This window comes from Mauremys mutica, chromosome 1 (genome assembly GCF_020497125.1).
Source record: "Mauremys mutica isolate MM-2020 ecotype Southern chromosome 1, ASM2049712v1, whole genome shotgun sequence".
Lineage (NCBI taxonomy): Eukaryota > Metazoa > Chordata > Testudines > Geoemydidae > Mauremys > Mauremys mutica.
The window spans coordinates 154599175-154743353 of record NC_059072.1 but is presented as its reverse complement, the minus strand read 5'-3'; positions in this window follow the sequence as shown (position 1 = coordinate 154743353).

Sequence of the window (144179 nt, the reverse complement as noted above, 5' to 3'; positions counted from 1 at the left end):
AGAGCTTCATGGAGATGTCCCTGGAGGATTTCCACTCCATCCCCAGACACGTTAACAGACTTTTCCAGTAGCTGTACTGGCTGCGAATGCATCCCAAGTCCTCAGGGCAAATTAATCATTAAAAAATGCTTGCTTTTAAACCATGTTTTATATTTACAAAGGTACACTCACCAGAGATCCCTTCTCCAGCTTCATGGTCTGGGATACCACCTTGGGAGGGTTGGGAGGGTATTTCAGTCAGGGTGAGAAAAAGATCCTGGCTGTCGGAGAGAATGGTGTGCTGTGTGCTCTCCTCAACCTTGTCGTTGTCCTCCTTCTCCTCCCCGTCCTCAAAATCCTCAGGCATGGCAACTGAGAGTACCTCATCATCGGAGTTCACGGACAGGGATAGGGTAGTAGTGGTGGCCCCCCACCCTTAGAATTGCCTGCAGCTCAGTGTAGAAGTGGCATGTCTGTGGCTCTGTCCCGGAGTGTCCATTTTATTCTTTGGCTTTCTGGTACGCTTGTCTCAGCTCCTTAAGTTTCTGTGTTGAGTCCCTGTTGTGGCCTCTGTACATCATGGCCTTGGAGATTTTTTCAAATGTTTTGGCATTCCGTCTTTTGGAATGGAGTTCTGATAGCATGGATTCATCTCCCCATACAGTGATCAGATCCAGTACCTCCCGTACAGTCCGTGCTGGAGCTCTTTTTCGATTCTGGGACTGCATGGTTACCTGTGCTGATCAGCTCTCCAGGCTGGGCAAACAGGAAATGAAATTCAAAAGTTCGCAGGGCTTTTCCTGTCTACCTGGCCAGTGCATCTGAGTTCAGATTGCTGTCCAGAGTCATCACAATGGTGCACTGTGGGATAGCTCCCGTAGGCCAATAACGTCGAATTGCGGCCACACTAACCCTAATCCGACATGGCAATACCGATTTCAGCACTACTCCCCTCATCGGGGAGGAGTACAGAAATTGATTTTAAGAGCCCTTTATGTCCACAAAAATGGCTTTGTTGTGTGGACCGGTGCAGGGTTAATTCGATTTAATGCTGCTAAATTCAACCTAAACTCGTAGTGTAGACCAGGCCTTTGTAACTCTTTACAGTTTGTTTTGGACTTAGGGTATGGCTACACTTGCAGCTGTAGAGTGCTGGGAGTTAAACCTGTCTTCGTACAGCTGAGTAGGGAAAGCGCTGCAGTCTGGCCACACTGACAGCTACCAGCACACTGTCGTGGCTACATTTGCAGCATCTGCAGCGGCATTGGGAGCGGTGCATTATGGGCAACTACCCCAGCGTTCAAGTGGCTGCAACGTGCTTTTCAAAAGATGGGGGGGGGGTGGAGTGTGACAGGGAGCGTGGGGGAGAGAGAGAGTGGATTTTTGGAACCGACACTGTGTCAGCTCCCTGCCTTGCAAGTTCCGACCCCCTCCCCACCGCTCTTTCACTCACTGAAAGCAAACAGCAGCTGTTTTTTTCCTCACAGACCAGATAAGAAGCCTCTCAGAAACGGACCCCTCCCCCGCCTGCTGGGCTGCTTCTCTCCTCAAGCCCCCTCCCTCCCCCTCTCTTCAAACAAACACTAGCTGTGGGCATTCCAAAGGGAGCCCCCCTGCCTCTGTTCATTCACAGCAAACAGTGGCTGTATTTGTTTTTTAGATAAGCAGCTCCGGGAGCCCGGAGTTCACAACAAAACAAAGAGAGGCATCACAACAAAACAAAGAGCAAAACCTTCCCTTAAAAGGATTATGGGAAGCTTCTGGAGGTCAGTCACAGCGTACTAAAGTTATTCCCTGTTTACACTGGTGCCCCAGCGCTATTCTCTTTATTCCTTTCGGGGAGGTGGAGTACAAGCAGTGCTGTAGCCATGGAGATACAGCGCTGTATGTGCCTTGCCAGTGTGGACGGGGAGTGAGTTACAGCGCAATAAAGCCACCACCAGCGCTGTAACTCTCAAGTGTAGCCAGGGCCTCTGTTAGCTATCTTGAGTAATTCTGTATCATCTGCAAACTTTGCCACCTCACTGTTTACCCCTTTTTGCAGATCATTTATGGATATGTTAAACAGCACTGATCCCAGACCAGTACAGACCTCTGGGGCCACCTCTATTTACTTCTCTCCATTCTGAAAATGGCCCATTTATTCCTATCCTTTGTTTCCTGTCTTTTAACTGGAGTGCCTGGGAATGCTTTCAGGATCACCTAATGATCCTTAATTTAATTTAATGACAATCCTTTTGTTATCTTAATCATCCTGCCTCTGTTTATAAACAAACTCCCTGCACCAAAGGCAGAAGTCATTAGCAGTGCTCTTGCCTCTGAGGCCCAGGCAATTAGGGAGGGGCATGTGACCCTTCACCCCCACCCCCCATGCGTCTCCCCTTACTGCAGATGTTAGTGTGCTGCTCTGTGCATGGACTTAGACCATCACTATTGACTTAGCTGCTGAACCCCTCCAAAGCCAGCCCAAACCAATTTCCCAGTTAATGGGAAATATAGGACCCTACAGCATTCCTCATCCTATGGAACTGGCATATGGAAACAGGCGAGGGCTGGGAGCCAAGAACACATGAGTTTAAGACCAGCTTCTTCCACTGATTGGCCTTAATCATTCTCTTTACAATACTTATTTATTGAGACCTCACACTACTTCCACAGAAGGGAGGCAAACATCATTAAAAAAACAACTGAAACCAGGAATGGGGGAAAAATATCTTGTGAGGCATCCTATTGCCCCTCCTACGTTGATCTGTATGTTTTTTGTTTAGGGATTGATTCTTCAAACACTTACTGCCAAATGTAGTGCCTAACTTTGGGTATGTCTACACTGCACAGTTGTCGCCATAACTTTTGTCTTTCTCGGGTACTTAAAAAATCCCCCTGGCGAAAGACAAAAGTTTGGCCAACGCAAGCGGCAGTGTGAACGCGGTTTTGTCAGCAGGACGCATTCCTACCGACAAAGCTTATGCCGCTCGTGGGGCTGGAACTATTTTGTCGGCAAAAATGCTGACAAAATACCACAAAAGAGTGTTCACACATGCTGACTTTTAGCGACAACACAGCCTTGTCACTAAAAGGTCCGTAGTGTAGACAAGCCCTTTGTGGGACTAATCACTGTGTGCCTACATTTGCTTTTAGTGATTTTTCTGCTTGTTTTTATCCTTAGGAATGTCAAGTCTTGTTTTTCCTGGTAGCCTGTTCTTCCTTGGAAGGACCCACAGATGTAAATTGAAAGTTCTTAATTGAAAGGAGGTGCTGGCTCTTTAAGAAAAGATCTTTTCTTTTAGCTGTTTATCAGGTGTTTGGGTTACACAGATGTTGACAAAAAACAAATTTAAAAAGTGTTGTACAGTCTGAATAAAAGTCACTTCCCCTGTTTAGTTAATCAAGTTTCACTTATATGGTATTTGTAATGTCATAACCTACAAATCTTCCAGTCATCTATAGGGTCTTCTGGGAAAACCGGGAGATCCAAGACCTCAATTTCTATTCACAAGCAAACCAAAATAACAATTATTGGAGGGTAAAGGAAAAAACAATGACCAACAAACCAAGAACATCCTTCATGCTGAATAAAGAAGGGGAAGGGAGGAAGGTTTGGGGAGGGGTAGAAACCTATTTTTCGGTTTTCCCTCATTTACAATTCACCTTTAATTTTTATAACCTTCTGACATCTCAGTTTCCCCATCAATTTCCCATCTGTAAGCAAGATGGCAAAGTTGGTCTTCATTAAAATGAGTAAACATCTGCTTCCACACTGGTACCAAATACCAGAAAGTATCGGTGGGGTAGCCGTGTTAGTCTGGATCTGTAAAAGCAGCAAAGAGTCCTGTGGCACCTTATAGACTAACAGATGTTTTGGAGCATGAGCTTTCGTGGGTGAATACCCACTTCATCGGATGCAAGACAGATGTTAGTGTGCTGGGGCTCCCCACCCTAGCTCACCTCTTCTCCGCCAATCAGCTGTTTGGTGCCACAAATACCAGAAGTACATTTGCTCCTGCTGTTCCTGAGCTTGGAGCTGTGGCAGCAGCTGCATGGTTGGTCAGATCCCTTCCTCCCTCACTGTTATTTGTTAGTACTGTTGCTGCTGCTTTCCAGCCCTCCTACTTGCATTGTTGACTACAGCATCCATGGTGGGGCACAACAGGGCCTTGCCCCGTTTCATCTCTCTCCTACAGTGCACTGGAGGGTGCCCAGCTGGCTGCAGGACCAAATACTCATCCCAAGGTCCCCAAGAGACACACCACATGCCTCACATCAAGCACCTTGAGGGGCTGGGAAGTATCGTTAGACAGACCTGTTTCTGATTGAACAGGCCCCTCTTTCCCCTCCTCCTCACTGCTGCTTCTCCTGCTGCTGAGAGTGACATTAAAGCCTTATATATACAGGGCCAGTGCTACCATTAAGGCGAACTAGGTGGTTGCCTAGGGCGCGCCAAGATTTGGGGGCACCAAAAACCAGTGCTCCCAATTTTTTTTTTTTACAGCGGTTCCTCCCCGAGCGCGCGGTCGCTGCTCCACTTCTCCTGCCTCCCAGGCTTGCAGCGCCAATCAGCTGTTTGGCGCTGCAAGCCTGGGAGGCAGGAGAATTAGAGCGGGGGCGGCGTGCTCGGGGAGGAGGCGGAGCAGAGGTGAGCTGGGGTGGGGAGTTGCTGCATGGCTCCCCGGGGGGGAAGGGGGCTGCAGCGGGGAGGGGTGCCTCAGGGCAGGGGGTGGGGCAGGGAGCTGCCGCAGGGCTTGGGGGGGGGTGCAAGGTGGAAGTTTCGCCTAGGGCGTGAAACTTCCTTGCACCGGCCCTGTATATATAATAAGGAAAATTTGCTGCCACCCTAATTTTAAGCACTTTGTTAATTAGATTATGTATGTAGGCTGCTTTTGTTACTTAACAGATGTTTGGGAATACAGCACTTAAAGTCCCCCATGAGTACCGCGGCCTGTGGTTATGAGTCTGCGAGAAATGGACCAGGAATTTTTCATTCTCTTTGTCCTTTGCTCCTGGGCCTGGTTTAGCTACAGTGAGGATTTCCTGAAATTCCTGCCCTTTTGGTCAACACCAGTGCAGCTCCTGTAACACTAACAACACTGGGAGTGATTGTGATGACCAACCTTTGACTATCCTGTCATATAGAGCTGCTCTGTTCAGTAATGAGCACTCCCTCTGCTATTAGCACTGGTAAAGCTGCACCAGTGTTAGACAAATGGTAAAGGAATTTCCCCCAAATCCTCAGTGCATCTGGGAAGCCCTCGTGGTTAGTACACACTTGTTTTTCCTGTGTTTTTTTCTCTCATTATCCAGTGTATTTCCCTACCAGTCTTCATTTTCCTATTGCATTTTACTGTCATTGTCAATATCTCCTACGATCCATGTGCAAGCACAAATTGTTGGAGCTAAGACAGTGTAACATTCAGGCTTCATTCCTTCTTCCACAGTGAAGTTTTTCTCTCACTGAGCAAGTCTTGTGTATACCTTGTAGATGGTTTGATGTTGGAGCAAGCGTCAGTGTTTCTTGTGATGACAGGAACAGGGGCGGCTCTAGACATTTCGCCGCCCCAAGCAGGGCGGCACGCCGCAGGAGGCGCTCTGGCGGTCGCCGGTCCCGCGGCTCCAGTGGACCTCCCGCAGGTGTGCCTGCGGAGGGTCTGCTGGTCCTGCAGCTCCACCGGACCCTCTGCAGGCACGCCTGCGGGAGGTCCACCAGAGCCGCCTGCAGCCCTCCCAGCAACCGGCAGAGCGTCCCCCGCGGCATGCCACCCCAAGCACGCGCTTGGCGTGCTGGGGTCTGGAGCCGCCCCTGGACAGGAGGCTGCTTTGCACACGATTCTTCGAATGGTGTGATGTTCTGAAGGTCTGTTCCCAGATCTCTCTGTCACTTGTTGGCCTGTATTCCTTCAATGTCCTGCTGATGAAGTCTCAGCTTAGTGTGTATTTTGTATATGGGAGATCAGATTAGATGATCACAATGGTCCCTTCTGGCCTTGGAATCTATACAAACTGGGTGGCCAGGGAGGTTTCGTGGTAAGTGCCGCCAGGACCCCACTCCACAAACTCCCTCCCGCTGCCCCATCCCAGAGTCCCCTCTCTCACCCAAATTCCCTCCCAGATCCTGCCCTCTGCACCCCGCCCAATGCCCCAACCCCCTGCCCCAGTCCAGAGCACTTTCCTGCACCCCAAACTCCCCATCCCCGGTCCTACCCAGAGCCCACACCCCCAGCTGGAGCCCTCACCCCCTCCCACACCCCAACTCACACCCAACCCTCTGCCCCAGCCCAGTGAGTGTGGGGGAGACTGAGCGACGGAGGGTGGGGGGATGGAGTGAGCGGGGGCGGGACCTCAGAGAAGGGGTGTTCAGTTTTGTGTCATTAGAAAGTTGGCAACCCTCCTGCCAAGTGACTGTCCCTTAGTTTCTGGGTAAAAAAAACCTGACCAGGGGCGGCTCTAGGCACCAGCTAAACAAGCAGGTGCCTAGGGCGGCAAAATATAGGGGGCGGCATAATGCCGGGGTCCCAGCTCCTCCCGCCGCCGCGAGCCAAGGAGCGGCCCGCCCCCTGCAGCCGGGGCAGGGCCGCGCTACCGGCTCCGCTTGGGGGAGAGGGATGGCCCCTTACCGCAGAAGAGCGGCCCCGCCTGGCTGCAGAAGACGGGCCGCTCCTCCTCTGCTTGTTCGCGCCAGGGCTGACATCCCCCGGCGCCTCAGCGCGTCCTAAACAGCGCAGCAGCCCCGTGGCTCCCGGGGGGGGGAGGGGCTGAGCTCCGCCCCGCTCAGAGCCGCGTGGTCAGGGGGCGGGGCTGCGAGCTCCGGGCCGAGCGGCTCCTCCCCTTACCACGCGGCTCTGAGCGGGGAAGAGGTCAGCCCCCTCCGGGAGCCATGCGGCTGCAGCGCTGTGCAGGGCCGCTTCTCGAGGCGCGCGGTGAGCTGGGGGTAAGCAGCCGGGGCCGGGGGGTTGGCTAAGGGGCAGGGAGTCCCGGGGACACTCAGGGGGCAGGGAGGAGGCAGAGGTTCTGTTGGGGGGACAGGGAGGGGGGGTTTGCTGTTGTGACCTGGGGTGTAATCGTTGGATGCCCTCCACATCAGGGAGGATCCTGGGCTAGCTCAGGCTTTTCCCTCTGGCATTGTCAGGGGTGCGGTGCTGGGACCTGTGCATGGCTTGCGTTGTCCCAAAGCGTGGCGTGCTGGCACAAGCCCTTCCTGCCCACCTCTTGCTCACTTGCTTTTGCTCTTGCTTGCTCTTTTGCTGAGTGCTCCTCTGTTTAGAAACCCAGGACCCTGCCAGACCTCAGAGCAGGACAGCCTGAGCCCCATGAATAACAGTCCCCAAGCAGTGAGGGACCCAAGAGCAGCCGCCCCTGCTCTCGGGCTGACCTAGGAATCCTGGTTTCTGGGGGAAGTTCCTGGCTGTTTGGAGCTTGATCCGAACACTGAAATGGGAGGATGTGGGAGCAGGTCCTGTCAGCAATGACATTTGGTTGGTGCTGGGGAGTGCTTGGGGTACAGAGAGCCCAGGGGATGTTTGTGGCTGTCTTTTTATGTTACTTTAATCTTTGCTCTTATATACACCGTGACCAAAGCTTGGGGCTGTGGAGTCCTTGATCTGTGTCTCAGTCTCTGGTCCTGGGATTGGAGGAAGAATGCTCCAGTCCAGACATGCTCTTCATCCCCCTCCCTAGCGCAGACCCTGCCCATTTCTGGCGCTGCCATGCCTGCATTGCCACCTGAGGCTGGGTGGTGTTGAGCACAGCTCCTTGCACCACTGCAGGAGAGGGTGTGGTAGCTAAGGCTTGAGGATGACTGGCAGAGCTGTTAGTGGGGCCCAAGTCTGGAATGGCAGGGAGTGATGCAGTTCAGCATGAGATGTGTTGGTGAGAAGATGCTGGGGGCAGAGGGGTAGAGGTGCTTAGAAATGGGATAGTGAAGTACAGGGGGGATGGTAAAGAGCAGAATGGAACAGCAGGCGGTGCTGCAGGTCAAAGGCAGGTGTGTTGGGAGTGCGGAGCAGTGCTGGGGTGCTGTGACGTTATTGATATAAACTGGGACCATATAGAACATGGGTTGCAACCAAGGTCCTGTAGTGGCACCAAATCTTAGGTAAAGGGGGTCATATAAGGTGTCTAAGACCAGATTATGGGTTGCTGGTTATAATTATGCTGTCTGTATCATTTTTAGTTGAAGTTATAAATGTTGGCTCTGTGCTATCTGTATTTCAAGTTGGTGCTGTGCTTCTGGGGGAAGCATCCCAGACAAGCTGGTGTTAGCTCTGCATAGCCTGCTTGATGGCCCATTAAGGACCATCAGCTACACAATTGACCCATGGAGAGAAGGCAGACACGCCTTGTGACTCAGCAAGGTATGCAGAGACCTGTCCATGTGACTGCAAACTCCATTTTGTTGTGATTTTCCACAGTAAGAACAAAGAGGTTCTTACACCTGGAAAAGCCTATATAAGGCTGATCATCCAACTTGTCTTCAATCCTGCTTCTTACCTCTGGAGGGACTTTGCTATAAACTGAAGCTCTACACAAGGGACTGAGGACCCATCCCAGCGGGGGATGTTCCAGAGACTTGATTTGAACCTGCAGTTTATTCCATCACTGCTGCAAGCCTGAACTAAGAACTTTGCCATTACTGTATGTAATTGATTCCATTTAACCAATGCTACCTCTCATCTCTACCTTTTTCCCTTTGTAAATAAACCTTTAGATTTTAGATTCTAAAGGATTGGCAACAGCGCGATTTGTGGGTAAGATCTGATGTGTATATTGACCTGGGTCTGGGGCTTGGTCCTTTGGGATCGAGAGAACCTTTTTCTTTTATTGGGGTGTTGGTTTTCATAACCATTCATCCCCAGGACGAGTGCACTGGTGGTGATACTGGTAGACTGGAGTGTCTAAGGAAATTGCTTGTGTGACTTGTGGTTAGCCAGTGGGGTGAGACCGAAGTCCCTTTTGTCTGGCTGGTTTGGTTTGCCTTAGAGGTGGAAAAACCCCAGCCTAGGGCTGTGACTGCCCTGTTTGAGCAATTGGTCCTGATTTGGCACTCTCAGTTGGGTCCTGCCAGAACCGCATCGTCACAGGTGCTGCACTGACTTATAGTCAGACTTGCCCTGAAACCGAGTAATGAACATGCTGCAGCAAATAGAACAATTTTTGGGGTGTGAAATATGTGCAAAATCTCAGTGCGTTTAAACCAGCAAAGCAACATGGCACGCAAAGTGTCTTGCACCTCTGCCCCTGCCAAGAAAGCTGAGAGTGCCCAGTGCCTGGGAGGAGCAGAACGCTTCTGTTGGTGACTCACTCCAGAGGCATGTGCTTTGGTTCTCGAGTGTCCCATCTGGATGGGCCCAGGCCTTCCAGTGTGCTGCATGGGAGGCAGTGAATTCAGCCCCCGGGGATGCATTCCACACAGGGGCGGCTCTAGGCACCAGCTAAACAAGCAGGTGCCTAGGGCGGCAAAATATAGGGGGCGGCATAAGGCTGGGGCCCCAGCTCATCCCGCCGCTGTGAGCCGAGGAACGGCCCGTCCTCTGCAGCCGGGGCAGGGCCGCGCTACCGGCTCTCGCTTAGGAGGGTGTGTGGGGAGGTGGCCACTGACCGGGAGAGGGCGGCATGAACAAGCCGAGCAGGAGCAGCTCGTCCTCTGCAGCTGGGGCAGGGCCGCACTACCGGCTCCGCCTTGGGAGTGGTGGCAGCTGACCGCGGAAGAGCGGCAGGAGCCAGTAGCGTGGCTCTTCCCCGGCTGCAGAGGCCGCTCCTCCTAGGCTTGTCCCCACCGCTCTCCCACAGGCAGCGGCCACCCCCCAGGCAGGAGCCGGTAGTGCGTCCCTGCTCCGGCGGCAGAGGACCGGAGGGACATGATGCCCGGGCGGGCCGCTCCTCCTCTCTGCGCTGCCTCCTGCCAGGGGACGGGAGAGGGGAGCAGAGCGGCAGCCCGGGCTGAGCCCAGCTCATGCCAGGGCCAAGGCGAAGACCAAGGATGAGCAGGGCTGGGATCCAGCAGCAGCCCCAACCCCTAGCCCTGGGAGCGGTGGTGACTGGAGCTGAATCCGCCTCGGGCCAGATCTGCAGCAAGGTAAGAGTTGGGCCAGGCAGGAGGGTTTTGTTAAAATTAAATGTTAAAATTACATTAGTAGGAAATGGTTTTGTTTCACTAACTACAAAGTCTCTGTTTTCATTTTTTTAAAATTTTAAACAGTCAAAACAAAACTGCAACGTGCAAACATATGTAAAAGCAAAAATAAATTCGGGGGGGGGAGGGGGGGGCAGCCAAAAATTTTTTTGCTTGGGACAGCAAAAAACCTAGAGCCGGCCCTGAACCTGACACAAGCCTTTTAAAAGGCTTCTCCCTCTTTTTTCCCCCCCTCTCAGTCCATGATGACTCATTTTCAGAGTCTGGAAATCCCCTTGTAGAATGGCATAGCCATTTTGGTTTTAAAATACCCTCTGTGCTGTTTACCGTCCTCCATTTCAGATAGCCTTCTTGTTGTTCTTTAGTTTCAAATCTGGCTCCCTTTTATCTGTTACTCATCCCTGATTGGACAGGTTGTGTTGGTTTCTGGGTCCAGGCTTCAAACCATTTGTGTTAAACCTTCCGTGTCATTTTATGATAATAAATTCCCTTTTTTTAAGTTTACATTGTGGTAGTAGAGTTATTGGAAGGGGAGGTGAGTAGGGCAAATACTCACAGTTGGTAGATGCTGAATAAGGGGAATGAACCACAGTAGAGAGGGGCCCTATTACTTTGGATTCAAATTTGATCTGTGTTAACAGTTCCAATCTGTCTGTGTATCACCCTCTTAACTGAAAAGCAGGGACGTCTTAATGCCTTTCTATTAATTCTAATGGTCCACCATTGTCTCCTTGTGGCTGGACAATGGGTCAATTCTTGCAGCCAGTTTTGTGGAAATACCTGGGTTGGGAGGAACCCCATTCCTCCTGTGACATGTAATTGAAATTGTAGTACACGGGCTGAGCACAGTTTTCTATATAAATAAATGGATTTATAACCACAGTCTGAATACATATGTCACAATGACCATTAAGTTCAGAACATTACACTCTTCCATAAAAGCATTTACTTGATACACTTTTGTAGTACAGTAATACAGTATGCAATCAGTTGGTTCAGCTGCTCATTTGTGGGGTTTATACTTTGTCTGCCCCTGAGGGTGTCTGGACCCTGATGGTCACAGCGGAAAGTGCCCTAAACCCTTTTATTGGGATTTAGCAGATGCAATTTCTGTGTGCACTCCCCCAGCATCACTGGAGACATTGACCCTGCCTCAGGCACAATCCCTCTGGGAAAAACTGCTGTTGTGCAGCTCCTCCTCATCTCCCAGTGGGAGCAGTGGCATATAGCCACAGCATGACCAGTAATTAGTGCACCCTATTGCTTTAAGAGAACTGATGTGGATCTTTAATCAGGTTTCAAAGGACTGGAAAGAAGTGAATGTTCTGCCAATATTTCTAAAGGGTAAACGGGATGACCCAAGTAACTATAGTCTGTAGGCCAGTCAGCCTGACATTGATGCCGGGCATAGTCATCAAATGCCTGATATGGGATCCAATCAGTAGAGAATTAAAGGATGGTATCATAATTAATGCCATTAAGCATGGTTTTACAGAAAGTTGTTGGGTTTTTTGACAAGATTACTAGTTTGGTAATGATTACAAGTAAAGTTAACTATGTTAGATGTTGGTCTTAGTAGCACACAGCATTCTGATTTTAAAAATAGCACTATACAAAATCACCGTAGCACATATTAAATGGATTAAAACCTGGCTAACTGACATCTCAACCTATAATGGGTAATCATCATTAAACGGGTGTTTTTCTAGCCGGGTCCCACAAGGGTCTGTTCATGGCCCAGTGCTATTGATTATCATTGACCTGGAAAAAAATAAATGCAGCTCAGACTAGTTGATCATAATGGTCCCTTCTGGTCAGGGTGACCAGATCATCACACTAAAATATCGGGACACATTGGCCCTGCCCACAATCCACCCCCACTCCTCCCAGGCTCCACTCCCAATATGCCCCAGGTCCCGCCCCCACCCCACTCAGCCCCCACCCCCTCCACCGTGCCCTTCCTCATCCCCTGGACTGCCACTGGCTTGCTGAATCCCTCCTCAGTCCCCCACCCACTGCTCACCTCCCCACCTGCTACTTGCCCCTACGCAGGGCTGGCTCCAGGCACCAGCTAAGGAAGCAGGTGCTCGGGGCGGCCAATAAAAAGGGGCGGCACTCCATGCGCTATTGGGGCGGCACGTCCGGGTTCTCGGGAGGAATTCAGTGTTGGGTCTCTCAGTCCCTCTCTTCCTCTTTGAGCTGCCGCCAAAGTGCCGCTGATCAGCTTTATTTTATTTTTTTTGCCACTTGGGGTGGCAGAAAACCTGGAGCTGGCCCTGCCCCTATGGTGCCAACTTCCCCTCTCCCGGGTGGCTGCGCGCCCACCCCCCACCTCTTTCCAACCCTGCACCGCCCTCACCCTGCCCCCATTCCACCCCCTTCTCCCAAGTCCCTGCCCTTGCCCTGCCTCTTCTCTGCCTCCTCCCCTGAGTGCGCCGCATACCCATTCCTCCCTCCTGGAAAGTGGGGACATGGCACGCCGAGGGGAGGGGGAGAGGGAGGCGAGGAGGGGGGAGCTTGACTGCAATTTTTCCCTATGTGTGCTCCAGCCCCAGAGCACCCATGGGGTCAATGCCTCCCTCCCGCTGGCCTCCTTACCCGAATATCGGGACAAATGGCATCCCGATCATACATTGATCGGACGCAGGACAAAGGGTTAAATATTGGGACAGTCCCAATTTTATCGGGACATTTGGTCACCCTACTTCTGGTCATCACCTGTATGAATACCTGGCCTGAAGCACCCAGTGTCACAGGTTTGCTCCTGAAGACTGAAGTCACTTGTCTCCTTCAGACCCTGAGCACAAGACTGATGCCTGGAGGTTGGTGACTATGGGCATGTCTACACTTACCTCTGGAGCGACTGATCCATCATGGCGCAGCACTGGGAGAAAGCTCTCCCAGCGCTCTAAAAAAAAAAAAAAAAAAAAAAAAAAAAAAAAACCCAACAACCTCCATGAGGGGAATAGCTACCAGCACTGAGAGCACAGCTCCCAGCGCTGGTGCACTGTCTACACTGCCACTCAAAAGCGCTGAAACTTGCAGTGCTCAGGTGGGTGTTTTTTCACACCCCTGAGTGAGAAAGTTGCAGCACTGTAAAATGCTAGTGAAGACAAGCCCTTAATTCCTATAATCATATTATAACACCTCCTGTTCAGAAGCTATTCATCATTACCCCTTCCAGCTCATCTTCTTTCTCCTAGAGAGAGATTGTATCCAGCAATACTGACCCTGGATATTTCAGCTGTAAGAATTACCAGCACTACCACCACCCTCAATTCATTTATTCCCACTGGGTCTTGATCTCCACCTCTTGGTAATACTTCTAGCTCCTTTTGTTTTTCCCATATTCCTTGCTTTTGTGTGTAGACAAACACTTTAATGTGCTTCTTCTCTTATTTTTAAGTGTATGATATTTGTATTGTGTTTAATAAACTGATATTGATTTTACATGCATTGTATTTTAACCAATTGCCTAGTTACTCAGCTTAGAACACTTCATCTACACTGGGAAATGTGGGGCTTTTCTAAAGTTTTTCTAACACCTTTGTTTGGGGGTAAATATCCATTATAAGCAAAGTCTGCTGTGTCAGCTCAGTGTTGTCTCAATTTCCTTGCAAATACCCTGCAGATGTCAGAGTAACATACTGCTTAACAAAACTAATAAGGACAACCAATCACATCCCACTGCACAGACTTCAACTGTTGCTTGTTGTGTTTTAAGGGTTGGTCCCTTCCCCTGCCTGTGCCCCTGGTGCACTGCCTGGCGCAGGCAACATGCTTCATCGCTGACCCAAGATGGTGTGAAGGCCCCTGGCTTCAATTAAATGGAGCAAGAGGAAGTAAATAAACCACATGGGGCAGGGCATTAAATCACTTAGGTGCAGTGAAGAATCAGACACCAAGGAGTTTTGGTTCAGAGGTGGGCTGTGTGCACTCGCATGCAGGCTGCAATTTAATATTCTTACTGCAAGTTAATGACAGCTGCAACCAGGCAGGATGGTAGCCCTCTGACTCCTGGTGTTTTACATTCCCACTGCTGTCCCCTATAAATGAATGCCCTGTAGATGGGTTAGGACTCACCCCTGCGGCACCTCCTGCTGGTGACTCCGGGAATTAGCTCTGTCCAGTGCTGGAGCGCCCTCTGCAGGCCGGTGATCCGCCTGTCTTCTGCCCCCCCCCCCCCATGTCCCTCCCTGGACCCGGTGCCCTTTCACATGGGGTGCTGCCCCTGGCAGTAACCCCTTTCTCTCTGAGTTTCCCCTCCTTGGGGTACTCCTACCCTCTAGCCCCACCTTGCCTCAGTATTGGCTACTGCCAGTCATTGTCTAGCCCCACACTCTGGGGCAGACTGCAGTATCAGCCTACTCATCACAGGCAAAGGGGTTTGGACCTGCTGCCTTGGCCTACCCCTGGGCTGCCCTCTGCAACCCCCAGTACCTGTTGGCCCTTCGCTAGGCCGCAGCCTGGGGCTTTCTAGGCTGGAGCTCCCCAGCTCCTCAGCCTTTCCCCAGCCCTGCTTCACCCTAGGTACCTTGCCTATAGCCCCTGCAGCTAGGCCCTTCTTCCTCTTCAGGCAGAGGAAGACTGTCTGAGTTTCTGGCTTCCCTGGCTTTCTTATAAGGCCCTTGGCTCAGTTTGGGGCGTGGCCTCACCTGCAGCCACTCCCTCAATCAGCCCAGCGTTTAGAGCAGCAGCTCTCAAGCCCTGCCAGGCCACTTTTAAACCCCTCAGGGCAGGAGCAGGGTTCACCCTGCTACATGCCCCCTCCCCTTTTCTATTTTGTTTTACTGCCTTCATGCTGTTTTCCTTTGTTTCAAAGAGTCAGTTTGAAGGACTCTTGATGCATCTGCTGGTTTGGTTTACAACAAGGGATGGAATGAAACAAGGGTTATGGAAGTTGTGAACTATTTTTATAGTGCATTTGTTTTTTCACACTGGCACAAGACTTTAGCATCACCACCAGTAGAACCTGAGCCAGGGGACCTTAGCTCATTTGATCTAAAACTGGCTTTCTTGCTTGTGCTTCTTAACAGACACTACAAGAGTGAGTGTTGTCTCTGGAGTTTGTTCACATATATAATGCATATATCTTTGCACACATTGTGTGCATGTGTGTAGTGTCCACAGTGTGTATTTGTAATGAGTGCAAATGTGTAGGATCCACGGGTGTAATAAGTAGCATGTCATGTAGGTGTAACTGAGCTGTTTGGAAAACCAAAATTTTTCCCTGTGAGAAAGTTTACATGCAAAATCTTCATTCAAAATTTCAGTCAAAAAATGTCAGCTTTCCTGTGGGGAATCTCAAACTTATTTGCTTTGTATCTACCTTTTGAAATACAATGAACATTTTTGTTGTCTTTTGTTTCAGTTCAAAAGACAACAACATAAATTGAAACAAAATGAAAAATGGTCATTTCAAATTGACATTTTGAGATTTAAAAAAATGAAAAATGTTAAACCCCAAAACCACATTGAAACGACATTTTAAGTTGAATCAAAACAAAATTTTTCATTTAGTTTTGAAATGTCATTTCAAAGTGAAAAGTTTGACTTCAATATTTCCTGCTGCACATTTGTGGGTGTGTCTTTGCAGGATGTGTGTTCAGTATTTTCAGGTAATGTGTATATACAACATAGTACATAACTGCATTTGAACACCTATGTTTGGGTTGTATGTGCAATGTGCGCACAAAGGTACAGTGAGTGCATGTAAGTAATATCTGTATGTATTTAAGTGCTTATATATTCACATAGGGTGCATTTTTAGTGTGTATACATGATTGTTACAGTATTGTCAACTCCAAGATTTCAAAAATCGTGAGTCAGGACTCAAGAAATCATAGGATTGGCAAAAATAACACATTCTGATTTCCTTTATTTGCCTTCTGGTTTTTGAGCCTTCAAGGTTCACATTTGCAAACTTTTCTCTGCAACTATGATGACGTGAGAGCTAGAAACTTACTTTTAAAAAAAAAGAACACAGATTCTCAAGTAGTCATATGACTCCAGAACCAGGGGCTTTGAGAAAACCCCCAAATATTTATGAGACTCAATAAATTACTGAGAGTTGGCAATGATGTTTTGTGTGTATGTGTGCATGTAGTGTCTGACCTTGTGTTTACATGTACAGTAAAATATACTTATACTTTGTGTTTGTAGACATTTGTAGTGTAGGTATATGTAATGTATGTACATTTTGTGTGTGTGTGAGAGAGTGTGCATGCATGTTGATTGTATGAGTTGTGTGTACATGTCTGTAGTGTGTCACTGTTCAATGTATGTAGTGTCCATTGTTTGTTTCCATGTAGTGTGGATGTCTGATTGCATATAACATGTGTTTATATACATAGGTGTATATGTGAGTATGCACTATATGCATAAATGGAGATTGTATATGTATGTGCTTATGAAATCTGTACATATAGTGCACATACATTTGCATTAGAGTGGGTCCAAAATTTTCTGACAGAAAATAGAAGTGAAATATTAAATTTTGGGCTGGCTTGATGCAAATCAGAATGTTTTGTTTAATTGGCCCAAAATATTTTGAATCTATTCAATAACACATTCAAATGCATTTCCTTATCAGTGCATTGCCTTATGGGAGTTGTAGTTTCAGCTCCTGTTCTCTCTTATGGGATGAGCTCCCTAATAGGCTGCTTTTCCCACAATCCAGTGCAATTTTCATCTGACCACGCTCTGCCTGGTGCATCATGGGAGTCATATGACTCTGGTTGCATCTTGTGAGATGTACTTGGCCTAGGGACCCTGGCCCATAGGAAGAAATGGGGATGGCAGACTCCCAAATTATTACTCTCATGAGGCAATGTGCCACACTTTAGAAAATACAGTTTAATGTTGAAATTACTTGCAATGAAGTGTTTTGGGTCATTTCAACAAACTGAAATTAAACATTTTGGAACGTCAAAATGTTTTGTTTTCCATTCCATAAAAAAAATGAATTTTAAACTGTCCCCCAAAATTTAGGACATATTGAAATGTCAGAATTTCCCCTGGGATGGAAATTCCAAATTTTGCAGTGCTTCAGTGTGCACGTACGTGTAGTTTGTGTTCTTGTGCTCATGTATTGTGTGTATGTGCAGGCCTATAGTGAGTACATAATGTGTGAGTGGATTGTGGTTGTGTGTGCTGTACAAGTGTGTGCAACCAGAGCATGGATATATGTTGTGTATGGTTTGTGTTTCCACATTCAGTCCCTAAGCTGGTGTAAAGTGGCATAGCTCCACTGACTTCATTTGACTCCACTGACTTCTGCCAGAATGGTTTGTGGTCTGGAAAACATGTTTACAATGAGAAACTAAAGAAACTCAATCTGTTTAGCTTATTATGGTCTATACTTGCCTACCTAGGGGCTATTTAGTCTAGCAGACAAAGGCATAACAAGATGCAATAGCTTGTAGTTACAGCCAGCACAATCCAAACTGGAAATAAGGTGCAAGTGTTTAACTGTGAAGGATAATTAACCTTTGGAACAGATTGCCAAGGGATGTGGAAAATTCTCCACCACCTGGAGCCTTTAAATCAAGAATGGATTTTTTTCTATGAGATATGCTCTAGCTCAACCACAAGTATTGGGCTGGATGCAGAATAACTGGGGGAAGTTCTATGGCCTGTGTTATGCAAGAGATAAGACTAGATGATCATAATTATCCCTTCTGACCCTGCAATCTATTTATTCATGATTGACACCAGCTGAGGAGCTGACCCATAATGTCTGTGTGCACTGCCTGTTTATTGTGGTGTATGATATGCCTATGTAGTCATGGGTTGAGTGTTTTCCTTGGGAATGTTTCTGTGCACATGCAGAGAGTGTTTTGAGTTTACATGTGTGTAGGGGGTGTGTGCTTTTACAGCATAGCCAAGAATCCCCAGCAGGGCCCCTCTTGTGAACTCTGACTCGCAGGCTGGCTGCCAAACATTAACTACAATACTTGCACTTGTTTTTGACAACAGCATGCAGGCTGAATTTCATCAATTGCTATTTTGGTTTGGAAGTTATGGCAGAAATGTCTCTGGATAAGAGGCTGGTATAAGTGGAGTAGCAGATTGACTCTTATTGTGTAATGTCACCTTTCAGTCAGTGGCTGGAATGAGAATTATAAAGCATCAGTTGCTCTATTTATTAGACTTCAAGAAAAGGTTGCCACCCTAGGACAGTAATAAAGTGTCCAGGGAACTCTGTACCTGAATGAGGTAACCCCAGCTGTTACTGTCAACTTGGGCATTTTTGAACTTGAATTGATTTCCCTCCTCCCCGCCCAATAAATGAGGTCCAGCAGCAGCAGCAGTTGCTGTGTTCCAAGCTGCTGTCTGTGATGATAGATGAGTCTGGCCCTGAAAAGAGAGAGAGAGAGAGATACTGGACTCAGCACAACACAGATGTTGCAATGCAGCCAAATTAAGCTTTAATGGGAATGTGCAAGTTGGGTCTTAGTCTGAGTATCTAATTCCTGCCTTGCTGAAAAGCAAGATCAAAATATTAGCAGCTGACCTGATGGGATATACACTTGCTGAAAATATTCTGTTACTGGCTGCAGATTAGCCAGCATCTGATCTGTAGTGTGACTTTCCCAAGTATCTCACAGCCAAGAGGTGAAGATTTAATGGCAAAGGAAAGTTCTAAATAAATATTGATTTCTGCAGTCTTCATATTAACATCTTCTCACAATTTCACATCTTGGGCGATAGTTCTGAAGTGTTACAAGGGCAGAGCATGCTTAGTCAGCAGAAGTTGATCTGACCAACAGTATTTTATAGGAAAGAGCCTAAACATGATACAAGATGAGTTACCTATGTGTGTACAGTCTAAGATGCACATGTATTGACATAGATCATAGGAGAAGCTGATAGGTGAAAGTCAAAGCAATAATATATACTTGTCATAAATTGCCAGTAAAAATCAGTTGCCTAATCCAGGTGTTTATTTTAACTAACTGTTGAATAAAATTGTACTAGAAACTGCAGAGAGACATTTAATAGTGGCTGCATGTGACATGGATTGCTTTTGGGAGGCTGTCCTTAGTAAAGTATTTTTGGCATGTTAAAAGGAAGAAGGCTGTTTGGGGAAAGATCATGAAGGACCCCAGAATCTGATGGAAAGGAAGCTTTTTCAGAAGGTGTAAGACTAGATTGAGAAACTGAAAAAAGTTCATTTTAAGGAATTCACATTCTAGAATGGTGAGCATAAGCAAAGAAACATGCCACAAGTGTTCAAAGTTACTGTAAGGAACAATGTTATTTAGTTTATTTGTATCAGGCCCACCATCATGATATTGCAGTGCATTGCAGAGCTTAGCATGAAAACTTGTTGGTGGCAACTGGCACAAATTCAGACTATCCTAGCTTCTGCTACCCCCACCTGTTGATGAGATATATATACCCTTTAGCTGTTACCCAAAATTAAGAAAATAGTAGAGGGGGCAAATATGTCTTGCATTGTTTCCTAAAAACCACCACATTTGTTCTCTGGAAGAACACAATGGGGAGTGAATTTCAGAGCCTATGGGATTCACTGACAATGTTCTGCTGTCTGGGCAGTTCAATCCCAGGGACAGCCGGAGCTTCCTGGTAGAATACAACTGCCACCATGGGGCAAAGAGTAGAGGCAGTCTCAAAGATAGCCAGTTATCAAGCCACTCAGCATTTTAGAAAGGGCAACCAGCACTTTGAATTGTATCTAGAAGTGGACGGGCAGCTAAGGCAGAGCGTGGAGAACAGGAGTTGCTATACGTGATCATGCCAGCCATCTCCACTTAGGAGATTGGCAGTCTCACCTATTCTGCACTAGGTGCAGCTCCTGAGTGATCTTTAAGGGTAGTTCTGAGTAGAGAGTATTACAGCAATCCAGCATGGCGTTGATAAAGACATGGATAACAATTGCAAGGCCCATTCAGAGAGGAAAGCTCACAATCACCAACTGAAGATGGCAAAATGGCCACTATTGCTATCTGAGAATCCAGAAGCGGTGATAGATCCAGTCAGATTCTGAAATTGTGACCCAGAGAACCAATGGGCTGTGATGCCCCTTCAACAAAGAGAACAGTCAAAACACCCTTAAATACGTCACCCACAAGCCTAACTCAAAGTGTGACCTTTATACTGCAGGAAAAAAATGGAGTATAACAATGAAAGGACTTGGACTCAGCTCACAGAAGTGACACTTAGCCACTCATTCCCCTCCTCCACTGCTGGGCATGGAAGGGGTCTGCTCTTGTAGGTCTAAACTAGGAAGGATGATGAAAGGAGAGTCCTACTTCTTCAGCAGGTAACCTCTTCTCTCCTATACAGAGTCTCTTGCGTGTCCACTGCTGTTGCATCTGTACTCTATAGAATAAAGAGGGGGTCCCATTTAGTTGCCCACAAAAGGGCAAGGAGGGAGGCAGAGGAAGATTTCTGATTCTCCCCTGCTCCAAACCCATGGATCACAGAGACTGCTACGACTTGTGCTACTTTCCCCATCCAGGGTTTGGACGCCTACTCTTGCCTCCTCCCTGCCGTGTGGAGTAGCTTACACCTCCATACTGGCCTCTGCCAAGGACTCCCCTTGAGGATCATGCAGTAGGTAGCCCTCTGAAAGGAGCTGCCCGCTGTGCTTCAGAGAGTGCAGGCCTACAGTTGTGTCTGGCGCTTTCACAGGCAATGGGAGAGTGGACCAGTTCCCCTCTTGTGCAGTAACACAGAGGGCAGGCACAATCTAGCCCAAACTGCATCCCAGGGATTGTTTTGTTTGTACACACAGAGCTACATTGATCACCATCTGTGTGGTTGGTAAAGAAATTTGCCAGAGTCTACTCTCAGTTACACTGGTGTAAATCCTGAGTCAATTTATGTTGGCAGGATTCCTCCAAAATAACATGTGTAGAACTGTGAGCACATTCCAGCCCCAGGCCTCATCCCCCTAACCCTCACTGCAGTAGTGAGCAGGGATAACCTGTGAGAACTAGGTGGATATATCCCCACATCACTGATTCACTATTGATTAATGAGGAAGGATTAATTCTCCTCTCCCCACTTCTCCTGTGTTTGTAAAGCTATACTGCCTTTACCGACACAGAATCAGAAGCTGCTCTACCTTTCCTGTAATGGTCTTTGCTACTTTCCTCTTTGAATTTACTTCACTCTTCACTGGGCAGAATTGCATTTGTGGTCTGGCTTCTCTGAGCACTTTTGGCAAAGACACGTATTTGCTGAGATAGTTTTAAAATTGCAGAAAAGGCAATGGTTAGTTGTGGTCAGGAAGAGGGACAAACTGACGGACCATAGACAAATACAGTTTTCAGACACTGAAAAGCAAAAAGTAGATCAGATTGCTAAGCACAAAATTCTACAAGAAGTCGTATAATCAGAAAAATACAATTGAGAACATGCTAGTAGATATACTGGCTCTCACTATGGATGTCTTATATTACCTGTCTATTGCATGGCTTTGCCACTCAAGAGGAGTGAGGAGCAATTTTAAGGGGAAATATTTCTCATATTACACTCTCAATATTATGCTAAAATGGATTTTCTCCTCTTTATACAAGTGCATAGTGTATGTGTGTGTGTTTGTATACATACACATTTTGTCAGATAAAATACATATGTATCATAGATATTTCTAAGGGCCGATCCACCCACAAACTTACACTATAATAACTAGATTGGTTTGAATTGACAGCTTTTGTTATTTCATTGTGAGCCTGCATGTGGACTAAAGCTGGTAATGGACAAAACAATTTCACACACCAAAAAAATAAAAAAAAATAAAAAAAATCCCAAATGTTGAAGTTGGTTTGGTCTCAGTTCAAAATTGAATTTATTTCTTTTTTTCCTTTTTTTTTTAAAAAGAATTTGTGTGGAAAACCTTATTTTGAAAAAATTCAAATTTGCCCTATTTCCCCTCTTTTTGCCACTGAGTGCATTAACATGAATTATGTTCAGATTTATCTCACTTTCATTTTTTTGTTTGCTGCTTTGTAACTTTTAAAAACTTCTTCGCTGTTAGAAAAGTTGGTGTCAGGAGGAAAAAAATGAAACTCTCTTTGCTACTTTTAAAGACTTAGAGAGACAGAGTTGTAATATTTCCTTTTTCCTTTTGCTTTTCTGTAACTTTTCCAAAGTTGTGGAAGTTTTCAAGAGTTACAGAATGGTAAAAGAGAGAGAAAAATGAAAATACGTAGGAAGCAAATAAACAAGCCACAACAAAACCCTAGACAGCATTCAATCTACTGCATTCAGTGGAAAAAGTGAATAAAGTGGGGAGGAAGGAGCATGAGAACAGGGAAAAAACACAAATGTAAAATTCTGATATTTCAAATTCCAAAATTTTGAAATGTTTGTCTCTGATAAAAGACTAGAACGTTTTGAAAAACCAATATCTTTTTTTGGAAGTTTTTGGTTTTGAAAAAAAGACCATTTTTGTTGAATAAAAGTTTCCAATGAAAAATTCCATTAGTGCAGACACTTACTTCAGAATCAAAGTGACCTATTTTGATTTTAAGTTGGTTAAGATGAATCAGAATAGGACATTGATTACAAAATCCAGTAAGACACCTTTGGACTGTCCCCTATGCCACAGAATTATACCAAAATAGCAAATGGTGTGAATTTAAGCCAATGTAATTATTTTGGTGCAAGTCCTATTACCATGCATTTGAATGTCATACAGCACTTAAACCTATCCCTAAATGACAATATTCTCACTTCCTCCTCTGTCCTGCTGTGTTTCTTGGGTGTTTTTTCTTCTTTCTTTCCTTCCTGCTTTCTACTGTCTCTCCTTCAGCTCCCCAGTTGTGTGCTGCTTGTGGAAAGATAAGCACACAAAGCTTATATGAGTTCAAAATTCTCTATGGGCAAATTCTGCTCTCACTCCCTGGATAGCCTGTAGTTGCATGGGATGTAAGGCAGGGCAGAATTAGGTCTAAAGAAGCCTTTTTATCACTGCTTTATAGGAAATGGATTCTGGAGTCTCCTGTTGGTAGCACATATTCTACATCCATCAGCAATGCAGCATAACCCTACCATCAGCACTAAGTAAGAATTCTCATATGCTGCTGAGGACTCAGGACAGGCCTCCCACAAATAGCTTTTCATTTCAATCCTGAATTCAGCATTAGCTAATTTAGAGGCAATATATAGCCCTAGGACTAGGCTGTCATGTACAGTACGCACAAGACAGCTCCCTGCTAATCTCATCTAATTGGCAACAGGAGTCCCTGTATTAGGTGCAGGGTGTAAGTGACATTAAGAGGACATGAGGAATCATTAGCAGTTGTGCTGAATATCAGAGGGAGGTCAGATGCATGCTCAATAAATGTTTAGACCACTTGGGTTATTGTTTCACAAAGTGAATTTCTCAAATGGATTTAAGCTCAGTGACACACAATAATAATAATAAAACAATGGTTTAACCTAAAAGTCAGACTGTTATCAATAATCAGAGTTTTGAGGAGGATGGTAATTCTATTTTCGTAAGGATTTTGAGATGTCTTAGTTCTGATTAGAAATGAAACCTGAACATTTTGACATTCTCGTGAAAAAAATTTCCAAAATGTTTTTTATTTCAGGTCAATTGAAACATGTCCTTTTGACAAAATTGAAGTGTTTAATTTCATTTTGATTTCACCTTTATTGTACAAAATTTAAATAATTCAAAAGAAACGGTTTTCACATAACAAAAAAATCAAATGTTTTTTCTGCACTTGTCAAAATGGGAACTAATCTTCCCTCTCTCCTTAAAGGCCTCTTCCCAACAAACAGGTTACATCTCCTACCTCTTTGTGACAGGTGAAGTTCCCACTCCTGTCTTCAGCTCCCTCGACACAAACTGTTTGGAGACCTTCAATTGTTAAACATACCCATGTACTGTATTTACAATACTTTTCCCACCACCATTACTGATCCATACACCACATCATTTACATCATTAATTTCTTCTCCTCTGCTCATATCTCATGGAGGAAGGGGTGGTCTCCTTTCATCCAGAGATCTTTCTTGGTTCTGGTTCTACTGGCCTCTGTCTCCCCCTAGCATTTCCTTCCTGTGCCTTCCTCTACTCTCTGTGACTATTAGCTCAATAGTCCTCCCCAGACCATTCTAATCTGCTAATTGGGCACAGTCAGGTTCAACCCAGAGGGAATTAATTGGTGTGTGTATGATCAGAGCGCTGGCTCAGGTGTTGGTTCCCCCCACTCTGTCACAATGTCCCTGTATTTATCTTCTTAGGGAAGGGGAACCTTATGGTCTGATACCCTGCAATGGTGACTTATTTTGCAGGAGGAGAATGACATTCCAAATAACCTCTATCTCTGGTATCTTCAAAAGAGGTGGTGCATTGAGTGCATCCAGGGGATGAGAGGACCACCAGCACTGGAACAGTAGGATACAGTCACTCTTCTTTCTCTTCAGAAACAGAAGAGCCTTGTTCATAAAATCCCTCTCCACCATTTCCACAAAATGAGCTCTTCTGAGAATGGCCTGGTAACAACCTAACATATTATTTGGGATGCCAGATTTCAGTCCCACTGCTACATGAGGGAAATAAAATAGGGTTTTGGACTCCTCCTTCACAAGAGACCATGTTACATGGAAATAGTGTGTTTTAAAACTCCCCAAGAAGAGGTGGCAGGCTTCTGGGCATTCCTACTAAGAAAGCTACAAAGATATAGAGCTAGACCTGTGTGAAAGGAGAGAGGCAGCATTGGTCTGAATGGGGGGTGGAGGGAATCCCAAAAATTTCAGCCAAGCTTTGGAGCATCTCTAAATCCACACTCTTACTCCTTGGTGAGGACAGGGCACTGTCATCATTACAGATCTGGGATTACATGACTTTAAAGTTTCAAAGAAATAAGACAATGAAAGGTGGAGACTGGAAGGAAAATGGAGACCCATAAACAAGTAGTTGTGGGCTTCTCACATGCTAGTCTGTTGCTATCTCAGTGAGCCAGCCCAGTAGCCCTTTGGTTAGTGCCCTCAATGTTGGGAACCTGGCTTTATTTTCCATGTCTCTCTCCAGCCCTGAGAAGAACAGAAATGTGTGGAGTTCTGTCTGCCCCAAGTAAGCCACTCCTTTGCAGCCCAGCTCTGGGTAGAGAGAGCCTTGGCTCTTGATAAAGCCTTTCCCAAGACCCGTGTGAACCGGGAGACCATCTGCAGTTGCTTCTCATGTCTTCCTGTGGTCAGGGTGTGCCTTGAAGTCCATAAAGACCAAATGATGCCTGGTCTTAAACTGAGACACTAGCCCAGTGGTTCTCAAACGTTTGTATTGGTGACCCCTTTCACACAGCAAACCTCTGAGTGTGACTCCCCCCTTATAAATTAAAAACACTTTTTTATATTTAGCATTATTATAGATGCTGGAGGCAAAGTGGGGTTTGCGGTGGAGGCTGACAGCTCACCACCCTCCTGTAATAATCTCACCACCCCATGAGGGGTCCCGAGCCCCAGTTTGAGCACTTCTGTGCCAACCTGAGTTTAATTGGTGTGGTATTATGTGCTAGTCCAGCTCCAAGGTGATTTTGTTGCTCTTCACTGCAGTATATAATATACAAGAGATGTGTGAAGGAACTGTCTCATGCCAGTTGGCTTACATTTTTGTAAAGCACTTTGACATACAAGTGCATAAGGACACTATATATGGTGACACCGGGGGCTGCATGGCTTCACACTGCCATGGTATTTGCTTGCACTGATCTTTATATTACAGTTTGGGAACAGAAATTGCTTGGTGGTTTAGTTCACCAGCAAAAAAAAACCCATGGAGTTGATAAGCCATGTCTTCATCCTACAGTTTAAGGTTCTTTGGGCCCCTGTGCTGTATGAACAGATGATGTGGGAACAGATGAAAAGCCACTACAAATGCTGAATGTTTCTTACTGCGATACGAGCATAAGTGATTCCCTAGAATAAAAACACATACAGGACAAAGCAGCAGGAGAGAAGATGAGAACTGAAGCTGTAACAGGAGAGATGATTGATACCTTTCAAACGAGTTCAATGCTTGAGGCTCTCCCAAGCAGAACTTCTGAGATGTGGTTGGGTTGGAGCTGCTTCTCCCCAGCCCTCTACCCGGGTCATGCCTCTACCAAGGAAGTAACAGAGACAAAGTACCACTGTGTTCTTTGTCCCTAATCAGTTTCCCTCTGAGAATCCCTCTCCTTTTATCCTAAACGCCCTAGGCAATCCAGCTGATGACTTTAACATATCAGCTTTTATCTCCTTTCCTTCGTCTCTTTGCTTCATTTGGAATTTATTAAAACTCACAAAGAACCTGCCTGGCTGGCTTGTATGGGTAGTTTTACTATGATACCATTCATTTGGATATTTTTAAAACATGGTCCGTCTGGCAGTGTCATACTGAAGACAGAATACGTGGCTATTTCCCCTGTTTCTGGCTAACAAATTGATGTCCTGTCTCTGCCAACAAAAGCCTCATATTAAAGAACTTTAAAGAGTGATATTTATGCTGGAGCAAATGTGGCACGAATGCCACTTGCTAAAGAGGAACCAGTCTAAATATTTTTATTTGTCATGTATATTATGGTGGCGCCCAGAGGCCCCTGGAAGGATCATGGCTCCATTGTGCTAGGTGCTGTACAAAAACACAGATAGCCATAATCTCTGCCCCAAACAGTTTACACCTTGACCTTGGCCAGAGTCATTCTAGGTTCCCTATTTTATTGAATCAGGCATTTTGCTTTTGACTAAGAGCTTCTCTGGCTTCCCAAATAACCACAGCTTCTTGTTCTTCCTGATTGCCCCGCTCTCAGTGGCTGTGGAAGAGAATTTGATATCTCAATTTTCACATTATGACTCCAGTGCAGGATGATGTAGGATTAAAAGATGGGCTGGAAGGAAGGAATCCCTTGGTATAATGGGGGTATAAGAGGTGAGTCTATGCTGAACATTGTTAATATTTGCTATACAGGTCTGATCTTGCAGAACCTCACTCCTGGAAGTAGTCATCAAGTCCAGTCCCCTGCCCTCATGGCAGGACCAAATACTGTCTAGACCATCCCGGATAGACATTTATCTAACCTACTCTTAAATATCTCCAGAGATGGAGATTCCACAACCTCCCTAGGCAATTTATTCCAGTGTTTAACCACCCTGACAGTTAGGAACTTTTTCCTAATGTCCAACCTGAACCTCCTTTGCTGCAGTTTAAGCCCATTGCTTCTTGTTCTATCCTTAGAGGCTAAGGTGAACACGTTTTCTCCCTCCTCCTTATGACACCCTTTTAGATACCTGAAAACTGCTATCATGTCCCCTCTCAGTCTTCTCTTTTCCAAACTAAACAAACCCAATTCTTTCAGCCTTCCTTCATAGGTCATGTTCTCAAGACCTTTAATCATTCTTGTTGCTCTTCTCTGGACCCTCTCCAATTTCTCCACATCTTTCTTGAAATCTGGTGCCCAGAACTGGACACAATACTCCAGTTGAGGTCTAACCAGCGCAGAGTAGAGTGGAAGAATGACTTCTCGTGTCTTGCTCACAACACACCCGTTAATGCATCCCAGAATCATGTTTGCTTTTTTTGCAACAGCATCACGCTGTTGACTCATATTTAGCTTGTGGTCCACTATAACCCCTAGATCCCTTTCTGCTGTACTCCTTCCTAGACAGTCTCTTCCCATTCTGTATGTGTGAAACTGATTGTTCCTTCCTAAGTGGAGCACTTTGCATTTGTCTTTGTTAAACTTCATCCTGTTTACCTCAGACCATTTCTCCAATTTGTCCAGGCCATTTTGAATTATGATGCTATTCTCCAAAGCAGATGCAATCCCTCCCAGTTTGATATCATCTGCAAACTTAAGAAGCGTACTTTCTATGCCAATATCTAAGTCGTTGATGAAGATATTGAACAGAGCCGGTCCCCAAACAAACCCCTGCGGAATCCCACTTGTTATACCTTTCCAGCAGGATTGGGAACCATTAATAACTACTCTCTGAGTACAGTTATCCAGCCAGTTATACACCCACCTTATAGTAGCCCCATCTAAATTGTATTTGCCTAGTTTATTGATAAGAATATCATGCAAGACCGTATCAAATGCCTTACTAAAGTCTAGGTATACCACATCCACCACTTCTCCCTTATCCACAAGACTCGTTATCCTATCAAAGAAAGCTATCAGATTGGTTTGACATGATTTGTTCTTTACAAATCCATGCTGGCTATTCCCTATCACCTTACCACCTTCCAAGTGTTTGCAGATGATTTTCTTAATTACTTGCTCCATTATCTTCCCTGGCACAGAAGTTAAACTAACTGGTCTGTAGTTTCCTGAGTTGTTTTTATTTCCCTTTTTATAGATGAGCACTATATTTGCCCTTTTCCAGTGCTCTGGAATCTCTCCTGTCTCCCATGATTTTCCAAAGATAATGGCTAGAATCTCAGATACCTCCTCTATTAGCTCCTTGAGTATTCTAGGATGCATTTCATCAGGCCCTGGTGACTTGCAGGCATCTAACTTTTCTAAGTGATTTTTAACTTGTTCTTTTTTTATTTTATCTTCTAAACCTACCCCCGTCCCATTAGCATTCACTATGTTAGGCATTCCTTCAGACTTCTCGGTGAAGACCGAAACAAAGAAGTCATTAAGCATTTCTGCCATTTCCAAGTTTCCTGTTACTGTTTCTCCCTCCTCACTGAGCAGTGGGCCTACCCTGTCCTTGGTCTTCCTCTTGCTTCTAATGTATTGATAAAAAGTCTTCTTGTTTCCCTTTATTCCCATAGCTAGTTTGAGCTCATTTTGTGCCTTTGCCTTTCTAATCTTGCCCCTGCATTCCTGTGTTGTTTGCCTATATTCATCTTTTGTAATCTGTCCTAGTTTCCATTTTTTATATGACTCCTTTTTATTTTTTAGATCATGAAAGATCTCGTGGTTAAGCCAAGGTGGTCTTCTGCCACATTTTCTCTCTTTCCTACCCAGCGGAATAGCTTGCTTTTTGTGCCCTTAATAGTGTCCCTTTGAAAAACTGTTTTCCCCCTCAGTCTTGATTCCCATGGGACCTTTCCTATCAGCTCTCTGAGCTTACCAAAAAACGCCTTCCTGAAATCCATTGTCTCTATTTTGCTGTACTCCCTTCTACCCTTCCTTAGAATTGTGAACTCTATGATTTCATGATCACTTTCACCCAAGCTGCCTTCTACTTTCAAATTCTCAACGAGTTCCTCCCTATTTGTTAAAATCAAGTCTGGAACAGCTTCCCCGCTAGTAGCTTTTTCAACCTTCTGAAATAAAAAGTTGTCTTCAATGCAGCCCAAGAACTTATTGGATAGTCTGTGCCCCACTGTGTTATTTTCCCAACATATATCTGGATAGTTGAAGTCCCCCATCACCACCAAATCTTGGGCTTCGGATGATTTTGTTAGTTGTTTAAAAAAAGCCTCATCCAAACCTGGTTAGATGGCCTGTAGTAGACTCCTAGCATGACATCAGCCTTGTTTTTTACCCCTTTTAGCCTAACCCAGAGACTCTCAACACTTCCGTCTCCTATGTCCATCTCAGTCCAAGTGTGTACATTTTTAATATATAAGGGAACACCTCCTCCCCTTTTCCCCTGTCTATCCTTCCTGAGCAAGCTGTACCCATCCACACCCACATTCCAATGATGTGTATTATCCCACCAAGTTTCAGTGATGCTAACAATGTCATAGCTGTATTTATTTATTAGCACTTCCAGTTCTTCCTGCTCATTACCCATACTTCTCGCATTTGTATATAGGCATCTAAGATACTGGTTTGATCTTGCTTCCCACTTTTGCCCTGACCCTCCTTTCTTTATGCCATTATAGCCCACGCTCCCTCCTATTCCGACCCATCTCCCAGGTCTCCATGTTCCCTGCTTACCTGTGGGCTTTGCTCACCTGTCCCCGTCGAACCTAGTTTAAAGCCCTCCTCACTAGGTTAGCCAGTCTGTGTGCAAATAGGGTCTTTCCCCTCCTCGAAAGGTAAACACCATCTCTGCCTAGCAGTCCTCCCTGGTATAGTATCCCGTGGTTGGGGAAGCCAAAGCCCTCCTGGCAACACCATCTTCACAGCCAGGCATTCACCTCCACGATGCACCTGTCTCTGCCCGGGCCCCTACCTTTGACAGGAAGAATCAAAGAGAATACCACCTGCGCTCCAAACTCCTTCACCTGTACTCCCAGAGCCCTGTAGTCACTCTTGATCTGCTCAGTGTCACACCTCGCAGTATCATTTGTGCCCACCTGGATGAGTAGCATGGGGTAGTAGTCAGAGAGCTGGATAATCCTTGACAATGCCTCTGTAACATCTCAGATACGGGCCCCCAGCAGGCAGCATACCCCCCGAGATGAAATATCAGGGTGACAGATGGGTGCCTCTGTCCCCCTCAGAAGAGAGTCTCCGACCACCACTACCCTACGTTTCCTATTCGCAGTGGTGGCAGCAGACCTCCTAGCCTTAGGGGTATGAGGCTTCTCCTCTACTGTAGGGGGTGATTCCTTCTCTCCTGTATCAAGAAGAGCATAACAGTTACCTATTACCACGGCGGGAGGGTTCGGAGCAGGGGTGGAGCACTGCCCGCTGCCAGAAGTAACCAGCTGCCAGTGTCCACCCTGAGCCATCTCCTCCTCCACCAGTGGAATGTCAGCAGTCCTGTGTACTGAGACAGCTACCTCAGCTGTCTCCACATGGACACTGTCCAGGAATTGCTCGTGGATTCGGATGCTCCTCAACCTAGCCACCTCCTCCTGTAGCTCCCTCACCTGCTGCCTGAGAGATTCCACCAGCAGGCACCTTTCACACTGGATGCTCCCCCCGCCCAGCCTGGATATCAGTAAGTGGGAATTGCAAATCAGTCTCTGTAAAACCACACCAGGATCTGGGTAGAAGCATCCATGCTCAGGTGCTCTGTCTGGCTACAGGCGCAGGTGGAGGAGACAGAAGCAGTGCTGGCACAGCTGTTGCAATTAGACACCCAGGGCTGGCCTGTGCCAGCTGACTCAGGCTAAGAGGCTCGGGCTAAGGGCTGTTTAATTGTGGCATAAATGTTTGGGCTTGGGCTACAGCCCAAGCTCTGTGACCCTCCCATCTCTCAGCTTCCTAGAGCCTGGGCTCCAGCCAGAGCTGAAACAGCTACACCACAATTAAATTGCCCATAGCCGAAGCCCCATGCATCTGTGTCATCTGGCACGGGCCACCTGCAGGGTTTTAACAGTAATGTAGACATACTCTAAGTGACAGGGCGCTGGCCTCCAAAGGGCTCTATTTGAAGCTGCTAACAGCACCCTGTCACAGGGTTCTTTTGATCTGTCTTCTGGTTCTTCTTCGAGTGTTTGCTCATGTCGATTCCAAGGAAGTGTGCGCATGCTGCGTGCATGGCAGCTGGAAGTTTTTTCCCCTAATGCTACCTGTCAGGTTGGTTGGGGAGCCCCTTGGAGTTGTGCCTTCATGGTGGTGAATATAGCTCTCTGGTGAGCCGCCACCTCTCCAGTTCTTTCTTACTGACAGTGATGGTCGTTGGAGCTACTTCTCCTCTCTCTTGCTTCAGCAAGCGATTTCCTAGTGAACTTTCCTTTTGTATTGTAAATAGTTCTAATTAGTCTAGTGTTTTAGTGTATTAGTGTAGGTTAGTTAGTAGCTAAGTTCTGTTGGGGGTTACCCGCTCCACCTTTTCCCCCCCCTGGGGACCAGAGCATGCCTCGGTCTCAAGGCTTCAAACCTTGTGGGTCCTGCCAGAAGCCTATGCCCAGGGGAGACCCTCACAACTCCTGCTTAAAGTGCTTGGGAGAAGCCCACCAGACTGACAAGTGTAGAAACTGCAGGGGCTTCCGCCCAAGAACCAAGAAGGAGAGGGATTTGGGGTTAAAACTTCTCCTTATGAAGTCAGCTCTTCGCTCTCAGCCGGCACAGCCCACGTTGGGCCCGAAGCCCAGCACTTCGGTGCAGAGTGCACCGGCCTCAGTGAGGCACCAGCAAAGGACTCAGGGTCCAAAGATCTGTGGCACTGCCACTCTCCAGCACTGAAGACAAGCTTGGCGGCTTCCTGGCACTGCTTGCACTCGCCGGTGCCACATAAAAAGCAAAAGAGAGCCAAGAAGGGGCATTCACCCACAGTAAGGGCAGTGGAGCATGATGGTGCCTGTGGAGTGCATCCCATGCCAGGATACTCAGCTCCTGCTTCAGCAAAACCGACACTGTTGACTCTGGCTGCACCTCCATGAATTAGAGGGTCAGGAGGACCCCATGCAACTAAGACCTTCATCCTCTTCCTCCCCGGATGAGGCAGTGGCGGGCTTATCTGCCACTTTTCAGGCCATGGACAATAAAGTCCACGAAGAGCTGCTCAGAAGGGTAGCACAAAATCTGGGTCTACAGGTGGAGAAGGTGTCAGAAGAGACAGATCCCATGGTGGACATTCTGATGCCCGAGGGTCCTCCAAGGATAGCCTTGCCCTTGACCAAAACCATACACAACACCACCAAGACCCTCTGGCAAACTGCCACCTCCATTCCTCCCACGGCCAATGGGGTTGAAAGGAAGTACTTTGTACCCTCCAAAGAGTACAAATATCTTTCCACGCACCCTCAACCGGGCATGCTGGTCGTGGATGCGGCAAATGCTAAAGAAAGAAAAGAGCAACAAGGTCCTACTCCCAAATCTAAGGAGGCAAAGAAGCTGCACCTCTTTGGCCATAAGGTTACTGTACATTGTTGGGCTCCTGCACCAGCCCAGGAAAATTCAGTGCCATGCCTGAGTTTCATTTCAGGCTCTCCCCTCGGCACAGTTTATTAACAAACACAACCACTCACAAAATAACGTACAACAAAAGCTATTCTCCCCAGAGCAAAAAAGCTGCCAGAAGTCATTTCCTCTGCAGTGGAAATGGACATACCCCTTTCCTTTATAGCCTTGTTGAATGACGGGACAGTCAGCTGTTAACCCTTTCCTGGCCATTCCACCCTGTCACAGTTGCCTAGACAACATTCTCATTACTGGAGAGGACACAGAAATGCTCTTGTTTAATTTGGCGGTAGTACTAAGCAGAGTGCAAAAGTACGGTTTGACATTAGAGAAACCAAAATGCTAATTCTGGCCCCAATCCAGCAAAGCCCTTAAACATATGCATAGCTTTGAGCGCATGAGTGGGACTACTTAAATTAAAGTGCTTTGCTGGATTGGGGCCCTCTTCATGAGACTTTAACTTTCACAGGGCACAAAACTGATACTGAAGACATTTGTACAGTTAATCAAACCAAAACCAGAAGCTGTAGAGCTAAAGAACTGCGTCTTCAAAGTGTTACTGAACTGCAAGCTACTATTACTTGTCTACTATAGAAAATTATAGAAAATCTAATATTTTTTTGCCCTGGGAAATCCCCTGAATATACTGCTACAAAAAGGTCAAAACAGCACTGATACAAAAAGGTCATTTGAAAAAAAAAAAAAGTAACATAGCTAAACAAGCTGTGTCACCTGGACAGGGGGTTTAGTGCATTTGACTCTGCTTTAGCGATAATCTTGGGTTGTGGTTACTCATCCGTGGGGTTTTTGTATCGTGAGTGGAATGAACTGCGGTATATACCTGTAGGGTGTAGAAGCGTCCTAAACAGACTCACTTGGGGAAAGTAATCTTCAAGCAATAAAATGCAAATGTAAAGATGAATAGCCTGCTCAGACCTAAGATGGGCTGCCTCTTAAAATTATATCATAATATATACCATATCCCCATGGCCTGAAGAATTATATATTTCCATACAAACATTTCTTGTACAGGTGACACAGACATTTAGTTTAGCCTTATTGTCCTGGCTCATGGACAATCTTCTCATGTTCAAAGTAAAACTCTGTATCTTGCTTCAGGCCAGTCTGCCCTTGTTGGTCTATCATAAAGGCATGTTACAGTGTCAGAGGTTATTAGCACTTAACACCAGAGAGTCTGGTCCTTACCACCAATGAAATCTTTGAACTTTCCTGATGGCAAGACATTATACTCTCTTTACATCATTCAGGGAGTGTTGCTGACCCAAGTGTGAAGGGCAAAGTAATACTAATCCTTACCAACTCAGTGTCACCGCTCTCTCCATTTTGCATAGTAGGCTCTGCAAATTTTTTTTTCCATATCTGTTTCCTTTATTCTCTATAGAAGCATCAATTCAATTTTCAATTTCCCACGATCTCATCTGAGTGGTCTCCCATTCCTACAAAATAGATCACTTTGTGGGGTAATAATAGGGTCTGACCTCAGTTTTTCTTCCGTCCTAGGGATAGTTTGAGTTATCCTTGCAATGTCTTGCCACCTCACAGAATCACCTGTTCTATGTAGTCTTCTCATAATGCCTTTTCTGTGTGTACTGCAACAGCACTTTTAGCCCTTCTCTATATCAAAGAATCACACCTCTTTAACTAAATTGACTTTAAAGCACACTTAAATGGATTTAACACTTGCTTAGATTGAGTCAGATGATCAGCTGTAAAATTTAGGAAGGATTTTTCCTCCCTGTTTTTCCCATTTTGGAATGTATTTGCTTTTATTGAAACTAATCTATATATACTGTATATAAAATGAAGAATTAACTTCACAGGGGTATTAGGAGGATAAATGCTTTAAAGATTATGAAATGCTCAGGTGCTATAGTAATGGGAGCTATATAAGTACCTAAGGGAAGCAGGTAATATAGAACTCAGGAATTCTGAACAATATGTAACTGCTCATTTTCATAACCTCTGTGAGGAATTAAAAAACAAACGGTACCCATTTTAAAACATAGGTAAGATACCCCTTTAAAAGTGAGAATATGTACAACAAACAAGGAACCATTAACACAGTACAGGAGCTGCACTATGAAGAGTAACTATGCTGGATACACAATGCATTGCACTATGGGATGCTAGGTTGCATTGCATATGGATACCTAAGGGCATGCTGCAGAGAACTCACAATCATAGTGAATGGATTAACAATTCCAACAGGTGCTCCCATCTAGGAACACAAACCCCTGGTTGAGCTGAGGCATTGGTGTGTTACAAGACACAGTACTTTGTAATATTAATCCCACTGTATCTTCAGCTCCTTTAAGTTCTTTGAAGAGTTTTTCTTCTTGCAATAGAACCAAAATACTGTAATTCTTTAACTTGATTGACTGGGGGTAGCCACCTACAGGAGAAGCCTCTAAAGGATAGGCAGGATCATTAGGAAATGAAATAGCTGTATTTCAGAGAAACTGGTACACTAATAAAACATAACTGACAAGGGGTACTATAGGGGTTTTTCCACCTTTCTCTGTAATATCAACCTATTTTATATCAATACATACAGCAGCAACCAATAAGGAAGATTCTCCAGAAGTGTCTTGCCTCCACTTTGCAGGCTTGGTTGGACAGCACTGAAATGGGGGTCCCCACGATGGATCAGATGGCAACAGAGATGGAGGTAGCCTCACCCTCCCTATTAGTTCTGCATCTGTACTAAACACTGAACAACAATGTCAATATACAGGACCTCTGTAGGATTCAAACCTGCAAGCCCATGCAGTCAGACCAACATCACCTCATGACCAAAAAGGATCAGAAACTGCTGCTGGATCTTGTGTCATTTGTATGGAAAGATGTTTGGCATCCATTGCCAGGGGGCATCCAGCACACAGACCTTTGCCAACTCCATAATGTATCAGAGTGTGAAAGCAAATAATTTTAAAAAATCCATTCTATTCATATTCCCATTGCCACCTTCTCAGAAAGCAGGGAGATTTGAGACTGAGCAATAGTTGGATAGCCCCTCAAATTCAAACGGTGTTTTCTTGGCCAGTGGTCTCACGACTGGGCATGCAGCATGCCCTCCAACTAATGTCATGCACCTTCCTCTTTATTGGTTTCCACAAGCTATGGCATACAAATATCCTCCCATTTAATGGATCTCAGCTTCCTCCTGGATCATGGGGATTGCAATAATGGGGACTGGGGTACCGTATTATTGGGGAATGAAGTGTTGGATTGGTGGGGTTGGGATGAAGTGTTTTTTTTAGGAGAACTGGGGAACATCTGCTTTATTTGGTTTCCTCTTCTTCAGTACATTTCAGTGGCTCTGCTTGACTGTCTGAGGCGTCCTGGTGTTTGAATGGGTTGACATTCCATCCCTCAGTTGTATTTGCAGGGCTGAGCATTGACATTCTACAGAAGCCAAACAACGACGGGTAAAAGGAAACAGCCCTAACCTTTAAAACAGATGTACCCAAATGAGAGGAGAACTACAGGTAACTCACAAAGGTGACATGCTCTCTCTTCCTTACTGCCTATCTCCAGGTCACTATGGAAAGTATAAATCCCCTTTTTGCTAGGCGATACCTAACAAATAATGGCGATTTACCAACTTGCTTCAGACTCTGTAGTTAAATACACTCTGCTAAAGGTAATCAGAAAACAGGTGGCTATGAAAACATGACAAAGTTGTTTGAAGAGCCCGTTTCAACTAAACAATTTTCAATAGATCTGAAGAATGAGGAAAACATTTTCCAGTGAAAGAAATCATAAACGCAGAGACCCATTGTCTTCCATCATCACTGAGACAAGCCTAGTGTGACTAATGACTAATGCCCACCCACTAAAACCCAAATATGCCCCCCAAAGAAGAGGGAAGGGAAAGGGTTCAGGTCTTCAGCTCATGCACTTGAATTCATTTAAATACCATTGTATCTCAAACGTTTGGTCTTAATTGTCTCCTGAAAATTCAATACCTGCATTCATGCTGTTGGGCTCCAGGGATTCCAGAGCACCAAACTGTCCCCATTGAAAGGAAATGAAAAATCGGCTGATGCTATCCAGACCCCTTCAGTAACTCCAACCATTTAAGTGCTGTATCCTGCAGAGTGATTAATGATTTTTTTTTCCTTTTACATCTAAAAGAAAGAAAGAAAGAAAGAAAGAACCTTTACTGTTCTCCACCCTTTATCCAAGGATATATATGCCTTTGTTCTCTGTCCTATTTTTTTGCTGGTACAGTCTCTTCAATATGTATGGTGGAGTCGTGACATCATAATGTTGGCAGAAAGTCTGGTTCTCTCTTGGCTAGTGTTCAACTTTTTGTGGTTATTTTTAAGCTGCAACCTGAACCTGTTCACCACCCCTTTATTAACATGTGTTTTATGACACAGGTGTAATAATTAATCCAAATGGTTACCAGATGTGGCTGTCTATCTCTGGGCATGTCAATTCCTACACACCAACCTTTAATCAGCCAGTGCCCAAGCAATGCCAAAGAAAATGAAAGAAAATAAATTCCACTGAAATATTTATGAGGGCCACCTGGATAGAGAAATACCTTGACCTTTGCCTTTCCTCTTCTCCAGATGGCTACAAGAGAGTCACCAAATACAGGAGGTCAAATCAATCTTGCAGAGAGTTCAAAATGAAACCTATGCCTAGCTCCTTAGTTTAGTAAAGGAAATGACGTTTTGCACATACGTTGCTAGGGACCCTGCCCACTTTACCTTATTTATGAGAGATTCCCCTTCCTTTTACCAGTGCCAGTACTTGCTGGATTTCATATTAGCATACTTCAGGTTGGCAGCTCCTGCCATGGACCCCAGCAAACCCAAGCTGAGGATCTTCTTCACGTTATCAGCTGCACTCTGTATGGTGCGTTGGAAATCAGCAATGGAAATACCAGAATTCTACATGCTTGCCATTTCCACTTCCCCTTTTCCAATTCTTGTTCTCCATGAAAAGTGTTTTGATTGAGGGTTTGTCTACCCTACCAGCTAGATCGAAGGGCAGCGATCGATCCAGCAAGGGTCAATTTATCGTGTCTATAAATTGACCACTGATTGCTCTAGTGTCGACTCCGCCTCATTGAGAAGCACCAGGGGAATTGATGGGAGAGCGTCTCATTGACACACCGCAGTGAAGACGCTGCAGTAAGTAGATCTAAGAACGCGGACTTCAGCTACGTAGCTGAAGTTGTGTAACTTAGATTGAACCCCCATGTAGTGTAGACCTGCCCAAGGTGCCCACCCAGCCACAGAAATGAACGAGTAGGGAAGTACAAAGGAATAAAGGATTTCAAATGTACAGTTTTAAAGAGAGCACCCAAGTTTGCCCCAGCTTAAACCTTGTGAAAACCCATTGAAATCACTGCAGGTAAGGTAAAAAGAAATTATTGGAATTATTTATATAATTCTAAATCAGATGTAACCACATGGCAAAAAGATGTGGGCACCGGGGCAGACAGTTCGATAAGAATTTCTGCTCAGTACAGAGAAGTGGTAAAATCAAACAAAATGTTAGGGTAGATAGGGATGGGGTGGAAAATAATACTGAAGATATAATGCCATATCTACTTTAGCTACGGTTATATAAGACAGGATAAACAGCAAGAAGGAATATAAAATGTTCACATTTCAAGGTCTAAGCCAACCACTAATCATGCAGAATTAGGAAAAAGCTTCCCCTGTGGACAAGTTTTTGCATCATTGCCTGTTATGGAGGGTTTTCACCTTTTGCTAATGAATCTGACACAAGCCACTGTTAAGAGAGACAGCATACTGGACTAGCTGGATCATTGGACTTAAAGCAAGTAGTTATGCTGGTAAAACTCAAATGTTTTTGGAGAGCTATCACAAAAGTCTTGCAAAATACACATGAAGCAAAATTCATTTTTGAATTTAAACTAGAATTAGCTTAATGTTAGGGCTGTCGATTAATTGCAGTTAACTCACGTGATTAACTCAAAAAAATTAACTGCGATTAAAAAAATTAATTGCAATTAATCGCATTGTTAAACAATAGAATACCAATTGAAATTTATTAAATATTTGTGGATGTTTTTCTACATTTTCAAATATACTGATTTTATTACAACACAGAATATAAAGTTTACAGTGCTCACTTTATCTTATTATTTATTACAAAATTTGCACTGTAAAAATGATCAGTAAAAGAAATAGTATTTTTCAATTCACCTCATACAAGTACTGTAGTGCAATCTCTTTATCATGAAAGTGTAACTTACAAATGTAGATTTTATTTTGTTTCATAACTGCACTCAAAAACAAAACAATGTAACACTGTAGAGCCTACAAGTGCACTCAGTTCTACTTTTTGTTCAGCCAATTGCTAAGACAAACAAGTTTCTTTACATTTCTGGGAGATACTGCTGACTGCTTCTTATTTATAATGTCACCTGAAAGTGAGAACAGGCATTTGCATGGCACGTTTGTAGCCAGCATTGCAAGGTATTTATGTGCCAGATATGCTAAACATTCATATGCCCTTTCATGCTTCGGCCACCGTTTCAGAGGACATGGTTCCATGCTGATGATGCTCATTAAAAAAAAAGTGTTAATTAAATTTGTGACTGAACTCCTTGGGGGAGAATTGTATGTCTCCTGTTCTGTTTTACCTGCATTCTGTCATATATTTTATGTTATAACAGTCTCGGTTGATGACCCAGCACATGTTCGTTTAAGAACACTTTCACAGCAGAAAGTGACAAAATGCAAAGAAGGTACCAATGTGAGATTTCTAAGGATAGAGACAGCACTCAACCCAAGGTTTAAGAATCTGAAGTGCCTTCCAAAATCGGGGAGGGATGAGGTGTGGAGCATGCTTTCAGATGTCTTAAAAGTGCAACACTCCGATGTGGAAACCATAGAACCCAAACCACCAAAAAAGAAAATCAACCTTCTGTTGGTGGCATCTGACTCAGATGATGAAAATGAACATGTGTCAATCTGCTCTGCTTTGGATCGTTATTGAGCAGAACCTGTCATCAGCATGGACGCATGGCTTCTGGAATGGTGGTTGAAGCATGAAGGAACATATGAATCTTTAGTGTATCTGGCATGTAAATATCTTGTGATGCTGGCTACAACAGTGCTATGCGAATGCCTGTTCTCACTTTCAGGTGACATTGTAAACAAGACGTGGGCAGTATTATCTCCTGCAAAATTGTAACCAGGCTTGTTTGTCTGAGCGATTGGCTGAAGTAGGACTGAGTGAACTTGTAAGTTCTAAAGTTTTACATTGTTTTATTTTTGAATGCAGTTATTTTTTGTACATAATTCTACATTTGTAAGTTCAACTTTCATTATAAAGCGATTGCACTACAGTACTTGTATTAGGTGAATTGAAAAATACTATTTCTTCTGTTTTTTACAGTGCAAATATTTGTAATAAAAATAAATATAAAGTGAGCACTGTTCACTTTGTATTCTGTGTTGTAATTGAAATCAATATATTTGAAAATGTAGAAAACATTCAAAATATTTAAATAAATGGTATTCTATTATTATTTAACAGTGTGATTAATCACGATTAATTTTTTTAATCATTTGACAGCCCTTCTTAATTTTTTTTCTGCTATTAACCTAGCTCACAGGGCCGGCTCTAACATTTTTGCCACCCCAAGCGAAAACAAAGAGCGCTGCCCCCTCCGAGCGTCGCACCCCGCCCCCCGAGCATCACACCACCCAAGTCCCGCCCCGAGCGTCGCGTCGCCCAAGTCCCCGCCCCCCCAAGTGTCGCATCACGCTGCCCAAGTCCCCGCCCCTCCCGAGCACCTCACTGCGCTGCCCAAGTCCCCGCCCCCCCCAGCACGGCGCCACGCCTCCCAAGCCCCGCCTCCCCCCAGTGCCGCCCGGCCAAACCAAAAAAAAACAAAAAAAACCCCCGAGTGCCGCCCCGTCCCAAGGTGCCGCCCCAAGCACGTGCTTGGTAGGCTGGTGTCTGGAGCCGGCCGTGCTAGCTCAAGTCAGCCTGGACATAGAATGCACTGCAAAAAATAAGCCTAAGTGACTCCAGCACCAGACTAGATCAGAGCATAGCTCAGTCAGCTCAACTGAGAAGCCTAAGGAGTAAGAAGGATGAGCTATACACTTGCAAAATTCTCCATTTGAACCCATCTCAGTAATTACTGCACATTTGATGGCCACTCTCAAAGGAGTCTAAGCTTGTAGTATCCAGCCACCTGAAGCTGAAGTGATATGAAAGCAGCCTAGTCTTGAGTGGGTTCATGCAGAATGATGAACAGAACTGGAGAAACCTGCACCAAAATGGGGTCATCTGGTCCTTCCACACAAGTCTCAGCAATACATGCAAAGCCAGAGATTGATCCATGGAGCACTAAAGTGTATGAGAGCCCATGTCAGAAGTCACAAACACCATACAAGCTCTGAATTATACCGATTTCACTATAATATACACAACTATATCTCTCCACATGGCACACCAACACATAACCACAACCTTGGAACTAGCAGTCATTGATAACATGGAGGTAGGTAACGCCACAGATAAGCTTGTATTTCTGAATGTAAAGAGATTTCAAAATGTGTATTGTGTACAGATGATTTGTAATCACTTATTCACCCATGAAAGCTCATGCTCCAATATGTCTGTTAGTCTATAAGGTGCCACAGGACTCTTAGCTGCTTTTACAGATCCAGACTAACACGGCTACACCTCTGATACTTGTAATCACTTATAACTCCCTTTTTAAAATGTATGTTATTTGTAAATGGAAATATTGACTAGTACTTGATGGGGACTAGACACCTGGGACGTTTCAAGTGGCAGAATTCAATTGACTTTGAATGATTAATGCATAAAAAAGCATTTGAAAAAATGCCAACAGGAAAACTACTTTTTTTCACCCTCATATTCAAAATTTGGCAAACAGATTTTGCATATGGCTTCCAAAAGCATTCATCTCAGCATTGAGACCAAGCCTGTAAAATTTCAGACAGAAGTGTCAAAGCAGATGGTTTAAGATTAATGTCCTGCTATGATGTTTGATACCAGGTAAACACTATACAGTGAAACCTTTACAAGTGCCCTGCTCATACAACAGATTGGCGTAAGTAAAGTGTATGACACAACCAAAACATGTACTAAGAGCCCTTCTGTAATAAAGTATTCTGCCAATGGGCCCAGCTCACAGGGAGAGAAAAGTAAGGCCAGAAGGTTAGTAGAAATGTTATAGATATGGGAAAAGGCATATGGGTAGCAGCTGTAGCAAAAAACATTACAAGTGAAGCTGATGGAATGAAAGCAAAGTTAGGAGAGTTTGAACACACTGAAGAGAACTGTGAGACTCCCATCTCTATAAGATTCTCTGGGAGTATTTACAGTCTTGGCAGTCAGTGACAGAAGAAAAAGAGTGACCATTACAGTGGTTTAGATAATGCACCTGGGAACGTGCATCTTCTTATCCCTATGTGCCTCTATATCTCCTGGGCCCTTTCCCTTGCATCTCCCCCATTCCCTGGGTCTCCTCTTGTATTCTCCATCCTGCATCTCTGCCCCTGTCATCTCCCTGGCTTTTCTTCCATCTTTTCTTTCGCCTTCAGCCCTAAGATGGGGTGGCCACTCTCATTGTCCCCGCAATGACTGTAAGGTGGAGGTGTGGTGCGTGGAAGGGCAGCTGATCTCCCTCTCTCTGCTGCTCTCCACTCTCATCTCATAGGCTCCATGTGAAAGCAGAGTGGCTGAGGCAGGGGAAGGAGAAGCACAGCCAGGCACATCTGCTCCTATCTGTGCTTCCTAGTGAAGGATTGAGCCAACTATTTTTCAGCTCAGCCATTCATAGATTCATAGATTTTTAAGGCCAAACGGGATCTTTATGATCATCTAGTCTGACTTCCTGTATAACATCTACCCAGGATTTTGGCTGGGTCCATGAGAACTTAGGAGCAGGGTCCAAAGCATGGGATAGTTCCAGACAAAATAAATCAGCAGCAAGTATGGCATTTCCAAAACCACAGGCCTCTATTACTCCTGTTAGCTGTCACTACTAGTAGTGCTTTGATACTCGGTCAGGTGCAGCTAATTACTGGAGGGTCACACATTCACATACAAGGTTATATTATACCTATCTTGTCTCCCATGTAAGCAAACTGCAAACATCCCAGGGAGCAGGAGGCAGCTGACAGTTGCCTGAGATATGCTGAGGATCCCAAGCAGGAGCAAGCCAGCTCCCTCCTTATGTCCATGGAGAGAGAGGCAGAAGCCCTGGCGGCTAGTGTGTCTGAGGTAGTCTGGGGCTTGTTGTCCACATGTGAGGAGTAGCTGGAGTAAAGGTGGTTCTTGAGGCTATATATGGAGGCTTAAGTTTTTGACCCATGCTGGGAAATGAACAGGGCATTGGGGTGACAGACATGGTAAAATGGGGTCTCTATCCTATTGTGGGATGGTGAGTGTGGGAGGCTGTTGTATCTGGACTATACATGGAGACTAGTGCTATTCCTTTCATAAAGGGCATGTGAAATTAAAAACCCTAACAACATAGTCACTAACCTACAGGCATCAGTCTTGTGCTTAAGGTATGAAGGAGACAAGTGACTTCAGTCTTCAGGAGCAAACCTGTGACACTGGGTGCTTCAGGGCATGTATTCATACATATGAAGACCAGAAGGGACCATTATGCTCAGCTAGTCTGTGCTGCATTTGTTTTCTTCCAGGTCAGTTATAAAAATATTGAATGGCACTGGGCCATGAACAGACCCTCGTGGGACCCGCCTAGAAAAACACCCATTTAATGATGATTACCCATTATAGGTTGAGATGTCAGTTAGCCAGGTTTTAATCCATTTAATATGTACTACGTTGATTTTGTATAGTGCTATTTTTAAAATCAGAATGCTGTGTGCTACTAAGACAAACATCTAAGAAGTCCAAGTGTATTACATCAACATAGTTACCTTTACTTGTAATCTCATTACCAAAATGGTAATCTCACAACAATGATTTGACAAGATCTGTTTTCTGTAAAACCATGCTTACTGGGTATTACTTATGATACCATCCTTTAATTCTCTACTGATTGAATCCCATATCAACCATTTGATGACTGTGCCTGGGATCAGTGTTAATCTACAGCCTATAGTTACTGGGCTCATCCGATTTACCCTTTAGAAATATTGGTAGAACAGTCACTTTTTTTCCAGTGCTCTTGAACATCCCCGATATTTCAAGACTGATTAAAGATCCACATCAGTGGGTCAGAGAGCAACTTGGTCAGTTCTTTAAAAGCACTAGGGTGCACTAATTACATTAATCATGGTGTGGCTATGCCAGGGGTTCTCAAACAGGGAGTCAGAACCCCTCCCGGGGTCGTGAGCAGGGCCGGCTCCAGACCCCAGCACGCCAAGCGCGCTCTTGGGGCAGCATTTTGCCGGCAGGGCGGCAGGCGGGTCCGGCGGACCTTCCGCAGTCATGCCTGCAGGAGGTGCACCGGAGCCATGGGACCAGCGGACCTCCCGCAGGCATGACTGCGGAGGGTCCGCTGGTCTCGCGGCTCCAGTCGACCTCCCGCAGGCATGACTGCGGACAGTTTGCTGGTCCCGCGGCTTGGCTGGACCTCCCGCAGGCATGCCTGCGGATGCTCCATCGGAGCTGCGGGACCAGCGAACCCTCCGCAGGTCATGCCTGCGGGAGGTCCGCTGGTCCCGCGGCTCTGGTGCACCTCCCGCAGGCATGACTGCTTGGGGTGGCCAAATTCCTAGAGCCGCCCCTGGTCGTGAGGTTATTACATGGAGGGGGGTTGTGAGCTGTCAGCCTCCACCCCAAACCCCGCTTTGCCTCCAGCATTTATAATAGTGTTAAATATATAAAAAAGTGTTTTTAAATTATATGGGGGGGTCACACTCAGAGTCTTGCTGTGTGAAAGGGGTCAGCAGTACAAAAGTTTGAGAACCACTGGGCTATATGCCACTGCTCCCACTGGGAGATGACAAGTAGCTGCACAACAGCAGTTTTTCCCAGAGGGATTGTGCCTGAGGCAGGTCAATGTCTCCAGTGATGCTGGGGGAGTGCGCACAGGAATTGCATCTGCTAAACCCCGATAAAAGGGTTTAGGGCACTTTCCCCTCAGCTCACCCTTGTGCTATCTCACACCCTAGCATCACAGTCACCATTAGATCCCTCAGTCCTTGCAGATTGTGTGTGGAAGGTCTGAGACTGTGCCTGCTTCCTGCACACGGTTACAATGGAGACAGAGGGTGAACTGCTTGTGTTCTGTTGTCCCTGGCTCCCTATATATCTGTGCAGGAATGATCTAGCCCTCACTGTTGTTATTCTAACCCTTCATTCATCCCTGTGGGCAGAGCATTCCCTAAAGACAACTGATAAGATGCAAGCAGGCAGGTCCTTGGTCCAAGCTGCTTTGCTCCCTGAAACTACCTTAGCTTAGTTATAAAGCCAACAGAGTGGCTTTATACTGTATGTATAGTGTACTGGGAATCTTTGACATGAAAGATACTATGTAAAAAATAAGATTGACCAGAAGGAAGATGATCTCAACCTAGGGCCTTGTGGGTGACAAGGGGTCTATGATGCTTTAAGAGCTGGGGCCTAGATTCATAAAAGTACTTAGGCACCTAAGTCTGGGTTTAGGTGCCTAAATCCCAGTTATAGGTTCCACTGTGATTCACAAAACTCCCGCTGAACCTTTTAGGCTCTTACATCCACTCAGGGCCTACGTTTTTGCAGTAAAAGTTTCCTAGGTGCTTATGTTTCTTCCTCTGAGCATGTGCACTGCTGCCTCCCTGTAGGCATCTGGGTGTCAATCTGCTGCCTCTGAGTCACAAACCATGGGAAGATAGGTATTTAACTGCCTAAGTCATGTGTGGGGCCTGATCCAATAGGCATTCTCAGAGGGCACTCTGGATAAAAAATTAAAGAGCCATTGGAGCAGGGATCCTGGATCGGTTACATCCTCAGTGAGTTCATTAATCACCAGTCTATAGAATCATTCTTGTGTGCACATGCTCTCTCTGTCTCCCCATATGACTCTTTAATTACTTATTCACAGTGGAACAGCTTCAACAGGAGAGATTGAGGGAGCCCCACATGTGACTATCCCATAGCCACTTGGTTAGCACACACATCTGAGAGGTAGGAGATCCCTCTTCAAATTCTCTCTTCTTCCTGGGAGGGGAGGACTTGAACTGGTGGTCTCACACATCTGAGGTGAGTAGCTAACCACAGGGCTCAGGCTGAGAGGGAAGGTAGGCCTCTTTCATTTCTTGCAGGACTGACATAGAAGTCTAACTCCAAAGATGGTTCCTGTTCATGATTTGCTAGCACAGATAGGTGCTAGCTCTGCGAAAGGGATGGATTAGCACACCCACCTCCTATCAGCATCTCCCACTGGCAAGGGTAGGTGGCTTCCTGCCTGGCATGTTGACTTTTGTGAATAGGAGTCTCAGGCACCTATCTCTCCCTATTCATTATCTAGGGTGCATAATCACATAACCCGGGCTTTGTGAACCACAGTGATTTTGTAGGCGCTTAAAAGTTAACTGCTGTGATACTCACTGTCCCAACACCTAACTCCTTTTGTGCATCCAGGCCAGGGTCATAAAACCTGGGAATACCAATCTTTAATCGAAATCCAGCTGCCCTTGTCTGCCTGAAAGCAACTAAGAGAAGTCTCTGTGGTGACAGCTATATCTCTATCTGCTTTCTGAAGAGCTTTAAGAAGGGTGTGTGTTTTTGGTGTAAGCTGAACATTATTGCACTCATAGCATGCACTCATGTAAATCACTACATCAGCCACATATTGTGCCTGGGATATTTATTCCATTTTACCCACGAAAGGACCCAATCAAAAATTAGACTGGAACATACATATTAAAAAAGGGAGGGAGAGAGAGCTTTATGGGCTGTGATGAGATGACCTCATTCAATGTTTGTTTGTTTTAGAAGATATCAAACTCCTTCTAATTATTTGGGATTTGCTTTGTTTAGTTTTTTGATTGAGGATCCAACCTGGAAACAGAAAGGAAAGGGAGGGGAGTGGTTGTGCAGGAGCCACTGGTAACAGACAGCAGATTTTTCCAGAATTATCACCACATTGTAACTTGATGTAGGTTTAATCTAAAAACTCCAGCCTCCCTCCCTGCCATCCACATGTTGAATCAATTGAAAAGCAACCAACAGGTAAATATCTCTGGCACGGCACTACTAATAATGTAGCAGACCTTTAGCAGAAGAGGAAGCCCTTTTGACCCCCTTGTGAAAGCTTTTCTGTGGCCTCAGGTTTTTTTTTCTTCTTCTTTTTTTACTGTTGCTGCAAATGCAAGAAGCAGACACCTGTGAGAAGCTGATAACTTTACATATGTTAACAAGAGGAAAAAGCAGATGTAAATAGATTTTATTTGGCTTTAAGAAAACACTGGGGAGAAATACAGGAGAGGAATTGACTGACAGGGTCTTCAGTAGAAACCCGTCAATTTGTAACGTGAGAAAGTGCTTGTAAATGCACAAAAAGCCTTTGGCCCTTTCCAAAACTGGGACGCCTTGCCTGAAATATTCAACTTTTCTCCATTGTTTCCGATCCTCCTGTGTTGAGGTCTAACCACAGAACAAGGCATCACTGACCCACACTGCTGCTCTGCATATCCATCTGGAATATGTCAAAAGTTGGCAGCCTGCCCCTACACAAAATGCTAGAAGAGGAAGGAGGTAACTAGTACAAATCTTAATACAAATAAATACCATTGTGAGCTGTGATCCCATAAGATCTTACATGCTCTGAAGTGTTGCATTGGGTCACTGTATAAACAGAAGCCCTCCGAGAATCATCGAGATGCTGAAAGAAGAATTTTGGCGAATCAGCAGTGACTCAGTCAACTAGCACAATGCTAGGAGGTTGTTGGAAAGAACACCTCTCGAATTAGACGTAAAGCCAGTGTCCTGACTGCATCTGATCAACTAGTTTTGGACCGCGTAGTCAATTATTTTGTTCACGTCAATTAGTGAAAAAATGTTTGTGTGAATAATTGCTGTTACTATTTGAACAGCTCTAGCCCTGACAATTTAGGGCCATTAAAGATTTCACAACACTGCTTGAAAAAATAGGAATGTTATCCCGGTGCCCTGCTCAAATACCGTCTCTGGTAATTCCATTCTGTCTCCCTAGTTTCCCTCTACAGTTTCAACGGGATCAGGGAATCTTCACTTCCTGTCCTAAACTGTGGTGCAGAGCTATTATGCTCTGTAAAACAGCTGCTACGGCATTACACGTTAGAGGTGGATGAACTTTGCAGGTGTGTGTTGTAATCACTGTGTCTAATGTATTTTAACAGTCTGGGTGCCTGTAGAGTGAAAGGCAATAGGGAATTTTAAATTATTATTTACAAGGAACTTGTTTGCTGCTGTTACTGACTGTGTATTACTGAGTGTTCTCCTCTTCACTATCTTTTTTTTTTTTTTGGTACAGGTTCCATTTTACCCTCAAGTCTTTTTTTCCTCTTTAAATTTTATTGGATGTACTATTGGTTTATAGGAAATTAAAGGAAAATGCTGTTACATTATAAGGTGCTGCGTATACATGGAATGTCTTGATTTTATTTTTACAATTTAACACAGCAATTAAAATTTTAAAATAATGAACTTTTCTTTACATCAATATTATTGTAATTAGAGGTGTAAATACCAATTGCTAATAATATTTTGTGCAAAAAAAATGGACTGACTTGAATATAACTTGTATCTAAAGAGGGTAGTTGATTGATTTATTTTCTAGTTAGCCCCCAGGATAGTTATAAATGTGCTCCATAGTTTATAAATGTTTTATACTATATTTTTGAAGTAGTGGATTATTTTTAATAGGTTAAAGTAAGTTTATGCTTTATGTTGTCACAACCAAAAGAAAAATATTTGAGATTTCAAAACATTATTCCGAACTGGGATAAAAAGTTGAAATCTCATTTTTTTTAAATAGAGAACTAACTGAAAAAAATTGGTTTGAGTCAATCAAAATATTAAGTTTCAGTCACTTCAAAAAGTTTTGTTTGAATTTTGCCCATTTTTAATTTCTTTTTTTACTAGAACTAGCTCACATTTCAAATTTTGAAACTGGAATTTTTCCTTTTGAAAATGTCAAATATCAACAATTTTGAAACTATTTAAAAAAAAAATTCAAGTTGAGAAATTTGTCAGAACTGATGCTTTCCCACAAACAGTTTTAATTTCAATGAACTGACATTTTTCAACCGGAAAACAATTCACCGAAAAATTCCTCACCAACTCTAATCATGAGCCAGATTCTCAGCTGGTGCAAATTGGTGTAGCACCACTGAGGTCAATGGAACTATGGCAATTTACATCAGCCAAGGATCTCTTACCACATTTGTATATTTCAGTCAGTTTCAGGGAGTTGTCCCCAGGGTTGATTTTCAGAAAGTAAAATAAAGGATTGAACACTGAGGATCTGGCCCCGAGTCAATTACTAACTTGAAATATATGAAATGATGGATCAAAGCCCCAAACTGGTATATGAAATTACAGCTTCATTGTATGAGTGAAGATGCACACGTGTTTGAGACGGTCTCTCTTGGTGATGAATTAGTTTCCACTTGTTCCTTGCATTCTCCTTTGCAACTGTAGTCTACTATATTTTGATAATGGAAAGAGTGAGTTTTGTCAGTTATGTGTTACATAACCAAAAAGCAAAATGTAGATATTTGACTGTCTAATATTTCACCTGCAACTCACTTTCCCACCCAGGCATCACTATCAGGTGTGAAGTCAGCAACATCAACAAATGCAAAGACCTTCCCAAGTTGCAGTACATATCCAGAGAATTAACACATAAACTGGGAGCTGGAATCTTCTTGTGACTCAGAGGCTTCTTGATGCCAGCAGAGGGCACAAGGGTTACAGGAATTAATCCTCTGGGTCTTGTATTTGCATTCTAGTTCAAAGAGTGTCACGTGAGGTCTCTGTTGAAAGCCTGTGTCACACTGGTCATCAATATTGTTGCAAAATGCATGTACAGATGTTGTGTAAGGAGTTATGTATTTACACTGAAAATTATTTTCTTAAGGTCTGTGCCTAGGGACTGGTCACCCAGAAATGTTTATTTATCTCTGTTTACATGCAAATTCAGTATTGTATGGTTCACAATGTGCCTCCACTCACAAATCTGAGCCGAATGCTAATGAAGGATTGTGGAATATTTGAAGAACGGAGATTAACAGGAAGAGGTAAACAGCAGGAGTTATCCTATTTAGGATATCCTATTTAGTATTATTCATAATACAATGAAATATTTGAGGTACAGATGAACGCTTATATATTCCATCAGTCTGTGAGGACAAGCTGTCAGAAGGCTTGATCTTATGAGATGGGGTCTGTGATGGGGTGTTCACCCCACACTTGCCCTCAAGGGGTTAATGTCGGTTAAGAAGGGAGCCAATTAACCATACAGGCCACAGCTGAGGAGAATCAGGTGGTTTAAGTAATCTCCTGACTGAATAACCTGGAGCCCAGCTGAGGGGGAACAAGCTGGGCTGGGTTTATAAAGACAGGAAGATGGAACAGAGAGGTGGTGGCAAGGAAGTAGTCTGCAGCCCTTTCCTGGGAGAAGGGGGGCGGGGCTATAGAGCCAAAGTAGCCCACTGTTACTCGCTGGGAGGAGATAGTTTTGGGACTGGCAAACTCAGAGAAGTCGGGGAGCCAGAAGGTTAGGAAAGCCCAGGAAAAAGGCAGTAAGGCCCAGAATGGAACAGACCTTGGCTGCTGACTCAAGGGTCCCTGAGCTTTAACCTGGAGTAAAGAGAGGGCCTTGGTTCCCCTACCTGCCACCAGGGAAGTGGCACTGGCAGGGAAGTGAATGGAAAGACTGCCTGAACCCGTTCAGAAGAAGGGACTTTGATACCTGGAAAGGGAGGACACGTGACTTGGCCAAAGGGCTGAGCCATGAACACAGAGCATCTTGCCTTGCTGAGAGCCAGGAAGAGGAGGCTGGGTGTGTGCCCAGAGGCCGAAAGGAGGCATTGGACTGGAATCAGCTACTCCCCAGAGTGACCAGGAGGAGGCGCACTAGAGGTGAGGAGACCCCATGGCAGGGTCTCAACCAAACTGTTTGAAAAGCTGAGGAAGGAACCTGGGGGAGGCTTTCTTGTAAGACATGAGGGAATGCCTTAAGTTTAGTCTCTAGAAAGTGTGTTATGGTTTTGTTTCTGTCAGGGGCTATAGTCGCTGCTGGTGGAGCCTCCTCCTGCTCGCTCTGGGGATTAGCTCTGGCCAGGCATTGCACCCTCCTCTCGTGAGGTGTCTCCCATCGTCCTTTCTCTCTGCGGACCCTTCTTGCTCCAGGAACCGCAACCTCCTCTTTGTGACTTGGGCCTCCCACAGGGACACCATACGTGTTCCCCTTCCAGTGTGGTGTAACAAAGTCTTTCCAGGACTAACCATCCCAGGAAGTCTTCTGTCCTCTGCATGGCCTGTGCTACATCCCCAGTGGCTGACAGGGGAACCTGGGCCAGCCCTCTACTCTGGTTCCAGCTCAGGGGCCCACTGGTCAGCAGCCAAGGCCTGCACTGTTCTACCTTGCTGCTTTCCCCCTGGGCCTTTTCCTACCTTCCTGGCTTCTCCGCTCCCTGGGTTTTCCAGCCTCCCAGCTCCCTCCTCTCAGGGAGTAACTGTGCACTACCCTCTAGCCCCTGACACACCTCCCTTCTCCCAGGGAGAGACTGCAGCCTACAGCCCCTTCTGTTGCTGGCTTCCTGGCTTATATAGGACCCTCCGGCTGAGCCTGCTTCCAATCAATTCCCTGCTCCCTGGCCATCTTAACCCCTTGCAGTCCTGTGTGGGGCGGATACCCCATCACAGTTTCATATGAAATCATTTATTTCTAATATTCTTACTCTCATCACTCGAATCGCTGGTCTTTAATAATAATCTTATTTTACTTTTCACTATAAATATATCTAAGCGCTTTGTGTTCAGCATCACTGTCTTCTAAGGTGTAACTGGCAAACTGCAATGTACTGTTCCTTTGGGAATAACAGACCGGGTAATTTGGTGAGTGTTCAGTGTAGGGAATGCTCAGAGGATTTGAGAGTTGGTGTGTGCCTATCACTAACCTGTACAGATAGAGCGAGGCCTGGAAGGCAGTACTTGTGTTTCCAAAAAGTGGTGGTTTCAAGGATCTGATCCACAGGAGGAAGAGCCTAAACTGCTTCATACTAAGGGCAGGTGGTGATGATGGGCTTCACAATCGTGGGTGCCCCCAGGAAGTGACACAACTGTTATGCTAGATTACTAGACCAGTGCAAAAATATTCACTTAGAAACACTTTCAGTTATGTTTGCAATGTCCTTAATCGCACAGGTGCCAACTTTTCAAACTGCCGGGGGAGTGCTTGACCCCTGACTCTGCCCCAGGCCCTGCCCCCACTCCACCTCTTCCCCAAGGCCCCACCCCCACCCTGCCTCTTCCAGGCCCCGCCTCTTCTCTGCCTCTTCCTGCTCCAGCCCCACCTCTTCCTGCCCAGTTCCACCCCCTCCCCTGAGCGCACCACGTCCCCGCTCCTCCCCACTCCCTCCCAGCCTCCCTGAATGCTACGAAACAGCTGTTTGGGCGGGTGGGAGGTGCGGGGAGGGAGGTGGAGGCGCTGATCAGGGGGTCTGCCGAGCACCCACCATATTTTCCCTGTGGGTGCTCCAGCCACAGGGCACCCGTGGAATTGGTGCCTATGCTTAATTATGAAATTCTGTCATTTCACCCAAAACCTTTGCACTGGTTTCACTGTAGAGAGAAACTAGGGAGGCATATGATGTGATTCTGTTACATAAGATGGAGGGGAGGAGCAGAAAGATACAAGAAGGTTTGGGTCATTACAAAACCTAAATCTAATTTCCCCAATACTAATTTCTCCTTACTGTTACTCACACCTTCTTGTCAACCGTCTGAAATGGGCCACTCTCATTACCACTTCAAAATATATTTTTCCTCCCTTGGTATCCTGCTGTCAATTGAATTGTCTCACGCTTAGTTAGGCAATTCACATCTTTTCATATATTTATGCCTGCTCCTGTGTTTTCCACTCCATGCATCTGATGAAGTGGGTTCTAGCCCACAAAAGCTTGTGCCCAAATAAATGTGTTAGTCTCTAAGGTACCACAAGGACTCCTCGTTGTTGTTTAAGGGAGGAGTGGAAGGTCAGACACTCCAGTAAGGAAGCAGCCCATGGAAGGTTTGTTACTGCTGCTGAGGGACAACTGTTACTTGCGAGGACCTCTGAGACTTTCCACTGCCCTGTCATAGCTCTGGAGTTTGCATGTGCAGCCATGTAAGTGTGAGTAAGATGATTCTGTTTTCTGCATATTGCACCTTTGAATGTGAGGGGTCTGCCTACCTTTCTGCTGATGGGTCCAGGCTGTGAGGCAGGTCCGAGAAGGAGGATCTTAAAGAGTGAGACACATACTATGCTGTGCTCTCTTTTGTGCTCATGGAGACATTTGTTCTTTTTTGGTTGTTTGTGGTTTTATTTAATCTAAATTAAAAGTAATCCCAGATGAAAATCCATGTTGGCTCTTTATGAATGGAAAACACAATATGGATCCATTTAATGCCGTCTTTATGAATCTATTGTCTTTTTTAATGGCTCCACTCCTTGATGTTTGGGAAGCAGTTAGTGGGGTTATATCAGCATTTCACAAACATTTGAAATGTGAGCCCACCCACTCCCTTTCAGGAACATGAAACCAATCACACCTTCCCCTGAAATTCTGTCATGGGTTATTAAAGGTCTTGATTTATATACCTCCTATGCCCCCTGCCCCCAGCTAGTCCTTCACACCACACACTAGGGAATGCAGCTCTCCTTTTTTGCAGACTGTGTTGAGCAGCAAAATACTTTAAATGTCAACATTTTAAACTATCATAACTGGCATCGCAGTTAGCACCCATTAAAATGAATGGGGCAGTTCACACCTCAGAGCTATTGTTTCAGGCTCCCTGCAAATTCAGGGTAACCATCTATGCACTGGTTGTACTCATTTAATGATTTTAAGGTTTTCTTTGTGACCATAACTGCTAGGATACAAAAAAAAATTAAAGCAGAGATTCTAGAGAATAACCAACAGATACAATCCTTCATCCCCTGTTAGTCCTTTGCAATCACTCTCAGGAATGCCCTTCACACTTTGGGAAACACGAGGTTAGGCCAAAGGGGCTGTTTAAAGTTTGGTTCTGCCCCTGGAAAGTGACTGTGTAAAAAATCTCCTTCTTACCTTGCAGATCTGTCCCCTGGTGTATCAGAGTTAAACCTGCTCACTAGTGTCAAAAATAAGCTATTGTTGTGTTTTATTCATGCTACCCTGCAGAGCCAACGAAGCTAAGAGAGAGGGAACTAGAGTCTATCCCTTCTTGTGTTCCAACCAGTTACACCTGTACAAACCTGAAGATTAATAGTATTGCACATGTCATTGAGGGCAGACATTGGCAAGAAGAGCCTATATTACTGATGGAAAGAACCCAGCCTGGTTCTCAGATCCATGCATGAGTTCACAGTGCTGGTAGCTTGACACAGAAGTCACTGAGTGACAATAATAATGGAATCCGTTTGTGCCATTTTTGCAGTCATCCTCCAGAGCACTTTTAAGTCTAAGTGGGAGAATCTTCCAGTATTTAATACATTGGCCTAGTGTGTGTGAACATGTCTCCCTCTAGTGGCTATTCCCAGCAAGAATGAGAGCTGGGCACAAAGGAATTGTCTTTCAGTTTGTGTGATAGGGCCTGTGCTGTTAGTGCTTTTGTGCTGAGCCTGTTACTGCCTGCCTCCTATTCAGTTGCGGGCACTCCCACCTGTTGGCTGTTGGCAATCAGGAGATGGGTCTGGAACATCACAAGCTCCGCTGTAGATTAGAATGCACCCCAGTGACTGGGAGGCAGTGGACACTGTCTGGTAAAACTTGGGAAGGTTGTGACTCTGCAGTAGTGCATGTCAGACTCCAGTAGCAGCAGTGTTGTAACACAGAGGCCGTGCTCTGAAATTGACTGTGGCTCAGTGGAGTAAGAGAGGCAGGGGGATTCTAGTTCTCCCCGCCTCACTCATAGAACTGAGGGCTTGACTTCTTTATATCTCGAAGAGTCTCATTGGCTGTGTGACACGCTGCTCTATGTGTTATGCACGTTTTGGCAGGAGAAAGGCCAGGGGGAGAGGCAGGCTCTGGAACTGTGTAATACACAGAGCGCCTTTGGCAGCCTGCACTTTCTCTTTTAACAATATGAATTAGAAGTTGTTATTAGCATAAAATCACCAGTTAAAACACTCTCAGCTCATTTTTTAACTGTGGAGCTAATTGCACTTAAGTGCCTGAGCTCCAGCAAAACGAAATGGCACCTTTGTGAAGAATCCCCTAGTGTTTCCCTGGCACATCCATAACGACCTTTAAAATAAGCCGTTACAATTCTGACATCGTACCAAACTGACACCTTGGGCTGGGATTTAATTTTGAGTTATGGCAGTGTTAGGAAAACATATGATGTGGCCGTTTGTTTGCAGAAAGAAGAGGGAAAAAATCATAAAACCCTCTTTTTTTATGAGCTGTCGCTTGAGTCGTTCCTGGAGCCCCAAGTAGCAAGGTTCTAAATCAATGCACACAGCTGTTCTTGCTTCTCGGAGCTCAGCAGGTGTACTACCCAATGCGCTTGCCATCTCCCCCCACTCACATAACAAATAATAACGTCTTACACACACCAGCCATCCATCACAGTTACGGCCAGCCCTGGCGTGCCGCTGTTCTCAGGGTAACAGGGAGATTTTTTTTTTTTACTTTTTACAGTAGAAATACTCTGTCCATGGATTATTAGTCACACTTTCTGGACTCCTTTAATTGAATAACCTTTGGCTCTTGTGGCAAACAAGAAAAAACCAAACCCATACACCACAGTGTTTATTTGTATTAAAAAACAATAGCCGTATTGTGACTTGCGAAATCAATTAGTCTTCCTTTGCAGTAAGGGCCCACATCTGGTGTGATTTAAGTTAATGTAAGGGAAGGGCCGCAGAGGCCCGAAGACCCTGAGTTCTCATTTCAACAGGTGACAGAGAAGGCATAAAAGGCTAATATATACTACAAGTGGGGAGGCAGGGCTATAAATACTGGCGGGTTTACTTAGGAGGTAAAACAAAGCTAACCAATAATGCAAAATAAATACCTTCCTGAGATGGGCTGTCACCTGGAATGAGCAGAGGCAGCAGGAGGCTAGGAGGGGAAAGAGGTTAGTGAGCACAGCGCATTCAGGTCTAGTTACTCTACTGGGGCAACAAAAATAAAAATGGTCACTATGGTTATTTTTGCTGCATGCACTGTTTGGAATTTGCATGTTTCTTTCGCCGTGTAGTGAGTAGTGGGAAAGGGGTAGGGAAATATGTATGAATCCTTTGTGATTCAGCTTGCCTGGGATGTAATGGTCATTAAAGATCCCATGGCATTTTTTGTATAAGTAGGAGCATTAACCCCAGTTTCCTTGCCTAATTGTAAAATGGGTAATTCTATTCTGCCTCTGTCATTCTGCCCTGTAATTTCAGATGCGTGGACGAGATTTCCTCATCTATACTACTGTTCCAGTATGCTGTTAGCTGCCACATTTGCATCTAGAGGTGGCTGAAATCGCTGGGAGGTAAAGCGATTCTTAAAAGAGTATGTACAATAGAGGATGTGTCCACATGGGGACTTTAATCTGAAGTTTTTTGATGTGTCAAGTAATGCACAGTATGCAATTCGCACCAGTAGCGCACACATGGAACTCCTGTTTCATTTTCAATTCATGTGTGTGAACTTACGGTGGCAGTTTGCTGTAAATTGAGGGCATAGTGTTTTTGATGGTATCCCATGCTCCTTTTCTTCACTGCTGAACAACACAGTGATCAACGGCTCAACATAGTGATCAACGGCCCGATGTCTAGTTGGCAGCGGAGTGACCCAGGGGTCGGCGCTGAGGCCGGTTTTGTTCAACATCTTTACTAATAATCTGGATGATGGGATGAATTGCGCCCTCAGCAAGTTTGCAGATGACACTATGCTGAGGGGACAGATAGATACGCTGGAGGGTAGGGATAGGGTCCAGAGTGACCTAGACAAATTGGAGGATTGGGCCAAAAGAAATCTGATGAGGTTCAACAAGGACAAGTGCAGAGTCCTTCACTTAGGAAGGAAGAATCCCATTCACCGCTACAGGCAGGGGACTGACTGGCTAAGCGGCAGTTCTGCAGAAAAGCACCTGGGGATTACAGTGGATGAGAAGCTGGATATGAATCAGCAGTGTGCCCTTGTTGCGAAGAAGACCAATGGCATATTGGGCTGCATTAGTAGGAACATTGACAGCAGAAGGAGGGAAGTGATTATTCCCCTCTATTCGGTACTGGGGAGGCCACATCTGGAGTATTTCATCCAGTTTTGGTCCCCCCACTACAGAAGGGATGTGGACAAATTGGAGAGAGTCCAGCAGAGGGCAATGAAAATGATTAGGGGGCTGGAGCACATGACTTATGAGGGGAGGCTGAAGGAACTGGGGTTATTTAGTCTGCAGAAGAGAAGAGTGAGGGGGGATTTGATAGCTGCTTTCAACTACCTGAAGGGGGGGTTCCAAAGAGGATGGAACTCGGCAGTTCTCAGTGGTGGCAGATGAGCGAACAAGAAGCAATGGTCTCAAGTTGTAGTGGGGGAGGTCTAGGTTGGATATTAGGAAACACTGTTCCATTAGGAGGGTGGTGATGCACTGGAATGGGTTACCTAGGGAGGTGGTTGAATCTCCATCCTTAGAGGTTTATAAGGCCCAGCTTGAGAAAGCCTTTGCTGGGATGATTTAGTTGGTGTTGGTCCTGCTTTGAGCAGGGGGTTGGACTAGATGACCTCCTGAGGTCTCTTCCAACCCTAATATTCTATGATTCTATATATCCTGGGATTGTTTGTGCTGTCACTTATGGGAAGGTGGGTCAGTTTTGCTTTTTAATACCATATTTCTGCTGTCTCTACCCATGCTTCCTTTGTGAGTGGGCTTGCACCATTTTCGAATTGCTATCAGCCAGCATGGAGCCAGAAATGCTCCACACTGCTATGGTGACCAGTGTGAACATATGGAGACTGCTTGGGCTGTATAACAGCAGTCAAAGCCAGACATGTCCAGCAATGGACTTTGCCTGTCACACCACCGAGCAGATGATGCTGGAGCAGGAGAATATTCTACAGCAGCAGTTCCTCTAGCAGCAGAACACTATGAAGTGGTAGCAGGAGGAACAGAGGAAGAGGATGGTGCAGGGCTGCTGGAACTAGAGGACCAGTTCCTGGATGCGCTACACAATATTCAATGCCATTTATGGGCCTGGGAAACCAGCGTGGATTGGTGGGAGAGGATTGCTCTGTAGACCTGGGATGACCAGCAGTGGAAAGAGAACTTCGGAATAGAGAGGGCCACTTTTTGGGAGGATTCATGCAAAACTGACTCTGGAGCTGCAGCAGCGTACCAACATGTGGTGCCCCATATCCATGGAGAAATGGGTCACCATGTGGAAGCTGGCATACCCAGAATACTACTGGTCTGCAGCCAGCCAATTTGGCATGGGACGATCAACTATTGGGGCCATTCTTGTGCAAGTCTGCTTTGCCATTGATATGGTGTTGTCTAGCTGGGTCATAAAGCTGGATAGTGCTTGGGAGATTATTGATGGCTTTGCATACCTGGGGTTCCCAGACGGTATTGAGGCAACTGTTAGAACCCATGTGCCTATCCTTTGCCATCCTCCCTCCAACACCCGCCCCCCAGCTAGGGAGCAGAATTTCTCCATGATGCTCCAAGGACTGGCTGACCCCTGGGGCTGATTTATAAACAAATGCATGATGGTCCGGAAGGGTCCACATGGCTATCATCTTTCAGAACTCAGTTCTGTTCAAATGAATGGAGAAAGGACCGTTTGCCCCCAGGACCGTGGTGGACATTAAAAATGTGGAGGTTGGTCTGGTAATTCTGGGAGACATGGTGGCTTGGTTAATGAAGCCATACTCAGGCCTCTTGGAGAGAAGGAAGGAACATTTTGTCATAGAATCATAGAATATCAGGGTTGGAAGAGACCTCAGGAGGTCATCTAGTCCAACCCCCTGCTCCAAGCAGGACCAATTAAATCATCACAGTCAGGGCTTTGTCAAGTCTGGTCTTAAAAACCTGTAAGGATGCAGTTTCCACCACCTCCCTAGGTAACCCATTCCAGTGCTTCACCACCCTCCTAGTGGAACAGTGTTTCCTAATATCCAACCTAGACCTCCCCCACTGCAACTTGAGACCATTGCTCCTTGTTCTGTCATCTACCGCCACTGGGGACTGCCTAGCTCCATCCTCTTTGAAACCGCCCTACAGGTAGTTGAAGGCTGGTATCAAATCCCCCCTCACTCTTCTCTTCTGCAGACTAAATAACCCCAGTTCCTTCAGCCTCCCCTCATAAGTCATGTGCCCCAGCCCCCTAATCATTTTCATTGCCCTCTGCTGGACTCTCTCCAATTTGTCCACATCCCTTCTGTAGTGGGGGGACCAAAACTGGATGAAATACTCCAGATGTGGCCTCACCAGTGCCGAATAGAGGGGAATAATCACTTCCTTCGATCTGTTGGCAATGCTCCTACTAATGCAGCCCAATATGTTGTTGGCCTTCTTGTCAACGAGGGCACACTGCTGACTCTCATCCAGCTTCTCATCCACTGTAATCCCCAGGTGCTTTTCTGCAGAACTGCCGCTTAGCCAGTCAGTCCCCAGCCTGTAGAAGTGCATGGGATTCTTCCATCCTAAGTGCAGGACTCTGCACTTGTCCTTGTTGAACCTCATCAGATTGCTTTTGGCTCAATCCTCCAATTTGTCTAGGTCACACTGGACCCTATCCCTACCCCCAGCAATCACACTGGATACTCAGAAGTACTCTTAGCTCACCTCTGCCTATGATGGCTGTGCTTGTGGGGCACCTGGAACTGAAGCCAGAACTGCAGTGTATTGTAACCTTTGGGTGAGCTAGAGTTCACTTCATTGCCCTTCTCCAGTACCTAGAAAACCCCCAACTCCCATAGAAAAGTAGCTGGAGACCCAGACACAACTCACTCCTACCTCTACCCAATGGGTCTCTTAAAGAGATCTCCCTATTAGCCACATGGGTTACAATAGCAAAATAGTAACTTGTAAAGACAGGTGAAGTCCCCTCCAGGGGATCAGCCTGTTCAGCCTTGTCAGGGTTTCTGGCAGGGATTTGGACTCAGCTGATGTAGGGCACGCATTGTGGTCCTTTGGGGGCAGGGCAGGACTGGGGTTGGCTTTCCAGCTGGCCAGTGTCATGGTCCCGAGTCCCAAAAAGATCCTGGCTCTCAAGGCACAGCCCCTCCCTGGCATCTTCCCACTCATCCTCCAATGGGTCTAGCACATTGTCCATGATGGTTGGGAAGAGTGTGGAAAGCAGGGTCTGAATGGCATCTGGGGTGGGTTATACTATAATTGTGTCGAATCCTGCCCGGCTCATCTAAAAATGAACAGGTCACCTGTCCCCTGCGACTGTCTCCTTTTGTCCCTTGTTACAATATGCTTTCTCGTGAGCTGCTTGGTCTTTGTCCAACACTGCTTGGCATCCTGGTCATGACCCCCTGTGGACATCGGTTTTCCCATGTTCACAAAAAAGTATTTATTATGGTGTCTAGCGACAAATAGCTTCCTGCACTGATGCTTCTCCTCACATAGCAGAGAGATCTAGGTCTCAGCAGAGCTCCATGCAGCTGTGTGAGGCACTGTAAGGATCCATGGGACCAGAGCCTGGGACAGCTGATGTTCCACATTACCACATTACCACTGGGGGGCCTAGCTACATCTAGGGAGTGCTATGGAGGTTAGGGGCTGCAGAAAGTACTGTCCAATGGGCCCAGATCAACAGCACCCTGTGGCCTTCTGATTAGCCCATGCTCACTGTTTAATCCTGGAGGATGCCCCAGGAAGTTGGCTGGGCAACCACATAGATTCCTGGCTTGCTGTGACTCTAGACCTCACCTTGCTTCCTGATCTCCAGTCTCTGACCCCAGCCTGAATCTCACCCTGACTCTTGGTGCTGCCTCTGACCCTGTGGCCTGACTTTGACCCTGACTTTTACCTATCAGCCCTGAGTCTAGTGATTACTCTGATCCCTGCTCGCTGATCACTACCTTGTGGCCATCTTTTACTTGTGGACAGCCATGACCTTAGGCCAGATCACCTATACCCTGGTCCCTTACAGGGAAGAATGATACACTGGGATCCAGGAGCAAATGGGCATAATCTGGCTCTGCACCATCTATTAAAGGTGTTGTCCTGGGAACTTCACACCAGAGTATGGGAGGGCACACAGGTAAACAGTCAGGTCAGTAACTGTCAAACTGCAAAGCACTGTGGGATGGCAGTTGGAAGCGTGCAAAAAGTTGTGAGCAGCAATTGCATTCACATAAACAGTAGATCAAACTAATTCAATTCAAAGCAAACCTAGTCAACTTTGCAAGAGGTCTCCAGAGTTCCCAAATATGGAGTTAGCATGCAGTGGTGGATTTGCATTGTGGTATGCAAACATTTTCAAAGCAGATTAACTCAATTTGATCCAATTAAAAAACCTGATGTAGACAAGTGCTTTAGAAGCTTTTCGCATAAAGGGTGCTCTATAAACTTAAGGCACTATTACACAATTATATAGTTGTGTTTGGAATATTCTGATGATAACGCTGCCATCTCTATCTAATACATTTAAAAATATTTGGAGCAGACTGGGGGGGTCCCTGCCTGGGTACACAAAGATTGAGAAGAGAAGTTAACTGTCTCTTGTCCAACCACAGTTTGAATCCTTGCACAACTGAATTGCAAGAAGAAGGGGGAAGCCTATTGCCGGCAGCAGGGCACTTAGTCCTTCTGCCTTTTGTATGGATTGTGGCACTGATGCAGGTGAGGTGGGACTATGACCCTAGGCACCACTGTGTTCACAGCCTCCACACTACGCCAATATGTCTTGTGTGGTAGGAACACTAATAACAGGCTGGTTATTATTATTGCGTTAATGTTATATGTGAAGTTCTGAATTCCCTCTGTATGATGTTACTAGAACATGTTTAAGCCTAGATTAGGTAAAGGTGATAAACAGGCCTATCCTAGCCAAAGAAATGTGGGTTTAACCTCAATTTACATATTAGCAGTAAACAAAGCCACTGAGTGAACGAGCAGGGGTTATCCTGATTCTGAACAGGAGAAGCAAAGAATGAATATGGTTCCTGCACCCCAGAGTGACAAAGAAGAACTGAATTCCCAAGAAGCCTCTGGACTTATAAGACACAGACATCCCTTTGGGGATATAAGGAACAGAGAAAGGCTCCATCTTGATTCTTCACCTAAGGAGACAAAGAAACCAAGCGATTGGATCTCTGTGATGGGTCCTTGCCAAGCTGGCCAGTAAAAGCTGGAAAGGAGACTGGCGAGTGAGAGAAACTATCTTGAACAATGACTATATATTGCTAAATTAAATTTTAGACTTTCATATGCGTTTACACTTTTGTTTGCTTGTAACACTCTCTACCTTTATCTCTTTTATTTAGTATCACTCCATGCTCTTTTATTAATAAACTTGTTTTGCTTTCATTATAAATCAACAATGCTGGGTAAGTTCAGTACAGTGTGTGCATCTCGAAAGCTAACCGGCTGGAGTGTTTTACTGACTTTGTAAAGGCAGCGAACCTAAGTGTGACAGGGGTCTCTTCTCACCACTGGACAGTGCCGCCTCCTGACAGTTCTTGGGATTAGCTTTGTCAGGCAGATGCCCCTTCTGGTGGTTGCACTCTATCACTCTGTCTCTTTCTCTCGCTGTGGCCCCTCTCTTGTTGCAGGACCTGCAACCTCCTCTTCATGACTCAGCCCTCTGTCCTTGTTGTGATGTTGCACCTCATAAAGCTTTATAGAAATATGCTTATGAGTGTAAATATGACATAACTGGAATATGTTTTATGCTACATATGCCATGTAACATATATTTGCAAAGTTATGATCTACTGAATATATTTATCCTATTTGTATGCATGTATAATTTTTATATCTGAAGTTATGAGTGTTGGCTCCATGCTTGTATTTAAAGTGTTTGTTTGCTGGAGGAAGCACATAAGAGAGATTTGGTCAACATAGTGTGAAGGGGTTATTCAAGTAATCGGGAGTGCTTAACTAACAATGAACCTTGGGAGACACCTATCCACATCTGAGCTTTCCTGGGAACATTCAAACTAACATGTAAGCAATGGTGTCAGCCTGCAAAAAGCTGAACCATTCATAGACATGTGACTTGCCCAGGTGACTGCAAAACTCCACCTTCTTGAGAGGATTTTACACAGGAGAACAGAGGGGTTTGTATCCACAAGAGAGACTGCATAAGCCCATGAAAACCCCTCCATTTTGTCTTCAGCTGTCTCAAGAGATAACCTCTGCACCTCAAAGAGCTGCCTGAAAGAAACCGAAACAAAGGACAGTAACTACAGGGGTGTGATTGATTGCTGGACCCAGACTAGGAAGGAGTCCAGTCTGTGAAAGAAGCTTATTGGAACATCTCTGAGGGTGAGATTTACCTGCATTTAGTTTCCTACTGTATTAGGCTTACACTTGTGTGTTTTATTTTATTTTGCTAGGTTACTTACTTCATTCTGTCTGTTATTACTTGGAACCACTTAAATCCTACTTTTTATATTTAATTAAATCACCTTTTACTTATTAATTAACTCAGAGTAAGTATTAATACCTGGGGGAGCAAACAGCTGTGCATATCTCTCTATCAGTGTTATAGAGGGCAAACAATTTATGAGTTTACCCTGTATAAGCTTTATACAGAGTAAAACGGATTTATTTGGGGTTTGGATCCCATTGGGAACTGGGTATCTTGGTGTTGGAGACAGGAACACTTCTTAAGCTGTTTTCAGTTAAGCCTGCAGCTTGTGGGGGACGTGGTTCAGACCTGGGTCTGTGTTTGTAGCAGGCTAGCGTGTCTGGCACAAACAGGCAGAGAACTTATGTCCCAAGCTACCAGGGAAAATGGGCTCAGAGGTAGTCTCAGCACATCAGGTGGCAGTCCCAAGGGAGCTTCTGTGACCTAACCCATCACACTGGTCACTATGTGGCTTTCCCTTCTGGGGGGTGTCAAAGTCCCTTCTCACCAGCTGCCTCAGGCAGTATTCCCTGTCACTGCCCCATGGTGCCACGCCCTCAGTGGCTGGTTGGGGAACCCAGCCCTGCCCTCTACTCCAGGTTCTGACTCAGGGACCCTCTAATCAGTAGCCCAGGTCTGTTTCCTCCTGAACACTGCTGCCTTTCCCTAAGCCCTCGCCTGCTTCCTTCAGGGTCCACCAGCCCAAATTCCCACCTCCCAGGGAGTCACTGTAGGCTACCTTGGCTCTATAGCTCCCAAACCCTTCTCCCAGGGAGAAACTGCAGCCTGATTGTTGCCAGCCTTTTGGCTTTGTAGAAGCCCCTCCTGTTTCTTCACAGGTAAGCTTCCTTCTAACTAGCTTCCTCTAGCCTAAATCTCCCCTATTTGCAACCTAATTGGCTGAATGGGCCCACCTGGCCTGACTCACCTCTTGCAGGACCAGTGTAGGAAGTACCCCCCCCCCCATCAAACTAACACTTTCTTTGTGAGGGTCTAGTGAGAGGGACTGGTCCCTGAAGTAGGATGATTTTGAGGTGAATTCGGGGCTGGAAGGGTACCAAGGTCAGCCTGCAAGCACTAACCACGTTGGGTAAAGCCATGTGAGGCTTGTGGGCTGCTGGCAGGCTGTTGGGGTTAAAGCTCTGGACCCAAAGTTGCACAGCGATAAGACAGCCAGGGTTACAAAAAAGACAGTGACGAAACCCCTTACTGGCTTGCATGAACTCCCTAACGTCACAGGAGCACAGCCCTTCAAAGGGTGCGGAGGTAGTTGCTGCTCTGGTGTGTGTTTCTCCAGTGCCTAAAAACTGAGGCAGGCAGGATGCTTCTGGGAGCTGCCATTTATGCACAGCTCCTCCTCCCACCACCATTATGTCTGTGTATTAAAACACACAATAAAGACCACTGGCTCTGAGGAAGGCAAACCCCACATCCAACAGGGGGAAGGGATGACTATTACTATAATTATGATTACCTGACTCCTCCTATCCTCTTATTAATCTGTACATAACTTGACTTTATGCCACATAATACCTTGATTAGCAAACTAGGCTGATATCAAATTAACCTGGCACACATTAAATGGATTAGAACTGGCTAACTGATTAGTCTCAAAATGTAATTGTAAACAGGGAAATGTTGTTAGGCAGGTATGTTTCCAGTGGAGTCCTGCAGGGATTGGTGCTTGGCCCTGTGCTATTTAACATTTTTTATCAATGACTTGGAAGAAAACAAAATCATCACTCATAAAGTTTATAGATGACAGAAATTTTCGAGGAGTGGTAAATAAAGAAGAGGACAGGTTACTGACTCAGAGTGATCTGGATCGCTTGGTAAACTGAGCTCAGGCAATCAGAATGTGTTTTAATACAGCTAAATGTAAATGTATGCATCTAGGAACAAAGAATGCAGGCCATACTTACAGGAGGTGGGACTCTATCCTGGGAAGCAGTAGCTCTGAAAAAGATTTTGGCACTGTGGTGGGTAGTCAGCTGAATTTAAGCACCCATTGTGACGCTGTGTCCAAAAGAACTAATGTGATCATGGAATGCGTAAACGGGGGAATCTTGAGTAGGAGCAGATGGGTTATATTTTTACCTCTGAATAATGACAGGTTTCAGAGTAGCAGCCGTGTTAGTCTGTATCCGCAAAAAGAACAGGAGTACTTGTGGCACCTTAGAGACTAACAAATTTATTTGAGCATAAGCTTTCGTGGACTACAGCCCACTTCTTCAGATGCATAGAATGGAACATATAGTAAGGAGATGTTCTGTATGTATATATATCTCCTTACTATATGTTCCATTCTATGCATCTACTGCAGCCCCTAAAGCCCCTGCATTCCAGGTGGCCCTGTCTGTGGGGGGGGGGGGTGGGAGTGTGGGGGGAGGGGCATCTTCCCCGCTCGTTTGTTCCCTCACTCCTCTAGCCGCCCTCCCCGGCCGCGGTCCTCCTGCTGTGCCCCCCAGTGGATCGTCTTGCACACCCCACTTTGGAGACCACTGATTTAAAGGGCCAGGGGCTCCTGGCTGCCACTACTGCAGCGGAGCCCCGGGCCCTTTAAAGCTCCGTCAGAGGCTGGGGCTCCCTTCAATGGTGATTTAAAGTGCCCGAGGTTCCACTGTGGTAGCAGCAACTGGAGCCCTCGGCCCTTTAAATCACCCCCGGGGCTCCCAGCCCCCTCTGCAGCTGGTAGCTCTGGAAGTGATTTAAAGGGCCCAGGGCTCCCAGCTGCTGCTACCACAGCCCCTGCGCCTGGGGATTTAAAGGCTCCGCCTCTTCTGGTAGAGGCCACACCCCCTCCTAAGGACTCCAGAGTACCAGTAAGTCCTTTAAGTTACTCTCACCCCTGGTATGTACACTACAAGCCACCAAAAGAAGTGTGCAGTGTGAACACGCCCTGACTGTCTTGCCTGGGACTCTGCTCCTGGGAGCTCCCACGCTCACAGAGCACCCTGCCTGGGACTCCTTGCTGGAACTCCTGCCCACTCAAAGCATTGGTTCAGGCACTCCTGCCTAGTCTGAGCTCTGCTTTGTGGGTCATTGATTCCAGGAGGAGAACCCCAGGTTATCAGTATTGCAGCCCTTATCCTCCTGGAGTGCTCCTTTCCTGTGAGCCGGGTCTGTTTGCACCCAGACAGCAATAGGGTCCCTCTCCAGTCACCCTTGCACACATGCACTTCATTGGACTAAAGCTATGTAACAGCGCTGCCTTGATTTATGAGGGCTGCATTTCTTCCAGTGATCCCTGCTGGTGCAGGACTCACTACTTCTCTTTTATGTGTCTGTGTCAGAGGGCAACTGGTGACCAGCTGTTGGAAACTGGTTTAAAAAAAAAAACACTCTATATTATTGTCATGTTTTTCCAGGTCCCCAGTACCTGCCTCCATTTTCGAAAGGAGAGCAGACATTCTCCTTTCCAAACAGGAATTTTCTTCAGCTGTGGACCAAATTCATCACTGATGTAACTCAATTCATGTGAAGGCATCAAATCTCCCCCACCCCCACGCCCTCGGGAATAATTCATTGAAGTCAATGAGTCAAAGGAATCCCTCGTGTAATTCCAGTGAAAGCCAATGGAGACATGCACCAGGGATGAATCTGGCCTAATGTCTGTACATTAAATTATGGTTTGATACAAATAATAAGCCTTCCTTAGGTAACTGTCAATTCACAGATTCCAAGGCCAGAATGGACCAGTGAACATCTAGTCTGACCTCCTGTATAAAACAGGCCACAGAACTTCACCCAAATAATTCCTAAAGCATATGGTTTAGAAAAACATCCAGCCTTGATTTAAAAATTGTCAGTGATGGAGAAACTACTATGACCCTTGATAAATTGTTCCAATGGTTTATTACCCTCACTGTCAAAAATGTACATCTTATTTACAATATGAATTTGTCCAGCTTCAGTTGCAGCCATTGGATCATGTTATACCTTTCTCTGCTAGTCCGAAGAGCCTATTGTTAAATATTTGTTTCTCATGTAGATACTTATATACTGTAATCAAGTCACCCCCTAACCGTCTCTTTTTTATGCTAAATAGACTGAGCTCCTTAAGTCAATTTCCGTGAGGCAGGTTTTCCAATCCTCTAATCATCCTTGTGGCTCTTCTCAGAACCCACTCCAACCTCTCTCTTTAATTGTGGGCCATGGCCATTGGGAGCTGTGAAGCCAGTACTTGGGGTGGCACCTGCAGGCGGGGGCAGCGTGTAGAGCTTCCTTGGCTGCCCCTCTATCTAGTGGGGCAGGGGTAGCTCAGTGGTTTGAGCATTAGCCTGCTAAACCCAGGGTTGTGAGTTCAATCCTTGAGCCAGCCACCCAGGATCTGGGGAAAAAAAAATTGGTCCTCCAATTATTTTTTTTTAGGAGCCAGAGGGACATGCCACCGCTTCCTGGGAGCTGTGCGGACTTCCTCTGTCCCCAGGAAATGCTGGGACAATGCTGGTATAGCTGCTAAGGGACCACCTGAGGTAAGAGCCTCTCGGAGCTCCCGTGAACTGCACCAGCCTGCACTCCAAATCCTCTCTCATGCCCCAACTTCCTGCCCCAGCCTGGAGCCCCCTTCTGCACCCCAAACCCCTCATCCCCAACCCAGAGCCTGCACCCCCAGCCTAGATCCCTCACCCCCAGCACTCCCCCCGTTCTAGTCCAGAACCCCCTCCTGCACCCTGAGCCCCTCATCCCCGACCCAGAGCCTGCATCCTTAGCTTAGAGCCCTCACCCCCAGCACCCCACCCCCCCGTTCTAGTCCAGAGCCCCCTCCCACACTCCGAACCCCTGGGTCCCAGCCCGAGCCCCCTCCTGCACCCCAAACCCCTCATTTCTGGCCCCACTCCAGAGCTCACACCCCCATCCCAGAGTCAGTACACCCTCCTGCACCCCTAACCCCCTCCCATGCCCAAAGCACCCTCCTGCTCTTCCTAGCAGCCGCACCAGCTAGGTGGCCCTGCTCCCCACAAGCAACGGAGAGCGAGTGACGAAGGGAGGAGGGATGGAATGAGCAGGGGATGCGGCCATGGGGTTAGAAAATTGGCAACCCTAGCTACAACCTTCAAACTAATCAGACCAAATTCATCCCTGATACAAGCAGATGCAGTTCTTCTGAAATCAGTGGGATTGTGTCCACTTACACCTATTGCGAATTTGGCCCAGCATGTCTAAAACTGAACTCATTGGGCAACATAATGCCTGTCCATGCCCTGTCTTAGAGCTGCTGAATATTTCCCCATATTTGTTCAGAATAATAACTGAATAATTTGTCCCAACAGGTTATACAGTCTGTGGGTTATGATGTGCTTTATTTGCTATGTGTGATTTGTCTCATAGGTCGCCTTGTATTGTTTCATGTCCCTGACTAGATATATAAAACTCTTTAAATAGGAGAGAAACTATGACTAGTAGTGAATAGAGAACAGCGCCTAATGGATACTTTTAGGCCCTAGTTCAGCAAAGCACAGAAACACATGCTTAATGTTAAGCATGTGCAATGGGACTTAAGTATGTGCTAAGTACTTTCCCCGAACAGATGCCTGATTGAATGCCATTGTTTATCTGTATTATGGGTAGAGCATTCATATAAACAAAGACTGGATGTGCAAATGATTGTGGGAAAATGACAAAAAAGGGGCAAAACTAAGCTACTAGATTGAATCACAAATAGGATTTCACTAACATATTTGCCAATCTGTTTTGCCATCATTCAACCAGCTGTACATGAAAACCTGCCTCCATACGTTTCATACAGCTTAATGAATAATACAGTGAAATAAAAAAGAAAGATAACTGATTTTATAATTCATCAAAGTAATAAGAGATAAAATACAGAAAACATAAGACAATATATAAAAACAAACCTATTACATTTTCTTTTTGGAGAAATCAGTTTAGAAACAATGAACTCAAATCAAGCAGTAAACAAGGCTTCCCCCCCAGCCAAAAGTATAAAAAATAATAGCCCCCAAAACATATACGGCTAAATCTTTTATTTTAGACCATCCCTTGTGGTCTTGATCTTTCAGTAGAAACCTGAAAGCCAATAATATAATATTTATTTGTTTAATAATGTCCAATAAAGAAATGACTAGTAAGCCCACTTTGTATGTGTAAATCAGTGATAGGTGTGTGTAGGGGAGTGGGAGCAAGTGAATGTATGTCTCCATTTCCAGGCCAAACACACTCCTCCCCATTCTCTTGGAGTGATGGCCGGAGCGCGGCAAGCCCGTGGCCCCACTCCCCCGGCCGGAGTGCGGCAAGCCCCAAGAACGGCCTGGCTAGGGGGACAACTAGCGGACAGCATCAGTGCTTGGAGAGTGACAGACTACACCACTATGAAGTGCTGGGGCTCAAGCAACCCCCAGTTCCTTCCTACCTTCTCCTCAGTGCAGAACCCCCTCCCTGCCTCTTTGTCTTTCCACATCCAAACTGGATGCACTGACCTCCAAAACCAACTATTTGTTTTTCTGTTGCCTCTCTCCCTCCCTACTGGGCTGCTCCAGAGACACACCCATCCCTTGGCACATGCTCACCTTGCCCTGGCATGGGGAGAAGAGAGGTAGCAGCCAATCCAGTCTGTCTGGGACTGCTGCAATGCTAGCTCTGCAGAGTCCCCTAACAGCATATGCAGCCATAGCCAGCCCCACAAGGATGTCCAGTGACCTGTCTGTCTAGGCCCACCAGGGAGGAGTGGACGTATTAAGTATGCCAGAGGACTAGCACAGGATGCAGCCTTCCTGGACTGGACTTGCTGTGCAGGAATGTTCACACAAGCTCATACACAAAATATTGGTAGAGCTATTAGACTAAATAGCCTCTAAAGACCATTTCCCACTGATTTATGCAGATTATCTTAGAAACAGCTGTGAATAAACATTTCTGCCCAAGCTGCCCTTTGACATTTGAATTTCCTCTTCATGAAATCCTGTGTTTGCTTTTATCTCTATGTCTCTTGCCAGGCCACATATGCAATAGATGACTGTAGAGACCTTGTCTGGATGGACACTTATGAATCTGAGACAACCTACTATGTCCAGCGCTTCTACTCCCACACTAATAGCTTTGTGAAGCTCGAGCAGGTCCCGGAGATGCTGAGCTGTGGCCAGCAGAGGAGGATCATGGTGCACTACATTTTGAACAAAGAGGGATACAAGGATGCCACCAGTGTGAACTTCTACTATGTGGTAAATGTTGGGTGGCTGCTCTGCTTCCCTGAAAGCCTCTATTTTTAACCTCGATTGAGTATTGATCAAGTCAGAAATATGTAACCTAGACAAGTCAGTGGTAAAAAATCAGAACCTAGCCATTGTCTTGTCAATGGGTTCCACCAGGGCTCTGCCCATTTAAACTTGGAGCACATTAAACATCAATTTCTAAAGTCACCCGGGGCACTGTGAGCACCAGGAAGTGGAGAGCATAAAATTACCACTAGGGGGACTATATCTCCGTCCCTTGTGCTGTACAACTGCCATGCAGGAGAGGCCAGGAGATACTGGAAGAGTCTCAGGGGATACTGCAGAGCAGGACTGAGGGGCATCGGCAGAGCTGTGTGGGGAGCCCAGCACTGGAATAGCAGAAGGAGGAGAGGAGCTGCAGGGCAGGACTGGGGGGCATTGATACAGTTGTGTGTGAGGAATGGGGGAAACTAGCACAGGATCTGCCTGCAGCTACGTCCAACTCTCATGAGGCTATCCAGCCCTCATTTTCGTGAGCACCAAACATTACAATCCTGATCATCACTAAATGATGGATATTTACTAGCCCACTGAAACAAATTTAACTTTTTCTGATCCTGTCTCATGGTGTCTTTTTGTGCACAGGTGATGGCAAAAGGCAAAATTGTTCTGAATGGCCAACAGCAAGTCAGCATCACAGGTGGTAAGTGCTGAGATGTTAGAAAACAAAGATGTGAACTCCAAAGCATAAGTATCTTGAGTGAAATGGGCTAAAACTGAGTACAGCAGCTGGCTCAAATCTGTTTCCATGTGGTGTTAGTTACTAGACCTATCTCCGACATAAGTCACAATCACAGCATTATTAGCACTGGAAGGGGACTTTAGTGCATCATGTGGTCCATCCCCTGGCATCACAACTAGATTAATCCTGTTCCTCAATTGAATGATTAGCTAGGAGTGATACTTGGTGTGAATTTGTCCCTTTCTTTCTCTTTAATTTCTCCTCAGGGGCATTTGCAAATTGTTCACTATGACTCCTCATTATTCATAATTTGAAGTATGTGAATGATCACCTAAATCACATGGTATTGTTTCTGATCCCTGATTGGATGACTAACCTGTCTTTAGTAGTTGGTTGTCAACATTAAGTTTGTACATGTTTTACTCCCGGTGTAACAGAAACACCCATGTTGTGTGTTTCTCACTCCATCCTCCTCCAGGTGCTGGTGTAATACACTAGTCTAGTGCAAATAAGGCTGTCTTCCTCTAATGATGATAACAGCCTGCTACTATACTATCTCAGCCAGCTAAAGGACCTCTCCTTTCACTCAGGAGGTAGTGTCCTGGGCTATTTAGTGCTGAAGGTCCTGAGTTCAATCTCTGTGGACGGTATTCTCAGTGTGTGCCATGTGTGTAGCACTCACACACACATTTTCCTACCCAGAAGTGAAGCTAGTAGAATTCTTCTCCGACTGCAGCTCACCTCACACTCTGCAAAGTGCCTGGTGCTCAGCATCTTAATGTTGGCATATGGTATCTCACTGAGGGGAGCAATTTGAATTCTGGTGAGAGCTGGGTCTCCCAATAGCCAACCATCTCATTTTAAAGACGCTTTTAGCTTACAGGCAAAAATGTTAGCTCATCCACTAAAGCCGTGATTCCTCCTGTCTCTTCTCTTGGCTTTTCCTACTACTGGCTTCATGTTCCTCCTGCAGCTCCTTACGGCACATTCTTCATCTCGCTGACTGGCAGTGAGAAGCTGGCTCCCACTGCCCAAATACTGGTCTACACTGTGCACCCTGGTGGCGAGCTGGTGGCCGATAGCACCAGACTCCAGATTAAGAAGTACTTCAAGAACAAGGTGAGAGCTCCGTTTTCTTTTTGAGGCCCATCCTAGATTGCCACAGGCTCAGGGAACCGAGAGAACCTGATACCAGCTGTGCGCTCAGGCTTCCCTTTAAGGGCAGAGAGCAAAGAAAGTGCAAACACATCTGAACAAGGGAATGCCAGTGGTGAAGAATAGCAGGAAGGCAGGAGATGCTTCTGTTAGGGACATGGATGGATGTTCAAGCAGAGTGAGGACTGCCAGTGAAGTTGGGGAGAGAGAGGAGCAGGGATGCTTTGCAGGGCCTCTGAGGTTACGTCTGGCCCTAAAACAGGGACTTGTGGGAGATTCTGTTTGATAGTGAGGCCTTTGTCCTGCAGAGAATAGAAGGAGGCAGTGGAGAAGAGTGAGAACCTATTCATCATCTCTCCATGAGAGTGACGTTTACACATTAAAATGATTCTCCTAAGGGGCTCTGATTTCTCTGCTCAATTCCAGGTCCAGCTGCAGTTTTCCAAGAAGCAGGGGATCCCAGCCTCTAACATCAGCCTCCACCTTGAGGCTGCCACCAACTCCTACTGTGCTCTGTGGGATGTGGATCAGAGCATCCTGCTCCTGAGACCTGAGCAAGAGCTGTCTGCTAACACTGTAAGCCCTGCCGCAAATCCTCTTCTCTCTCTACTCAGAGAAGTGCAGAATATTGTGCTTCTCAAGGGGGTTTATAGCTTAACATGGCAGGGAAGTGCCAAGGAACAATTCTGAGTTCTGCTTCATTACCGTGCTTCCAAAGATCCTCCCTCCAGTAGCCACACACTGGGGTATGATAGGATGTAGCTGGAGTACGTACCTCCAGGCACAGAGAGAAATCTTCAATTATGCTGTTGCTAATTGCGATATCTTTGTTACTACTTTGCAACACGTGGCTACCTAGTCTCAGTTCATAGGTGGTCTACTGGATACAGAACTAGACAGGGACCGAGACACCTGAGTTCTATTCTTGGCCCTGCTACAGGTCTGCTGGGTGACCTTGGGCAAGTCTCAGTGCCTCTGTCTTCCCATCTGTATAATGATACTGACCTCCCTTTGCAAACTGCTTTGAGATCTACTTGTGAAAAGTGCAGTATAAAAGCAAGGTATTATTGTTATTATATGGGAATACCAGAAACCTGCATCACCAGGGCCACTTAAAGCACTTAACATTGGTATATAGTCTAGGGAAATAAGTGATTATGTAAAATGGCATCTTCTTATTCAAGTAGGCCTGATCCAACACTGTAGAAATCATTTGAATCTTTCAATTAACTTCAGGAGGCTTTGAATCAGGCTCCTTGTGCAGAAACATTCAGGCTCATATCTACATGCTTTAATGAGAAAAATATCTTTGCTGATTTTTGCTCCCATGCACTCTGCAGTGCCAGCACAGCTCAGAGAGAAGGTGATGGAGTCTATTCCTTCTTGTGCATCATCAACAGAATTGATTACTAAGTTCCAGCCAGTTACAGTTGTGCAAACCTACTGCAAGCAATGGGATTCCACAGATGTCACCAAGGGCCTGCACTGTTTGTATTATTGATGAGGATGTTCAAGAAAGAGACAACCCAGCTTGACGCTAAGATCCCAGGGCAAGTTTGTGGAGCTAGAAATTTGAAAAGGAATCTGGAATTGTTGGGAAACCATAAACATGGAGCCCTGGTACCATTTGTACAGGGTCACTTTTCAGAGAACCATACTATAGTAGTGTCGTTTTTCTCATAAAGTTGGAGCATACTTGTACTGTGTACATTGGAGGAGATTTCTGAGGTGGTCTCTTAAAGCAGGAGGTTGCATAATAAGGGTGGTCTCTTCTTCACTGTGTTTTCTCTCTTGTGGTGCTTCAAAGTCGCTGTTAGTCCACTCTGTATTAAGAGGCTGAGCATGTGAGTCTCATACAGCTTGAAGTATCCCAGGACAGTTTTCTTACTGAGCTGGAGCACTTCTTGTAACTCTGTTGAAGGGCAAAGGTTCCAGCTTGGAATTTGCTCATACCTGGTAATTGCCAGTGGTGACACAGGTTTTTACACCTCTGACATTTCCTTGTGCTCACCTGATTTCATCCCCTCCTACCAAGTATACAATCAGCTCCATGTGCAAGAGTATTATGGCTATTACTACAACAGACTAAACCTGGAAGATGATGACAAAGAGCTGTGCATCCCAGTCACAGATACCTTTTTCTATGGCTTATACTATGTGCCTGTGGATGTTACTCATGACGGGAATGTCTATGGTGTTTTCAGGGTATGTCTTCTGAATGTTTCCCCAAATGATACTGTCATTGTATTGGCTCCAGAAAATGTACAGCAGAGGAAGGGAAAGTTGTAGAAGGATTATGTCTTAGATCTTAAAGCCCTGCTCAGGCAATGTCTCTCCACTACTAGGGGGAGGGTGGATTCACTGGAAATGTCTGCCATATCTCAGGGGGTCCTCTGTTCTCCCCCTGCAGTGACTTTTGTTTAGACTGTCCCTTGAATTATGCTGAGTTATATTTATTGTGGTTGAGACCACAGTGTGGTAGCCATTTTCTAAAGAAGAAACAATACCTGTACCTAAGAGCATGCAGTCTCAAAGACAACTGATAACTTCCACTCAGTGTGTAGCAGTTGTCAAAAAGGCTAACAGAATATTAGGAAATTTTGGATAGAAAATACCATGATGTAACTATGTAAATCCATGATCCACCCACACCTTGAATACTGTGTCCAGTTCTGGTCACTCCATCTCAAAAAGTATATAATGGAACTGGAAAAGATTCAGAAAAGGACAACCAAGATAATCAAGGGTATGGAATAGCTCTGTCCAAGGAGAGAATAAAAAGATTATGTCTGCTCAGCTTAGAAAAGAGATAGGACAGAAGTCTATAAAATCATGAATGGTGTGGAGAAAGTGAATAGAGAAATATTATTTAGCCCCTTCACACAATACAAAAAGCGGGGGCCCTCTGAAATTAATAGGCAGCAGGTTTAATACAAACAAGAGGAAGTATTTTTTTCACACAGCACACACCTAACCTGTGGAACTCATTGTCAAAGGATGTTGTGATGGCCAAAAGTCTAACTGCATTCAAAAGAGAATTGGATCAGTTCATGAAGGATAGGTCCATCAATGGCTATTAGCCAAGATGGTCAGGGACACAACTCAGTGCTGGGGGAAAGCCCTAAAACTCTGACTACCAGAAGCTGGGAGTAGAAGACAGGGGAAGATCACACTATAATTGCCCTATTCTATACACTCTCCAAGAAGCTCTGGTATAGGCCAATATTGGAGACAGGATACTGGGCAAGATGGACCATGGTGTGACCCAGTATGACAACACTTACATTCTTACTAAAAAAATGAAAAATGGCAGGGGAAAGGTGTGCAGCACACAAGTGGGATGGAGAGGGAGATAGCTGTTGGTTTGACTTTTAGCTTCTTTTTAGCACACATCAACCACCTGCAGCAGCTCTAACAGTTAGTGATTGTGAGCTTGGTAATTCATTGTTGACATCATGGTAGCTGGGGGCCTTGAGGAAGGAACTGGATGACAAAAGTAATGACCTGGGCTGAAATCATAGCCCCACTGAAGTCCGTGGGAATTTTGCCATTGACTTCAGTGGGGCCAGGATTTCATTCCTGGTATTGGCTAAGTGGGGGCACTCTGTGTCCAGGGGGTGGCATGGAGACAGTTTCAGAAAATTGGTCACAGATTATATTAAGGTTCCGTGTATATATGGTTTATAAGGATTAATAAATGATTAATCAATCTTGTAAGCATGTTATGAACATGAGTAGTATGTTATAGATGGTTATGAGCACATCAGAAGAAGGTGTGTTAGGCCTTGTCTACACTACAAGACTATTTCGAATCAACTTAGTTTGAATTTGTGGATTCGACCTTATGAAGTCGAATTTGTGTATCCATACTAAATACACTAATTCGAATTTCTGAGTCCACATTCACGGGGCCAGCGTCGACTTTGGAAGCGGTGCACTGTGGGAAGCTATCCCACAGTTCCCGCAGTCCCCGCTGCCCATTGGAATGCTGGGTAGAGCTCGCAATGCCTGCTGGGGGAAAAATGTGTCGAGGGTGGTTTTGGGTAACTGTCATCATTCAACCATCACTCACAAACGCCCTCCCTCCCTGAAAGCGCCGGCGGGAAATCTGTTCGCGCACTTTTCTGGTCAGTGACAGCGCGGACGCCACAGCACTGCGAGCATGGAGCCCGCTGCGATCATCGCTGCACTTATGGCCGTTGTCAACTCCTCGCACCTTATCGTCCACCTCTGCAACAGTCAGCTGCTGAGAAATCGGGCGAGGAGGCTCCGGCAGCGCGGTGAGGAGAGTGGCGCAGACCTCTCAGAAAGCAGGGTACGCCGGGCAGTGGAGATCATGGTGGCAATGGGTCAAGTTCATGCTGTGGAACGGCGATTCTGGGCCCGGGAAACAAGCATGGACTGGTGGGACCGCATAGTGCTGCAGGTCTGGGATGACACAGAGTGGCTGCGAAACTTCAGGATGCGTAAGGGCACTTTCCTTGAACTGTGTGACTTGCTGTCCCCTGCCCTGAAGCGCCAGGACACCCGGATGCGAGCAGCCCTGAGTGTGCAGAAGCGAGTGGCCATAGCCCTCTGGAAACTTGCCACGCCAGACAGCTACCGGTCAGTAGCGAACCACTTTGGCGTGGGCAAATCTACCGTGGGGGTTGCTGTGATGCAAGTAGCCCACGCAATCGTTGAGCAACTGCTCTCAAAGGTGGTGACCCTGGGAAACGTCCAGGTTGTCATAGACGGCTTCGCCGCGATGGGATTCCCAAACTGCGGTGGGGCTATAGATGGGACTCACATCCCTATCCTGGCACCGGCCCACCAGGCCAGCGATTACATTAACCGAAAGGGCTACTTTTCCATGGTGCTGCAAGGACTGGTGGACCATAGGGGACGTTTTACCAACATCAACGTCGGGTGGGCGGGCAAGGTTCATGACGCGCGTGTGTTCAGGAGCTCTGGTCTCTTTAGACTCCTCCAGGCAGGTACTTTCTTCCCGGACCACAAAATAACGGTTGGGGATGTGCAGATGCCTACAGTGATCCTCGGGGACCCAGCCTACCCGCTAATGCCCTGGCTCATGAAGCCCTATACAGGCGCCCTGGACAGAGAGAAGGAACTCTTCAACTACCGGCTGAGCAAGTGCAGAATGGTGGTGGAGTGTGCTTTCGGACGTCTCAAGGGGAGATGGCGGAGCTTACTCACTCGCTCGGACATCAGCGAAAAGAATATCCCCGTAGTTATTGCTGCATGCTGTGTGCTGCACAATCTGTGTGAGAGCAAGGGCGAGGCCTTTTTGTCCGGATGGGAGGTTGAGGCAAATCGCCTGGCTGCAGTTTACGCTCAGCCAGACACCCGTGCCGAGAGAATATCCCAGCGGGAAGCGCTCTGTATCCGGGAGGCTTTGAAAGCAAGTTTCCTCGGAGAGCAGGGTAACCTATGACTCTCCACTTGCTTTCAAGAGAAACTGACCCTGGGCCTGTGTCAGTTTGTGTCGATTTGGATCTGCGGCTACATGCCGCGTTCTCCAAGTTTCCCCCACTTCCAAAGCACGTTTTTAAGCAAATTAATTGTTACACTCATTATTAATAAATCTTTCTTTTACTTTGCATTTCTGTTCTGGTGTTGAGACATGGACGCATACTGTGCTGGGCACGGTGTGCACTGACGTACAGACCGCTTCCTCCATAGAGGACTGACATCCTCCTGCTCCTACATAGGTCTCTGGGGTGGGGGACGGATGACAGTGGTTCTGCATGAAGGGGAGGGTTTGCAGGAAGGGGCGAGTGGTGCCTTCTTTGCATAGGGGTTTGGATGACGGCAGTGGGCTGCGGGTTTCTGCGTGGGAAGGGGTGATGGGTGTGGGAGAAGGGTGACTATCTGTCCGTGGATGAGGGCTCTTGTTGGGGCTCAGGGCAGCGGATAGGCTCGTGGATCCGTTGCAAGTGCATCGTAAGGGCAGCCTGCCTTCACAGTAATGGCGTGGCAGGCGCTAGGACCCTGGACAAGCATACACATTACGAAATGATCAGGGGCAGCATACACAACACAGAATGACCCTGGTGCCTACTGACTGCAGTGTGTGTGTGCCCCGCAGTTGATCCTTTCCCCAAGTCTGTACCCTGGTACTGTAGGCTATACCGTGCAAGTATGAAACCCCTGTCCACCCCATACACCGAAAAATCCTCTGACAGGAAAGACATGACGGAAACAGTGATTAACAGCAAACATCTTTTATTAATCTAATAAACAGTGGGGGGATGAACCTTGGATTTGGGACTGGCTGAGCCTATAAGGGAAGCACTTCTACAAATTTCTAACGTGAGAAGTGCGGGGTACACGGCCGCTCTGCTCTGGTTCAGTGACAGTTCTCACGGCCTCTACCACCCCTCCGTCTTGTACTTTTGGGTGAGGGGGGGCCAGGACTTCTTGGCTGGGGAGGGCGATTGCAGAGACACTGCAGGGGGGCCCTGTCCTCCAGCCTGCGGTCCTGCAGGACATCAACAAGGCGACGAAGCGTGTCCGTTTGTTCCTTCATGAGACCAAGCAGCGTTTGGGTGGTCTGCTGGTCTTCCTGCCGCCACCTATCCTCACGTTCCATGAGTGTGCGATGCTGCTCACATAGGGTCTCCCTCCAGTGTTTCTGCTCTGCAGCCTCTGCTCGGGAGCAGGCCATCAGTTCAGCGAACATGTCGTCCCTAGTCTTCTTCTTTCGCCGTCTAATCATTGCCAGTCTCTGCGAGGGGGATGCCGGGGCAGTCCGGGAAGGAGCCGAAGCTGTGTGATGGGGAAAGTTAGTGATTTCCTTGTACAGATACATTTTGGCGAACAGTGAACACCGTCTAGTCAATTTCTATGAAGAAGACCGTACCGGACAACAAGTGTCACGTGGTCTCCAGAGAAGCACAACATTTTGGCCTACGCTCTGATTGGCTGCGCCATTGCACAGGAGAGCGGAGAAGTCGGGAGAGATAGCAGAATCCCTCTAGCAGAGAGTCCTGGTAAGCCTTACAGTACATTATGCTTATCAGTTAACGGATAGCTGTGCCGTCGTGCTAAAGGCAATCTGGAAATCAGATACTATGACCCTTTTGCAGCCACTCCCGACACTGCAGGGGAAAGATCAATGTATGCTTTTCCTGTGTGGCCTACAGCACGTGGCTGCTAAGCGCGGGGCTTTGTTATGCAAAGTATAAGTAAACCATTAAGAACAGTAACTATTCGCTAATTGCCCTAATTAGATGCAGCACTTCAGTAACGAGATTACCCTGAGGCGTGTCTCTCGAATGCAGAAAGAAAGGATGTTAAGGGAAGCACTTCACCGACCGGGACCCTACGCGGCCATGCTGGTAGAGGCGATGGTTCCCCTGTATCTGAGGATGTCGTGGCGTGGAAGAGTGAGCTTCACCGGAGGACCAAATAAGGCACCTCTTCCTCGAAACCTCCTGCGGAGGGTATTTGAGGAACTGTTTGAAGCATTTGTGGAATTGTCCATGGAGGACTATTGTTCCATCCCAATCTGTGTAGACCTACTGTTCGTTTAGTTTCCCTTTAAAAACTTTTAGATATAGTATTTATAGATAGAATTTATATTTTTGGTATACATGTTTTCGAGCAAATAAATATTTTCTTGTTTATACGACTTACCGCCTGATCCTTCCCCTGACTCTGAGTCCGGGTTCATGGCCGGTGAGGGTTGGTAGGGGATCTCTGTGAGGGTGAGGAACAGATCCTGGCTGTCAGGGAAAGCGGCATTGTGTTCGCTGTCGCCTGCGCCTTCCTCCACGGACCCTTCGTCGTCTTGCCCATCGGCGAACATCGAGTAGGAACTGTCCTGGCTCACTATGCCATCCACTGAGTCCACGGTCACTGGTGGGACAGTGGTGGCAGACCCACCGAGAATGGCATGCAGTGCCTCGTAGAAGCGGCATGTCTGGGGCTGTGCTCCGGAGCGTCCGTTTGCCGCTCTGACTTTTTGATAGCCTTGCCTCAGGTCCTTGACTTTCACGCGGCACTGCATCACATCCCGGCTGTATCCTTTCTGTGTCATGGCTTGGGAGACCTTCTCGAAGGTCTTTGCATTACGCTTGTTGGAGCGCAGCTCCGACAGCACAGACTCCTCGCCCCACACAGCGATCAGATCCTGGACTTCCCGGTCTGTCCATGCTGGGGATCTCTTTCTATTCTTGCATTGGGCTGACTCCTCTGCTGGAGAGCTCTGCATCGTTGCAGGTGCCGCGGAGCTCGCCCCGATGTCAAAGCAAGAAATGAGATTCTAACTGTCCAGACAGGAAAAGGATTTCAAATTTTCCCGGGTCATTTCCTGTGTGGCTGCTCAGAACATCCAAGCTCGGACTGCTGTCCAGAGCGTCAACAGAGTGGTGCAGTGTGGGATAGCTCCCGGAGCTACTAAGTTCGATTTGCATCCACACCTAGCCTAATTCGAGCTAGCAAGTGCGAATTTAGCGTTACTCCACCTGTCGGGGTGGAGTACCAAATTCGAACTAAGGAGCCCCCTAGTTCGAATTAAATGGCTTCCTGGTGTGGACGGTTGAGCGATTAGTTCGAATTAACGCTGCTAAATTCGATTTAAGATCCTAGTGTAGACCAGGCCCAAGATGGTTATAAGCCATGGTTATAAGCAGCTTATTGACTTGTTGGACTCTGTAACAATCTATAACAACTGATTAACTTTTTATGAAAACATTTATTAATCATTTATTAATTCAAATGCTTACAAATAGTGAATAAAATGACACAAGTGTGGAGTGGTTTGGGAATGATTTGTGAACCAAAAAAAGACCTTGTTTTCAGTATAATGCAAGCTACTTCCTGCTGGGCGAAAGGTGCTCTCCCCCAGTCCTCTCAAGTCTATGACATCAAAAGTTTGTTTAAAGGACCAAAAAAAAAAAAGGCAGGAAACCATTTTTGATTTTCAACAGCCAGGTTGCTTTCAGTATTCTCCCAAGGCTGCCAATAGCATCTGCAACAAGAAGGCAAGGAAAAGTGCCTCAAAAAGATACTGATCTTAATTATGAATTTCCATGGTTTAATCTATTTGGAATGTCAACCATAATGTATCTTGTCAGATTTGTGGTTTTGGATTTTTTTTGAGTTTGTGTTACAAAACTACAGCATTCTTTTGTGTGTGTGTTTTTTTTTAAAACCGCTGAATTCCCTACTTTTCTAATTAAAAAAAAAAAGAAAAAAGAAAAAGAGCAATTCCAACATCCTGGCAAGGGATTTAACATTCGCATCATTGAGATGAACCTTCAGCTCTACCTCCAGCTTAACAACATTTTCTGAATATGGAGGGTGTCACGGGGTCACTCACCACACTGGCACCTCCTGCTGCCCATTTCGGGAATTATCCCTGGTCAGTGGGTGTGCCCTCTGGTGATGGTCGCTCTCCTGTCCTTGTCTCCCACTGCAGTTCCAATCTCACTGCCTCTGCTTTGTGGCACTGCCCTCCGGTTGTATCACAGTCTGAGTTCCCCCCTTCCAGGGGAATCCTTCTGCAACAGTCTAGCCGCTCCTTGCAGCAGCTTGGCAGTAAAACATATTTGCAAATATGTTAGTGAAATCCTATTTGTGATTCAATCTAGTAGCTTAGTTTTGCCCCTTTTTAGTCATATAATATATATATTATATATTCTGCCGGGCAGAACTAAGCAGCTGCAAGTGGAGACTGTGGTTCAGGAATTATGGGGTTTGCTTTGGTTTTTGTGGGCAAGTATTCGTGCTGCAGACTTCCTGTGACATCTCCTTTTTCAATAACTATTTCTTGGCCTTCCCAAAAGACACTGGTGGCTTCTGGGCTGTTACCAGGCACCTTCCAAAAGGACGTCTCTCGATATTATAAACTTTAAAAACAGACTCCAAAGAGAAACTGCTGAACTTGAATTAATATGCAAACTAGATACTATTAACTGTGGCCTAAAAAGAGACTGGGAATGGTTGGGTCATTACACCAATTGAATCTATTTCCTTATGTTAAGTTCTCCTCACACCTTCTATGGGCCATCTTAATTATCACTTCAAAAAGTTTTTTTTCTCCTGCTAACGATAGCTCATCTCAATTGATTAGACTCTGCCTGTTGGTATGCATACTTCCACCTTTTCATGTTCTCTGTATGTATAAATTTCCCCTGTCTGTGTGTTCCATTCTATGCATCCGAAGAAGTGAGCTGCAGCTCACGAAAGCTCATGCTAAAATAAATTTGTGAGTCTTTAAGGTGCCACAAGTACTCCTGTTCTTTTTGCGGATACAGACTAACACGGCTGCTACTCTGAAACATCTCGATATTAGCTATGCTTAGCTTGAAGTGTTCAACTGATACTCAGTCTAGAGACTTTAGATTGTTTGACTCAGGTGAGAGTCTGGAGATTCAAAGACAGTATAAATTTTTTTTAAATGGACTCCTCTCCTTTTCTGTCTTCTCTAGGGAGGGAGAGATGTCTAGTGGTTAGAGTAAGGGGCCAGAATTCGAGTCTCCAGGGTGCTATTTTCAGGTCTGCCAGTGGCTAAACATGTGATCTTAAGCGAGTCACCTAACCCCTCTATTCATATTAGTAAAATACCATAGTATTATACAGTAATGGCCTGAACCATAGGCGGCAGGTTCGTATAATTTTTGGTGGGGCCCAAAATGGTGGTGTGTCCCCCCGCCCCGCCCCGCTCTCACCCTGTAAGCTGATATAAAATGAAGCTACAATGCGTCAGCACTACAAGATTACAAGGGTCAATTAAAGGGGAAAGTCAGAAGCAGCACTTGCCTGCTTTAATATACAGTATTAAATTTTGTTGCACCTGTTGTGACAAAGTGGGAATGTTCTTAATGTTTTCTCTGAATACTGTGTGGGTGCCTCAGTTTCCCCTGCAAAGTGCCAACTGACGGTGTTGGGGACAAAGAGATCAGGTGGCCTCCTTGTCCGGAAGAGACACAAAGGCCAGATGAGGGAGTGTCAGTTTGGAGCTGGCTGGGGAAATCGGGAGAGGCCCAGAACTTGGGTCTGGGCTCCCCACCCCCCAAGATGGACCTGACTGAGGGGTCCTGTTTTCTGTACCTACAAGCTCTGTTTTAGACTGTGTTCCTGTCATCTAATAAACCTTCTGTTTTACTGTCTGGCTGAGAGTCACGTCTGACTGCGGAGTTGGGGTGCAGGGACCTCTGGTTGCCCCAGGACCTGCCTGGGCACACTCGCTGCGGAAAGTGCATGGTGTGGAAGGGCATGCTGAATGCTCCGAGGTCAGACCCAGGAAGGTGTAAGCTTCTTGCCCTGGAGACAGTATGCTCAGAGAGGAGGCTCCCCCAGAGTCCTGACTGGCTTTGTATGGAGTTGTTCCAAAGCATCCCAGCATCCCCTTCCACACCATGCGCTTCCCGGAAGTCCGCACAGGCACTGACACTCCCTCCTCTGGCCTTTGTCTCTTTTCCAGGCATTAGGAGGCCACCTGATCTCTTTGTTCTCCAACACCTTCAGTTGGCACCTTGCAGGGGGGTGGCCCAGGCCATCAGTTGCCTGGAGACAGGGTGTCGGCCATTCTCTGTGCAGACGGCATCACACTGGCCCTCTAGGGCTTTACAACAATCACACCCCCTTATCCCACCATCTAGAGCCTTAAGAAATGCATTGGGGAAACTGAGGCACACAGACAGTACTCAGAGAAAACACCTGTATATGACCAGTTACATACTTTGAAGGGTGTAAAATAATCAAATATTGTGCTAAATACAATGATACTCCAAACTGACCACCAAATTTAAGTTGCACGTTTTTCCCCTCAGGTGAGGGTTCTGGGGTGGGGCTGGGGATGAGGGGTTCACAGTGCAGGAGCGTGCTCGGTGCTGGGGGTGCAGGCTTTGGGGTGAGCCAGGGCTGAGGATGAGGAACTTGGGGTGCAGACAGGCTGCCCCAGGGCTACGGCCAGAGAGGACTCCCCATCACCACCACTGGCAGCAGCAAGCTCCAGGGGAGGGACCCCTCCTCTGCCCCCCTACCCCCCACAGCACACTCACTCTGCACCACAGTCACTGCACATGCTCCTAGGCCCCCTCTCAGGTCCAGAAAGCTCACTCACCTCCTCTATGATGGGTACTAGGGGGGGGGTTGCCATCACAGGTGGCCTTCCATGTTACTGCCCCTCACCATAACTTCACTGTGGATGGGGCTGCCCCTTGCCCAGCATGGGGCAGAAGTGGGGTCTGCATGGTGATGGCTATGGGGCAGGGGAGCAGGGTGTCATAAAATTCACCCAAGCCCCAGCTGCTCAGGTAGGTCTATGAATCCCCTCCCCCATCTGCCCTGTGGTGGGTGGGTGCTGGAGGGGAGGGGCACTGCCTTCATATATGGCTTCCTGCCTCCCTGACCCCTGTTGCAGGCTGCAGCCTGCTGCCCCTCACCGTAGCTTCACTGGGGGACGGTGGGAGGGGATGGCATGGGGCTGCCCCTTCCCCAGCGTTGGGCAGGAGTGGGGGCTGGGGCTGGGGCTGGGGCTGGGGTGGGGGGGGAATCATAGGGTCAAACACTCACGGAAGCCCCAGCAGCTGCTCAGGTGAGTGAGGTCAGTCTCCGAGTCCTGGCCGGAAGTCCCCTTTGCCTCTCCTCCAGGTAGGGGGAGGGGAGGGCTGCCAAACATGGCACAGCCCCCTCCACTCCGCTCCCCTCCCCCGGCCGGTGCTCCAGCAAGCAACAGCAGCTTGCATTGCCTTAGGCAGCAGCCGGCAGCAGCAGAGGCAAGGGAGAGAGACACGCTGTCTGGTCTGTGTTCAGGCAGGGAAGCTCTGGGGCCGGGCGGCAGGGCCGGCTCTAGGTTTTTTGCCGCCCCAAGCAAAACATTTTTTGGCTGCCCTCCCCCGCCCCCAGACATGAGCCCCCCCCGCACACCCCCTGTTGCCCCAGCACTGGGCTCCACCCCAAATGTGGGATCCGCTACCAGCACACTGCAGCCGAGCCCTGGCCCAGCTGCGACTCTGTCCCCATGTGGGTGGAGCTGCTGGGCGGCGCGGAGCGGGAGTACTTCCAGGTGGCGGCGCGGCTACGGGGTGGCGCAAAGAACACGGCCCCCTCCCTGGGCTTCGCAGCACTGCTGGTGGCCAAGGTGGATCAGTTCGCGCTCACTGCCCTCACCCCCGACATGCTGGCAGCCGAGGACCTGGAGAGCCCCCTGGACCTGCTGCTCTTCAGCCTCACGGTGCCCTGGCCCAGCCCCGGCAGGAGGGAAGGCAAGGATCTCCGGCTGCGGGGCTACCTGCTCAGCACCGACGAACCCAGCCGGCCGCTCACCTCCTCACACACTCCAGGAGCCCCTCGCCGCCATCGCAGCCCGGGCTCGGCTCCAGGGGACCCCGTTTCCGTCCCTCCCCAGCTCCTCACACACACAGGGTAGGGCCGCCCAGAGGATTCAGGGGGCCTGGGGCAAAGCAATTTTGGGGGCCCCTTCCATAAAAAAAAGTTGCAATACTATAGTAACATGTATTTGGAAATGTAAAAAATAACTAGTGAAAATTAATTTGTAATAATTTGAAAATACACCAAATACATTATTTAAAAACATTAAATGCTTTACTGGTCTGTCTACATTTGCAATTACATAATGGGCTGTTGCTGGGTGATGGTTGGTGCCAATGGGCTGTCACTGCCTGGAGGTGGTGCTGCTGTTGCCCAAGGCTGGGTGGGGAGCTGGGCTCTGGGGGGTGCCTGGCTCACAGGGGCTGGGCTCAGGACTGTGGGGAGATGGGGTTGGAGGTTGTCTGGCTCAGAGGGGCTCGCCTCAGAGCTGGGGGTCTGGGGTGGGGGGGGATGGGGTCGGGGGGGTGCCCGGCTCAACGGGGGCTGGGCTCGGAGCTGGGGGTCTGGGGTGAGGGAGATGGTGTCGGGGAGTGCCCACCTCAGAGCAGCTGGGCTCAGAGCTGGGGGTCAGGGCTGTGGGGGATGGGGTCGGGGGTGCCCACCTCAGAGCAGCTGGGCTCAGAGCTGGGGGTCAGGGCTGTGGGGGGAATGGGTACAGGGGGGTGTCTGGATCAGAGGGGCTGGGCTCGGAGCTGGGGTCACGGCAGTTGTGGGAATGGGTACAGGGGGGTGTCCAGATCAGAGGGGCTGGGCTCGGAGCTGGGGGTCAGGGCTGGGGGGGGAATGGGGTCAGGGGGGTGTCCGGATGAGAGGGGCTGGGCTCGGAGCTGGGGGTCAGGGCTGTGGGAGGAATGGGTACAGGGGGATGTCCGGATCAGAGGGGCTGGGATCGGAGCTGGGGTCAGGGCTGTGGGGGGAATGGGTACAGGGGGATGTCCGGATCAGATGGGCTGGGCTCAGAGCTGGGGGTCAGGGCTGTGAGGGGGATGGGGCCGGGGGTGTGCCCAGGTCCGAGGGGCTGGGCTTGGAGCTGGGGGTCAGGGCTGGGTGGGGAGGATGGGCTTGGGGGGGTGCCCACCTCAGAGTGGCTGGGCTTGGAGCTGGGGGACAGGGCTGGGTGGGGAGGATGGGTTTGGGGGGGGTGCCCATCTCAGAGGGGCTGGGCTTGGAGCTGGGGGTCAGGGCTGGGAGGGGAGGATGGGTTTGGGGGGGTGCCCATCTCAGTGGGGCTGGGCTTGGAGCTGGGGGTCAGGGCTGGGAGGGGAGGATGGGTTTGGGGGGGTGCCCATCTCAGAGGGGCTGGGCTTGGAGCTGGGGGACAGGGCTGGGTGGGGAGGATGGGTTTGGGGGGGTGCCCATCTCAGTGGGGCTGGGCTTGGAGCTGGGGGTCAGGGCTGGGAGGGGAGGATGGGTTTGGGGGGGTGCCCACCTCAGAGGAGCTGGGCTTGGAGCTGGGGGACAGGGCTGGGTGGGGAGGATGGGTTTGGGGGGGTGCCCATCTCAGTGGGGCTGGGCTCGGAGCTGGGGGTCAGGGCTGTGGGGGGAATGGGGTCAGGGGGGTGTCTGGATCAGAGGGGCTGGGCTCGGAGCTGGGGGTCAGGGCTGTGAGGGGGATGGGGCTGTGGGGGTGCCCAGGTCCTAGGGGCTGGGCTCAGAGCTGGGGGTCAGGGCTGTGAGGGGGATGGGGCTGTGGGGGTGACCAGGTCCTAGGGGCTGGGCTTAGAGCTGGGGGTCAGGGCTGTGAGGGGGATGGGGTCAGGGGGGTGTCTGGATCAGAGGGGCTGGGCTCGGAGCTGGGGGTCAGGGCTGTGAGGGGGATGGGGCTGTGGGGGTGCCCAGGTCCTAGGGGCTGGGCTTAGAGCTGGGGGTCAGGGCTGTGAGGGGGATGGGGTCAGGGGGGTGTCCGGATCAGAGGGGCTGGGCTCGGAGCTGGGGGTCAGGGCTGGGCCTGGGGGGTAATGGGGTCGGGGGGTGCCTGACAACCACCTCCCTGAGACCCCCCCAATCCAACCCCCCTTCCCTGGCCCCTGACCGCCCCTCCCCCCACAGAACCTGTGCCCCCTCCCTGCCCCCTGAGTGTCCCCGGGACTCCCTGCCCCTTAGCCAACCCCCCGGCCCCAGCTGCTTACCCCCCGCTCACTGCGCGCCTCGAGAAGCGGCCCTGCCCAGCGAGGCAGCCGCGTGGCTCCCGGAGGGGGCTGAGTTCTTCCCCGCTCAGAGCCGCGTGGTCAGGGGAGGAGCCGCTCGGCCCGGAGCTCCCAGCCCCGCCCCCTGACCACGCGGCTCGGAGCGGGGCGGAGCTTAGCCCCGCCCCCCCAGCCAAGCTGCTGCTGCTGCGCTGTGTAGGACCCGGGCGGAGGAGGAGCGGGCCGTCTGCTGCAGCCAGGCGGGGCCGCGCTACCGGTAAGGGGCCATCCCTCTCCCCCAAGCGGAGCCGGTAGCGCGGCCCTGCCCGGCTGCAGGGGACGGGCCGCTCCTCGGCTCGCAGCGGCAGGATGAGCTGGGGCCCCAGCTCTAGGCACCAGCTTGTTTTGCTGGTGCCTAGAGCCGCCCCTGCCGGGCGGGGAGGGGGGAAGCTCCAGCCGTGGCGACGGTGGCGGCGGCGGCAGCGGGGGGTGCGCTCCAAGCAGGGGAGAAAACATTGGTGGGGCAGAGCCCCTGCTTGGGAATATTCCTGGGGCTAAAGCCCCAGAGCCCCATATAAGTCAGCGCCTATGGCCTGAACCACTTTAGTAACATTACCGCAACTAATTACAGGAGTACAAACCTATAGTCAAAGTGGTTTAATAGATTATTATAAACCACAGTGTTTTAGATGAATATTCTATAAGGGGCATCTCAATTTACCTCTTAGGAAAATATTATGTCAGTTTTACAAACTTTCTATTATGGTGGTGTGAGGTTTAATTGACTGAGGTTGTACAGAGCTTTGAGATCATCAGATAAAAGATCTTAGAGAAGTAAAGAGAAATAAGTATATCCGGCTTTTTGTCAGGACTGCATTTTTCATGTCATAATGTGGCAGTGGTGTAAATTAGGTCATCATTTGGCATGCCTGGGTTCTCTCTGTGTGTGGTACAAGGATAACATTTATAGTCCATGGGGGCAGACTTTATGTAGTGTGACATAAACACTAGAGACCGCTCTGTGTGGTGAGATATGTGATACATCTGACTTGTGGGCAAAATAATATACCCCACACCTCTCTGCCCCCTTAGGGTAAATCCCAGAGTGCACCTCTCAGAACAAGTATATCCTGTCGTGAATTGTAGAGCCATCAGCATCAATAAATAATGAGTCGAAAACTGCAAGGTGGCCTAAAACTGCACAGCTCCGCTAGGCAAGTTAGGGATGCTGATTAAGTGTTATTTCCTGATCTGTAAATCATCAGCTCCAAACCTCTTTGTGTGTTATCTATAAAATGTTGGCTGTGGGCCTTTGTTATAAAAGGATAACTAACTTTAATGGCAGCCCTATAAATAGTAATTAACATGCTACAAAGTGAACAACATCCCCCTGTAAAAAAATGGGGTACATGCTGTGCCTATTTTTTTAAAAGAAGTGCATGCATGACTGTGTGTGCTTAGATATATGTCTGCTCATGTATTGGCAGGCAATTTCTCCATTGTGATTGTTCAGCTTTAGGAAATGCATTGGAATGACCTAATTAGGAACTGACATGTCACATTGGACCAGTGATCTGTTTAGCCCACTATCATGACTCTGACAGTGGTCAGTGCCAGCTGCTTTAGAAGCGGCAAGAAACCCTAAGTGGACAACTAAGCAGTGCAGGAAGTTTCTTCCCAACATCCATCACTTAGTGCTTGGCATATGCCCTGAAACACGAGAAGGGTTTATACGCTTCTCAAAGCATTTTTTAAAATCCTGTCTAATAAAACTGTGGATGTTCTCATTGTCCATGTAAATACCTAATTCTTTTCAGAACACCACCACACTCTTGGATTCAATGAGATATTGTGGCAGCAAGTTCCACAGGTTCATAATGTATTGTGTAAAAAAATAAATCTGTTTGATCAGTTTTAAATTCATTCTCTTTTAGTTTTATTGAATGGCCATTGCTCTTCTATGAGAGGGTAAATAGGACTGCCCAACTGATAGTATCTGTACCATTTATTATTTTATATGCATCTCTCATGCCCTCTCATATTTGTCTCCTCTGCACACTAAACAGGTTCAGTAATTTCAAACTCTTTTCAAAGGGAAGCCTTTCCAGGCTTCTCACCATGTTTGTCACCCAAAGAAGAAAGAAAGAATGGTTCAGATATTGAGGGGTTCCATTTCCTGCTCTGTTGCAGATTTCTTGTGTTAGCTTGGACCAGTCACTTAGCCCCTCAGTTCCTCACCTGTACAATGGGTACAAACTGTACCTGGCTTTCCCAAGTTTATTCTGTTTTCCTGCCAATAAAGTTCTTGTTGGGCTTGTCTACATGGCCTGTTAGTTCACGGCAAGCTGGTGTGTGACTGTCCAGTGTACTAGCCTGCTGCGCACTAGCTGGCCGTGTGGACCCTGCTACTGCACACTAAAAGTTCCCTTGTGCACTTTGATCTACTGCCGTTTGAAACAGCAGAACTTTGAGAGAGTTGTGGCTAGGTCCACACAGCCAGCTAGCGCACAGCAGGCTAGTACACTGGACAGTCACAGCCCAGCTTGCTGTGCACGAATAGCGCGTGTAGACAACAAGCCCTTTGTTTAAAACACTTGGACTCAGTACTTGTGAATGGGGAAGAACCCAGGGTTGTATATATAGTTTCCCGGGTTTCTGGTGGGGGCTTGATGCGATGCTGTTTAAGTTTTCAGAAGGCGCTCCAAGAAAATTGAACCTGGTCCTTTTCGCTGCCGACAACACCCAGCAGAGAGGTTGCATGAGATAGCTGAGAAGTTGCCCACCAAATCTTAAATTCTGGTACAGCTGCAAACAGAGCACAGGTCTGCCGCATAGCACAGCTAAGTCTCCTCCATACTACACTGACTTTCCCACTGAATATGCCAAGCATATGTGCTTGACTATCCTGTCTGTAACTGATGCTCTAACCGCTAGAGCAAGGCACTGAGCTAAGGGCACAGACTCAAGTCCTGCAATACTGGTGAGCTGCCCGGGAACAGAGCTTCAGTATGGAAGGGTACTTGATCTGAAAGGGCTTTCCATCTAATCCCCCCAAAACTTAGCATTAGAAGGTAGGGGAGTCTTGGTCTTTGCTGCATATCAGGGCCACTCACAGCATCTTCAGCTACAGCTATATTGTAGATACCCTGCGGGCCAGGGCAGCATGGACTGAAACCAGCCAGGGCTTGGCAGTTGTTCATAGACTCTGACGTGAGGAGTTTATCATGTTCCTGCTACTGTGGTACCTGGCTAGACAACCACCCAAGAAACAGAAAAAAACTGGTAGCTTAGTAGAGGTGGTTCTTGAATGGAAGGACAACACATCTGTACTGGAAGTTTGTGGTGGGTACTTCTGAAGTGAAGAGTAATAACAAGAGGTTACCTATTGGAGGTGGACTTCAGGGCAGGTTTTATTGTATTTTCTGTAGCATTGATGAGTTTCTGAAGAACTCCATAAGCAGCATAAAAATGCAGTAGCAGAATGCTCATATGTATCCAGGAAGAGCAGAATAATGATGTGCGTGAGAGTCTCCCTTGGACACTGACCCTGGGAGAATGAAAATCCAGTCCGTACTGGACGTACCCCACGCATTCCTCATCTTTGAAACTCTCCAGCCTGATTTATCCACTTCTGACAGAGTGAGTGCTGTGAACAGTCTGGGTAAGAAATATAAGCTCATTAAACCTTGCTGAAAGGTTCAGAGAAGCTCTGCAGTCTTCAGTGAGCAAACAGTATGTCTCACAAACGGCAGGCTGCATGCTGGGGCCATATATCACAAACCACGGGAAGGGGTCTGGCATGGAACAATTGATAGGGTTTTGCCACTGAAGAGACAACTTCCCTTTACACCATATGGAAGACAGATTAGGGCTAGGTGAATGACCCATTCATATGGGGATGGTATTCAGATAGGGGGGACAACTGGATGATATTGGGACTCTCGGAATCAATATTACCTGACACCCGTTCCCTCACACGCATGCAGGGCTGGGCCTCACTCCCTCCACCTCACTCCCTCCAGGAGCTGTACACATACACACACACACCTCTCTACCTACCTTTTAGTTGTCTTTTGGGATGAATCTCAGAGGCTTCCTCTCGCCTTTCCCTCCCTCCCTGGATGTTTAGGAGCAGCCAAGTGGTCTGCTCTTCCATCTGGATTATTTAGGTTGGCCAGCAATAGCTGCTGGTACCCAAAATGAAGGGTAGGGGCTGCTAGTACTCCCAACTTCACACTTCTATCTTCCCCCTGCCGGATGTCTAAATTTTCAAAGTGAAAAGCTTGGCCGGTGGTACTGGTGGTCACAGGGAAGGGATTTGGTGAGGGATGAACAATAGAAAGATGGAGGGAAAGTGAGACGAAAAGGGACAGCTCTTTTCCCTCTCCTATCACCTCCCCCTTTCAGAATGAAACACTGGAACACTTTACAGTAAAGAGTCGAGTGGGAGCTAACAGTATTTGTCCTTGTGGTGAGCCCTTTACTGTTTTTTTTCCAATCAGAGTCTCCACTCCCACTCCCAGCCCTTTGCATCTAATTTCTCCTTCTGATAACCAACCCACACAAGCCAGTCAGAATTGAGCTTAATACAGAGAGTGTTGTGAATTTGGTAGAAAAGACACATAAGAGATCATATGGAAGCTAGGAGTTTAAACAAGGAAGTGTCAGAAAAATTACAGTTAATGTGTGAGCTAACTCTAGAAGAGGTGGTGAAAATACAAGTCATCCAGTAAGAAAATAGTAAAAATAAGACATAGCAAAGAAAAAATACCCATGAGGGGAAGGGAAGCACTATAGAAAATGCCTATTAAGAGCACTGAATTCCTCGGGGAAAATGTGGCAGGTTTGGCACAAGAAAAGATAGGACTGATGAGAACTGGAAGAAAGGAAAAAGGACACTGAGGAGTTTGGAATGCAGCTCTGAGGCCTGGTCTATACTACGAGTTTAGGTCGAATTTAGCAGCGTTAAATCGAATTAACTCTGCACCCGTCCACACAACGAAGCCATTTATTTCGACATAAAGGTCTTTTAAAATCGATTTCTGTACTCCTCCCCGACGAGGGGAGTAGCGCTGAAATCGACATTGCCGGTTTGAATTAGGGTTAGTGTGGATGCAATTTGACGGTATTGGCCTCCGGTAGCTATCCCACAGTGCACCATTGTGACTGCTCTGGACAGCAATCAGAACTCGGATGCACTGGCCAGGTAGACAGCAAAAGCCCCATGAACTTTTGAATTTCATTTCCTGTTTGCCCAGCATGGAGAGCTGATCAGCACAAGTGACCATGCAGAGCTCATCAGCACAGGTAACCATGCAGTCCGAGAATCGAAAAAGAGCTCCAGCATGGACCGTAGGGGAGGTACTGGATCTGATCGCTATATGGGGAGAGGATTCCATGCTAACAGAACTACGTTCCAAAAGACGAAATGCCAAAACATTTGAAAAAATCTCCAAGGGCATGATGGAGAGAGGCCACAATAGGGACTCAGTACAGTGCCGTGTGAAAGTTAAGGAGCTCAGACAACCCTACCAGAAAACCAAAGAAGCAAACAGACACTCTGGGGCAGAGCTGCAGACATGCCACTTCCACACTGAGCTGCATGCAATTCTGGGGGGGGCTGCCACCACTACCCCACCCCTGTCCGTGGACTCCGATGAAGGGGTACTCTCAGTTGCCATGCCTCAGGATTTTGCAGATGGGGAAGATGATGAAGAGGAAGACGAGGTCGAGGCGACCACACAGCACACCATTCTCCCCAACAGCCAGGATCTTTTTCTCACCCTGACTGAAATAGCCTCCCAACCCTTCCAAGGCGGTATCCTGGACCATGAAGCTGTAGAAGAGACCTCTGGTGAGTGTACCTTTGTAAATATAAAACATGGTTTAAAAGCAAGCATTTTTTAATGATTAATTTATCCTGAGGACTTGGGATGCATTTGTGGCCAGTACAGCTACTGGAAAAGTCTGTTAACGTGTCTGGGGATGGAGCGGAAATCCTCCAGGGACATCTCCATGAAGCTCTCCTGGAAGTACTCCAAAAGCCTTTGCAGAAGGTTTCTGGGCAGAGCAGCCTTATTCCGTCCTCCATGGTAGGACACTTTACCACACCGTGCTAGTAGCAAGTAATCTGGTATCATTGCATGACAAAGCCTGGCAGCGTATGGTCCCAGTGTTTGCTGGCATTCAAGCAACATCCGTTCTTTATCTCGCTGTGTTATCCTCAGGAGAGTGATATCATTCATGGTAACCTGGTTGAAATACGGAATTTAGTTAAGGGGACATTCAGAGGTGGCCATTCCTACTGGGCTGTTTGCCTGTGGCTGAAAAGAAATCCTCCCAGCAGTTAGCCAAGCGGTAGGGGAGGGGAAGCATTGGAGCTGAGCTGTTTGCATTCGGCTAGCAGGGATCTTCCCTGATACCAGCCACGTGGTAGGGGGAGGGGTAAAGCAACCATCCCAGAGAATTGGATGGGGGGGGAGCTTGGTTTCTGCTGCTTCACGTTAACACGAAAACCGCAGCACTCAACAGGCTTTGCTTCGTATGGGAAAGGAGGGCGCTGCTTTTGTGAAGGTTGCAGAAGCCGAAAGAACAATGGCTTACCATGGCTGCATGCAAGCTGAATTCTGTTGCCGGGTCCTGCATCTGTGATCTCTAACACTAAAGCCACAAGCACTCAATATTAAGATGCAAAATGTGACCTCGTACCGAAATCACATGTGCTATGTAATGTGACTAGTGTTGTTCACCGTGAAAGAGTATACCCATTGTTCCGTAAAATGTATCTTTTAAAATACTTCTGTCACTTTTTTCGCTCCCTCAGCTGCAAATTTTTCAACCCTTCCTCCTCTGTCCCGAAGGCTATCTCAGATAAGGCAGCGAAAAAAATGCACATGCGATGAAATGTTCTCTGAGATCATGCAGTCAACCTACAATGAAAGAGCTTCCACTCCTTCAGATGAGGACACAGTATCACAGTACAGGAAAGTGGCCAATGAATGTGAGGACAGGAGGGACGAATGTGAGGACAAGAGGGATGAACGTGAGGACAGCAGGGACAATCGAGATGAGAGCTGGTGGCAGGAAGATCAGAGGAGGCAGAGGCAACACTGGGGCTACTGCGGGGTCAAACGGACATGCTCCGGTGTCTGGTGGAGCTTCAGGAATGGCAGCAGGATCACAGAGTGCCGCTGCAGCCCCTGTTTAACCGCTGTCCCCCCCTCCCCAAGTTCCATAGCCTCCTCACCCAGACGTGTAAGAACGCGTGGGGGGGAGGCTCCGTGCACCCTGCCACTCCACCCCAGTGGACAGCACAAGCAACAGAAGGCTGTCATTCAACAAGTTTTGACGTGGCCTTTTCCTTCCCTCCTCCTCTCCTCCCACACCCTACCCAGGCTATCTTCTCAGTTCTCTCCCTATTTTTATAATCAGTTAATAAAGAATACATGGTTTTTAAACAATAGTGACTTTATTTCCTTTGCAAGCAAGCTGTGATTGAAGGGGGGAGGGTGGATGGCTTACAGGGAATGAGTCAACCAAGGGGGCGGGTTTTCACCAAGGAGAAACAAACACAACTGTCACGCGGTACCCTGGCCAGTCATGAAACTGGTTTTCAAAGCTTCTCTGCTGCACAGTGCTTCCTGGTGTGCTCTTCTATTCGCCCTGGTGTCTGGCTGGTGTCTGTGCATAATCAGCGGCCAGGCAATTTGCCTCAACCTCCCATCCCACCATAAACGTCTCCCCCTTACTCTCACAGAGATTGTGGCGCACACAGCAAGCAGCAATAACAATGGGGACATTGGTTGGGCTGAGGTCTGAGCGAGTCAGTAATGTGCGTCCAAATGCACATTCTACCACCATTCTGCACTTGCTCAGCCTATAGTTGAACAGCTTCTGACTACTGTCCAGGCTTTCTGTGTATGGCTTCATGAGCCATGGCATTAAGGGGTAGGCTGGGTCCCCAAGGATAACTATAGGCATTTCAACATCCCCAACGGTTATTTTCTGGTCTGGGAAGTAAATCTCTTGCTGTAGCCGTTTAAACAGACTAGTGTTCCTGAAGACGCGAGCGTCATGAACCCTTCCTGGCCATCCTATGTTGATGTTGGTGAAACGTCCCTTGTGATCCACCAGTGCTTGCAGCACCATTGAAAAGTACCCCTTGCGGTTTATGTACTGGCTGTCCTGGTGGTCTGGTGCCCAGATAGGGATATGGGTTCCATCTATCACCCCACCACAGTTAGGGAATCCCATTGCAGCAAAGCCATCTACTATGACCTGCACATTTCCCAGAGTCACTACCTTTGATAGCAGCAGCTCAGTGATTACTTTGGCTACTTGCATCACAGCAGCCCCCACAGTAGATTTGCCCACTCCAAATTGATTCCCGACTGACCAGTAGCTGTCTGGCTTTGCAAGCTTCCAGAGGGCTATCGCTTCTCGCTTGTAAACTGTGAGGGCTGCTCTCATCTTGGTATTCTGGCACTTCAGGGCAGGGGAAAGCAAGTCACAAAGTTCCATGAAAGTTCCCTTACGCATGCGAAAGTTTCGCAGCCACTGGGAATCATCCCACACCTGCAGCACTATGCGGTCCCACCTGTCTGTGCTTGTTTCCCAGGCCCAGAATCGGTGTTCCACAGCATGAACCTGCTCCATTAACACCATGATCTCCAAAGCGCTGGGGCCCGCGATTTGAGAGAATTCTGTGTCCATGTCCTCATCACTCTCGTCGCTGCGCTGCCATAGCCACCTCCTTGCCTGGTTTTCCAGGTTCTGGTTCAGCATAAACTGCACGATAATGCGCGAGGTGTTTACAATGTTCTAGACTGCTGCGTTGAGCTGAGCGGGCTCCATGCTTGCCGTGGTATGGTGTCTGCACTGAAAAAAGGTGCAAAACGATTGTCTGCCGTTGTTCTGATGGAGGAAGGGGCAACTGACAACCTGGCTTACAGGGAATTAAAATCCACAAAGGCAGGGGCTTTGAATCAAGGAGAAATACAAACAACTGTCACACAGAATGGCCCCCTCAAGGATTGAACTCAAAAGCCTGGGTTTAGCAGGCTGTTGATTTCACGGAGGGAGGGGGGAACAAATGAATACAAAACAAATCTGGTCTATTTCTTGTTTTGATCCACTCTATCTATCTTTTACATCTTAGGCTGGCAGCAGACAGTGCAGTACGACTGCTGGCCATCGTCAACTCCTGGGTGCTTGGCAGAAGATGCTGCATTAAGACTGCAAGCCATTGTCATCTCCTGGCTGCTCGCCAGAAGATGCTGTATTACGACTGCTAGCCCTCAACATCTCCTGGGTACTCGGCAGAAAATGGGAAATGACCTGACTGAGTCACTCCTATCTCTGTATGATGACGATGGCTTTCAGTCCTAATGCACCATCTGCTGCCAAAAGGCAATGAGCTGCTGCTGTGTAGCAATGCAGTCCCATGTCTGCCCGCACCCAGGAGACTTACGGTGACGGTCAGCTGTGCGGGCTCCATGCTTGCCATGGTATGGCGTCTGCACAGGTAACCCAGGAAAAAAGGCGCAAAATGGTTGTCTGCCGTTGCTTTCATGGAGGGAGAGGGGGACCTGATGACATGTACCCAGAGCCACCTGCGACAATGTTTTTTACCCCATCAGGCATTGGGATCTCAACCCAGAATTCCAATGGGCGGGGGAGACTGCCGGAACTATGGGATAGCTATGGGATAGATACCCACAGTGCAACACTCCAGAAGTCAACGCTAGCCTCGGTACTATGGACACACACCACTGAATTAATGTGCTTAGTGTGGCTGCATGCACTTGACTTTATACAATCTGTTGCCAATTCTGTAAAATCGGAGTAATTTTGTAGTGTAGACATACCATGACAGACCTCCCTGCATAGTAATAAACATGGATACTACTCAGAGGGAAGAATTCCCTGTCCTTTCCTTTCAAAATTAGCAATAAATGTTGACGTCAGCAAAGGATAGCCCCTGTGCTATCTTCATGAGCCAAGGCACCCTGTGCTTTCCAGAACTAGCAGACCTCAGGGAAGGTGATGGAATAGTTAGCAATTTGCTTCGCTGGGGACCTCTTGTTTCTATGGGCCACAGGTCCATGTCAAAATGAGGCTGCCCACAAGCATCATGAAAATACTGATTGTTAATCCATCGACATCACATTAGATGGCTGTATATTTGTTTATAATAAAATAGTCTGATTGCATTGGGGTCACAGCAAGAAAATGCAGCTGATTTTGGTGGTGGGTGCTGGAAGATATTGATTGCATAAAAAATTCTTTATAGAATAAGGCTTTAATCCTGCACTGGGCTCTTGGAGCAGAATTGGGTCCTAACGTGGCATTGTCAGATATGTGGTATTTGGAAAAGTGTTGCTTATGAAAATTATAATTTACATTACAAATATATTGTAAATAGCCAAACACATAGGGAGACTAAAGCTTTTTTTTTTCTTTTCTTTTTTTTAATGACCAGTAACTCTTTGTTTCTGATGCTATTTTTATCCCCATTTCTGATTGGCTCTTTCAGCTATTGGGTGATTGTGTAGTGTTTCCTTTGCAATGTTGTTTCCTTGGATGAGGGAGAAGGGAACTGCACTCTATTAAACGTTTTGTTCTTTTACAACATGGTTTGTTATCTCGGGATGTGGACCCTGCACTGGAGCGTATAATTACAACACCATGTCTTGGGTTAGAAAGAACTCAGACACTAAATTGTCCATGTCATCACTTGAATTTGACCATGAAATATAGAGCAGAGGGACCAAGAACACAGCTGAGGAGGAGGTGAAGGCTGAATGGGCATTTTGGTGCACTGGGCAAACCCAATCTGCTCAATCCATTGCTGTAGTCCCACTGTGGCCATTTAATATTATTACCTGCTCCTTGCCCTTGAAATTGTGCTTTCACCTCTCTTTCCATTTTGTGTGTCTGAGTGGAGAAGGTCAGGGTTAGAGAAGAGTATAATAAAACATGGCTCATTTTACATGGGTGATCAGAATCCTATTAAGTTGCAAAAGAGTATTTTTTAGGAATGTCAGTTTTCTGGGTCATTTTTCTAAAGTACAGAGAGACGCTGAAAGCCAAGGTAGGACCCACCTCTACTGCTCAGGATGTTCAGAGACACCACCACAGTTGAAATGAAACCATTTAAAACTGCTTTGTAGTGAAAGCCTTAATTTTCTTGTTTGGGGCTTTTAATTTTTATAGTGCCAATTTTTTTAATATAAAACAGGTTCTCTTCTGTAGCACACAAGAGCAGAAGCTTTGAAGTTTCACCTCTGTCTCCTAGCATTGAACCTATGTCTGACTTGTTGTGGGAACACTTGTGCTCTGAAAACAATAGACTCAACAACAAATATTTTTAATATCAACTGGAAAAGAAACTGTTTCATGTTAAGGAGGTGGCATGTTGCAATGTGCAGAGCAAGATTTGGATTCATGTTCTATCTTTGGCTTTCATTAAAGGGAATATTTCATGTGAGTCAGAGATTGCTAACTGCCCCAAAGGGAGTGCACTTTAATGGGACCATGTGTCTTGGGTTTTTCTTTACTAATTAGTTGGTGAGAGCAGAGAAGAAAGGACATGGCTTTATAAGTATCACAGAAGGCCAGATTAGCATGGCCTTGTAGCAAGCTCTTCTCCTGTGTGAGGGCCTGCACTAGAGGTGTTATGGAGGTCTCATGCAGTGAATGTGCCAGTGGTAACAGCTGTGCCAACTTGCTGCCTGGTATGCTTGAAGGGTAGGGTGACCAGATGTCCTGATTTTATAGGGACAGTACCAATATTTGGGGCTTTGTCGTATGTAGGTGCCTATTACCTCCCACCCCCCGTCCTGATTTTTCACACTTGTTGTCTGGTCACCCTATTGAGAGGAGACAACATGGCACCTCTCCTCTTCTCTCTCTTTTCTCCTCTTCTCTCCCTCTTTCAGGTAGGTAGTACCTGCAGATGTGCTAACGTGGAGATGTGCTTCTGGGATTCTGGTCCTTGTGTAGGGGCAGAAGGGGTGAGACGAAGACTCTGTGCTTCCCCGAAGGGACAGCAGGAACCAAAACGTATATCAGATGACCAGAATAACCAAATCCAAAAAAGAAGAGCTTGACACCAGTGACAGAACATGAGGATATCAGAACACAAAGACTGACCATGAAAACGGAAGAGCAAAAACAAAACATGAAAACCAACAGGTTCAGTTTTCCATTTTACAGTGTCTCACAAAAACTTTTGATGAAAAATTGTGTGAAGAAGCCTAATTGGCTTCACAACAATTTTCATTTTCAAAAAAGGGCATTTTTCAACACAAACAATGTTTGTTAAAAAAGTCACCCAGTTCTATTTCTAATTTACAGTACCTCCCCGTCACTATATCCCCATGCACAGTACCCCTCCCACAGTATCTCCCTCCCAGTGTCCCAGAAAAGAGATTCCCTTACCCCTTTCAATACCCCTTGTGTGTTATTAATCTTTCTTCTCTGTAATGGCTTGGTAATTCATCCAGAATAAGGTAGGGTGTGAATTTAAAGTGGATTAACCTTTCCTGATTAACTTCACCTATGGATGCTGTTATTCCAGAATAAGAGTGCCTTATTCTGAATTATCTCAATTCACTCTGGAATTTAATGGAGTTAATCAAGCATAGCTATTCCAAAATAAGTCTCTGCATAGGCAAGCCCTAATTTTCATTTCTATCAATTACATAGTTTGTAATTTATTAAAAGATTTGGCCTTTACCCTGTAGTTACTTTCTTTTCCTTAGTAGTCTTATGAGGAACTGAACTAAAAGCGCTTTAAAATCTAAGATGTTCAGTGGATCACTGATATCTGTACAACTATTTTAATCCATCAAAAAAACTCTGTTAACTGAATATTAAATGTGCATGATTAAACACTCAGACATCAGGAAACACCAATGTTAAGGTTTTAATGCTGCCCTTCTGTGCATATATGTAACCCCATAAAAATGAACCAGATACAAGTCAAGGATCAGGCACAGAGCAGAAACAGTGCAAGAACTGGGAATGAGGGCAGGAGAGAAGCAGGAGGCAGGAACAGGGATGTGATCACAGAAGACAGGCAAAGAAAAGGGTTCAGTGTAACAGGGAGTCTGCACAGTTGCTTGGACAGCCTATCTCCTGGCTTGAGTAGTGTATGGGAGCCAGTGTCAGAGACCCCAGCATCCCATAACCCTGGGCTCTGAAATCAAGGACTCAGGTCCTTAGAAGAAAGGTGATAGTAATGCATATAAATCAGAAGCTAGGAACTGTAGAAAATTGATAAGGGAAGCAAAGGGACCAAGGAAATCCCTATGGCCCACAGAGTTAAGGACAGTAAGAAGGTAGTTTATAAGTATATTAGGAACAAAAGGAGTCCTAACCTTACTACTGGTCCATTATAAAGTGGAAATGGTAGAATAAACAAAAACAATGCAGAAGAGGCTGAACTTTTCAACAAATATTTTTGTTTGGTATTTAGGGAAAAACAGATGATGTATTCATATCATATGATGATGATGAAACACTTTCCATTTCAATAGTAACTCAGGACGATGTTAAAAAGCAGCTACTAAAATATTAAAGGTGGATGATAAAATTAAGGCCAATCAACATGGGTTTATGGAAAATATATACAATTTCAAAGTAACTTGATAGTTTATTTTGATGAGACTACATATTTTGTTGATAAAGATAACAGTGTTGATGTTATATAATTTGGACTTCTCTAAGTTATTTCAGATAGTACCACATGATATTTTGATTAAAAAAAGAGAATGATACAAAATTAACATGGCACACATTAAATGGATTAAAAACTGGATAACTGACCAGTCTCAAAATGTAATTGTAAATGGGGAGACATCACTGAATGGGTGTGTTTCTAGTGGGGTCCTGCATGAATCAGTTGTCGACCTTGAATTATTTAACATATTTATCAATATCCTTGAAGAAAACATAAAATAATAGCTCGTAATTTTTTCAGATCAGACAAAGATTTGAGGAGTGGTAAATAATGAGGAGGACAGGACACTGAAACTGAGTGATCTGGATTGCTTGGTAAGTTGGGTGCAAGCAAGCTATAGGTGTTTTAATATGACCAAATGTAAATGTATCCATTTAAGAACAAAGAATGGAGGCCATACTTACATAATGGGAGATTCTATCCTGAGAAGCAGTAACTCTGAAAGACTTGAAGGCCATGGTGGATAATCAGCTGAATATGAGATCCCAGTGTGATGCTCTGGTCAAAAGGGGTAATGCAATCCTTGAATGCATACACAGGGGAAATTTGAGCAAGAGTAGACAGATTATTTTACCTCTGTATTTGGCACGGGTGTGACCACCACTGTAATACTGTATCCAGTCCTGGTGTCCCCAGTTCAAGCAGGATGATAATAAATTGGAGAGGGTTCAGAGAAGAGCCATGAAAATGATTAAAGGATTGGAAAATATGCCTAATAGTGATAGACCCAACATGCTCAGTTTATTTAGCTTAACAAAGGAAAGATTAAGAGCTGACTTGATCACAGTATGTAACGACCTATATGGGGAACAAATATTTGATGCTGGGCTCTTCAGACTAGCTGACAAAGGTATAACAAGATCCAGTGTCTGGAAGTTAAAGTGAGACAAATTCAGACCAGAAACAAGGCACAAATTTTTAATGGTGAGGGTGGCGTGGTGGATTCTTCATCACTGGCAATGTTTAAATCCAGATTGGATGTTTTTCTAAAATACACACTCTAGTTCAAACAGGAATTATTTCCAGGAAGTTCTATGGCCTGTGTTATGTAGGAGGTCAGACTAGATAATCCCAGCTGTCCCTTCTGGCTTTACAATCTATTCATCTATGAATGATTGAGGATTGAAGGCAGAAAGAGAGGTACAATGACAGTTCTAAAAAAGAAGAAGAATGTTACAGCAACTGAAGAGCCAATACAATAAAAGAAAAAAGATACAATAACTGACAACCGAATATGGGAAAAGAAAAGTTAAAGCAGTTAAAGCATGTTCAACTCTGATAGTATGTGACACCGCTTCTATCCAGAATACTCTCAACATTACAGTCCTCCCATCTCCTGTATGAGGCCTGGAATTGTTTTATGAAATGTGAGCTCCTATTCCTAATCTTTCATAGGAGGACTGGATATTTGTCAGCCCGAAAAAGGTTCCTTCCAGGTACACATTTACTATCAGCCTTCCACACAGGGTCACTGCAGTTACGTTCCCAGCAGCAACCTTGGTGATGTTAAATAAGATTTCCACATCATTGTACAGCCCCTACAGACAGGGCCGGTGCAAGGAAGTTTTGTGCCCTAGGCAAACCTTCCACCTTGCGCCCCCCCCCGCTAACCCCGCCCCCCACGGCAGCTAACCGAGCCTGCCACCTCCCCCCCCCCCGGCCTGTGGAGACCCCTGTGGGCCCCCTCCCACCCCTGTTACTGCAGGCGGCCCTCTTCATGCCCTGCCGCCGCCCCAGCTCACCTCCACTCCACCTCCTCGCCTGAGCAGGCTTTTAGGCGCCCCCAACCACTAGGCGCCCTAGGTGGCCGCCTAGTTTGCCTATATGGTTGCACTGGCCCTGCCTACAGGCCACACAAGCATGACCTCTGTAACAGTCACTCTTTGTGAGGGAAATAACCATCTTAATCTAATTGCCTCTGCACAAATAGTCAGTATTTATCTGCTCATACACAATTGCTCTTGCAGTTTTTATCCTTATACTGTTCACATCCCACGCTGTGCAATAATTTTTTTTTTTTGGACACACAAGGAGATAATGAAAGAGAGCCTATGGCATTTCACTTGGGGCATGGTGCCCCTCTTGAAGTCTCATGCTATGACAAGGAGTTGAGTCTCTTTGGAGAGAGCTGATAGGAACATCCTGGATCTCACTTAGGATCAATAGATGACTGAAGGGTGATCTCTTTTGATTAAGCCTTTAGGTGAAGAATGGCTTTGGAAAAATCTTCCATCAAAAGTAATGGGCCTTATTTTTAAAAACAAGGAAAAACTGCCCAGTTTAATGATCAAGAAATTCAGCCACATACAGTTTATTATAGGAAAGTGATTAACTATTTCCTATGTCTCTTTTGCATTGCATATATGTTGTGGAGGTTTTATATACCTGTACATGTTAATATGCAGATGAGGGCTGCAGTGCATTACCAAATCTTTAGTGGGTATCTGGAACGAGAATAGGAGGAGATGTTGAAGGTCAGAATTGAAATCCTGAGCTCCTTGATCTGCAGGAGTTGAAGTATCTATAAAGGTCTCACAATGATCAATTGTGTTCTGTAGACTTATATTTACATTTACTCCAACAAAAAGTTGTATTTAGAATGTACTGGGCACTGCAAAGACTACAAAAGATTAAAGCTCTTCCATTGGTGCTGTGGTAAATATAAGGGCACACTCCTGCACATGTGGGAATGTCCTTTGGTTAATCATCTGTGGAAAGAAGCTCACACTAGAATTAGAATGGTTCTGGGCTTAAAAATCAGCTGTCCAGAACTACAGATTGGGATATTTACCTATGAGGGCAGTGTTCATGTTTTGTGAGAGTAGCTATAGTCATGAAGTGAATGATTTTACAGAGATGGAAAAATAAATTAATGCATAGAATAAAACAATGGCATTCTGACCTTCCCTCTTCACCTTGACTTTCTTCCCCTTCTTTTTCCTTGTCTTCCACGCGTTCCATGCCTACCTTGACTGTGTTGAACCCCAGTTATTTATTTTTATAGTTTAATCTTTAGATTTTAAGATGGTTTTTGCATGTATATGCTAATGTGGTGCTGTATGTTACAGATGGTCATTTAAATTTTGTAATTTTCATTTATTGTTTTCCTGTTGTATTAATTCATTCATAGATTTCAAGGCCAGAAGGGAACATTGTGATCATTTAGTCTGTCCTTCTGTATAGCACAGGTCATAGGATTTCTTCAAAATAATTCCTAGATCAGATCTTTTAGAAGAATATCCGATGTAAACATTTCTAGTGATGAAGAATCCATCCCAGCCATTAGTAAGGGTTTTAATGGTTAATTACTGTTAAAAATTTACCCCTTATTTCCAATCTGAATTTGTCTAGCTTTAACTTCCAGCCAATGGATCATGTTATACCTTTGTCTGTTGTCCAAATGCAAACAGATGGACTTTGTCTGGTAGAGTCCATTATTGCATTGTTTTGCAGAGCCCATTATTAAATATTTGTTCCCCCTTTGGTTACTTAATGACTATAATCATCACCCTCTAATCTTCTCTTTGTCAAAATAACTAGATTGAGCTCTTTGAGTCTAGCAGTAGAGGCATGTCTTCTAATTCTTTAATCGTTCTCCTGGCTCTTCTCTGAACCATCTCTGTAGTATGATGGGTCTGTCCACCAGCCTGGGGACAAAACAGTCAGCCACACCCAACTCTGTTTTAGTCTTCAAGGCAGGCTGTTTCATTCTTTACTTACATAAACATAAAAGAATAAAAACATAAAAGAATATGGAAAAGTACTGCAGGATCCTCTGACCTCCAGGAGCTCAAAGTTCATAGCTCTACCTTAGACTCAGGGCCGGCCTGCCTCCCTACCCATACTGTTGCCTTTGCCGTCTCCTGCTGCTGCTCCTCTGGCCCTCTTTCTCTTGTAGAGGTGGGTTCTCGCTTTTAGCTTTCACTTGGGAATCAGAGCCAATCATTAGCTGCTGCTTAACTGGATCACTGATTCCCAATACCTGCCTTCTGGGCTGCTCCTTAGGCCAGGGCTTGCTGTTCCCTAGCTCCATGGGCCCCTAAAAGGGGAGACTGCCCTGCTACACTCCAATTTATCAACATCTTTCTTGAATTGTGGGCACCAGAACTGGACACAGTACTCCAGCACTGATCACACCAGTGCCAAATATAGAGTTAAAATAACCTCTCTGCTCCCACTGGAGATTCCCGTTTATGCATACTAGTATTGCCGTCCCTATTTTGGCCACAACATCATGCTAGGAGCTCATGTGCAACAGATTATCCACCACAAAACCCAATTGTTTTTCAGAGTCACTGCTTCCCAGGACAGAGTAAGCCATGGTGATGTATTGAAAAGGAAAAACTAATGAAAACTAAAAAGTGTTGCCCTACAGTACTCCCTGCTTATGTCCTGTAGTGTCCTTTGCTGCAGAGAAAAGAAGAACTTGGATGCAATGAATATAAAGGGGATCTCATTGTTGTTATTGACCTGCTGAACATGGACAAACCAGACTGATTTTCTGTGGCTTGGTATCTCCCAGACTGATTAACACAGACTATGTTGCCTAGTGTCACCACACAGGGTCCTCTTAAGTGCTGGCCTCGGCTAAGCAGTCTTGGGACACAATGCTGACTACCCTACAAGTTCTGTGCCTCTTGCATAGATCTGGTATGCATCTTAATCCGTCCTGAGATGCACCAAACCCCTGCACTCCCACCACAGCTGCTTCCTTCGTATGGCACCACTGCAGCCCCCATTAACACGCCTTCTCTAAGACTTGTTTGGATCACTGAGACCTGCCTGAAGATTAATGTCTGGAACTGGTAATTGGCTGCTCTAGAGAACTTTTGCTCAGCCTCAGAGGCTTGTGACTTACACTCTCGAGGCAGAGCTGTGTTTCTCCTGGAAGTCAGAACCGACTCTCTGTTTACAAATGCATTTCTGCGGCTGTCAGGAGACAATGCAGTATTTTTACAGGCCACCCCCGTTTCCAATCTGCCCCATACTGTGAATTCATCCAGTCTATAATATGCAGAACCATAAGGAAAAATCCACCTCTCAGCTCCAACTCTTCCAAGGAGGACATTAAAGTGACAGATTTAAAGGACATTTACAGCTCCATTGAGCCAGGAGGACCTGATTACATTTTTCCATATAGGAAGGAGGTGTTGTGTGTGTGTGTGTGTTCTGGGATGATATATGGCTGCTGCCTTCATTTCCAGATGGCCTGTGATGTCATTGCTAAAGATCTTGAAATTTGGCATATGAGGAAAATATGGTCATGGCCCTCTTAACACTTTTAAAAGTGGCTATCCCATAAATTAAGAGACCAAAGAGACAAGGGTGTATCTGGAGTCTGGTGGGGAAGGGCTGAGATTGCTTTGTAGGGCATTTGGTTCCATGAATGTCCAGAGAAGGGACAAAACAGAATATCTAACTCATATGTACTATGATCTTGAGAATCCCAGATACTTGCTGGTCAGAACTGGATTGGTTCCAAAGAGGATTCCTCTTTGTTTTGAGAGTAGCGATATTGTTTGTGAAGATAAGGCCAGGATCATTGAACATGAAATATTTTTCTGCAGGACTGTGCAGGCCACACCTTCTGAGCTTCCCAGAAGTCAAGAATAGAAATAGCTCTCTGGCTTCTGGAGGGGAAAAGAAGTGGGCTTGAGGGACTTATATCACCTTGCTCATCCTCCAATCAGGTGGAATATTGCTGAAAATACCAGACACGTCTGGAAAAAACACTTATGTCCAATTTACCAGAAACAACAATCAAAGACTTCCCACCTTTGCAGCCCAGTAGTGTCAACTCCAGTGCACCTGGCAAAAATGCTGAATGAGCTAGATAATTGATTTGAATTTGATGCAGCTTGGTGGGTTTGGTGAAATGAGTTGGTTCTCTCAGGTAATTGCATAACAGCTGGCTGTCCATGATGTAAAAATCATTGCACAGTAAACTCTCGATTATAGTAGAAATCCATCATTATATGAAGGATGGTCATATCCCTAAAATATTAATTACTCTGAAAATTCTCTTGACTTGAGTCAAATTCCCTGGCATTTGCATCTTTATTCTACTGCCTCCCTTTTGATGGAAATTGTCAGCCACAGCAGGTAGGCTGAGCTCTTCTGTGAGTGCTACAGAGGGTCTGTGCAAATCAGGGCAGAGTCATGTTTGCACAGCAGCATGTGAAGTTTTTGCTGCCCAGGCTGTACCTGTACTATGGCAAATAGAGCTTTTCATGTTGCAGGACTGTCAATCCAACGCCTTCCAGCCGAGCTAAATTCACCTTCACTTCGAAACAAGCAACTCCACAGAAAATATACACTGACACAAATAACCAAATGGCCTACACCCCTCTACCCTTGTGCACCTTGTTCCCACTGTGACTGCAATCCTGCAGTCAGACTGTGAGGAGAATGCGTGTGGTGCCATGTTAACCTGAAGCTCTTAAGTTTCGGCGTAAGCATATGGGAGGTGATCCTTCCCTTTGGAGTGCAGACACACACACTTTCAGCAAAGGAGTTGAATGCTGCAGCTCAACAGCAGGTTCTGTTGCCTAGGTCCAGCTTAAAAATAAAAGAATGTAGTGGCTGAACACAAGGAGTCCTGATACCATTGTAAATGGAATTTATTGCTGTATGTGACTGTGATAGGTGCAGAGGCAATGAACAGTGCCAAGAAAGTGGCCTTACTTTTAACTGTAGTTGGTCTGGGTGTGGTATTTTCGGTCATTTCCAGTTTTCACTCACAAAAGTACAGATTTTGGTAGGGTCATACTACAAGCTGAGACTTATTGTGTCCTTGAGAAGAATGAAACATGAATAATTTCTTTTTCTCACAAGAGTGCAACAGGTGCAAGAAAGCATTGAGGAATATTACTCCTGAGGGCATTCTGTGCCAAAAATTAAAAATTATGTGCCAAAAAATTAAAAGCTCTACACACAATATTTTAAAATTCTGCAAGTTGTATTTCTCAATAAATAAATGCAGAGGCTCCAGCATGGCAGTGGGGAGCACAGGCCACCAGCTGCATGAAAGTGGGAGATCACCCTGCAGCCTCCCCACCACCCACCCCGGGGACACGGATTCAGTGGTGAGACTGCACCCGACCCTGACATAGCACAAGGCCTGGGCCTGCCCCAGAAACACACTGGGGTCCTGCACCTCTGTGGCAGGTGCACCAGTTGTGGGGCAGCCAGGCTCAACCAGGCAGGATCCAAGTGTGGAGGGGCTCAGTGTGGGGGGAATCCAGGTATGGGGCAAGAGGATTCTGTGTAGGACAATCTGGGTGCAGGCAGCTCAGTAAGGGGTCTAGATGTGGGGGGATCTGGATGCACAGAGGCTCATGGAGCCGGGGGGTTCCAGGTGCAGAAGCAATGGGATTCTGCAGGGACTTCCAGGTGAAAGTGGTTGGGGCTCAGCAGAGGGGTCTGTGTGCGGGAGTTTCAGAGGGAGGTCTGGGTGCTGGGGGACTGGGGCTTGGTGGGGTGGGAATCTGGGTGAAGCTAATTGGGGGTCAGTGGCATGAGGATCTGGATGTGGGGGCTCAGGGTGGTGCAGGGGTGTGGGACTCATCAGGGTGGGGGTTTGAGTGCAGGGATCTCAGTGCGGGTAGTCTGGGTGAAGAGTTGGGGGGGCTGGAGGTCTGGGTGCAGGGGGCTTCAGATGCAGGGGTTGAGGTTCAATGGGGTGGGGTTCAGGTATGGAGGGCTGGGGGGTTCTGGGTGTATGGAGTGAGGCTTGTTGGGGGTGTCTGGGTATGAGAGGTCTGGATGCACAGGGGTTGGGTGGATGGGGGAGCCGATCCCCATACAGTGACCCCTCCCCCTGCAGTTGAGGAGCGATGGAGGCAGGAAGCAGGAGAGGATGCTGAGCTTCCTGCAGCTGGAGGAGGTTTGTGGGTCTGGGTCTGACACAACCCCAGCCACTCCTTGCAGGGGAAGAGGAAGTCCCATCCTCTCCTGTCTCCAGCCAAGCTGGGACTAGCAGCTGATCCCAGCTCAGGGTAGGAGCCACTGCCTGGGGTGTCCCCAGCCTTGTGGTGATTTACCTCTTCGCCAGCTGCTCCAGGTGCCTGAAACAATGTACCTGCACATCTAGGGAGTGGTGTGTGACTGCTCTTGCAGCTTCCCTTTGCTTCCCTGTCAGAAGGTCATTTTTCTGTGGAGAAGCAAAGAAATCTGCAGGGGACATGAATTCTGCACATGCACAGTGGTGGAAAATTTACCCAGGAGTAGAATATGACACAGACTTGTAGCCCAAGAGTCGTTTGATGGGGAAGTATGTGAGCATTGACTGAGAGATTGAGAGTTAACTTGGAAAGTCCCATAATAATTGGCCAAGCCACAGAACAGGAAAAATTGCAATTTCTTTAAATGAAGAGTGAAAAAAAATTCAAGAATTTATTTCACAGCAGGACATATCGGATGCAAGTGAACAGAACCACATAAAATAGCCTTTAAGGAAAGATGCACAACCCTGAAACATGCAGTTAGGAATGTAACTGTCACTCCGAGGGGTAGACTCTAGAAAGAATTACAATGCTTCATATCAATGGATGCACATGAAAAACTCGAGGAATCTACAGAATGCGCACAGTCCCTGGTGATAGTGGAAACTAAATCTGAGGCCATTTCTACACTACAAAATTAAGTCAACTTAACTGACGTTGGCACACAGCCACCACAGTAATTACATTGCTTGTGTGTGTCCTCACCAGGAATGCTTGTATCAATTGTACTATCGATGTGGGGCATTGTAGGATAGCTCCTGAAAGCCAGTAACAGTCGACGTAAGCAACACAGCATCTACACTGACACTGCATTGACCTAACTACATTGACACTGACTCTACGTCACTTGTGGAGGTGGAGTTATTAAGTCAGCGCAGTGGGGCAGTTACATCGGTGGGAGTGAAATTTAAATGTAGATGCTTCCATAGTAGGCTGATGTAAGCTGCCGTGAATCGACCTAACTCAGTAGTGTAGACCAGACCTAAATCTCTGTGTTTGTGCTTGGATCAAAAAGATCTGAATGCTGCTATTAGAAGAAAGGGTTATCACATATATTAAATCCTTGGGGAGATGGCAAATTCCAAAAGGTTGTGGCAAATTCCCCAAATTCAGGAGAGTTCATCGCTGTATATATTTAACACGCCTCTTACCAGGCCGTGTTTCAAATCCCTAAGGTTTCCACAAAACTCTGCAGCAGCTCATAGATGTCATTGATCACATCAGGGTATTATTTGGGGCACTGCAGAACGGAAACAAAGTGCCAGGCTGCAGGTTTCTATTGAAACCAAATAAAGCAAAGTGCCAATTCCTGCTAAGATAACTATTTTATGCATGCCCACTCCACAACTAACTAAATAAAACTTGATGATGATGACCTCATTGGGCCAATTCAAAGGTATGGCTGATAAAACTAAGCTTGTGAGAAAATTGCTGAGCCAGCCTGCAGACTAGAAGTGGGCTGAGAAACATCAAACCGAATAACAAGTGTTGGAGATATTACTAATTTCTGTTCCTACACTGCTCTGTTTCAACATCTCCTGCCCTACAAACATTTCCATGGATGCCTCAAAGGATAAACTGGGAATGGTATCTTATGTAGCGAGGACAAAGCGAATGAAAATATGTCTATTTATACTATTATGTCTAGTGAAAAGCTTTTGGGTGAACTCCACAAAGAAATGTCATTGTGGTGATGCTGAGCAAGTTAGGCAGAGGAGTGCCTATGTTCCCCTGGTTTGTGCATTGCTTTGCGGCTTAGGCATCCAGATATCTGCCATAGGGCTGCACTGTGCCATAGGGCTGTGAGAAACATAGGTGCCTAGGGAACTTTTACCTCAGAAATGTAGTGGATGAGTGACGTTAGATGCCTACAGGTTTTGGGGGGCCACTGAGTGGAGGTTTTGTGGAGCCTAGTGGGGCCTGATTTGGGGATTTCGATGTCTAAAGTGTCAGTTAGGTCCCTAAATTCTTTTGTGTTTCCAGCCCTTTGTGGTTCATAACAGTTCATAAACCTTTACTGAGCACTTCAGAACAGGTACTGCTACATGAAGTTTCAGCAGTATGGGCACACCACTGAAATCACTCCAAGATAGAAAGCCATCTAATTGTTGGAGAATTTGAACAGGACCTCATATAAGACTTACAGAGTTAAGCATCCAGAAAATGAATCTGACATTAAAATCCACATCACTAAGTGTAAAATATTCAGGTGCTGTTTTGCCTAAGAAATGAATACATGCTGTACATTCCACACATAAAAAAAACAGTTTATGCCTGCAATATTTATAGCACAAGCATTAGCTCTCTTCGTACATGTTGCTCTCCTTAAAAGCATGTGCATTGTAATCCTTTTTGTACTGTGTACCCTGTATGTTCCAGACAAAACTAATCCATGCAGTAATTTATATGAAAGATACAGTGATCACCCTTAAAAACTTGCCAATTGTCTTTTGATATTGCCTCAATATTTGAGAATATTCTCGGTTTTCCCTATAATAAAGGTATTTATTTATCTAGGCAAAGAGTACACTTTGACCTGTACTTACACAATAGGGTACAGATTAATTATAACAGCATTGAATGATGCATAAATTTAGGAGCATAGGAACTGTCATACCAGATCACACCAGTGGCCCATCTATTCCAGCATGTTGTCTCTGAGACTGATGAGAACCATGTTTCTTCCAGATTGGCCTGTAGTGTCTGTGTATTGCAATAGATTATGAAAAGGGGTAAATTTCTTAGGAGACCATTCTGTGTACACATTAGTATGACACAGTACACTGGGGAGGACACAGTGTGCTGGGAGGGTTGGACAAACCACTTAGGGCGGAGGGGTCACAGGTGGCCAGTGCTGCAGAGGGACATGGTGTCCTGGAAAGACACCAGGGGAAATAGAATTACGCTCAGACACATACATGCACAAGCATGGTCTAGGGTTGCCAGGTGTCTGGTTTTGACCCAAAAATCCGGTCGAAAGGGGACCTGTCCGGCGTCTGATCAGATGTACAGACTGGACACCAAAAGTCCAGTTACCAAAGGCAGGCAGGGGGAGGGAAGTTGCTGGGTCATCAACCCGTGCCAGCCTGTGCTCAGCCGGGGCCGCCCCCTACCTGAATCTCATGGGCAGGCAGGCAGTAGGCTCTGCATCTGGGGCTATAGCTCCTGTCAGAGCCCCGGAGCAGAGGGAGCCCAGCTAGGGGAGGTGAGGGGGAGGGAGATGAGAGGATTGGGAGAGGGGGAAGAGCAGTGAGCTACAGGGGGAGGAGAGGAGTGAGCGGGGGGGCAGGGCCTCAAGGGAAGAGGCGGAGCAGGGGCAGTGCACTGTGGGAAGAAGTGGAGCAGGAGGTTCCCGTGCTCCTGCTGTAGTGTCCTGTTTTCAGAAATTAGAAAGTTGGCAACTCTAGCATGGTCATATACACAGAAACATGTACACTTTTTATAATATATATATGTAGGACGTAGTCCTACTGAGGGGCTTTTTGGGGCAGAGAAAGAGAGCTTTTTTGTGGCATCAGCTTCCTCCCCAACCTTTGTTAAAAAATTACTCCCCTGGTTTTCCCCAAATTAATTTTGGTGGTTGCACCTATGGGTGCTGGTAGTTGATGTCTCCTGCGGGGAATACACATATTGCCTCTGAAAGCTTTTGCTTTGGTAATGTCTGCTGCAGCCTGTTGTGATGTGCTGCTAAGAGCAATTCCTCAAAGAAGAGTCTGTTCCAAATTAGAAAAACTTTGCTGCTAAGAAGGTCCTGGGGGACTGGAAGGGAAGGATTGCAGATGGGCTCAGTGTGGCCAGTCCTGTGTCGATAATGAATGAGAAACCTGCACGGTCGTGTACACAGAAAGAAAAACACTTAAGTCTCTTGATGAAAGGCCAGATGAAAAAAGAAAGTGTTATAATTCAACAGACTATAAAAGACAGCAGTAGGCCATCCTTTTTTCCTAGGGAGACAGGTTACTATATCACTTTCCTGAAATCACAGCAGGAATGATAGATTACCTGGAAGGGAAAATTGGAGCCTGAGGCGCTTCTGACTTCAGTATTTCAAATTGTCCATAATCCCTTGTAGCCTTTACCCAAACATGAAGCCCTGAAATGAGCATGGGGAATTACTAGGGACAAAAAGTTCTCTCCCCCGTTATTTCCTGAAATCCAAGCCTGAAAGAAAGTTCTGGCTTTCAGGTGTGCACCAGAGGCTGCCAATTCATTACCTCTTCAAATGGAAGATGCCTTTGGATTAGATAGAAGGCAAGTCAGAGAGGAAGTCTTTATCACATTGCAAATGATCCTGGTGAGTTTCCTCCATGGTGGATGTTTCACTCAGGGATTATTTGGGAATATTTCTTGCCAGTTCACAGATCTTTCAGATCCCTTCCCCATCTCCCAATCCTCTCATCTCCCTCCCCCTCACCTCCCCTAGCTGGGCTCCCTCTGCTCCGGGGCTGTGACAGGAGCTATAGCCCCAGATGCAGAGCCTACTGCCTGCCTGCCCATGAGATGGAAGGCTGTTTTTTTAACTCCCCCTTCTCTCTTTGGTGAAAGATATTTTGCATGTGGCTTTACCAGGACATTCTGGGCAATTTCTGTCCTACGTGGATTCGTTTCTCATGTGCATTCCTTGCTGGAGCTCTGATTGCTCATGTTCCTGCACAGTGCTACTGAGGAGCAATGAGCACTATAAAGAAGGTTTTGCTTAAGAGGAGGGTCTCACAAGACAGTGTATAGTAATGTGCCTTGCAGATTTGGCTTCAGAATGCCCTCCCAATGTAAATGTGAGCCATTTTTGTTGACATTATTGTGTGTGAGTGTGTGTGTTGGTGAGGAGGCACAGCAGGGAGTAGTACCTGGTCCTTCTTGAAGGTTGAAGTGAAGTTTTAATGATTAGAGAAGAAAACTGGTATTCTGGACTCCTGGGTTACATTCCAGCTCTTCCAGAGACATGCGGTATGAACTTGGGTCAGGTTATCCATATGTAAAATTGATATGTTTCCTTACTGCTCCAGATATTTAAGGCTTAATTAAAGTTCATAAAGTGCGCGTGCACCTCCCAAGGCTCTACATTAACTATATCAATTCAGGGGAGGGACTTGGCTGTCATTGATGACCACTCAATGAAGATATCTGCTCAAAGTGCAGCTGTGGTTACAAAAGCAAACAAGATGTTCGGATGCATAAGCAATGGGCTTGTCTAGAGGCCCACCAGACTGACTGCAGTAGGCAGGGCCGGCTCCAGGCACCAGCGAAGGATGCAGGTGCCTGGGGTGACCAATAGAAAGGGGTGGCACTCCGTCCATTGTTGGGGCGGCACATCCGGGTCTGTGGCGGCAATTTGGAGGCGGGTCCTTCAGTGCCTCGCTTCTTTTTTGGCGGCACTTTGGCGGCAGCTCAATTGCTCCACTCAATCGGGCTTTTCCTTTTTTTTCTATTTTTTTTTCTTCGCTGCTTGGGGCGGCAAAAAAGCTGGAGCCGGCCCTAGTAGTAGGGCTAATTGGGGAGGCTGTGAAAACTCAGGACACAGACTCTGAACAGGAGTTGAGGTTCAGCTGGACTGATTGCTGATCTGGAGAGAAAGTAGGGCTTTCTAGTGGGGCACAGAGACCCTGATCCAGAAAGAATTATGAGAATTGGGCTATGCTGCCCTATTCCTGCTGCAGAGTGGCTGGGACAGAGACAGCTAGAAGGAAGAAAGAACTGGCAGAGATCAGGGAAGGGGTACCCAAGTTTACCAGCCTGAGCTGATAAACATTGCTACAGCACACTTGCACCCCATCAGCAGCAATTTTCTTGTTCTACAGCATCTCAACTTTCATTTAAAAATGACCAAGCACGTCTCTAGCTGTGGTAGTTGAGAAGAAAACCTCGGAATTGTGGAGTGTAAAGAGTGCAGAGATATCTATGTGAGTCTATAGATAGCCTGGAACAGTAGCTCTGAAAGAGGTGAACTGCCTTATTTACCTCACGTCTAGTCTACACTTACAATTTAGGCTGACAGCTATGGCTCTCGGGGTGGATAGGAGGAGGAGTTGAAAAATCCGCAAACCTGAGAGCCATAGCAGCTAGGCCAAGAGAAGAATGCCTTAGTCAATCTAACTGCCATCAGTCGGGGAGGTGGTGTTCTTACAGCAACGGAAAAACCTCTTCCGTCACTGTAGGCTGCATCCACACAACTGGGTGATGCTGCATAGCTACAGCGACCTAGCTAAGCTGCTGTAGTCCCCATAGTATAGATATGGCCTCACATGCCCTGAGATGATCATTTCAATGCCAACATGGTTAACTATTTCATTTCTTGGAAAACATAATCCCAACTATACATATAAAATGATGGGGTCTAAATTAGCTGTTATCACTCAAGAAAGATCTTGGAGTCATTGTGGCTAGTTCTCTGAAATCATCCACTCAATATGCAGCGGCAGTCAAAAAAGTGAATGTTAGAAATCATTAAGAAAGGGATAGATAATAAGATAGGAAATGTCATATTGCCTCTATGGTACGCCCACATCTTGAATACTGCGTATAGATGCGGTCACGCCATCGCAAAAAAGATATATTGGAATTGGAAAAGGTTCAGAAAAGGGCAACAAAGATGATTAGGGGTATGGAGCGTCTGCCATATGAGGAGAGTTTAATAAGACTGGAACTTTTCAGCTTGGAAAAAAGATGACTAAGGGGGGATATGATAGAGGACTATAAAACCATGATTGGTGTGGAGAAAGTAAATAAGGAAGTGTTATTTACTCCTTCTCATAACACAAGAACTAGGGGGTCACCAAATGAAATTAATAGGCAGCAGGTTTAAAACAAACAAAAGGAAGTATTTTTCACACAATGCATAGTCAACCTGTGGAACTCCTTGAAAGAGGATGTTGTGAAGACCAAGAACTAGGTACATTCATGGAGGATAGGTCCATCAATGGCTATTAGCCAAGATGGGCAGGGATGGTGTCCCTAACCTCTGTTTGCCAGAAGATGGGAATGGCAACGGGATGGATCACTTGATGATTACCTGTTCTGTCATTCCCTCTGGGGCACCTGGCATTGGCCACTGTTGGAAGACAGGATAATGGGCTAGATGGACCTTTGGTCTGACCAAGAATGGCCGTTCTTATGCTCTTATGTAAGAAAGAAGAGAGAGGTCCAGAGCTGCACAATGTACTGAGCAATGTCTCATTTTGGTCCATCCAATGCTTTTTGGAGACACCACTATTTATTTTTTCCCCATTCAAGAAGGAGTCAAGCCCCTAGAGGCTAGCAGAGCCCATGGGTATATTTAAGCCCCACTAAAGGGAAGCCAACCTCAAGGAGTCCAGTGGAGCCTAGAAAATATACACCATCATACTTTGAGCTTCTACATAATCTCTACTAGCCACATTTCATTTTGATGACTCACATGGGTGGAGCTTATTTTGTGGGTGGTGCATGGAAGAGTACTGCCAGCAGTTTTCTTCCTGATCTGATTCCTTGGGGCGCCAATAGATAGAGCTAAGACACATGAGGATAGGAGGAGGATGAAGTCTAACTACAGGCTGCCAGAGAGCTGGCAAATTGCCAGGGGTTGGAACTGGCTGTGTGTGATAAAACCACAGAGGCTTACCTTAGAGACAGTGGGCTTAGGAACAGCAAGCAGCTACAGACTGGCCCATACCAGGGCTAGGAAGAATTTAGCAATGTACCGTGACAGAGTGCGCATTCCGGAGCATGATGTGGAAGACCGGATAGCTTGCTGTTTACAACGTACTGCTTTTAGAGTATCGTCTCTTAGTTTGTTTTTTTTATATAAATAATACTTTAAAAGAAAAGGGGTTACAGGACTTATGTGATGTACCTTTCCAATATGAATAAATGGTTACTAGTAGGATAGGAGGTGTAATGAAAAGGTTATTGGGAAACACCTTTTCTCTGCTTTGTTTAACATTCTGACACTTATCATTTCATAAATAACTTTCTCATTGTTAAGGTTCACTGGGACCCTTCTTCCTCTTCCCCAGAGCACTGCATTTTCAGCAGCGGTCAGGTGAACTGACAGTGGCTCTCAATTCATTTTCTATTCTAAAACTTAAAGTGGGAATGCTGAGGTTTTGTCAGAGACAGAGCTGAAAATAGCCAGAGTGTCACCAGCTCCCTCCAAAAGGACATTTGGGATGGGGTGTGGCTGTTTAAACTTCAATTCGTCCCCCTCTAGCCCAGCTGTGCTTTTATTCCCGCCCCCCCCACATCCATCTTGTAGGCAGATGGGGTATTTTAAAATGTTAATATTAGTAAAACAGCCAAACTGGGAGCCTTAAAGCCAGCTCCTAATTTAGCCTAGTCTAGTTGAAAGCAGCCTGGCCAGTTAACTGCTGAGTAACATAACCAGGCTGGGTGGGAAGAAAAGAGATTTGGCTTTTTAACTTTTAGACGTTTTTATGCTAAATAGTGAAGCTCCAGCTGGAAAAACTGGTCAGTAAGCCCCCATTCTGTGGTTTTAGGTTTAAATACAGAACAGTGACATCTGCGCAACATTAGTGCGGATGAGTTTTTTTCAGAATTTACATTCTGCTTATATATCGAGATCTAGGTATGGATAATGCAGCTTTGCAAATTGCTACTTATCCAGGTTGAATAGTTTCCCCAACTTTGCACAGGTTGGGAAAAATACCACGTTTTATCACTGTTGTTGTTTCCATTATAAAAGGGAGGGCAGAGAGGTTTTGTGTCTGGATTGGTATGTTTTCATGACAGTTATTGAAGGCTGGGATAAGCAGATGCCTGTGGGTGATACTGGAATGACACATCATCTGTGTCCCATGATTGTTCACTGTCACAGAAAGGAAAATTCTGCTCTTACTAATAGAGACGCAGTTGCTATCAAAGTCACTGGGAGTTTATACCCTTGTCAATCAGAGCACAACTTGACTCTCATTCAACAAAACCAAAGCAGGTTTTGTGCAAGGGCCTTCATTTTGACTTTGATGGGACAACACAGGCCTGATTTTCCTCTAGTTCTAGTGTTAATCAGAAGCAACTCCACTGAAGTCAGTGTATAAATAGCATGAGAGGATAATCAAGTGCAGTAAACACAAAGGAGCTCAGAGTAGCAAATGACTTTTTCTATCTGTATTTAGTCCAGCAAAAATGGATTGAAAAGTCAAAAATCTCTTACCCCAGTGCTGGGCCCTGCAGCCAGGTAGAATCTGTCATCCTGAAGGTTGCTTGTAAAACAAAAAATATCTCCATTATTCCTCGCATTGATTACCAGACACTTAATGAAAATACTGCAACAGATAAATATCACTTACCCCAAGAAGGTGAAACTTTGGATGCATTTGCCCTGGTGCAATGGTTGGATTTACCGATAGCTTCTGAAAAGTGGAGACTGCATGTCTCACCAAGAAAAAAAAGGAACTTTTCAGTTCAATGAGATGCCTTTTTGTCTTTATAATTCCCCCAGTACCTGTCAAAGATTAATGGATTTGATTTTGGCAGATTTACAGAGGACCACATGTTCAGTTATCTGCATGATGTGATTGTTTTTAGGAGGACTTCCCAGGAATATTTAAATTGCTTAAATGTTTTCATCTGGCTGCAGCAGGCTGGTTTAAAACTTACGCTATCCAAATGTAACATGTTAAGATCCCAGGAGCAGTACTTGAGTCATATAATATCTGAGGATGCTGATCCATTGATCTTGCCAAGATAGATACTACTAGCACATGGCAGGCTGCAAAAACAGTAACAGAAGTAAGAAATTTTCTGGGTCTTGCCTCGTATTATAGAAAGTTCATTTCTGGCTTGCTTTCCATATTTGAGCTCATGTATCATCTTCCAGAAAAGAGGGAGCAGTTTGATTAGAGAAAAGCTTTTCAGGAGGCTTTTGTTGACTTTAAGTCTAGACTGACAAGCTCACCTGTACTAGCATATCTTTTCCCGCAGTTTTCATAACTGATGCTGAGGCTTGCAAGCCCACTATTAGTCTCTCTAGATGGACCAACCCACCCAATTCAGACCCAGAACTAGATCCTCATCCAAATGGCTGTAAACTTTGGGAATGTTAATATCCAGAGGTTTTGTTTGGGCTAATTGCAAAAGCATTAAGGGGGCTGAAAGGCTGGTGGTTTTTATCAGCTAGCGTGATGAGGAAAAAATGCAGCTATAACAAAAATAATTGCTTACAGTGGTTACCTTCTTCTGGCACTTCTGAAGTATTTTCTAAAAAGGAACATTATGCTGAGAGCTAGTCACAATTCACAGAGTTGATTATGCAACCAGAAGACCAACTAGCTAGATGGCTAGAGCTATTAGCCAAATTTGACTGTGAAAATATACACAGGTCACTTGCATAGAAATGCAGATGATGTGACTAGATGCTATGATGACTCTGATGCTAAGAACTGGAAGGTATCTGAAACAAAAAAAGGAACTCTGTTGTAAGTATAGAAGCACCTTCTGGCTGGATAGTCTGGAACCAGGGGTGAAAGTAACTTAAAGGACTTGCCCGTACTCCAGAGTCCTGCAGAGGGGGAGGGGCCTCAACTGGAAGAGGCATGGCCTCTATCAGAAGAGGTGGGCCTTTAAATCCCAGGACTTTTAAATCGGGATTTAAAGGGCTCAGGGATTCAGATGAAGCTAGGAGCTGGGCCCTTTAAATCACCCCCAGAGCTACCAGCTGCAGAGGCAGCTGGGAGCCCTGGGGTTTGGGCAGGGGTGAAAGTAATTTACATTTCTTACCCATATGGTCCAATCGCAAGCAACCCACCTCTCCTACGTACTTCATGGATCCCTCCCATTGCATGACATAGGTAGAGAAAATAAAGCTACTATTACTACTACCAGTATTGTCTGTAATAAAACTTTACTATTGGAATAAGCCTGAAAAAAGTGAAAACTCACTGTCACATTTTTCTCCGTGTCTTCCCTCCTCCTCCAGCCAGGCTGTGGACACTAGGCTCCGTGCTTTCTCCCTGCCTGGCACTAAGCAACAGCTGCAGGGGCTTCCCTCTAGCTTGCAGCAGGGAGACTGGCTGAGGGAGGGAGAAGCCTGCCTCCTGCATAAGAACAGTTTAAACTCAGCTGTTCCCTGTGTGGTTCAGTAACATTTCAAAGAGGATCTGCAAGCAGTTTGGACATCACAACCATGATCCTCTGCTGGGGAGGGAATGGGATAGATTTGAACTTGGAAATGGTTCCTGATTTTGATTGTGTTTTTTGTGCCTCATCCCGGAGGCAGAAAAGAGCTGCCCCTGCCATGGTCACACACACCCTCCCCCGCTCCCCACCACCAACAACTGGGAGTGAAATTAACAAGGATGCCAGAAACATCTTCTAACCCTGGGGGCTGAACTGTGCAGGGAACAGCTGAGTTTAAACTGTTCTTATGCAGGTAGCAGCAGCAGGCATCTCAGCCAGTCTCCCTACTGCAAGCTAGAGCCTAGAGAAGAACCCCTGCTCAGGGGGGGGGGGAGGAATGCAGAGCCTTGTCTGCAGCCTGGCTGGAGGAGGGGGAGGGAGGAGACAGTGAGTTTCCCCTTCCACCTGCTTTTATTAGCTCTGGATTTAAGCTGTGCAGCCAAATGCTTGTATTTGTTGTGTATATTAGTATTGGAGACTCCTAACCCCAAGGGCTGAACCACTCAGGGAACAGCTGAGTTTAAACTATTCTTATGCAGGGGGCAGGCTTCTCCCCTCCTCAGGCAGTCTCCTTTTCTTACCGGTCCTCTGTACCGGCCCGTACCCGCTTACTTTCACCTCTGTCTGGAACACAGGTATATTTGATAGCCTAGGGAAAGCCTGTGCCAGAAAACACCGTTCCTGGTGTCTATGCTAAAAATATCTTAAGAAAAAGTTTCTTTAATTGCTAACCTTAAAGTCTGGAAATCAGAACATAGGACTGAACTCTCAGAAGAGCTAAAACTGAATCCAGTGTTCATACCCTTGAAAATATATAGGTTTACAGGTCTGTTGCATCTTACGTGCATTTAAAATGTGCAATTTCAGCTTTATGTGGTCGGCAAAAAAAAAGAGAGAAAAATAACAATTTTAATACTGTAACTGTAGTGCAGGCGATTCCACCCGCCATTCAACTCAATGTAATTTTGACTATACGTGGTTTTCGCTTTACACGCTAACCGTGGAACGGAACCCCCGCGTAAGATGAGACTCACCTGTAATTGGAAATAGTAGGCCAAATTCTCTGCTGGTGTAAACTGTGTAAACTGGTGCAGCTCCAGAGAATTTGTCTCAATGTCTTGAATTTTTAGCCTGGACACTAGGCATCCTGAGGCAAATTAAAATATCTGGAGAGTCTTGTGCCTTGGGGAGAGGGGAGCAGAACTGGGGATGTGGGAGGAAAAGGGACTGAACTGGAAGATGGAGAAGAAATGTAGGCAGGAGGGAAATTGTAGAGATGAGAAAATGAGTCATAGTAAGAAGGAAAGACTGAGGGGTTTAGAGAGAAAATAAAGGGACAAGGAGGAAAAAGAGAGAAAATAAATGCAGGGAAGAGAGGATGGAGAATGAGGCAGTATTGCAAAGATAAGGTGCTGGACACATGGCCATTTGTACCATGGGCTGTCAAGTTCAGAAACACACATGGACACACACGTTTACTTATTCTCTAACAAAATGAGACTCTTACATCTCTGTCTAATTATATTAACAAGCAAAGGACATTAATTAACAAGAATTCTCTGCCTCTCTGCATTCTGTCAGATTTATCTGGGTGCATGAGAAGAGGTGGATCAATTTTTGACTAGGCCTGTAGGTGACTTATTTACTTAGCAACTTAAAGGTCCAAAACTATACTTTAACAAGAGGGCAACTTTGAAGCTTATCTTATAGCTCCTCCTATAACCTCAGAAATCCCGAGGCTGGGGTAAGCCAAGACATTCAGTCCATTCAGTTGCTTTAGTGGGTTCAGGTTTAACTCTTTGTTTTATCTCTTGAGCTACAGCAGGTTCTGGAGTTTGGGTCTTTAATAACATCTCCCAGGATCCTGGAGCATATTTTTAGCAGGTTGTATAGATTAGCATGTATGCAGAGAGAGAGGGCACATGGCATTAGCTTCCTTTCTACACCTCAGTCTAAAGAGTCTTAGGGATATGCCCCTTTCTGTATTTCATTGGCTGCCCTCCAACCTCATGGGAATCTGGTTCTGGTCTCTAGCCTGTTTTCAGAGGTGCGTTCTGCATTGTACCCAGTAGATGACGGTGGTGTGTTGTACATAATCCATAGCTGAGCTTTTCCTCGGAGGGTGCAGTGGCCGGAAGCTATACAAAATCAAATGAATTTTAACTATTAAGGATTTCTTTTAAAATTCTATTTTTTAAAAACTAAAAAAGATCTTAAGAGAAAATGTTTTTAAAACGGGTGGGTATGTAAGATGTGTTTTTCACCTGGATGGTATTAGCTCTTTTTAATACGGCAATACATATAATCCAGACATAACTCTTAGTAACATATGAGTTGACCAGCTAATTCCTCTAGTCTATTTAAGCTAATACAACATAAAAGAAAGTATTACAGTTTTCAAATTTCCACTCTTGCATGAAACAGGGTTCCGTTTCTGGATGTTTTACGAAAGATTTAAAGGATAAGCTTAAAATAAATCAACTGTATCTTACAGACATCAGGAATAAACCTAATTTAGTCATCTCTTAAGAACTTTGATAAATCAGGCAAAAGCAGTTTGGGGAGGTTTAATGGAAGTATCCTACGATATTAGAAGTATCACTCCTGAACACGTGGCTCTCTTGAGAAGCCAGTGGGGAAATGTAATTTGGTTAGGTCAGAACTTGCCCTGCTCAGTAATAGGAATGAAGATCCTAGAAAAAAGTCTTTTGTATCTCTCCAGGCCAGTCTGCTAGGGAGAATGGACAGGAGTATACTCTGTTGTTGTGGCCCAAAGGTGCAAACATAAGTAAAATGCCTTGTACTTGGGTCTTGTCTACACACACAAGTTGCATCAATTTAACTAACTTGGACCTGCTTTAGTTACATTGGTGCAACTTCCTTCTGTGGACACACTTAAATAGGTTTAAGCGTACCTCATATTTGTTTTGTTAATGTAGAATCCTGACTGATTAAGCTCAGTCCGTACAAGGCACTCTTAAGGATTGCATTCATTTAGCTACATCGGCTTCTAAGTTGATCTTGTTTACCTGGTAAAACTTTTGTGTGTAGGAAAGGCCTTAGACACAAAAGCAGGTGAAGGGAGAAACAGATGTATTGCTCAGTCTTTTGAGTGTAAAACAGAAGAGGAGTGGGGAAGGTCTGGTTTGCAGCTTCACTCCCAGGATGGGACATGGTACATTTTACGCCATGCAGAGTGTATTAATTTTGGTTCAAAAGTTAATAGCATATTTCACTTTATGAAGCCTTTCACGCCTACAAAGTAAATCACACCCCATTCAAAGCAGTGTGTACATGTGTGCAGGGGGCACATTTCCCTGCCACTAATGAAATTCATCCTGGATGCTGGACACTGCTTAAACCAGCCCTGTCATGAGTGAATTGTATCTGTTAACTTAGATACTTTTAAAGACCAATTGAATTATTTTGCCTTTGGAAAGCACCAAATTGCACCAAATAACAGGTACGGTTAGGAAAGTCTTTGGGGCAGACAATCCTAGAATCTTTCTATGGGATTGAGCCTTTCCTTAACAAATTACTCTGTCATGTAGACTGGTCAAAAGCACCATGCAGGGCTCTTTGGAACTGCCAAAATAAAACCCCAAGCTCCAGGTGGTAAAAGCTTTGTCAGAGCTGAAGCCATCACATCAGCACGAGCAAATTTTGAAGTGGAGGAGGGAACCCATTTTGATTATAATTAAAGAGTGACAGGGCTGGGCAGTTGGGTGGGTATGTGACATTTCTGGAAATGATTGCAAAGGAGTTTGCAGGATCATGAAGTTTGCAGGATCACTACTCTAGCATGGGCATCCTTGTGGAGCTAGAGCAGGAGACTGGAAGACAGCTTACTATATAGGGCTGGTTAAGTGCCTCAGTTACCCCACTGTGTGGGGATGGGGATAGTGATACTTAGTAAAGTGCTTTGAGATCCTCTGGTAAAAAGCACTGTATAATGCAAAATATTAATTACAAAAATTAATGATACTGATCATGTTGAAATATTTTGTGACATGGCAACTTTCTGAATGCTGCGGCGAATGAAATGCTAAATGTTTGTTTCTTTGTAAGCTCTCATTCTCTCTTATTTCTGTTTCCAGATGGCTGGGCTGGAGTTACCGATTAAAAACAAAGAGAACATTAGGGAAAGGAAAGAGAGGGAAAAAAAGAGATATACAGAGCTGCAATTAGAGAAGAGACAGCTAAAATCGGTTCATGATGGCAAAGATTCCTTCATCTATGAAGAATGTGTCTAAGGTGAGGTCTTTTTACAGTAAAAGCAATTTTGTGTTAATAAATGGCTGCCAAAATTCTTTCCTTCTGAATATAATGTGATGAAGTGTGTGGATCTGAAATAGTCAGGAAGCAAAGAAGGGTCAATGTGTGTATTCAGCGGGTGTGTGTGTCTGTAACCAAATGAGGCTACATGGCTTTGTTTTGCTTAATTAAAAGAAATCTCCTGTAGACAATTAAATAAATAAGTATTTATATAATGTGGAACAGCTTCAACAAGAAAGATTGGGAGACCTCCCCATCCCCTTTCAACCCCCTGCTTCCACCCAGCATGCTCAACAGCCTAGTGGTTAGGGCACTCGACTAGGAAGAGCAAGGTCTGGGTGCCTGCTGGAAATCAGCTAGAGTGGAGATTCAGAGCTGGGTCTTGTGTATCTCAGTGGAGTGTCCAACCATTAGGCTACTGTGTCTGAAGAGACACACATCTGCCAGCCCCCACGGTCAATCTGTTTGCCCCCAGCTGGCTTTTGTGCAGCTTAGGTGAACTCAGACCACATCTAGTGGACTGGGCCCCACAGGCAAGGTAGGCAGGGGAATGCATACTTTGAGAATCCCACCAGGGCTTAGCTAGAGTTCGGGCACTGAGCTGCTTGTCTGTGTCAGGACTTAGGTGGCCTTGCACATGCCCATTAGCAGAACCTTAGGGAAATTTAGGACCCTACTTGTTTAGGTGGCAGCTAAGGAGTGTTTTGTGAATATCAGCAGTGCCAAAATATTGGATTTAGGCACCTATGTGGCAGTTAGGTGCCTAAGTTGATTTGTGGATCTAGACCCTAACTCTCTATCAACTTTAATGCCAACTTAGAAAATCTCCCACAAAGTCCCTAAGAACTTGTCTGTGCAAGAAAGTTGTGCTAGTTTAATTTAAACTAGTTTAAAAACAGTTACTTAAATTGGTGCAAACCCTTGTGAAGATACTGTTATTTAGTTTAGATTCACAGATTCCCAGGCCGGAAGGAACCATTGTGATCATTTAGTCTGACCTCCTGTATAACCCAGGACACAGCCCCAAATCATTCCTAGAGCATATCTTTTCGAAAAACAAGAAGTTAAGTGAGCTTAGCTCAGTAAGGAACTTAATTCAAAGATGTTTCTCCACACAAACATACACAGTTTACACTGATTTAGTTACCCAAATGCAAACCCCTGTGAAGACACTCAGCTTGGTTTAGAAATTGCACACATTGATTTAAACAACTTCAGCTACATTGATATTACACACAAAAAACTACGTTAACACAATATGGTTGCTAAGTCTAGCACTTAAAAGTTAGGAAATGCCAGTGGTTGCCTGAGGCTCTAGTGCTTCTCAATGAAATGGTTGTAAGAAATATTTTAACATGGGCAAAACAATGTATTTTCCCCTAAACTCTTTCTTGGAAATAGCTGAACTGCAGCCAGAGGCAGACAGCCAAGATGGAAAATTTCATCCCAAAGGGTTACACTTTGGCAAATTTATTAGCAACTGAAAACAGTCTTACAATAGAAAGTGTCAGGCAACCTATAATAAGCCATTAAAATAAGCTCTGCCTGTAATAAGTAATTTCTAAATCAGTTTAAGATCGTCCACAGGGAGGAGTTCACTGGTTTAACTGAACTGGAGCAGATGTGTTTGTAGAAAATACCTTAAGGATATATACCAAACTCCCGTCATAATAAGAGTGCGTACACAGGGTTTTTCACTGGCTTCACTAAACTGGTTTCAGAACAGTGGAGGGAGAGTTCTGCTGTGGTGTTCATTACCATCAAAGATCAACCTGTGCCTGAGTCATGCGATCCATAGGACACAAAGCCATAAACATCTCTTTTGCCCAGACGACACCTAAGAGCTGAGATGTGAATGACCACACCAGGGCCACCCAGAGGATTCAGGGGGTCTGGGGCAAAGCAATTTTTGGGGCCCCTGCCATAAAAAAAAGTTGCAATACTATAGAATACCATATTCTCGTGGGGGCCCCTGTGGGGCCCGGGGCCTGGGGCAAATTGCCCCACTTGCCCCCCCTCTGGGCAGCCCTGGACCACACCTATGAGTTCTAGAAAATAAGTCCCCTACATTTGCTTCCCCATAAATAAGTAGCTTTAATTTATGGAAGAGGGCATGGGAGATTTGCTCCTCTTCCTTGAAGGAACCAACATACTTCTAAAATGTATGTAATAGCATCAGGCTGTCATGGTATAACAACAATACAACCTTATATTGCCAGCTGATATCCAGCTTGCTATGCACTTTCACCATTCCTGAGCGAAGTACATTGTGCTGGGTAATAGGACTGTTAAAAGGTACTTTCTCCAGGCTCCCTTGGCAGGGGACACCAAGAAGCAGAGTGTGACAATCTGGTTCCCAATCTGCTCCTGGGTCACCAGAACTATAATTAACATAGGGAGATATACCTATCTTCTAGAACTGGATGGGACCCCAGAAGGTCATCAAGTTCAGCCCCCTGCCTTCACTAGCAAGACCAAGTACTGATTTTGCCCCAGATCCCTAAGCAGGCCCCTCAGAGATTGAATTCACAACCCTGGGTTTAGCAGGTTAATGCTCACACAACTGAGCTAAAGCCACACTTGTAATTAGCAAAATGCCATATCCCATGCTTTCATGAGATATAGATGTGTGGTATGACATATGGGTGTCTGTGTCCTCCATCCACAAATCTGTGACAGAATCCAAAAAAGTGGTCATGTATGTTTGGCATGATTTAGCCTTTATAAACCAATGCAGTTTATTTCTCTATTTCCTTTATCCTCCAGGTACTGGACATTTTCTCTCCTTATATATATTCCATTATTTTCCTTGGGGAATGAAATTGCAGCAGGCACTCCAGTACCAAAATGTGAGCATGGTATAGAAGAGTATGAGGAGAATAGAATAATATAGATTAGGACGATTCTTTATTCCCCATTTCTGAAGTTTGGGATTACATTTTCTTGGCTCCAGGCCTCTGATAGCACCCCAGTTCTTTTGCAAAAATGAGTGGGTCAGTATATCTGTTAGCTAATTTAACACTTAATATGCCATGTAATCTACTAGACCTACTGAAGTTTGTATATGCTCAAATGTTTGAAATATTCTCTGAACAGCTCTTTAGCTGTGTTAGACACTTCATGTTCCTTTAGCTGGCTCAATAGCAGCACAACACAATGTATTATATGCTCCATGCAAACAGTGTGCTCTGTTTTTCTGGCAGGAGGAGGCTTTTTTTTCTAATCTCTCAGTGACAACGTGGTGAATTAAAATCTACATCTCTGTCTATGTGATGGTAATGATGGTTCCGTATTCTCTTTAAGGAATAAGGGAACACAGTCTTTGGTCAGAATACATTATAGTGTCCAGTAACATTTACAGGAATCTATCAATATTGAATATGGCTAATGGTGTGAATGTGGAAATCCCATGGCAGACGCAGCCAGGGTGGGGAACTCCTGCTCCAGCAATGGACTGTTGCTGCTAGACCTCACTCTGATGTCACCCTGTAACTCACTGAGAATATCTTTCTTTTACATTCCACATATAACTGCTGATATCTGGGTTTGCACCTGGCCAAGTGTTTCCAGAAGCAGTTAAAGTGAGTGCAGAGAAAGACTCTGCTTCGGTTCTCCCTGCCAGGGGTGAAGTAACTCAAAGGACTTACCCATACGCCCGAGTCCTGAGTGGGGGCATGGCCTCAACTGGAAGAGGTGGAGCCTTTCAAGATTTAAAGGCCCTGGGGCTCCGGCTGTGGCTGGGAGCCCCAAGGCCTTTAAATCTCCCCGGAGCTACCAGCTGCAGAGGTGGCTGGGAGCCCCGGGGCTCAGGCCACCGCAGAGCTCTGGGCCCTTTAGATCACCGCGGGAGCCTGGCTGCTGGAGCTCTGGCGGGGATTTAAAGGGCCCGGGGCTCCCTGCAGCGGCCAGAGCTCCAGGCCCTTTAAATCCCCACCTGAGCCTGGCTGCCAGAGCTCCAGCGGGGATTTAAAGGGACCGGGGCTCCCCACAACGGCAGGAGCACCGAGGCTGTTTAAATCCCCGCCCAAGCCCGGCTGCCAGAGCTCCGGAGGCGCTTTAAAGGGCCCGGGGCTCCCCAAAGCGGCTGGAGCCCTAGGACCTTTAAAACACCGCCACAGAAGCTGGTCCAGTTCGGCACGGCATACTGGCTCTTGCCGGTACACTGTTCCGGACCGGACCGGCTTACTTTCACCTCTGCTCCCTGCCTACTTTATTCATCGGGTTATTAAAAAGGGAACTGCTCTGTTGTTCCACGTGTTTCAATGTGCTGGTTTGTTCTGAGTGAGTATGAATGTATATATGCATGTATGTGCGTGTTTGTGATTGGGGATGCAAGCGTGTGCATGCATGAAAACATCCAGATGCTATACCATACTATGTTGGATGATGTCAGTGTCACCCAATTAAGTACTCTGACCTAATAATAATTAAGAGCTAATAACCATACACTAGAAGATCAGTTCAGAATCAGTTGGGTTGCATACCCAGGTCTCAGATACAATTTTCCCCAAGTGTTGTTAGACTGTGTGGCTTCAGATCTCCCTCTCTGATGGGGTTTTTAATGCCACATGCCCTACCAAGTCAGCTCGATATGTCCCAGAAGGAACATGTTTGGGCAGTATTGTTGGCAGATAGCAGTTTTCACATAGAGCTTTTAAAGGATGCTCCCAGTAGCTATCTTTGATGTGGTTAGCTCATGCCAAAGACATAGGTCACATAGACAGAGGTCAGAATAGGAAGAATATATATGTGTTTGACCAGTTTATTCTATTTCCCTGTCTTCTACCCCTTAGTCCCATATTAATATTAGTAGGAGCTGAAAGCCCATGCATTTGCACAGGTATAATTCATAAAATCATTTGTGTAAAAAAGCCAAGAAACGGCTGAGAACTTAAAAATTGGACAGCAACAGACTACAAATCCTAATCATGACTGAAGCTGGTGATATTCTAAACAACAGAGCTTTCAACCATGCCTAGAGCTGTTTCCATCACTTCACACGGACTCAACAGACATTCCAGGCTTCAGAGTGATATTTGGAGTTATTGTGTGTTGCTGTGTGAGGGCTTCTGTTGATTTGTGTTTAGGAGATTGGGTTGATATGTGTGGATGCCGAATGAAGGCTGCGTGCTGCAGTGAGGGGCAATATGTGTGGAGGGTTAGTGTGTATGCTGGTTGTGTTTTGCTGGGGAGTCATGTGGATCCGTGCGGGTGGTGAATGATGGTATGAGCTGCAGTAAGGGGCTATGTATGTGTGGGGTTATTGTGTGTAGTGGTTGTGGTATTGTTTGGGTAGTTTTGAAGAACTGGTAGTTGAGCAAAGTAATCCATCATCTGTGCAGTCTCTCTCATAAAATCAATGAAATTGTTGCATGTAAATTAGCTGTAGAGTAATGGTGGTGATTGGTTTAGTAAATCTGATATCAGTATGCTCTAGGACTCTTGGCATTGCACAAATACATGACTTGCTGTAGCTGTATACTGCATGGGTATAATCTGTAAAGTCAAAATAGCTGAGAACTTAAAAACTGGATGGTAACAAACCACAAAACCCAGCAATGATTCACCCTGGTGATATTTTGAACAAAAAGAGCCCTCAGACATGCTTATAGCTGCTTCCATCACTTCACACTGGCTCAACAGACATTTTAGGCTTCAGAGTGACACACACAGTGAAAATTCTGGAGTCATTATATATACAAATAGCTGAAAGCCCATTGAGCATTGGTAATTCTTGAAGTCAGGTGTGTAAAAAAGCCAAAGAAGGTTGAGAACTTAAAAACTACTAGACAGTAATTGAGCAAGAATCCCAGTGGTGACTGAACCTGGTGATAGTCTAAACCAGTGGCTGTCAATCTTTTTGGACCAGTGGTTCTCAAAGCCGGTCTGCCACTTGTTCAGAGAAAGCCCCTGGTGGGCTGGGCCAGTTTGTTTACCTGCCATGTCCGCAGGTTCAGCCGATCGCAGCTCCCACTGGCCGCGGTTTGCCGCTCCAGGCCAATGGGGGCTGCGGGAAGGGCAGCCAGCATGTCCCTCGGCGGCCCGCGCCACTTCCCGCAGCCCACATTGGACTGAAGCGACAAACCGTGGCCAGTGGGACCCACAATCGGCCGAACCTGCAGACAAACTGGCCCGGCCCTCCAGGGGCTTTCCCTGAACAAGCAGCAGACCAGCTTTGAGAACCACTATTCTAGAATACTGTACCCCTTGCAGGAGTCTGATTTGTCTTGTGTACCCCCAAGTTTCACCTCACTTAAAACCTACATGCTTACTGTGATGGAGCAAGACCAGATGGCTACAGTAAAGTAGTGAGGAACAGGTATGTTAGCCTCAGGCTAAACAAATCCCTGGTACCATAGTAACCAAATGGCAGTTGCTCCAGGTTAATCAAGACACCTGGGGCCAATTAAGATCTTTCTAGAAGTCAGTGTAGATAGCTACATTGATTGGAACACCTGAAGCCAATCAAGGGCTGGCTGGAACTAGTTAAAAGACTCCCAGTTAGTCAGTGAGGTGTGCGTGTGAGGAGCTGGGAGCAAGAGGCGCAAGGAGCTGAGAGTGAGTGCTGCTGGAGGATTGAGGAGTACAAGCGTTATCAGACACCGGGAGGAAGGTCCTGTGGTGAGGATAAAGAAGGTGTTTGGAGGAGGCCATGGGGAAGTAGCCCTGGGAGTTGTAAGCTGTCTTGCAGCTGTTACAGGAGGCACTATGGACAGCTGCGATCCACAGGGCCCTGGGCTGGAACCCGGAGCAGAGGGTGGGCCCGGGTTCCCACCAAACCTCCCAACTCCTGATCAGACACAGGAGGAGTTGACTCAGACTGTGGGTTCCACCAGAGAGGAAGATCACTGAGGTGAGCAAATCCGCCAATAAGCACAGGACCCACCAAGGTAGAGGAGGAACTTTGTCACATTACAAAATCAGACATAAAAATACAAAAGTGTCTCAACACACTAGTACTGAAAAATTGCTGAGTTTCTCATTTTTACCATGTTATTATAAAATAAATCAATTGGAATATAAATATTGTACTTACATTTCAGTGTATGGTATATAGAGCAGTATAAACAAGTCATTGTCTGTATGAAATGTTAGTTTGTACTGACTTCGCTAGTGCTTTTTACTTAGCCTGTTGTAAAACTAAGGCAAATATCTAGATGAGTTGATGTACCCCCTGGAGGACCTCTGCATACCCCCAGGGATACACATATCCCTGGTTGAGAAACACCGGTCTAAACAAAAAGAGCGCTCAGTTCTGCTTGGAGCTGTTTGCATCACCTCACACTGACTCAACAGACATCCTAGGTTTCAGAGTGATGTTTGGGGTTATGTGTATTGTGGTTTTGTTGATTTGTGTGTAGGTGGAGTTGTTCTGGGACAGTTGTGTTGATTTGTGCGGGTGGCGAATGAGGGGTGTCTCTGTGGTGAAAGGGCAATATGTGTTCGGCTCAGTGCTGGGAGCTGGGAGCGAAGGCATGCTCAGGGATTGAGGAGATAACTAGCTGGAGACAAGGTAGGTGGGAGCACATCTGGGAGTGAGATTTGAGATGGGATTGGGAGAACAAGACAACCAAGAGGGGATAAAGTCTCCGGATAAGAAGGAGAGAGCAACAGTCTATGGCAGAGTTGAACATTTTATAGGAGAAAAAGCAGGATGAGCAGTTAAGGAGGAGGTTTCTTAGTGCAAATTTACTATGAAAAATCTACTTGTCCCAGTGCCCCAAGCATTAAAAGCCCTCCCCCCCCAGGAATGAAGCAGTCTATCCTACAAACAGCTGTCAGCCTTATTTATGAAGCTGAGAGGGCCAGCAAGAATCTGGCTGTAGATGCGCTATAGCCAGGGCTAGAGGTGAGAAAGCACAGCTCAGAGCTGAAGCTTACATGTCAGCAGTAAATTACCCGTGAACATAGAAAGCCACCCTTTTATCCTACTGAAGTGCATGACCCCCTCAACCCCAGTGGAGGTGCTCAGAGCTGCTATGGAGGAAGCAAATCCAAATTTCATTCTTTATTGCTAGATAGCTTCACTTAATCTGGACTGTTTAGAGAGTGATGTTTACTGCTGCTGGGAGGTCTGTCCTCGCTGAAGGAGTTATTTCTCTCACTTGCAGTGGTGGTCACATTCTGAGACTGTTGGTCTTTGATTAATAGATTTAAAAGCCAGAATGGACTCTTATGCTCATCTAGTCCAGTGGTTTTCAACTTTTTTTTATTTGTCGACACCTACAAAACTTCAAATGGAGGTAAGGACCCTTTTGGAAATCATAGACAGGTTGAAAACCACGGTTCTAGGGTAATAACAGACTTTTGCGGACCCCTTAGACATAGTCTGTGGGCCCCCAGGGGTCTGCGGACCATACATTGAAAACCACTGAGCTAATCTGACCTCCCATGTAGCATAGGCTGAAGAATTTCACAAAGTAATTCTCCCCTCAAGCCCAACAATTTGTGGCTGAACTAAAGCATATTTTTTGAAAGCCATCTGGTCTTGATTTAAAGACTCCAAATGATGAAGAATTTACCACATCCCCGGTAATCTGTTCCAATGGTTAATTGCCCTAATTGTTAAAAAATTGCATCTTATTTCCAGTTTGAACTTCGTTGACTTCAACTTTCACTCATGGGATCTTGATATCGCTTTGTCTACTAGATTAAATAGTCCTCTAATATCTGGTATCTTCTCCCTATGTAGTTAATTATACATTATAATCAAATCACCTCTTTGATAAGATAAATAGATTGAGATTCTTTAGTGTTACATTGATATTTTGACATTTGTTTTCACACTGAATTAGAACAAAAAGTTTGGAAATGTTGAAATGTTTCATTTAGTTTTGGACTGACATTGATCTATCTCTGTGCCTACCTGAGCTGTCATGGTGTCTCATGGGAGTTATAGTTCTGGCTCCCTCATTCCCCTGTTCTCCCCTGTGGACCAGGCTTCCCTTTGGACTATATCTCTCATGATGCACCATGGTCTTTTCTTCTGGCAGAGCCACTATAGAAGTCCCATGATCATGGTAGGTTTTTCGCCTTCCTCTGCAGCATGGGGCATGGGTCACTTTCTGGAGGATTCTCTGCAGCTTGATGTCTTCAAACCGCAATTTGGGGACTTCGATAACTCAGACATAGGCTAGGGGTCTGTTACAGAAGTGGATGGGTGGGATTCTGTGGCCTGTATTGTGCAGGAGATCAGACTAGATGATCATAATGGTCCCTTCTGACCTTAAAGTCTATGAGTCTATGGTGCATCATGGTAGATGTAGTCTGGCTGGTAAGCCCAACCCATGAGAGAGGATGGCAACACAAGGCACCAAACTACAAGTCCCATTAGGCACTGCAGTGGGTCAGGTTGGTGCCAATATTAATGTCCAGCTGACCAAAAATGAAATGATAATTCCGATTTTCCTTACTGAAAATCAAAACATTTCTATAAAGTCTACATTTTTCTATGGGAAATTTTGATTTTGCAGAAATCACTTTTTTTCCAGAAAAGAACCATAGCAACAGAAAATTCCCAACCAAGGTGCTTCAGAATGTGCTGCTGATGAATCAATAGGAGGCACTCTCTCCTCTAAGTCTGTACTACATGACTGCCTCAGCATCATGTTGTTAAGGTGGAGCCTTTGGGTGAGACACAACACCAAGGAACTACATATATTGGTTATGAAAGTTTCCTTGGCACTTTTTTTTGAAAGGGTACAAATTTTCATTCTTATGTCCTGGCCAAATGCCAACTCAGGGAATTCTATTTGGCTTCACTAAATTCCCTTGCAGTTTTACCTGGATACAGTATTAGTCTCTTTGTTTCATTAACAGCTGTTGAGTGCCATCTTTTTTTCCTCCTAATCTTCAATTTGTGTCTCTGTAATATTCTGTCATACAAGAACAGATTTCAAGCTCTGGCTCCCTTGACAGATTGCAACAAACATTAACCCAGAGAATTCACTTCTTATTTTGAATTGAGTCTTTACCAAGGAAATTTGTTGCATGTACAAAAAATTATCCCATGTCTTTCTAAGATCCACCATTCATGTGAACCCCTAACTCATGACATGCATCTTAAGTCAACCACAACCAGGAGTCTGAAATGGTGGGGCGGGGGAGAGAATTGGAAAGACAAGTCTGTTAATCCACTGTGACACATACACCTTGATTTTATTTTATTGGAGGGATTTTATAAGGGCTATTATCTCCTGGTTTACATAATCCTACACTTCCCTTAGGGCAATCGGAATTGAGATTCATATGACTTTGAGTTTACAATCCAGTGCAGCTGGCAATGCTGGGATTCAAATTCATGACCACAAATGCAAGTCGACCGGATACATACTTTAAAAAACAACAACCTCTTCTGTGATGTGATCTATGATATTGCCTGAGCTGGAGTGTTTGAGAACTGGTATCACTAAGCCAGTTTAAATTTCAGCTAATTTGATTCAAGGGTTCTGTGACCTCTGTTAAGTGAGGGACTCCATCTTTGTCTGTTCCTAATAATTTAGCCAGCAACAAGGTATGTTCTAAGATATACTTTTTCTGCTACAAACATGACTTCAGTCCAAGTATTTTAGCACCTGAACTCAAGTGAGGATAATAAATGTCAAAGAAATATTTATAGCTTGGTATATGGAGAATTTCCAGCTCCCAGTACTGCAATAACACACATCCATCTGCTAACAGCATTAGAGCTGCATTTTTAAAACAGATAGGATCTGAAAATAGAAAACTGCAGCGTACACAGATAGCTGTTGTATTTATTTACTATTAAGCCAATAATTAAATTAAAAACTAATTACCTTGCCAGGAGTCCTTGGGATACTTTTTTTTTGGTACTCATACCCATATGGAAATTCAGACTGCTCTCACATTGAGTCTCCTAAACTCTTCTGTCTTCTTTTAGCTAAAATCCTCCTTTGCCATATGTAGTCCAATGTTGTCTAAACAGGGGAAAACCACTTAAATAAGAATAAGTGAAGTGTAGAATGGAAAAAGACCTTTGAACCCATCTAACAACTCTCTTAAACCAGTACAAGATGATTATTCACCAGGATTTTGTCCAGTCTAGTTCCAAGCGACTACAGTGATGGGGCTGTCAGACTGTCTAGAGTGACTCATGAACATGAGTACCAACTTCAGGGCAGACTGTTACAAATCAGGGCACAAACCCCAAACAGGTTGTTGGTTTTATACTTAGATTTCACCAACCAAGTATCAAGTGTGAACTCCTCAAGCACTAGAACAGCTTTAACATGGAGTCATAGACAGTCCCCTGGAGCACTCCAGTCCATCTTGCCACCTAAGCAAATCTGCCATTGTGATAGATGGTCCCTTACATGAAAAATCACAATATTCAGGTTACTCCCAGGCACTTGCCCCAGACTAATTGCATCCTCAATCTTTCACGAAAGACAATGCATGGAGCCAATCCTATAATAAACTAACAAAGATTTATTAACTAGGAAAGAGAAATAAGAGAGATATTTACAAGGTTAAAGCAGGTAAACCTACACACCCAAATGAGTAACAGTCTTAGGTTTCAAAAGGTAATAAAAACTGCTGTAAGATGCAAGTTCTGTAAATCCTCTAGGGCTAACCCAGGCCAAATGACCTTGCCTATGCTTAAGGATCTTCACCCTTCAGAGTTCAAGCAACACAGAGATACAGTTCCTCCTTGTCAGGGATTTTTATTCCCTTCCCCCAGAGTCCAAGCTGATGGGACAAATTCACCTGTACATCTCCTTCTCATGGGTGTGTGGGGGAGCAATCAACAAAGTATTTTATCCTTTGATGTTCCACAGTGGCTTGTTTGGTGTCTATGGGCCTTGTGGTAAACTAATATTTCACAGTTGTTAATGCTTCCCTCTTGATTTGGGGGGCGGGGGTTGCAGATTTAGAGCAAACACATTTATAGTTACAGAACAAACACAAATATTACCTTATAACATGAGATACAGTATCATAAGTGAGATTAATGCATGCAGCAACTGACATGCATTTCATAAAGTCTAAACTCTAAACACATTTTTATACACCTAACAACTATTTTAATAATGCTAAGACACAGATGAGCCAGACTGGTTTCCAGCTATGCATTTGTCAATGTTCAGTGAGGCCTAGGGGCCTTGGCATTCATTGGCACCTGGTCTGCCGCGTCACAGGGCCTTCCATCACTTCCTTGTAGAAACTCTTCACGTTTGAATAAAGCTCCCTTTTAGCAAATATTTCCTGGCATGAAGCCCAGGGGCGTCGAGTTGTATGGGCCCATGGTGCCAGGGCTCCAGCAAATTCAGGGCCCGGGGGGCCTGGCTCCACCAATGTTCAGGGCCAGGTCTCTCCCCCGGCCCGGCCTGTCACCCTCATGTGCCTCTCCCAAGCGTTCCTGCCTTCCCACTGCAGCTCCACGCTGCCTTGCTGGCCGCTGCTGCAGCCAGCTACAAGGGAGTAGTGCCAGGGGCAGCCTGAGGTGGCTGCTGCACCAGAGGAGGGAGGAGGCGCATGGCAGCCCCACCCCCCTGGCAGGCGACTCCGAGTCGACTCTGGGGGCAGGGACAGGGGCTTATCCTGGCTGAACCTCCTAAGCAGCAGCCTAGGGGGGCTTGGGTGAGTGTCGTGCTGTGGGGCTGGGGAGGGGGCCCCCTTCCCCCTCCCCCAGAGCTCGCTGCTGCCAGCAGGGAGAGGGCTGGGGGGAGTCCCCCTCTCTGGCTCCCAGCCCCAGGGCAGCCTGCCTGCTGCACTCCAAACTTCTCATCCACGGCCCAGCCCCACACCCCCTCCTGCACCCCAACCCTCTCTCCCAGCCAAGAGCCTGCACCCAGCACCCACACCCCCTCCCAGAGCCAGCACCCAAACCCTCTCCTGCACCCAGCACCCAAACACCCTCCTATACCCCCTCCTACACCCCCCCTCATCCCATCCCATCCCTACACCCTGCACCCAGCACCCAAACTCCCTCCCAGAGCCCACACCCCACATCCCTCCTGCACCCCAACCCCCTGTCCCAGCCCAGAGCCTGCACCCAGCACCCAAACTCCCTCCCATAGCCTTAGGCGTGGGTGGGAGGGGGGCAGGACTTGGACCTTTTCTGGGCACCACCAATAATTATACAAACCTGCCGCCCCGATGAAGCCTGCATTTCCCTTTTTTAAAATGTGATCCATTTAATGCTTGTTTTAGCCAACATTTTCTCCCTGATTAACTCAGTTCTTTGGATCTGGAATGTTTAAAGGAATGTCACTCTTTTCACTCCTAGATTACTGGTTGAAATCCAGCCTAGGCTGATAGTGACTGAAAGCTATCACTCTAGAAGAGCTGTTTGGAGATCCACGTGAAGTGGGCTAATCGGTGTCAGTCCGGCGCCTAAAATACAAACGTCCACATGAGAAAACCAGCACACAAATTTGGCTTTAAATGACATTCTCAGCTATGAGACCAATGCCTAAATGAGCCATGGAAGCTTAAATATCCTCTTATCCCTTGAGGTGGTGCATCCAGGTCAGGGGGTGATGCACACTGCCAGGACAGTATGAGGAAGCTTACACTGTTGCTCCCTTTGTTCTACCTGTGGATATCAAAGGATTTCAGTTTCCCAGGGCTGTCAGTCTGGGCATCTGTTACCAGAACTGAAATAGTAGAAGCTCTGAAGGAAAATAAAGGAGTTGGCAGAGCCTGGGTCTGTTATATATAGAAAGAATGTATCAAGATTTGTTTTCATTTTTAGACCAAAGACACATCATAACTCTGAATAACTTCCTCACTAATGAAAGCTCAGCATTTTAGTTGCAGTAGGCAGTCAGATACTTTGGTGATGCAGGGCCATATGTGCAACTAGATCAATAGAGTGTGTGGATTTCTCCCGAGGGCAGGTTTTTAACCCTTAAAGTACAAGTTTGACTTGCCGCACCAGGTTGTAAATGAGGAAAATAAGGGATAACAATGGGACTTTACGAGTTACAGTAATGGGATTGGGATATGGAACTTTTCAACTCTGTGACCTAGATCCTTAGTGCCATCAGAGCTCTACTCAGCACAGCTGAGGGGACTGGGCACAGAGGAGCCTCTTGTGGCTGTGTGACCCTAAGACCAGCTCTCCACCAGCCCTGCTCTCAGCCTACTTTACAGCAGCCAAGAAGCTGCCCTAAAAAATACTGGCTAGAAATAGTGCCCAAGGGTCTCACTTACAGCGGGGGATTGCTGGAGTTCAGCACTCTGTGGCCATGCTCTGACTCCCTATCAAGGGTTGTAAAGTTGGTCTCACAGTCAAACAAGCATAAAGTTTTGCTAGGCTGGGTGCAGACTGTAATTTTCTTCCTCTCTCTGCTCCAACCTTCCTATGCCACCATAAGTCATCCCTAGTACCTGCCCTTCGCAGAGAGGGAGAGAGATTATGGAGACTTGGACAGAATTCAAAGTTTCCAAGCTGTCAGTGGCAAGTCCCCATGCAATGTGTCAGGGCTTGTTCACAGTGTTCCTTTGGGGAATAGGTTCAGAGTTCCAGCTGGATAATTCAGTGATCACCCTTTCATCACGTGGCTTTCATCAAGTCAGGAAATCTTTGTCATTCTTCTTGAGGCCCTGGTGGTTAGTACTGGGAGGATATGGTGGTGTCTTGTAAATGGGCTAATATTTGTATTCTTTATCTCTCATCCTCCTATTGGTGTTTCCTCACCATGGTGAACTTTGGCAGTCATGTCCCATGTATAGGTCCTGGAGCAGTTACTGCATGTCTGCTGTCTTAAGGACACTTAAGGGTACTCATTCCCTAGGAAATAATTCAGTGGTACACTAAACATTTTGATTGCAAGGACCATGAGATGGGTGGAGGTCTCATTGCAGAAGTAACAGCTACCTTCTTCTCCTCCTCCGCCACAGGAAAAAAATAGTGAAATATGTGGTTGTTTAAAGGAAGTTTGCAACTTTTCTGGAACTGCCCAATCCTCCTGCTTTTCTTGTCATTACTGTCAGAAAAGCTTCCAGCCACTGACTCCATAAAGGGATTTTTTTTTAAATTGCCAGAATAGACCATACAAATATTCCACTGAAATTATGTTCTGACCGTTATAAACTAGAGCTGAGTAAGTAATACATAGTAGATAATATATCACTACTTTTTACTCTTTTTCCATTTGTGGGATATCTTGTAGCAGTGATTTCCTGAAATGCATTTATTACTCCAATCTACTCAGCTCATTTTTTCTGAGTACTTTGTATACTTTATGGAGCGATCATGTACCGTTTGCTGTATTTGATCTTTCCTATTCGAAATTCAAGGCTTGTTAATGAGTTGTGATTGGTTCCAAATCTTATGGTATTGTTTCAGTTCCCTGAGTGAATGAGAATAAATCGTACAATTAGGAGGGCTTGAAGAAGCCACTTGGATTTAAATTCTCAGGGACTAGGTAGCAGAGAAGCAAGATTAGAGAATTGTAGACTATTTTAAACTTTTTCTCTTCTAGGTGACCTAGGTGCCTAGAAAAAATCTGTCTAATGTGAGCCTTGTTAGCTGAGGGCAGGATTTAAATTTAATTTTCTAGCATCACATTCACGCAGTGTAAAAGTAATTGTATGTCCTTGTTACATGCAAGATCATAGTCTGGCTCATTTAATTCCTTCAGTACCAGTGCTCTGGAGAGGGGTTTTAGGAACCTTTCCCTGATTCTGCTTCAAATTGTGTTCTATTCCACACAATCTTTAAAACTTCTGGTGTGAGTTTAAAATTCACTATTCCTGAGTATGGAAAGGAGCAAACTTAAAATTTGCTTTCTGCAAGTATTTGTGTGGATAAAACTTGATCACTCTGATGTTCCTGGAAAATGAATATAAAAGGGGTGCAAGCATAGTCACAGTGAATTAATTTGGAAAGTTAAGTGACTTCTCATAAAATATGCTGTGGTGGTGAGTCAGAAGTGTGTACTTCCCAGCTGGGACCAGAACCCCTCATACAGGAAGTTTGCAAGATGGATTTGGGGTCTGAGTTTGAGGCTAGCAAGGGTCTGAGCCTCACTGAGGTGGATGAAGATGACGAAGAGGAGGCAAGTGGCCCTGGGCTTGGGCCACACTGCCAAGAGTCCAGCAGGCAACCTCACAATGCAGCAGTGAGGTTCATCAGCAGTCCTCAGACATGGAAGGAGGGGCTTGCCAGCCTCGGTGCTCAGGGGCAAGGGTGGCAGCTCAGGTCCCTCTCTGACACCCCCCTCAAGGCATATGAGCATTGGCGGCCCACAGGTTGGGCAGCGTGCCTGATAAGAGTGGGCCCCTCTCAGATGAGGGGATAGTACTGTCATAGGTTTGGAGTGGGACTGATATCCTGCAAAGGAATATAGAGCAGTGAGGGAGGAACTCCCCACTGTTGCCAGGTGGCATCACTCCTAACGAAACGCAGGCAGGAGACTCAACAGCTGATGTCCTTGGAGCTTATCAGGATCCGATCGCTCACTTTGGAATCATCTGTCTGAAGAGGTTAAAGAAAAGATTTGGAAGGGAGAATTTGTGGATTTATTTATCTCGCTGTTCAGGGAAGAGCAGACAGAGGAAGGGGGAAAAGCACAAAAACAAGGAGGACAAACCCTGCAGTGTCTCAAACTCTTGAGAACCAATCTGCTGCCTTTCACATTTATGTGAATATAATTTGTCTGAGGAGCTCTGGGAGGGATAGTTCCATTTTAAGTATGCGGACTTAATAGTGAGGGCTCATGCTACATATGGGGGCAGCATGGGCAAGGTCTGACAGAGAATTTAGGCAGAGGGTGACAGAAGAGCCTGATTTACCCTGAGGTATAATAGACCAGGAACTTTGGCTAGAGTGTGTGACTACTTATCACTCTGCCTGGCTGGCATTCACAGACAGCAAGTTGCCAGTGCCAAAACCTCAACTTCAAAATCTAGATATAAAACCCATTGTGGTCTCTGCATTTAATGATGGGAAATGTTTTCATTCCCAGTCCAGGTACAAAGACTGCTGTAAGAAGTACGGGGGTCAGCATAGCCCACACTCCCGTTATGTGGGAAAAGAGTGGTTCCAACAGGGTAGTAGGAAAGGGAGTCTGCAAGGTCTGAATGCTTCAGGAGATGCGACTGGCTAAGGCAATAATTATGGAAAAGGCTCCTTTTCCAATTAAGGTACAGATGTTATGGAGCATGTTATTGGACTAACTACCTTAAGAAAACATATGCTGCTTATTTATGGAATGGATTCTCGCCTGGTTTTCAAATCCCTAATGACAGCAGGGGTGCCACTCCTGGGTAGAGAACTTGAAAGCTGTTAAAGGCTTTGAGCATATAGTATGCGTGAAGATCATCACAGAGGCAGCAGCAGAGAGAGTGACAGACTCCTTCCAGGTGTATTCCTATGCCAGAATTGTGCATCACTCCCTGGGGTGTGGTACCAAAGAAGGCAAAGGGGGTAATACAGGCTGATCTATTGCCTGTCTTACCCCCACCCCCACCCCCGAGGCTCTTTGGTGAATGACCATATTGACCCCCAGCTGTGTTCAGTGAGATATTCAGCATTTGACCCTGTGGTAGCCCTGGGTAGGGAGTGTGGCCCTCTGGTGCTGTTGGGAAAATGTAACATCATTCTGGTTGTTTCCAGTGTCTCCGAGGGACTTTTACCTGCTTAGGTTTCAGTTTGAGGGCCAAAGCCATGCTCAGGGGTGCTCAGTGTCATGTGCCGCTTTTGAAATAGCATTGAACTGGACACGGTTTGGGATGTTTCTAGGTTACCTAAAGAGCAGTTGGAACTGGTCAGGTTACTGATAGGGGCTCTCAGAGGGGCAAAGAAAATTACTCTGACTGAACTTCAGGAGGTCATGGGGCACCTAAACTTGCATGCTGGGTGGCGGCTCCTGGTCAGGCATTTTGTGCCTGTCTGGCGTCAGACTCCTTTGGAGTGTGAAGACCCCACCACTTTATCAGAGTGACAGGGGGAATGAAGAGAGACTTAGAAGTGTGGGAAAGTTTCCTGGAAGAGTTTAATGGGATTTCAGTAGGGTGTTCAGACTGAGCTGCAGGTACAGTCTACACCTCAGGAGGCATAGATTTTGTGGATTTACTTTCAAGAAGAGTGCTGTGCCCAGAAGTGTTCAGAAAGTTGGGGTAGTGCAGGTGACATCACTTTCCTTGAGTTTTTTCCTATGCTGGTCCCAGTCATTATGTGGGGGGAAAACTGTCAGAACGAACAAGTCCATTTCTGGTGCGATGACCAATCTGTGGTCTATATTGTAAATAGACAGTGGCTAAGACTGCTCAGGTAATGAGGCCAGAGAGGGCCTTCGTTTTAAACTGTTTGCATGCAGTGCATGTCCCTGGAGTGGATAATGCTGTTGCTGATTCCCTATCTCAATTCCAAGATGACAGATGTTGGCCAGCAAGGATCTGCAGGCGATGCTCCGACAACTCTGGAACTTTGGCTCAAGACAGCTGTGGGACTAAGAGAGAGCTGTGTTGCCCCGCAGACTCTGACACCCTATAAGGTCAGCCGTTCAGAGTTCACAGAATTTAGACGACAGGAAGGGCTGTGCCATGGGTGGCCTGTACCTACACACCAAGTGGTTCAATATGTGGTGTCTTTGGCCCACCATGGTTTGACTCCCTCCACTATCTCTGGCTGGCTGACTAGCGGGCCTGTCCTACTGGAGTAGGTGGGTGGGTTTCCAAGACACATGGGGGCATCTTAGGTTGGATATTAGGAAAAACTTTTTCACTAGGAGGGTGGTGAAGCACTGGAATGGGTTACGTAGGGAGGTGGTGGAATCTCCTTCCTTAGAGGTTTTTAAGGTCAGGCTTGACAGAGCCCTGGCTGGGATGATTTAGTTGGGGATTGGTTCTGCTCTGAGCAGGGGGTTAGACTAGATGACCTCCTGAGGTCCCTTCCAACCCTGATATTCTATGATTCTATGATTTCATAGTGCGGAAACTCTTAGAAGGGTAGTCCAGGAGAGGTGGGCTCTGGAAGGACGACAGGTTATCCGTAACACTGGAAACCCTGA